This window comes from Lissotriton vulgaris, chromosome 7 (assembly GCF_964263255.1).
Source record: "Lissotriton vulgaris chromosome 7, aLisVul1.2, whole genome shotgun sequence".
Classification (NCBI taxonomy): domain Eukaryota; kingdom Metazoa; phylum Chordata; class Amphibia; order Caudata; family Salamandridae; genus Lissotriton; species Lissotriton vulgaris.
The window spans coordinates 1,572,821,524-1,572,965,702 of record NC_141695.1 but is presented as its reverse complement, the minus strand read 5'-3'; the positions used below and the strand labels follow the sequence as shown (position 1 = coordinate 1,572,965,702).

The 144,179-nt window shown below is 45.1% G+C and overlaps 1 pseudogene; it reads left to right on the top strand.

Moving 5' to 3' along the window:
* Positions 1–53,781: 53,781 nt before the first annotated feature.
* LOC147706021 (uncharacterized) lies at positions 53,782–141,294 on the top strand (annotated as a pseudogene).
* The last annotated feature ends 2,885 nt before the right edge of the window (positions 141,295–144,179 follow it).

Here is a 144,179-nt window from a genome sequence, read left to right as displayed (position 1 = left end):
GCCATGCTATGAGTACCCGTGGTCTACACACACATCCACTCATTCACCCATACAATCACTCATACATGCAGTCACTCATCAATAAGAAATGATCACATCCACTCATACTCCTACACAGACACTCACACACCAGCACTCATCAGAGTTACTCACACACCTAGTCAGTCATGCAAAGAATCAATCACACTTCCATTTACTGACCTATACAGTTATACACACAACACATCACTTATTCAAACAGAAATAAATGCATAATTACTCTCTAATACAATCAATGATACAAGTACACACTTATCCATACAGCCACTCTCACAATCACTGACTCTCACGTATAGTCATTTATATACTCCAACTCTCACATGCATTGCCTTTTACATATGTAGTTACTTGGACATGTACCACTGAGACATCCATTCACTCACCAAAACACCTATACACACACTTACCCACCCACCCATACAGTTGTTTCCACATGCACTCTTGAACCCATACACACAGTGAATCAACCACTCAAATATCTATGGCTCAACACACGACTGTCTTTCTACACCCCTCCCGTCAGCTACGATCCTCCAACCAAGCCCTTGCCACTGTACCTCGCATCAACAAAGCCACCATGGGAGGTAGATCCTTCTCCTACCTGGCAGCTAAAACCTGGAACTCTCTTCCCACTCACCTCCGCCTTACTCAGAACCACCTAGCATTCAGAAAGCAACTTAAAACTTGGATATTCGACAAGTAACTCCCCCCCCCCCCTTCTTCAAGCGCCTTGAGACCCTATGGGTATGTAGCGCGCTATATAAATCTCGACTTGACTTGACTTGACACACCTCCCATCCACCCACACACACACCCAGGCACCCATACAAATACTCAGGCAACCAATTGATAGCCCATATAGACACTCATGTAGCTACTGACCAACCTATGCAGCAGCTTATGCAACAACAGACAGACTGGTACAGACATTCACACAGTTTAGTCACTAACCAATGCATGCAGTAAGACACATGTAATCACTAACTTAAACAGTCAGTCACACACCTAATAAATCATCCATTCAGACACTTATACACCCACTCATTCTTCAATACACATTGGCATATTTATAATACACATTTAAACTTTAAAGAAAAACACAGTCACTGGATGATGTCATCAGTGATGTCATCAGGGATGTCATTTGAGATATCATCTGTGATGTCAGTGACCATGTCATGAATGATGTAAGGTGTGACGTCATCAGCAGTGCATTGCGGGGGCGTGAGTTATAGTTATCTGAACTAACTATAAGGGTTGAATTTCTCTTGTTTTGTACGAGTGAAATGTCTAACTAACTATAACGTTCCTGAAACCTGTGGTTTTTTCAGTGAATTTCTAAGTGTTTTTAAATGCTAATTTCTAACTATAAAGGCCCTGAAAACTATTTTTTTTTCCCAGTGAAAAAAAAAATATATATATATATATATATATAAATATATATATATATATATATATATATATATATATATTTATATCACAGCTCAAGTTTCTTTCGAGTCCAAAGAAAGAAATTACGGCACTCACAGGGAAAGTGTTCAGTATGTTTTTACTCGCTCAGCAGACAAACGCGTTTCGGTATTCCTTCGTCAGTGTCGTAGTGTTGAGTGCCGTAATTTCTTTCTTTGGACTCGAAAGAAACTTGAGCTGTGATTTATCACGTGGGGCGCCGCCACGAGAGGCACCCGCCTGCGAGTGACCCGGATTTTGGTGCAACGGAGCGAAAATACGAATACGGGGCACCGCGCTCACACAAGCAAGCAATACCGAAGACCACGCCAGAAGAAACCCGACACAGCGAGGCTTCGCGACCGGGTAAGATCGTGTGCGTGCAGGAGTGCTGAATGTTTATAGTGAGACGCAAGGCGAAGGGAAAGTGTGTTCAGTAAAATACCAAACCATGGAAGATGAGATGTTTGGTGATAAGGCTCGGCAGGAAGCGGCGAGTGGCATGTTCCAAAAACGCCAGAAAGAGACAGAGGGTGCAAAACCCGATGGGAAAATGAGTCAGAGTGACAAAGACACGCTAACAAATCTGTTTACCAAACTGGAAAGACTGCGTGAAAGAGAGACTAGAAAATGGTGGGAAGCCACCTCCCTACAAAGCTACGTGGATGTCAATAGGGTGCCAAGGGGCCTTAGAATTTACACGGTCCCGGCATATGAAAACCCTGATCCCCGACTGTTGGAATTATGGGCAGAACACACAGCCCTATCCAGTCAGGGGATGTTAAAATTGCTAATACGATTTGCATGGAGTGACAGAGAGAATGCGATTAATGAAATAAAGGCATTGGAGGATGAGATCAATAATGATACGAATACCCAAAGGAAAGAAGAGCTGAGATCGGAAATGAGAAAGCGACTTGAAAAATACGAATTGAAGATTCGCCAAAGGAAACAAGAAAAATTCGAGAGGGATGAGAGAGATTACTCCCAAGGCAGGATTTTAACATTCGCCAAAAAATTTGATGCCCCACGGAGAGAAATGAAGAAAAAAGCTGCCCGCGCGTCCCAACCTAGAGTTGAAACTTCTGAATCAGAAGTTACCGAAAATGAACAATCGGGGGATGAACAGGCAGGTACCTCACAGGAGAAGACTCCTTTTCACATGGAGTACGACCTAGTTCGATCAACTTGGCTGAGGGGAGGAAAAAGCAGACCCCCGGAAGCAACAGAAGAACCCGAAGAGGGGGCTGGAAGGGGCCGAGGCAGAGGCAGAGGCAGAAACCAAGGCAGCTTCACGCCGAGAGTCACGAGAAGCAAAAGGGGAGCGAAATGGTAGAAAGCAAGGACTGCTTAACCATTGTAAATTTGACTGACAGGATTTTATCACCATTGGAGGAAAAAACCCTTCAATTGGGCTTGTCATTCTGCCCCAACGAGAGACTCGAATTTACACAAACAAGAATCGATTTGTTCACCTTTGTGCGAAAAATTAAGTTACACAAATACTTTAAATTAAAACCATCATCTAAAGAAACAAGACAATTAAGAACAAGGGAAACTGATATCCTAACAACAAACGATATCACAACCTGGGAGATCCTGGAAGAATTAAGAACAGAGGAAAGTGGTGAACTAGAGATGACAGATTCAATCACCCAACGAACCAGAAGGATTGGTGTCGAACAAGAAGCACCAACAACCAATTTCAGACCTCCCTCAACATTCGTACCAATCATGCCGTATGATGCCATTGATACCTTCTCGGAGGCGGTCATTAAGGATTTAGTAAAATTTAGAGCACAACAAAGAACAATGAAACGAACAACACCAAATATGACGAAGGAACAAAGAGAGATCCTCAAAACTATTGACAATGACCCAGATATCATCTGTAAGCCATCTGATAAAGGTGGAAACATCGTAGTCATGTCAAGAACACAATATTGCCAGGAAGCACTGAGACAATTGGAAGATCCAACCTCATATGAAAAAACCTCAAGAAAAACATATGAAGAAAGCATTGCTAAATTCCAATCACTTATAAATAAGTGGCATAGCAACGATATGTTGGACACCGACGAGTATTTCTTTTTGAAAAATAACAATCCAACTGTGCCAACCTTTTACCAGTTGCCCAAGATACATAAAGACAGCAGGAACCCTCCTGGTAGACCAATAGTCTCTTCCATAGGAAGTGTGTCTGAGAACATGTCTATTTTCATTGATCATTTTCTTTTTCAGAGTGTCCTTCATCTTAAATCTTATATCAGAGACACTAAAGACTTTGTGAATAAGATTGAAAATGTAAAGTGCAATCCCTCGTGTATTTTAATAACTATGGACATTACTAGTCTGTACACGAGTATTGATCATAACCAGGGATTACTTGCAATGAAATACTATCTCGACAAGAGACCCATGAAGTTCAGCAAACATAGCCAAATGTTGCTGGAATTCATTGAATATTGTCTCTTTAATAACATTTTTTTGTTCCAAGGACAAATGTACAGACAGGTCACCGGGACGGCGATGGGAACCTGCTTCGCCCCCAGCTACGCGAATTTATTCGTGGGCTGGTGGGAGGAGCAGGTGACCCAAAGCCCTGAGTTCCTAAAATGGGCAGAAAATTTGAAAGTCTGGTATAGATATATCGACGACCTTTTCCTAGTATGGGAGGGATCTGTGACTTCAGCAGAAGAGTTTGTAGCTTTTTTAAATTGTAACAACTTGAATTTAAAATTCACTGCAGACATCAATGCAACCACTGTGAACTATTTGGAAAGACACTGACGAAGGAATACCGAAACGCGTTTGTCTGCTGAGCGAGTAAAAACATACTGAACACTTTCCCTGTGAGTGCCGTAATTTCTTTCTTTGGACTCGAAAGAAACTTGAGCTGTGATTTATCACGTGGGGCGCCGCCACGAGAGGCACCCGCCTGCGAGTGACCCGGATTTTGGTGCAACGGAGCGAAAATATATATTTATATATATATATATATATATATATATATATATATATATATATATATATATATATATATATATGTATACATTTGAACACCTTTTCACTCCAATAGGGCTGAAAAACAGGCCAGCACACAGGTCTCCGATTCCAGAATGTTTATTGCAACCCCATCACCCCTAACAAAAAAAAAAAGTATATATATATATATATATATATATATATATATATATATATATATACTGCTTGCTTTAGCATTCTTCAGGACCAATTGGCTGTCCTCTCTCACCAGGACACCCGTAATAGTCAGAAGATAGACTCCAACAGAACCCTGCAAATAGTGGTGTCACCAGCAGGGCTGGAGAGTATTTTTATACATCGCCGAATAGACAGATGGTGAACCCAATCCCAACCACAAATCCGGGCCATCACTATAACCTACAGGCTACCGATTCCTTGTGGCCAGTATATTTACAATTATATACATTTTAGTCAAAGCGACTAGCCAATTGGTCCTGAAGAATGCCCCTGAACTCCTAGATGGGTCACCTAAGGGCAGAAACATGTTGACCTACTGTAGGGGTATATTTGCTGGTAACCCCTAATCCTCTTCTTTTAATCCTGACCCAGAAGACTGCGAAATAAAGGTTATTTGGCCTCCTGGAAACAGTTTTATAACCTTTCCTTTTCTGCACTCATCCCCTCACCACCCTTACCTTTGGTCCCTTCCTTGAAAACACCTCAGCTCCTCTTCAAAGCTTTGAGAGTTGTAACCCACACCTGTGACCTCGCGGCCCAGGTGTGAGGAGGGAAACCTATAATGAAGCATGTCACCTCCCGGTGAGTGAGGGTTCTTGTCCTAAAAACAGGGTTCCCCTCTTTTGACTGTGAGGACATCCTGTCCGACACCGTCACAACACCAAACTTGTGCAAATTTCTTTTGTTTTCTCTCCGTTATGAGACATACAAATAGTAAATGTCATCGTCAGGCCCATGATCAGCGTAAGGGTACAGATCCTTGGTTGAAGGGACAGTTTCAGACTACCCCCCATAACTGGTGGGAGGTAGGGTGGAATTAGCATGCAAATCACCTGGGTCCACTGCCCCCCCCCACTCTGACACACTTCAGAGGTCAAATAAACCTCTGGAGGCCATAGGGAACACCTTGCTAGTTCCAAGGCTGGAAGAGAGGTCTACCCAATAGTCCCACATAGGACCTCCATCTGGCAGCCGGTGGCCTGGGGCCTTGGACCTGGGACCTGGCTCCAGATACTGACAGCTGTAAGGGGCCTCTATTGATTGCTGTCCATATGGACTGAGTTTTCCTTGGGTTGGGAACAGAAGTCTAATCCAAGGGGTGGAATGGGCAATATCACTTTATTGGGCATGGTAGTACTATCCGCCTACGGGATACATCTGTGAGCAGGTTATGGTTAGATGTGGCACAGATGGGGTCCACAAGTGAGAAGAAGGAGTCCCCATGGGATAGTTTTGTCACTTAAGATAGTATAGACAGAGGTATCAAGCCAAGTTCAGAGAAGCGTAGAACTGACAGGTGCCCCTGCATTAGTGGGCCATTGTCCATATAACCTATCACCCTAAGCAGGGAAGTACAATAATGTATTGATTAGTCGATTCTGGCTTTTGGCTGGAGGGGGTTGTGTTGGAAAATGGCCATCTCTGCAGGGTCACTCCAAACTGTTTGCCTTCCTCCTACTACTTTCTGCTTAATGTGTTCTTGTTGGCTTTAGGACTCTGACTACTTTACCAATGCTCACAGTAATAAACTGCATAGGCTCTTTCCCTAAAACATGGTAGCATTGGCTCATACTCAATTGCCATATTTAATTTACTAATACGTCCCTAATGAAGAGCTCTACATGTGCCCAGCACCTGTAAATTAAATGTTATTAATGGGCCTTTTATTAATGGGCCTGCAGCACTGCTTGTCCCACCCACTTAAGTAGCCCTCTAACCATATCTCAGGAGGATGCAGACTGGGGCATCGCTGCATGGATCAGCACCAATGCATCACCTCGGCTGTACCCCATATCCTTGAAGTAACCAGTATCAAGGTACCCTTGATCAGCAGGCTTCACTAGGGCCCTGTGTCCGGGCCGTGCTCTATCGCGGTCGGCCAGAACTTTTAACTTTGCCTTGGTCTGGCGCGACCAGATATCCAAAATAAACATTTATTGCTTCTGAGTGGTATTTTACAGGGTATTATTTAAAAATTCACATCTCAATTTCTACTTATTGGATGTTTGTTGTTTTGAACTTGTTTTATTGAATCATGTCAGCTCTATTTACCCAGTGTGGAATCTTTTTGTGTGGTGTTTTCTTGGGTTTACCGTTTGAAGTATTGCACAAATACTTTACACATTTGCCTCTAAGTTAAGTCTGACTGCTCTGTTTTAGGCTACCAGAGGGTGAACACTTGCTATCAATGTCTCTCCCAAACCTAGGGGCCGATTATGATGGCGGACGGACCTGAGTCCATCCGCCACCATAGAGAAGGAGGGACCGTCCGCAGGGGCAGCGGCGGTCCCTCCATGCAGATTAGGATGTGACCGCCAGGGTGGCGGTCACATCCTCTATTTTTAACATTGCGCGGGTGCAGCTTCTAGCTGCACCCGCCGCAATGTTAAAAATGCATGTATTACATTTACATGCACAAAGAGGCAGGCACCGCGCGGTGCCTGCCGCTTTGTGCATGTAAATGTTGGGGGGTACCATAGGTACCCCCCATGTGCACCCCCCACCCCCGACACCCTGGGGGCCCGCAACGGGCCCCCAAAAGCCAAAGTCCACATGCTTTTCCACGGCAGAAAAGCCGCCGCGGAAAAGCATGTCTCCGTGCAAATCCTAATTTGGCTGACAGTGTCTTGCAGACACGTCACCAAATAGTCCTCCCCTCCCCGCGGATCAGTGGCGGACGGACCTGCAGTCCGCCGCTGGTCCATCCGCAATCCCACCGCCATCCTAATCTGGCGGTGGGTGTTCTATGTGGCTGCAGCGGTGAATCCGCATACTCCGGGACGGCGGTGGCTTCCGCCAGCCCGGAGTATGCGGATTCACCGCAATCATAATGAGGCCCTTAGTGTGGGGTAACTCCTACTCCCACCAATTCTGACTAAAATTACGACACACATCAATTGGGAAATCTCACTTCACTTAATGTGCACACTATCTGCAGCTGACCATCTAACTACCTAGCAGTTCTGTCCATCTGTTTTCCCCATCCCCATCATAAGCCTTGAAAAAGTATTTGACTGAATGCACAGCAGATCATAGAATTGGTAATGACTGAATAATATATTTTTACCTGAATCCATCTGCAGTATTAAATTTCTGGCTCTGTAGCTATATGAATTCACTGTATACAGTTATACTAATTATGGACTCTGGTTTTGATAGGGCAAATATGAACTAAAAAATAAACCCATGCTTCGTGTGTATAGCATTTAGATTACTAATACCATGATTTTGCATTTTACATACTGGTGCGCTCTAGACCGTCCTGCAATATTGTTGAGTATGGTTTTTACTACACTCTCAATGCACTCGTCAGGTAGCAATGGTGCAGTCCGATATAGCACCCACATTTCCAAAGGATCTGTTTTCACTCATTTCTTGTGCTTTTCTACATAGCCTTATACTTGTTTTTGCATGTTCAGTTAACTCAAACCACTGCTACCAATTGTAAAGATACCCTTTGACATACCTGGTTCCTCTTCTAATGTGCTCACGGTTGTGCCCATGTTCCATCGCACCAGAGCATGCAGACGCTCTAATGTGGTTCTGGCTCCTGTGTATACAAAGTGAGCATTGTGCAGCACAATAAAACCTGGCCTATTGGCTTTGCCAGTGTTTGCTATGTACTTGTGTACCATTTTACACTGCATTTGCACATTTTGTACGTATTCCATGTCCTTAATTCTCACAATATTCTATTTTGAAAGGACAAAGTGACAACCAAAAACTCAAGCTCAAACTTTTATCCTTATGAGGTTAAATATTAATTACCATTATGTTGCGTAATAGCAATGCTATAATTTACAGTGTTTTCGAATGGCAAACATGCACAATCAAGCGATGTATAAAAAGTGATGTGCCATTATAATTTGGCTTCCAATATTGGATCCACAGAGCCCTCAGGACTCGGGTAAATGGACAGCATAACGTAGTAGGTGCCAAAGTTTTGAAACAATTACTAACTCGTTTTCTGATAAGCTCTGCGTTCTTTTTCCTATATATATAGGGGCAGATTTATGTTAACTGGCCCATCCCCAGGGATGCGCCAGTTAATGTGCGCCACAGTGCGCCACAGCTACGCCACCCATGGTGCAAAAACGGCACAGATGCGTGACGCATCTGTGCCGGAAATGTGGCGCATTGCTGGAGTTGCGTCGCAAGCGCGACGCAGCTCCAGCAAGGCTCGGGGTGCCCCTTCTACACAATGCTGCGTCAAGACCTACGCCTGCTTCGAGCAGGCGCAGGGTTTTGACGCAGTATTGGCCTGAAAGTGACTGAGTGAAATCTCATAGATTTCACTCAGCCACTTTCAAGAGGCGTTCCTGCGCAGGAACGCCTTCCCTGCGCAGGAACGCCTCCTTATGGCGCAGGGCTTTACAACGTGGCGCATCTCCTAGATGCGTCACGTTGTAAATAGGGCACATTGTTTGCGCCGCCGTTGCGTCAAATAAAGTGACGCAATTGCGGCGCAAAAAGGCGCAAGGCCATCATAAATCTGCCCCATAGAGCCTTATCATTCCTCATCAGCTGAGCTGCATCACCCAATCCGAGTTCACATGTTTTCTAAGTCCATTTGGCCGTAGCTCATCCAGTTCAAGTGTTTTCCTTGTATTTTAAGATATGTATTCTTAATTTCATTATGGAATGGTAAGGACTACATTCCCCAGAGTGCAAAGCAAAAACCTAGGCTGTAAGAGTTACCATGGTGGACTGGGAAATATCGAGCTATCTTACAATGTTGGTTAAAGAGTACAGGGTCCTTTCAACTTTTAGCGTACCTTGATATATTTTAGAGAAAATGATATAGTGAGTCGTTCAAGACGCCGTGGAAGCTCCATGGCTCTCGTAAAAACCAGTAGCTACGTCCATGCTTAGCAACCTGCTCCGAGCTGCCATTTTATGGCCTCGTTGCAGTGAAGTTAATGCAGCACTGACAGTCTTTCTTCTGAGAGTTAATTAAAGGGGTTAAGCAAGAGGTGCCTTGGGAACGGCCAGCTGATCGCGAGGAGGCCGAGGCTCGGCTGTGGGAATTTTCCATCAAAGCTACTGTCACAATATGCGCAGGTTCTAGGAACAGGCGGAGATTTATGTGTTACAGCTCAGGCGGGCGTTGCAGCTTCCGTTTATGCGCAAAAGATGAAAGTAGCCGTAGGGCGTCTAAGCTTTATGATTCCTTTATTCAGTTGCTCGTCTATAGCAAATACAAGCACATCGCACATAGGCCTGGACTATCAATACTATGCATAATTACTTATCGCGCCCCATAAATAATGGTACCTTGGGATAAATATAGGCAATTACAAGGTTTGCTCTGAAAATGGGGCACTGGCCCTTATTATGAGCTTTCCAGAAAACGTGGGGTAAATGTCCGTACCCCAGGATGAGGTTTTTATCACGTGTGGTAAATACTTCGATTTTTTAAAAGCGAAACGGAGCATAACTTGCAGAGTCCGTTTTTCGCATATGGAAATCCCTAGGTTTTGCCTTTTTCCAACCATTGTTCCCTGATAGATTTTGACAGGTTTGATGTGCTGGTATTTATCAGGGAGAAAGGGAGAGGGTGGGTTAATTATCGCACAACTCATCATTCCGATCTCTGCGCAAAAATGCCCTGGTTACTTACCGGTAATCTTCATTACTTCGAGAATAGTCTTCCTCGCGACATGACTAACAAAGTGAGCTTCAGCTCCACACCAGAACCCTCCAAAGCAAAAGTTAGCCTCCCATGCCTCCCATCCCTTCACAACATGGCCGAGCCATATCACCCCTGACCTCTATAAAAGGAGGGCCTGCCCATCCCCCAGCCTGAGAAATACCAAGCAGAAACATGAAGCCGACGGCAACACAGGGAGGGAGGGATGGGAATTCATGTGGCGAGGAAGACTATACTCGGAGTAATGAAGATTACCAGTAAGGAACCAGGGCATTACCTCCTCGTAAGTCTTCCTCGCCACATGACTAATGAAGTGAGCCCATACCAAAGCGAAGCAGCTTCATGGAAACTCACAAGAAACCAACGGACCAGAAGGGGACAAGAAAAGGAGCGTACAAGGAGGCAAGGCCACAGGCAGAAACACACCAATGGCGAGAAGGACAGAAGAGTCGGGCGAAACGCGCCAGAAGCCAAGCCAACACCACCAGGGAGCAACCTCAAGCCAGCAGGCATCAGTACCCCAGAGTCATGGGCAAAGAAGAAGAGGACACAAAATCCCACCTGAAGCAGAGGGCCCTGCAAAGGGAAAGGAAGAACCGGGAAACCCAGTACCCCCAGACAACCAACACCCACAGCTGGGAGGGAGAGGAGAAGCAACGTACGAACATTTACCACCTTGGGACACTTTGAAAGCATTGACAGGATACAAACCCTTGTCCGGTGCAAGCCTGTGCCACCAGAAGCACAAGAAATGGTGGAAAGGGAGCCGTGCACCCAACCTGTGACCAAAAGGAAGGGGAATCGAATGGACATCACCAACTCAACCCAGACCGGACCGAACCTGAGGAGCACAACCAACGGCACAATGGAACCAAGGGCAGGACAAGAGAAAGTATGCCCACGGGAACATGAGAAGACGAGCGCAAGCCAGAACCCAGGACGGCCCAGCAGCACTCGAGAACCACCAGAAGGGACAAACCCCCAAGAGAAGGACAACATAAAGTACTGTATGCCAACAGGGCACTAGAGCACCCAACATACACCCCGTGGAGGACCCTGACCCCAACCGAAAACCAGGGGGCAGAGAAAAAACCAAGGAGTACTGCCAGGAACCAGAATAACCCCAAGACCCCATCCGAACAGGACCCGTCAGAGAAGAACCTGGGAGACTGCCAAGATCGACCAGGGGGCGGTGCAGCAGCAGGCAGGACCCACAGTACCACAACACAGGCCACCCAGGACGCAAGAGAGGCAACAGAGTGCTCCCAACAGACCCCCAAAGGCCAGGAGCTGAAGAGAAGCACGACACGGACAAGTGACTCAGCATCCCCTGCAGAAGCAGGACGAGAAAAGGGGTATCACAGCCGCGGCCCTAGACAGTAGATGGCAAGTCCGCATGGGGCAGAAGCCGTAGCAAAAGCTCACTCGGAGACAACAGAAGTAGCCTAGAGAAAGACGGACAGGTGATAAAACCAGCCAGCCCCCAGCATACACGCAGAAACCAACAGCTATCGGAATCCCCAGGTGGATGCACAATCAGGGACCAACCACGCCATACCCTGCACCCCAAAGGAGAGCAGGCGGGAAAGAACATACGGGACGGAAGGACCACACGAACACACAACCCAAAAGGGCAAATGGGTGAATAACATGAGTTCACCTGGACGCGCAATAATGGCAAAACATAAAGCCCTCCATGAAGTGCGTGAAGTGCGTAGAACCACCCAATGTACCCTTCTCCACCCCAGAACAGAGAAAGAGAGAGACAGAGAGAGAAGAGAGTTTGACCAGTAACTGAGGACATGCCAGCCAACTAACATCCAGCCCCCTAAATCCAACAACCCATGAAAGGGAAGAAAAGAGAGGATGGGACACAGGCTCCATGCCTGAAAGAACAACAGACCATGAGAGCAGGAGATGCCATGATGACCCCAAGGAGATGCAGGACATCGTGCTGGTCCTGGCCCTGGACCGACCGATCCAGGAGGGTCACATCCTCCCCAGTGACAACTAAGACCGAGGGGGTCCAGGCGCGAATGTACAGGGGAAGAGGGACCTGCCCCCCTTCGTGCTCCACCAAAAGTGCTGACGCAGCAGCCTGGATCAATGCCCTGATGGACAGCAAAGACAGGTTCTCACATAGGCAATAACCCAATAAAAAAACCTATATACATTATCCAACACAAAGACGTACTATCAACAAAATCGTAACACAGAAACCAGTGACACACCAGGATTCGAAAACACAGTCCCTGGAGTAATAGTTAGAGACCTCAACCTTCTGGCCACGGCGACTCATCACCAGAGAAAGGAGCCTAAGGACGCCCCAGACCTAGCCTGTGACTGAAAAGAGGCGATATCGCTGCAAAAAAATGCCAGGGGAACATACACAGTAGGGAAGCCACTGGCCACGCTGGAAGGCCAAAAACGCCCCGCTGGAGGCAGGAAACAAATGTGGGAAAGACCCCCCCAAAGGCAAACCTAGAATGGTCCACCGTGCCTGTACCTGAGGGGGAAAATGGAGTGCCACCAACCACCAGTGCTGTACACATCACAAGCACAGGCGGAAAGGATGGGAAGCCAAGCGCAACAAGGAACGGTGCTGGGAACTGCCCTCGTCCCGGACGCCGGCATAAAGGCAAGGCCAGGAAAGATCCCACGAAGGACTGGTGCCATGCAAGGACACCACGAAATACAAGCTGCACGCCCTCATCCTGAGGAACGAGCGAGTAACGCTCCCCTTTGGGATGGGGATTGGCAGAGGCAACGGCCGCAGCGTGCGTCTCCTTTAAAAGTAGTAAAGACTCTCTAGTAAGGGCCGTCTTTACCCTGAGTTTAAAGTGTACGTTTAGTGAAAAAAAGGCTTATGAAAAATCACTCAGCTGCTCCAGGTGAACGAACTCACAACCTCGGTATGGCTCATTGCAAGTACTGCTGTATAAGTACCGCACGCTAACCAATTTGAGAAACTAGATTGCAGCGAGGCCCCAAAAAATCAAATAACCATTAGGCAGAGGTGCACTGGGGACCGGAGAACAGACTGCCGGGTGCCCCCACCCCCAACCCCATCCCACACACAACCCCCAAGCCACCCCAGCAATGGGAGACCCGGGGATGTCAGGAGCCTCACCAACAGAAGGAGTGCCACGGAGGGGTCCCGGGCACGAGCACAACCAAAACACTCGGCCCATAAGGATGAGGGGAGAGAAAAAAAGGCTGCCAGGAAGAGCCCCAGACCTCCTCGTACGTTCCACTGTAAACCACTGGCTCACTAAAGCAGAGCCTAACCGGCCCAGACCTGACACCGGGGGAAGGAAGGAGGATGTTCCCAGAGTCCTAGGGCCCGCTAAAGCAGGGCCACCAACCAGGGGACCCAGTTCCAGCTTAAGCAGAAACTACTTACGTGAAACACTCTTTGGAGAATCTGCAGCGCAGAACCAAAAAAACAGGCTGGGGGTTGGGCCGGCCCTCCTCTTATAGAGATTAGGGGTGATATGGGTCGGCCGTGTTGGGAAGGGATGGGAGGCTAACTTTTGCTTTGGAGGGTTCTGGTGTGGAGCTGAAGCTCACTTGGTTAGTTATGTGGCGAGGAAGACTTATGAGGAGGTAATGTGTTTGCAACGGGATTGTAGTTTAGTAGGGGTGAGCATAACTTGCGTAATTCAGTGTAGAGTAATCATACAGAATTACCTTAAAGTTATGCAAGATTACAGTCAAGTCAAGTCAAGTCATAAAATTTGTATAGCGCACTACATACCCAGAGGGTTTCAAGGCGCTTAGGAAGGGGAGGAGGATTATTTGTCAAATATCCACGTTTTAAGCTGCTTTCTGAACGCTAGGTGGTTCTGGGTGAGGCGCAGGTAGGCGGGGAGTGAGTTCCATGTTTTAGCAGCCAGGTATGAAAAGGATCTGCCTCCCATGGTGGTCTTGTTGATGCGAGGTACAGTGGCGAGGGCTTGGCTGGAAGACCGTAGTTGGCGGGGGGGGGTGTAGAAGGACAGTCGAGAGTTGAGGCAATCTGGTCCGATGTCGTAGAGTGATTTGTGTGCGTGGGTAAGCAGTCGGAAAGTGATCCTCTTATTGACGGGTAGCCAGTGGAGGTCTTTAAGGTGACCAGAGATGTGTTCGTTGCGTGGGATGTCTAATATGAGCCTGGCTGATGCGTTTTGGATTCGTTGGAGTTTTTTCTGGAGTTTTGCGGTAGTACCCGCGTAGAGGGTGTTTCCGTAGTCCAGTCGGCTCGTGACCAGAGCGTGGGTGACTGTTTTCCTTGTTTCGGAGGGGATCCAGCGAAATGTTTTTCTGAGAATGCGAAGAATGTTGAAGCATGAAGAGGATACGGCGCTGACTTGTCTGTTCATCGAAAGTGAGGAATCCAGGATGACGCCCAGGTTCCGTGCGTGGTCTGTCGGGATGGGTGCTTTTCCGAGGGCTTCCGGCCACCAGGAGTCGTCCCATGAAGAGGGGGAAGTACCTAAGATGAGGACTTCTGTTTTGTCTGAGTTCAGTTTCAGACGGCTTTGTTTCATCCATTCGGCAACTTCTTTCATTCCTTCGTGTAGGTTAGTTTTGGCGGTGCTGGGGTCATTGGTGAGAGAGAGGATTAGTTGAGTGTCGTCCGCGTAGGAGATGATGTTGAGGTTGTGTTGGCGTGCGATGGCCGCGAGGGGGCTCATGTATACGTTGAAGAGGGTGGGACTGAGTGAGGATCCTTGAGGTACGCCGCAGATGACTTCAGAGGCCTCGGACTTGAATGGAGGAAGGCGGACTCTCTGGGTTCTTCCGGTGAGGAACGAGGTGATCCATTCAAGTGCTTTTCCTTGGATTCCGATGTTATTGAGGCGTTGTAGGAGGGTGCTGTGGCAGACTGTATCGAATGCTGCAGAGAGGTCGAGGAGGATGAGGGCGACTGTGTCTCCATTGTCCAGTAGAGTTCGAATGTCGTCTGTTGCTGCGATGAGGGCGGTCTCAGTGCTATGTTTTGCTCGGAAGCCAGATTGTGAGGGGTCGAGGGATTTGTTGGCTTCGAGGAAAGCGGCGAGTTGGTTGTTGACGGCTTTCTCGATGACTTTGGCCGGGAATGGAAGAAGCGAGATGGGGCGGTAATTTTTGAGTTCGGTGGGGTCCGCTGTTGGTTTTTTCAGAAGGGCGGTGAGTTCAGCGTGTTTCCAGTCTTCTGGGAAGGTGGCGGAGTTGAAGGAGCAGTTGATGACGTCTCGGAGGTGCGGTGCGATGACGGAGTCTGCTTTGTTGAAGATGTGGTGAGGGCATGGGTCTGTGGGGGATCCTGAGTGGATGGAATTCATCAGGCGGATGGTGTCCTCGGTGGAGATTGGGTTCCAAGCGTTAAGGGTGTTCACGGGGGGAAGATGGTCAGCAGATGGTAGGGTGGGTTGGTTTCCGGGTTGGTTGTCAAAGCTGTTGTGGATGTCTGCAATCTTGTTGTGGAAAAAAGAGGCTAGGGAGTCGCAGAGGGTTTGAGAGGGTGTGATGTCGTTGGAGTTGGCCGAGGGATTGGAAAATTCCTTGACGATGTTGAAAAGTTCCTTGCTGTTGTGGGCGTTGTTGTCAAGTCGATCCTTGAATGCTGTTTTCTTGGCTTTTCGGATCAGTTGGTGGTGAGAGCGGGTGGCGCTTTTGAAGGCGTCCTTGGTGCTGGTGGTTGGGTCTTTTTTCCAGGCCTTTTCAAGGGAGCGGCAGAGTTTCTTGGACTTCTTGAGATCATCGTTGAACCATGAGGCTTTCTTGCTGCCAGGTTTGCTTTGACGTTTTTTCAGTGGAGCTAAGGTGTCGGCGGTGTTGGATAACCATAGCGTGAGGTTGGAGGCGGCATCGTTGGCGTTGGAAGAGAAGGCTGGGGAGTTTCGAAGGAGCGATGCGGAGATTTGGTCCGTGGTGATTTTGTTCCAGTTTCTTTGCAGGGTAGGTTGGGAGTGGTTGATGGGTTTCGGCTTGTTGTAGATGAAGTGGACGCAGCTGTGGTCGGTCCAGAGGAGATCCGTAGTGTGGCTGAAGGAGACATGGTTGCTGGATGTGAAGATGGGGTCGAGTGTGTGACCTGCGATGTGGGTGGGGGAAGTGACTAGTTGTTTAAGTCCGAGGTTGGCGAGGTTGTCCAAGAGGGTGGTGGTGTTGCGGTCGTTGGTCTTTTCAAGGTGAAAGTTGAGGTCTCCCAGAAGGATGTAATCTTTGGAGGGGAGTGCGTGTGGGGTGATGAAGTCCGTGATGTCTTCACTGAATTTTGCGCGGGGTCCTGGTGGTCTGTAGAGGAGAGTGCCTCTGAGTGTTGTTTTGGGATCGATGTGGATCTGGAAGTGAAGGTGTTCGGAGTTTGCGAGATTGACGTCGGAGCTGGTTGAGATGCGGATAGATTTCTTATGGACGATAGCGATTCCTCCTCCTGTGTGGCTGGTACGGTCTTTGTGGGTGATCTTATAGTCTTCAGGAATGGCAATTGTGATGTCTGGTGCGGAGGAAGCATTCATCCATGTTTCCGTAAGGAAGGCGATGTCCGGAGAAATGGTGTCTAGTAGATTCCATAGGTCAATGGCATGCCTGTGGATCGATCTGGTGTTGAGAAGGATGCATTGTAGGTGGTTGGGGTCGGGAATCTGTGGTGTGGTCATAGCAGAGATGTTGTCGGTGCCGCTGAATTTGCAGGAGTAGCAGGAGAAAGATCCATGGGTGTGTCCAGGAGCGGCTTGGACGCAGTTGGGGGCGCGGCCGGGGTTAAGGGCTAGGAGGAGATTACGCATAATTATGTGAGAAGAGCAATTCTGCATTGAACGTATTGCTTAATGCAATAATGCCCCCTTGCGTTCAAAAGAAAAGTGCACTAATAAATAGTGTTAAATGCAGTTGACCACAAAAAGAAAGTACAAGAAGCTGCTGCTGCTTGCTACATGAGCTCTTGGGGTACAACTTTCACCCAAATACCCCACAACATTTAGCGCTATTTTCGCATCGCAGAATGCCCCCTTAGCATCTAAAATGGGCTTAAAAAGGCAATTTGTGATCGGAATAGTGCTAAAGGTGCTGTTGGGGTTGAATTTTCTCCCAATTTACTCCAGCACATAGTGCTATTTTCTTTTTTTTAAATTTTTTTATTTTTTTAAGACCTTTATTGAGATACCAGGAGGGGTACACAGCTTGTGTGCCTACAACCTGAAACAGACAGGCCGGCAGCTCTTTGAAAGAGTATCACATCCAAGCAATAGAATTCTATCAAAGGAGATCTTAGGTAACACAGCATGTCGCCTACAACCCATCAGGGCCGGCCGCGTAGAGGCATATCACAAGTTGGTAGGACTGTCGGTCTCCGCCATTTCAATAATATAGAGAGAATAAACAGTGAGCCTATGAGGTCTCATTTTATAATAACTCTTAAACCTGAACAACAACTCTGGGATCAGTGTAGACTTCCCAACCATCAGTAGTCCCACCATACGTAGTATAAGGTGAAGAGTATCAGTCAGCGCAGAGTGTCTTTGTACTGCATTTCTTGCATGTATTCCATAAAATGTAGGTGAGTGTCTACTGCTGTTGGACGAGGAACTGAGACTGGTGGAGGAGGGAGACTTGAGCATGGTTTGTGCTCTGATTTGTGAAGATGGCAGTTATGAAGTGTCACATATCAGTCAGATGGCTACTGTGAAGTGGTTGATGAGCGGGGAATGATAAGCAGGAAATCGGAGGGACACGTCGACTAGGGTCCGTGCTGGTAAAAGAATGTAACTATCCTACTTTGTGTAAGGTAGTCAGGTAAGGGTAAACCATCGGTGTGAGGGTTCAGCTAGTGTACTGGGTTACGAAAAGAGGAAGTAAGTGTTCGGAGATGGGGTGGGTGGGGCGTATCTTGTTTCACGACCTAGTATCAGGCAAGTCTTGTAGCGCTGCAACGGTTGGTACGTGGTCGGGTACCGCGCGTTGGTTCGAATCTGGATCATCTATAGACTGGTGTCTGAGTAAGTACGCTGCAAACGGGCCCCAAAGATCTTTAGGACGTGACATTTGTGGTAACAGTTCTGCATAATTATGTAATTGGTCCTGCCAGGTGGACATAGAAGTTAACCAGGTCTTAAATTTGGGAGCTCGGCCTCGGCCCCATCTACTGGCAAGCTGTCGTTTCGCTAAGAGGAACCCCAATGCAAACAATTTCCGATTGTTCTTCAGCTCAGGGGGGGAGAGTCCCAGCAAGGCGATTCTCGGACACGGTGTGATTGCAATTTCCACTATGTCCGACATAGCTTCAAACACCTCCACCCAGTAAGAAGCAACTGAACAGCAAGTCCATGCTAAGTGCATGAAGTGGGCACTCGGGCGGTTGCAGCGGAGGCATCTGTCATCATCGCGTAAGCCAAAACGGTGTAGTTTAGCGGGAGTGTGATAGAGGCAGTGCAGAAATTTAAAATGCAGTAGTCTGAGGCGGGCATTGCCTGTCACTGAGTTGGTATGGGAGCAGCTCAATTCCCACTGGTCATCCGTGAGTGGGGCATCCAGGTCCCCATCCCATTCTGCGCGCGCTCGAAGGGCAGGGGGTATTACGGCCGAGTACGCGTACTTATATAACATGGAGACGACGTGTTTCGGGGCTGTAGTTTGGAGTAGTACATGTAAGGGCGCCATAATTTCCGGCTCCTTCGGGAAGTCTGGAGTGGCTGCCTTGACGCCGTGCCGCAGTCGTGCGTAGAGGAACGTGTCCATGGTCGAGGGAACCTGATCCCCAAACAAGTGGGCAAAGGAGCGAAATTTCCCCTCCACATACAGATCGCCCCACGTATGAAGTGCCAATCTGGTAAGCATTTTGCAGCCTAATTCCTCGCAGGAGACACTCAGTCTGGGGTTGTGTGCGATGGGCATAAGCGGGGAGTAAAGAAAGGCAACGTTAGCCCGATTCGCAATCCTGCGCCAGGCTTGCACCGTACAGTCAACGGTGGAGGGATCTCGATCGGTCACACGGGATTCCGTGTAGAGATACCCCGATGGCCTAGCAGGCCTCATATACCCATCCTCCACGGCGAGATGTGCCATGAAGGGCGGAGGTCGGAGCCAGTAGGCCGCAAAGTGAGCTTGTGCGCAGTCGAAGTAGAGGCTGAAGTTAGGGACCTCGAACCCGCCTTGGTGGTAGGGCAGTTTTAGCGTTGATAGTGCCAATCTGACCTGTTTCCCGCCCCAGATCAATCTGGACAGCTGGGAATCTAGGGAGCGGAAAAAATGTGACCCCGGACTGTAGGGAATGTTCGTGAATAGGTACAGTAGTTTAGAGAGTATGACCATTTTGATCAGGGAGATACGTCCCGCCATGGAGAGTGGGAGATGAATCCATCTAGTGATAGTGTCCGTTAACTTGTCCAGGACGGTGCCATAATTGGCCCTAATAAGGGTCTCGCGGTTTCTGGTGATGGCTATGCCAATCTCGTCTCCCTCCCACACCAGAGGGTAATCGAGAGGGAACTGCGTGGTTTTATCCGTAAGGGGGAATAAGGCTGACTTTGACCAGTTGATTTGAACCCCGGCGATAGCTCCGTATTTAGTGACCTCTCGTAGGAGAGGGTTCAGATTGTCTTTCGGCTTATGGACATATAGGGTCATGTCGTCCGCATATAGCGAGACGAGTATCTGCCTGTCAGGGTAATTCAAAGAGCGCTGATTATGGTGCTGTCGGAGTTTGGCGGCGAGGGGTTCAATAGCAATCGCAAAGAGGACCGGGGATAAGGGGCATCCTTGCCGGGTACCCCGTTGTATCTCAAAGTTGTCGGATCTATATCCATTCAGCAGGACCGCCGCGTGAGGCTTGTTATAGAGAAGTTTAATCCAGTCTATAAAACTGTAGGGTGTACCCATGCGTTCCAGCAATGCAAATAGATAATCCCATTCCAGGGAGTCAAAAGCTTTGGTAGCATCAAGGAAAACTACCGCGGCTTCACACCTGGGAGTGATGTCCTGCAAGATTGCCTGCAGAGTGCGTAAATTATGAGAGGTGGCACGATTCGGGACAAAGCCTGCCTGGTCCGGGAGGACCAATCGTTCCATAAGAAGGTTGAGGCGGGTAGCCAAAACCTTAGCCAATATCTTAACGTCCGTATTTAGCAGGGAGAGGGGTCGATACGAATCGCAGCGCTCGGGGGGCTTGCCATGTTTCAATAGGGAGGTGATGAGGGCTTCTCTCATGCTAAATGGCAACGTACCCTCCTCAAAGGCGATGTAGTATACTTGTTGCAGAATAGGAGCTAAAATGTGGATGTAGGTCTTGTAAAAATCTATAGGTAGGCCGTCCGAACCAGGGGCCTTGCCCGATTTCATACTCATTATGGCGTCCTTGATTTCGTCCAGTTCTAGCTCATGGTGGAGGAATTTTTGTTGGGTCGGGCCCAGCCAGGCTATGGCTGTGTCCTCGAGGTAGGAACCCAGATCCAGTTCCTCTCGTCGATGGGAGGAGTAAAGCGTCTTGTAGTGGTTGGTGAGGACATCAAGTTGGCTGGGGAGATCCCTATGTGGGACGTCATCCTCGTCCATCAGGGTGGTAATATAATTGCGGTGCCTCAGTGGTCGTACAGCCGAGGCGAGCGCCCTGCCCGGCCTGTCCCCTTCCCCGTATATACGTGCAAGGTATGGTTTCCCCAGAAATTTGCATTCCCTCTCCGCTTCAACAGTGTATTCATCAATTTTGTGTCTAAGTCGCACCCTGGCCGTGTGATCCTGTCCGCTTACCAATTCCCGTTCTAGTGCCTTCATCTCAAGTTCAAGCTGTCGTAGTGAGCCTCTAAGTGCTTTAAGGACACCACCACCCTTTGATATGCACCACCCCCGGACAGTGACTTTAAATGCCTCCCAGACCGTGGCCATGCTAGAGACGGAGTTAATATTGCGATCAAAGAAGTCTGTGATGTCCTGCTCCAATTCCGCTTTGAAAGCGGTGTCAGTGAGGTGTGCGGGGTTCAGTCGCCAGGATAAGTATGGGGAGATTAAAAGGGGGATACGTAGGGAAAGGAGGACCGGAGAATGGTCAGATAGTGTGCGCGCGAGGTGCAGGGATTTCACAATCCAGGGAGCTATGCCAGGAGTCAGGAAAATGTAGTCCAACCTGGCCCACGTGGAGTGTACTGCTGAGAAGTGTGTACCATGCTTCAGGGAGGGGTGTAGGTGCCGCCAAGTGTCTATTAACTGATGGTCGTCCACTATGTCCTGTAGGGTACGCTGGGTGTGGGTGTAGTGCGTTGGTTGTGGATGCGACCTATCTAGCCCTGGTTGTAGAGCAGTGTTAAAGTCTCCCCCCAACACTACGCTGGTGATGTCTAGCGACTGGATCTTGCCCCACATAGTGAGAAGCGTCTCTGGGTCGTCAATATTGGGGCCATAGTAACAGGCGAAGAGTATGCGATGAGTATGTAGTGTACCCCAGACCATGCAGTACCTCCCGCCCGAATCTACATCCGTGCCTTCTGGAGTGAAGCCCAATCCTTTCTTCACCAGTATAGCTGCGCCTCTGGAATAGTTGGAGTAGGACGCAAACACCCTGTGGGAAGCCCATCTCAAAGCGAAGAGGGGAAGCCCACCGGGGGGAGGTGTGTTTCCTGCAACAGGGCGATAGAGATTCCGTGTCTGTCTAGGTAGCCTAGTACCTGCCTCTTCTTTCTCGGGTCGTTCAGCCCCCTAACATTCCACGACACCAGGTGAAAGTCAAGTGTAGGGAGTCTAGCATTCATGTCTTCCATCTAACCCATGATAAGAGAGCATGGCAAGCATATGTGACAAACGAGATCAAACATTCAGAATTAAGATCACAAACCAGGGCAGTTCGTAAATTCGTCCTATCTACCCCGCCCCATCCTTGGGACAATGTAATATCTGTAGCATCTGTGCATGGGTAAGACATAACCAATCCCAAACAAAAAAAAAACTGTCACGCCGAGACCCAGTGTGGCATGTCATGTACGGAAGTTCAGATATAATGCAGGTGACTGGGTCTTCAGATACCTTGGCGTGACATTCCCGCCCTCCCCCACCCACTACGGCATCCCAAACCAGCCGAGAAAGAGTATCCCACCCCCTCCCACAACATCCCAAGAAAATCAAACCGAAGAGCAATAACCAACCACCTCCCACCCTCAGAAGGGGAGAGGTTTGCAGGGGATCACCCATTGGGGGTTTTAACTAGGGGGCACCAGACCAGCCTCCCACCTCCCTACTTTCACCCGCCTAGAGGTGCGGGACGGAGGTGGGTGATTGAGCACACAGGTATATGTCAGACCAAAATGTATAAGCATTATAACGAACACCTCACCGGCTGTGGTATCAGTTGGGTCCCCTACGGCATATCCCTAGCCGCCCAAGGGGTTGGCAGTCCAAGGTGCAATGCAGGGAGTAGTTCAGAAATTCGGAGGCAGCTATCCATCACATGGGGCCTCCGGCTACAAAGAGTCAAGGAGCAAGTGAAGGCAGGAGCCGCAGATTACACATCCGTGAACAAAGTCAGTCTTGTTGGGACAATGGAGATTGCGACCTGGAGCGTCGCCGTTCCGCATCTTCTCGGGAGTGTTCCTTCCTCTGCTGCTTCAGAAAGTCCTCCACTTGTTGAGGGTTTTGGAAAAAGTGTTGTTTACCATGAAGGGACACTTTTAGTTTGGCAGGGTAAAGCATGGCATAGGGGATTTCCAGAGTTTGAAGTTTCTTTTTGACTCCAGCAAATTTACGTCTGGCTTCTTGGACCGACGGGGTGAAATCGGGGAAGGACAGGGTAGTGTTGCCATATTTTACTGGGCCCTGCTCTCTGGCACATCGCAGCACAGCGTCTCGGTCCCTGTAATTGAGGAATCTTGCTATAATCGGTCTCGGCTGGGCTCCCGGGGGAGGCCGCGCGGCGAGGGATCTGTGTGCACGCTCGACGATGAGATGTGGGGAGAAGGCCTCCTTACCGAACAGTTCGACCACCAGGTTTTCCATAAAACCTCCATCTTCCCAGTGTTTGTGGATTCCGCAAGGCCTACGACGCGAACGTTGTTGCGGCGGGACCGCGCCTCCAAATCCTCATTTTTGTCGGCGATTATTTTGAGGAGTCTGTCCATCTGGGTTGCCTGCTTGGAGCTGGATGCGGCACTGTCCTCCAAGGAAGAGATTCTTTCCTCGGCCTCCAGGATACGCGTGTCGTGGCGCTCTAGTTTGGAGACTACGCTGTCAATGCGCGAGTTAATTGCGTCCACTTTAGAGTCGATGGACGTTAGGCTCTGCTTCATGCCTAATAGGATGGTTTTCCAGTCCTCCTCCTGAGGTTCCGGTGAAGGGGGACTCTTCTCCGCAGCAGCAGTTGATTTGGGCGTTTTCTTGGCCTCGAAGGGGATCTTCGACTGCCTGGTGTCGGTACGACCCATAGCCCCCCTTGGTGGCGGCAGCGTTAGAGGGGAGGCGGCAGCCAGAGTGTAGGGCAGTGTGGACCAGGGGTGAGAGAGCCCTGGGAAGTTGTCCGGATCCAAAAGTCACAGGGCGCAGCAGTGCCAGAGATGTCCGTCCCCAGTAGCGTCAGAACCCGACCATCGACTGTACAAGCACCGCCAGGTCCAGGATCTCCTTTCGCGGTTCGGATACAGGCTCGTGACCACTTGGGCCGGGGAGAGGAGGGGTAGAGACCAGGCAGGCGGGTAGGTAAAAGTCCCAGCAGAGAGTCCGAGCCACCCGTGGGTACGGAACAGTACTATAGGCAGTGATCTGCAGGAGGGGATTTGACAGATCGGGTCCCTGTAGACCAAAATGGTGTTTTGGCGCCAAGCAGAGATGGGGTACCGCTGGTCACCGCGTCTCGGAGTGGGGGGGAACAGGCAGCCCCAGCAGGCGGAGGGGCACGTCCCCGCTCAACAGCGGTTGTTGGTCGTTCCTCGGGCCCCCCCACTAGCAGAGCAGCAGCGGGTGGCGGGTGAGACCAGGCAAGCAGCTATCACAGGTAGGCAGTGTGGGGACAGCGCCTATCAGGGCTCGACCAACGGTCCCTCAGTCCGCCCAACTAGACGCCGTCCTCCCGCGCGTCTCCTCGGCAGGGTGAGCAGCCACTCGCCGGCCTCCGAGCACCGGACTTTCCAGGTGGGCTGCCCCGGCCGAGAAGCAGGCTCCGACCCAGCTCGGCAGTCCCGGAGGTCTTAACTGTTCTTGGGACGCCGCCGGGTAGATCTAGATAGTGGCCGTGTAAACGCAGCAAGCAGCAGGCATCCAAGGCTCGGACGGGGTTATGCTCTACCGCCGAGCTCCTCCATCAGCAGAGACGCGGCAGGGAGCAGGCGAGAACAACAGTGTCAGTGGTCCCGGTCCGGCCGCATGGAGGGCAATGTCACCTCAGCCCAGAGTAACGGCTGTATCTTCCTCCCAGCCAGTAATGTGTCTTGAGCGCGCCGTTTCTCACCCCTTCGGATCCCCACGTACCGGGCAGCGGAGGTCACTTCCAGCAGGGTGGTAGGCGCCGGCGATTACAGAACTACAGCTCTCCACTCCCGCGGCGGGAGGATCAGCTCCGCACAGGCCACGAAGCCGCAGCCTTTCCTGAAGAATTGATCCCGCTGGGCAGCGGGCCGCCAGACAGCCAGGCAGTCCGCCCTCCGGTTTTCAGCATGTATCTCGGCCTTTGGCTGGGCTAGCGCGACATTCCAGGCACCGCTGTGTGCGGGGGAATATCGCGGACGATATGGTGCATCTTCCAGGCGGTATACACAGGTCAGGATGGTCTTTTGGATGATTAGGGTGCTCAATCGGGCGAGAGCCTCACGACAGAGCGGCCATCTTGGTTTGGCGCCACCTAGCGCCCCCCCACATAGTGCTATTTTCTTAGCGCAAAATGCACCCTTGCATCCAAAATGGACGTGAGGATGCATTTTGTAATAAAAGAAATAGCTTTATTTGTGGCAGAAAAAAACAAACAAATGATGAGTATGAGCAGCTGCGTGCGATTCCTAAATATGCGCCTTTGGTAGGATTGTTATTCCCTAATTGCTCTCAACTATGAGAGTAGGCGTAATCACAGTATTATCAGCAATTTCACATAAAAAAGTAATGTAAAATTACCAAAGTTACTCTGATTTAACCAGCATAATGCAAATTGCGCCTGGGCCTAGAATGTATCTTTTAAATTGTATGAGGGCCATTGTCTGCAGATTTGGTATTTACTATGTCAAAGCCCACATATTCAGGTATTTACAGGGACTTTTTTAACTTGGTAAATTCCGGTCAGTTTGACCTTCAAAATGTAGCACATCAAAGATAAATCTGCACAGAATAAACCAAAGAGTCTATAGAATAGTCCATAATGCCAGAGAGTGGGCCCTATTTTGGCACAAGTCTTTTAACGGACTCGCTCGGTTTGTTCTATGCAGAGTTGCAGTACATTACAGACCAACATAAATGATTTGAGGCCACAATGCATAAATATTAATATGTCCAAATATGTATTGCATGATTGCTAGTGGGATCACCAGTTTTCAGCTCAAGTATTTCCCTTGGAGAAAGGGTGTAGTGAAGCACTTTATCAGCTTAAGTGGGGGTGCCGCTGGGGAAAAATACATTGTTTTAAGGCCCTTCGTAAATTTGGTCTTTGGCTCGCAATGTGGCAAGAATATTTACCAAGACAAAGCTAGTGGATGAAGGCCATAGACTGCCAAAGAAGCCAAAAAGTGACAAACAGAGAGGTAAATTATTTAAACAGTAAAGACAAAGGTGAGTGGTAAATGGAGTGAGCGAGTGCGAAAAAAGGAAGGAGAATAGAATGCAATTGAGGAGAGAAAAATAAAAAGGAAGCAGGATGGAAACGCCACAAAAGAAAAACGGAAAGAAGGAAAGAAGTAGAAAGGAAAGGAAAGAACAAAGATAGAAGGAAATAAATAAATAAAAAGAAGCATGGAAAGAAGGACAGCAAGAAGAAAAGATGCAAGGAACAAATAACTAAAATGATAACTGCAAGAAGGGAAAGAAATATGGAGAGAAGAAAAATAGACTGAAATAGTGGAAAGAAGAAAAGGGAGTTGGGGAAGGGTGATGGAAGAAAAAAGGGAAAGAACAAATGGAAGAAAAAGAGAAAGAAAAAAGGATGGAATGAAGGGAAGAGAGAAGGACGAGGATCAAAAGAAAAAGAAAGGAAAAACAAAATAATTAAAGAATTGAAGGAAAAAAGACAGAAAGAAAATGAAATAGGAATATGAAAAGGACAGAAAGTTAGAAAGAATGACATATGGAACAAAAGTAGGACGAACAGACGGAAATAAAGATGGAAAGAGGAAAGAAAGGGGAATGGGATGAAGAAAGGAAATGACAATAGAAAGGCGGAGAGAAAGATTGCTAGAAAGGACACAGTGAAAAAAGAGTAAAATGAAAGAAAGAAGATAGAAAGAGAGAAAGAATGAAAGGAAGAAGTCAATACAAGTAAATTACGTTATTGACCATATTCCTTTAAAATTCTGCTATAAAATGCAGTATTATGAACGATTGTTTGCAAATTTGCCTTTGGTGAACAATTCTCACTGGCATTCAAAGGAAAATTTGTGATCACTCACGTTTCTCTCTTATTTAATGTCATTGGGCTGCAAGTGGGAGGTATTTTATTTTCCTGGCTTCTACCTTGCCTTGGAGTGTACTTACTATAAGTGGATCCCGTTCACAAGGCACTTTGGTCTATGAAAGTGGGCTATTCACCATGGCCTCATTTGCAGTAGAACACCCTTCCGATGGAGGTTCAGCAAAATCTACCCAAAACAAGATCCGCAAATGAAACCCTATTTCTCTTCGTTTACTTGGCTCGTCTGCAAATCTTTGCAACTGGTTACCAACTAACCAAACTCCTATGCACCTTACTTGACTAATGCAAACGAAAAGTGAGACGAAGGCAGCTCTCTGTGGCACAAATGGAACAGTGCTTCAAAATTCAGCATGTGTAAAATTTAAATTTATCTTGGAAATGTTTCAAATTTCAAATTGCACGAAATTAATTAAATTGACAAAAAATGTATTATGCAGCTATGTGCCATTTTCTATTAAGGGGCGACTGATTCGAGTAGAACATGGCTCACTGACAGTAATTTTCGACTACTGGTATCTGAGTAATCTTTTAAACAAGGTATTTTGATTTCACACTGTTGACTCTGGGTAATTATGTCTAATAGTCTGAAATTAAATAAAAATTATGTAATTATGTACGCTCTATCAAAACGAGGCTAATGGGTGCAAACATATTTGCAGGGATCTTTTCCCATCCATCTTCTTTAAGGATTGGACACCATAACATCTGTAAGAATCTTCAAGTCGTAAGAGTGATCAGCGAAGCCCAACTCTTGGGGTATCATAGCAGCCTGCGGATGTCCACATGTTGTCTAATTTAATTATTGACAGGAGAAATATAGGATAAATGTATGGTTATCTAATCGGCCAGGAATCATTATACATTTTTCAGGAACTGGTAATGCTTTTTAAAGTTAGTTTCATTTAGCATGAAAAAACGTCCCCATCTTTCTAGTGAAGGAGCCGAGTTTCCACGTTCTAGATCTGCTCTAGATCACCGAGTCAATAGTACTTTTCTCAGCATGAAAGCATGGGGGGGGAGAGAATTCGTTAGCTGGTCAATCATTTCAATTTCAATCACAGACTGCTAAATGAGGTTAGTTGATTTATTACAAAGCCAAAAATAACTTACTGTACAGGCACCTCAGGATGAGGGGTTAGAAATACATTGGGACTAATACAAAGCCAAATCTACCTATGAAATTAAGGGGGTGCAACATGCACAAGATAATTAGTTCAAGAATCAGGATACAAAAGATTGAGGAACAAAGGTCAAAGTTCCCCTGCATCAAAGGTTCCTGCGAATAAAGCATTAATCTGTCCCTGTACTAGAACTAACTTGACATCCCTCAATAAGCATTTTGCGGGTCAGGATTAGTTAAGGTGTCAGCGTATGAGGTCTTCCTTAGAAGGTCCGCACATCCGTTGGGTCAAGCAGCATGAAGCTACAGAGCTCGTTCTAAGATGCTCTCTCTCTCTCTCAAGGCAAAGAAGAAGTGCCAGGGGCCCTTTCCCTATTTATGATACATCAATAGCACAGGTAGCTTCCCATGATCCTTCACCAGTCACGCCATCTGGTCAAGCCACATCCTCATAGATACTTTTCATTTGAGCAGCGATGTCCCGAGCGGTGGTGAGATGGCCTTGATTCCCAGGCTCTCTCCGGTGAGAAAATACAACAGTTCTCTATTATCAGTATCAACGCTCAATGTATCCCCTCTCTCCTTGGCTAACTCCTAAAACAAAGGCATTATTCTAAGTAACAAGGATGATTCTTCCACCTGCAACAGAAACGTGAGAAGGAACAGAATCCAACATGCACATGAAATTCATTGATTAATTCTAATGCAAAAGCTTCAAGGGAAAGTGCATTTCAGGTCTACAAAATTCAGCTAACATAAGATAAGTGAAACATGAACTTTGCGAAGTTATATAGAAATTGAATCATGTACAGTTAATAATTTCACCTACACATGAAAAGACACAATTAATAAGCACATTCAATAATGACATATTTGTCTATGGCATGGCACGGGTGTTCAGTGGATATATGACGGTACCACGCATACTTTTACAACGCGTACCGTTACAACGCTACTTTTACCACGCAAGTCGTTACAACAACTTGCGTGGAGGGGCGCTGGATAGTACATTTTTTAATTTACTATTCCAACTCCAGTCCCCGTGGACTCTAGGGAAGGAGTTGGATAGTAAATTAAATTATTTACTATCCTGGAGCGCCCTCCAGCGCAAGTCGTTGTAACGACTTGCGTGGTAAAAGTAGCGTGGTAACAGCACCGCGTTGTAAAAAATGCGTGCTAACCGCTGTATACCGTGTTCAGTTAATATTCTCTGCTAGTTACACTAATTTTCCAAATTATTTTCTTCAAATATTGTACATTTTGTCCATACATATCACTTTCATGTTATCATGTTACAAGATTCTAACACTTAAGCTAACACAACAAAAGATTATATTTAGATGCAGTCTACACGTGTGATTATAAGGCAACCTTACAATGAAAAATGGGTTTTTGAGCTACATCAATAGTATATGCACATACGTTTTAGTTAAAAAGGTAACTGAAGTTCACATATACTGAGCAGTGAGAGGACCCTTGTGGATTCACAAGAACACTGGATGTACTCAGGCATTGCAGTGGTAAAATTAGCCTCAGGGTCCATTAGCGGCACTCCTTTTACTGCTCTTTGAGAGAGCTCCTAACCCCCAAACCAGCTAACACATGCCTTTATATTGTGACTTCCATGGGATAACCTTACTTGTTTTACAGAACGGCTCAATAATGTATTTATTAGTTGTTTTCAGAAACACATGATGTAGTCTGCTTGAGGCACATTTCAAATAACACCGGTATCAGTACTGAATTCACCTTCCAGCGCAGTGACAAATTACATGTTTGTTGATTGTGGTGGTCATGTATTTTCATCTATTGACAGGAGCATCAGTGAAAGTAGAGAGTATGTATGTCTGGTTAGGTTTTAGGTCATTAATGCTATCTCCAATAAAAAGATGGTTCAGTTTCAGTCTCTGCTCACAGTCAATACCTTGAGCAGTGGCAGAAGTATTTGCTATTACACTTATAGTAGGGGCAGGCAAGAACCCTGTGACCTTGGTGTGCTGATACTGTCCGGGTGCACTCCTTGCAGCATAGTTTTTCACCCACAGGACAGTGGCATATATATGTCACCATCATGCTAATTACATAATACCCACCTACCTGGTGGCATTAAAAGCAATTGGCACATTTTGAAACTGGCCAAGATCTGTTAGGTCCCGCCAAGACCTTGCTTCAAATGTAAGAACATTAATCGGATATTCTTTTGCTTGTATTTGAAATCTTCATTGGAAACAAGAAAGAAAGTCAAATTAAACAACAAATCTCATATGTGGGGGGCAGGGGGAGGGCATGAAGACTCAAAACACATTAGATTTGCTCTATATCAATATTATGGAAGAACCTTAAATCTATTCGGCCCTTTGTCACTTTCTAGTCCCTTTTGTGGCTGTTAGGATAGTGTAAAGTATTGTAGATGGCACTGAGGTACTTAAATGACTGTAAGGACCCTTGTTGTTTGAAGTAGTCCTTTTGGCCACTTGGAACACTATGAAGGGCTCTCCGGCCTTAAAGGGTCCACAGTCAAAAACAAGCCCGTATTCAAATCTGTTGATGGTCCCTGATATTCCATGACCAGTTGGTGGGGAGAGAGAATTCAGCCCCTATGATGCTTGGGGATTCACAGCTGAAAAGCCATATTGAAAAAGAATGACACACCTGCTCCACTCTTTTGCACTGCATTCACCCTGGGCTGCACTGACTCTTTTTACCACCAGTATTAACTTAGGTAGATCACGTTGAGTAAATCACCTATGTCACAGCTTTACATTTTACTTTACTGGGCATGGCGTAAAACATGTAGATTAAAATCATGTGCTTCACACTTCTTGCCATCTAACTAATATTTGAGTGCCCTATGAGAGCTTTCTATTATTGCACCCAAACACACCACACAATAATGGAAATGCGCCTAAAACAAATGAGACCTGTTGCCCTTGTCACTGCTTGTTAGGTATATCAGAATAATGAGGAGCAATTGTATTGCTATGGAAAATGTTAATTGAAAATAGGAGACTGTGAACTAAACATTACTGAGGTCTATAGAAGGGTCCTCTACCTACTCCTATTAAGAAGGTAAAACATCTGGGTGTCTACATAAACAATGAACTCCGTTTTAGGGATCAAGTGAATGCATTAGTCTCATCTACATCTTATATTCTGGAATCCTGTAAGAAAATTATGCCATTCCTACCCAAAGACAGCCAACAAACAGTTATCACCACTGCTTTAGCCATGTCCAAACTGGACTATTGCAATAGTCTCTATATCAATATCCAGGAAGGACTTATGAACAAACTTCAACTTTTGCAGAATGCAGCTGCCAGATTGCTTACTGGCATACCAAAATACACTTCAATCTCAGCTGCGATTAGAAGGTTTCACTGGCCGTCCGTTAAAAAACGTGTTCAGTTCAAATCTGTATGCATGGTTCATCAAGGAACTGGGCCCAATCACCTAAAACTGCTATTCCACTGGTACATACCCAAAAGAGCACTACGCTCCACATTAGCAAAATTGGTGTTGGTGCCCTTTGTAAAGAGAGCTAACTTGGGCGGCCGAAGCTTTGTTTTTGGTGCAGCCAGGGCATGGAATGGCCTCCCTTTGCATCGTAGATGCAAGAAAAATCTACTTGCCTTTAGGAAGGCTCTCAAAACTTGGCCTTTTCTGGTTAATCTTCATCATTACTCCTGCCCTGTTTGGGCCTCTGTAGGACTTCAGTTAGCACCAGGACACCTCCGGGTAACAGTTGAGCTCTAGAAATATCAATAACATTAACATTACCAGGGGTAGTGATCTTTGAAGAGCTTCAATCCCTTTCTTCATCTCCTTACATCAATATCCTCCATTGCCACTCTGTAAGATACTTACGCTCTTTTTCGCTCCACATATTTATGAAATCACTCATCTGCATATTTCCTCTTTACCACCCTCTTTTCACTCTCTTTCTGTGCGTACTTCCTTGCATCTCCTTAGTTTCACCAAACCCTACAAGTACTTAGCTGTAAGAATGTAATTTCTTTTACTTTTGGCTTGTCAATATTTCAACAGGTACGTACCTACTTCACATGCTTTCACTATACTCACAAATACAATTGGCACATGAGAGCATTGCTCTTTGTGCTCTACAGAGAGAACAAGATGAGGCGGTAGGAGCTTATATTCCCAATAGCATCATGACCCACTGACAGGCGCTCTGAGAATTTCACACTGACTTCAGCCTGAACACATGTGCTCTCAGTTCTGGCCTGTTATAAACACCTACCCAAAACCTGAACTCACCTAGACTCATACAAATGTCCCAGGTCACGGTATTCACAATAGGCACACGGTGCTACCCCACTGACATGAATTACCTTAGTGGTTTTTACAGTCGATGTTGATTTATTGAGAAATAAATCAGTGTTTTTCCTACAGAGGGCATCAATATAAAGGCAAATAGGTACATGTTACAAAGTCAGTTTTCTATTACTATTGAATCTGAGAACCGGAGGGACCTGTCCCACTTAAAGCCCTGCATTACTGCCCATGGTAGCAGGTTTCCCGTAGTGTGGGTCCTTGGCACCCTGGTACCATATGCAGCCTTCTTCAGGATGACCTTTGCACTTCATATATTCCATTATGTGTGGTGTCTACACATAAGCATAACTGCAGTTTATGGGAGTAGGCAATATCTTTATAAATATCAGTTAAGCACTCTATGACTGATGTGTGTTTGAGAATGTGTGTGTTAATGTATAAGTGAGAGTATGTCTGTGTGTTCCTATGTGTCTGTGCATGTGTGTGTTCTTGTGTCCATTTTTGTGTGTTTGTGTGTGACTATGCACGTGGGCATATATTTGTGTGTGTATGTGTTGTGTGTCTTTGTATGCATGTGTTTGTAGGTGTGGATGTGTATGTGTGTGTGTCTTTGTGCATGTATCTGTGCATGCGTGTGATGGAGTGTTTATTAAAATCGTAATCTATGGGTGTAATCATCATACAAAACCAACACAGATCCTATGAACAAGCAGAGTACATGAAGCCGAAAAAGGACTAACAACACTCGTCTGACTGAAGATAAAAAAAGTGGAGAAACCTTCACATTTTAAGACCCAATTTCAGAAAAACTGAGTTGTGGCTTTAATCGCAATGTATGACACAAACAATGAGAACTCTCTTCCTGAACAGGAGGTGGGAAGTGACCCTCCTCAACAGCATGGCAGAAGTAACTATAGGTCCCTGGAATCTCAAGGAGTTTCTGGCAGTGAGAGCAACTGATCAATATGTAACACTTTAACCCTCAGACAGATGCATAGTCCCTCCAGACGGATTACATGATTTGGACAGATAACTTGATGGTGATATACAGCGCACTATTTGTGTGATATCCTGGGAAATTTAACTTTATCGAACAACATACTTTTCACATAGGGTGATTGGCCCCCAGAGTTTGTACGAACATCCCTACAAGGTGAAGATGTAATGCTACCATCTTTTTCAGCGCTTGTCCCTGATTAAGTCAAACAAGCATACACCACAGAATGGGCTCTTGACCTAGCCCTAGCTTTATATCGAAATCATGTTGGCTGGGATAAGGACTCTCCTTATCATGTAATACCCATAAGGCTCAGCTCACAAATGCAACCAAAATAACCAATCAAACGGGATGCTAAGGCACCTTTTAGAGAAATACTCTCTCAATGAGAGTACCAGGGAGAAATTACAACCCTGTGTCTTGCAAATGAATAATCCTCTTTTTGCTATCTCAAAACCGGATCTTTCGTATTATATAGTCTTAGACTATAGACATTTAAATTGCAATACAAAATACACACAGTATGGCACTTATAAGTAATATAGTCCGTAAAAAATACAAAACAGCCTTGGATATTTCCAATGTGCTGTTCTGCCGAAATACAGTGCCGGAAAGCAGAGATTGGACTGCCTTATCGACGTTAGGCTTTTAACATCATTTTTCTCCACTCCCCATGGGATATAAGAACAGTCCAGGACAGTTTGCAGCCCGCATTGTGACAATTCTACATGATATTGACCCAGGCACATTGTCCTATGTAGATGATACCTGCCTGATTGATGATGAGTTAAATACACATTTAGCTAGGGTAAATCACATTATATTGGGATTTACCAAATATAGCTAAACGTTCGATTTTAAGAAATCTAATAAAGCATTTGTAAGTATCCTATTTCTAGGATACAAACTTAACCATAGGGAAAAAGCCTTGCACCAAACTTCTTAGAAAAGTGTGCTCTACTACAACTACCAAGCACCCTTAGGAAAATACAATCCTTTTTAGAATTACTTAATTTAGGCAGAACAGCCATACCTGATTATGCACAATGCATTAAGTCATTAGATGAACTAGTCCTCCCTCATTTTTCCTGGACATCCAGGGTCGTAACACAGGCCCTGCAGCCCTTGCTGTGCGTGAGGGCCCCCAAGCTCCAGGGGGCCCCCTCGGCACAGCCCTTCGGCCGGAGAGCTCCTGATTGCAATGGCGGCTCCGTTATAGGGGGCAAAAGGGCGGCAACCCCCCAATCCATCATGCCCAAGGTGCTGGCTCAGAGTCCACAGCTCTAGCAGCTGCTACTCAGGTTTCAACCGTAACAATATTATTTAAGGATCAGTCACGGCGCAGTGCTGCACCAATTAAATTTATATTCACTGCTGAGTCTGTGTGCCCAATCCCTACTAAGGTGCCAATCAGCTTGGGGTGGGGAGTTTGTGATGCACACAATAGGCTGAGGCCTACGTCAAGTCCTAGTTGCTGCCTGAATAATGTTTTGGCAATGGCCCTGTGATTCTAAACTTCTTGTGATATGTTCACATTGCAGGGTGGGTTGGCTGCCCCAGATTAATACAGGTACTGTGTTTGATTTTTACGTTTGCTTCCCTAACCTCCTCCAGGCACGTGTGCAGGGAGTGCTGCTCTGTGGTTCGGGCTGGACTGTTCCCATGAGGCACAGGGTCAGACTGATTTGCATATGGCCATGTCTGAACTGGGGTGGCTGAGTGAGCTAAAGAATGGTGATGGATTAAACCCAGATCAGTTGACTGGGGGTGGGTGTTTGATTGGCTCAAACGCTCCGTCCATCATCCCCTTTTGAATCGTTTTGTTCGCCCTAAATTGGCAGGGTATGCTCAGACGTGAGTCCCTTGCTCACTTGGCTACTGGATTCAAGATAGCCTGGCTGATGAGGATTATGAATCCGAAACCGGTACCAGGATGCTTGTTTCCGGTCCCGGGAAGACATGGCTTGGCGGTTCGGGCTGGACTGTTCCCATGAGACACAGGGTCAGACTGATTTGCATATGGCCATGTCTGAACTGGGGTGGCTGAGTGAGCTAAAGAATGGTGATGGATTAAACCCAGATCAGTTGACTGGGGGTGAGTGTTTGATTGGCTCAAACGCTCCGTCCATCATCCCCTTTTGTATCGCTTTGTTCGCCCTAAGTTGGCAGGGTATGCTCAGACGTGAGTCCCTTGCTCACTTGGCCACTCGATTCAAGATAGCCTGGCTGATGAGGATTATGAATCCGAAACCGGTCCCAGGATGCTTGTTTCCGGTCCAGGGAAGACATGTCTTGGCGGTTCCGGCTGGACTGTTCCCATGAGGCACAGGGTCAGACTGATTTGCATATGGCCATGTCTGAACTGGGGTGGCTGAGTGAGCTAAAGAATGGTGATGGATTAAACTTAGATCAGTTGACTGGGGGTGAGTGTTTGATTGGCTCAAGCGCTCCGTCCATCATCCCTTTTTGTATCACTTTGTTCGCCCTATGTTGGCAGGGTATGCTCAGACATGAGTCCCTTGCTCACTTGGCCGCTGGATTCAAGGTAGCCTCGCTGATGAGGATTATGATTCCGAAACCGGTCCCAGGATGCTTGTTTCCGGTCCAGGGAAGACATGGCTTGGTGGTTCGGGCTGGACTGTTCCAATGAGGCACAGGGTCAGACTGAATTGCATATGGCCATGTCTAACTGGGGTGGATGAGTGAGCTAAAGAATGGTGATGGATTAAACCCAGATCAGTTGACTGGGGGTGAGTGTTTGATTGGCTCAAACGCTCCGTCCATCATCCCCTTTTGTATCACTTTGTTCGCCCTAAGTTGGCAGTGTATGCTCAGATGTGAGTCCCTTGCTCCCTTGGCCACTGGATTCAAGATAGCCTGGCTGATGAGGGTTATGAATCCGAAACCGGTACCAGGATGCTTGTTTCTGGTCCAGGGAAGACATGGCTTGGCGGTTCGGGCTGGACTGTTCCCATGAGGCACAGGGTCAGACTGATTTGCATATGGCCATGTTCGAACTGGGGTGGCAGAATGAGCTAAAGAATAGTGATGGATTAAACCCAGATCAGTTGACTGGGGGTGGGTGTTTGATTGGCTCAAACGCTCCGTCCATCATCCCCTTTTGTATCACTTTGTTCGCCCTATGTTGGCAGGGTATGCTCAGACGTGAGTCCCTTGCTCACTTGGCCGCTGGATTCAAGGTAGCCTCGCTGATGAGGATTATGATTCCGAAACCGGTCCCAGGATGCTTGTTTCCGGTTCAGGGAAGACATGGCTTGGTGGTTCGGGCTGGACTGTTCCAATGAGGCACAGGGTCAGACTGATTTGCATATGGCCATGTCTAACTGGGGTGGATGAGTGAGCTAAAGAATGGTGATGGATTAAACCCAGATCAGTTGACTGGGGGTGAGTGTTTGATTGGCTCAAACGCTCCATCCATCATCCCCTTTTGTATCACTTTGTTCGCCCTAAGTTGGCAGTGTATGCTCAGATGTGAGTCCCTTGCTCCCTTGGCCACTGGATTCATGATAGCCTGGCTGATGAGATTATGAATCCGAAACCGGTCCCAGGATGCTTGTTTCCGGTCCAGGGAAGACATGGCTTGGTGGTTCGGGCTGGACTGTTACCATGAGGCACAGGGTCAGACTGATTTGCATATGGCCATGTCTGAACTGGGGTGGCTGAGTGAGCTAAAGAATGGTGATGGATTAAACCTAGATCAGTTGACTGGGGGTGAGTGTTTGATTGGCTCAAACGCTCCGTCCATCATCCCCTTTTGTATCGCTCTGTGCACTCTCAACTCTTGCTGACATTTATTTGTTCCACCTCTCTCTAGAACCTAGCACGGCACGCATGCAGTCTCTTTCTGCCGCTCAGACTCAATCGTGTGCCAGCTTGGCCCCAAAGCACCATCTGTCTGGTTCAACTCTGCTCCTTAGAGAGTGGCTTGTGTGAATCTTTCCGTTAATGCAGTCAGTCATGGGGAGCAAAATGATATGCACCCGTAACACATGTATGGTGCCTGTCCTAAATGCTGAGGGACTTGTCAATCTTTTCTTTGTGAATGTTCTTTATGATGAAACTGGCATGTTGTATGTCACCCCAGGAATGCTAATTTAGCTTTTGTGGTATATGCTGGTAATTCAGAGACTGTCAGTGCAAAGAACTAGGGGCCTGAATCACAGAACTATCTTTAGACAAAATCCTAAACTTACTACTTTTGGTATTCACAGAAGGCATTTAGTAGTAGTAAAGTTAGGATTTTATCTTAAGTTTGACGTAAGACAAACTTAAGACAAACTTATGACAGACTTAAGACAGATTTAAGACAGACTTAAGCCAAACTTAAGACAAAATTCTAACTTAAGTCTGTCTTAAGTCTGTCTTAAGTTTGTCTTAAGACAAAAGCCTAACTTTACTACTACTAAAAGTCTTCTGTGAATACCAAAAGTAGTAAGTTTAGGATTTTGTCTTAAGTTAGTTCTGTGAATCGGGCCCGCATTTCTTCTACCTGTGCTTTAGTCAGCATTTGGCATCTGCTCTGCCTTATTCCTAATTCAAATGTGGGCGCGTGTTCAGGAGGTGTTTTCCAGGACAGAAGATTTAGTTTATTGTACACAGTGTTAATAACTCATCGTTTGTCCACATTTTATTATTGCAATTGTTTTCAATTGCAGTGCATTATTACTGATAACTGAAATGCGTGGTGAATGTGCCAAGTTGGCAGTCATTGCAGGGTTGAAAGTTATGGGTGCGGGTGAACTTGCTGACTGGACTGGAGGGGCTCAATCAACAAGCAGCTGCTAGAGGCCTACATGGGGCTTTAGTGCAGTGCTACAGGAATATGCAGCAAGCAGGAGCGCAGCCCGTAAGTCAGTGGGACACCCGATGGAACAAGTTAAATTCATAACATTCATGGCAGTGTTTAACAGCATTACACTTTTAATTGTAAAGTTACTGCAACATTGCACTCTAAGTGGCAAACATTCAGTATTCATCATTAGTGTGCAGCGAAGAAATTTAAATGAAACCTGAGTGTATTATATTGTAATGCTGATAGGGGCAACAAACTCCGTTGTGGGGCTCTACTTCCATTTGCTTCATTAACAGGCACGGCATGTGCCGGGCGTTATACTGGGGCGGTGAAGTCAGGCAGGGGAGGGTCAGGGTGGGGGGTTGTAAAATGCGGGATATGGACCATTAGAGGTAAGTACTGAAAAAAAAAACTAATTTCGTTGCCCACGCTGCATCGCCAAATGTGATGCAGGGTGGGCAACGAAATTCGTTTTATTTATTTTTTCCGGTACTTACCTCTAATGGTCCATATACCGCATTTTACAACCCCCCACCCTGACCCACCCCTGCCTGACGTCACCGCCCCAGTATAACGCCCGGCACGGGCCGCGCCTGTTCATTAATGGAGGAGTGGGCAGCAATCTATGAGGCAAGTTGGTTTGTATTGAAAATAAATGCTAGCCACCAGAATGGCAATGTAAGACCGCAACCTGCTGCCATAGTTTACAGCATGTCAGCCAGTGAGCTCACTGGCCCATCTGCCCAAGAACACTGGCCAGAGATGCTTTCTGCCTCATTCTGGCACTGCAGGGAAAGCTTACTTGTGGCGGCACAGGTGAGTCCACAATAGGGTACTCAATGAAGATGACTGCAATGGGAGCAAGTCTGTGAGTTTGGGGGAGGGGTCAATATTCTTTTTGAACTTCATTGCTCAAAGGGGTCTGATTTCTAATATTTATGTCTTTCCCTGCACTTCATTGCTTGTTTTTACTTGCGAGAAAGTGTCACTTGAGCAAGATCAGCGTTTAGTCTAGTAAGTTTTCACAAAAGAGCATGAACCACCCATATTGGAAAAACTGTGTTTTATGATGATTAACTCTGAGTTACTGCTTTTTACTAGGTTAGTGCCCTTCGATTTCTATTGCTTTGCAGCAGTTGTAAGATCTTATTAGTTTCTCGTACCTCAAATAGGTGCAATTTCTTATATTTATATGTTTCCCATCGTCTTCATTGCTTGATTTTGCTCGCGAGAAAATGTCACTCATAGTTGCTGAATGTCACTGATACTTGAACTGAAATTATGAAAATGTCACACATAAGCAATCTGAAACCTTAGCAGCTATACTCTAGGGGCGGCCTTAGGCATGTGCAAGCTGTGCACCTGCACAGGGCCACCAAACCCCACGGGCCACCACGCCAATATATATCCTTAATATAATAATCCTCTGAGGATGGATACATATTTGCGTGGCGGCCCCTGGCAGGGATTTGGCGGCCTCCGGCTCTGATCCACTTCCAAACACCCTGACCCCCCCTTCACTGGCCTCCACGCCCTGCCCCGCCCGGACCCCCTCTTCCGGGGCCCCCGACCTACGCTCCCTGCCCAGGGCCACCATGAGCCTAGAGCCGCCCCTGCTTACTCTGCACCAAATTGTTATATTACAGCTTTTACATGAAAGAAACGATCTTAACGATCATTTGTTTGCATTTAAAAGCTGTAATATCACCCTTCACCAGAAGAGAGCTCCCCAGGGCTGTATTGTTCATGTGTCAGGCATGGGCTGTTTCCAGCCCGTCCTTTAACAGATGCAATACATGTCCGGGGACATGCTGTGCTAGCCTCAGACAGTACAACATGTCAGAAAATGGTGAATTGAGGCCTGTCCCTCACTCGCCCTTATGACCCACCAGAAGCCACAATAATGGAGAGGGACATCCTTCTGTCCTATCTGAGCTTCTGATTGGGCATAAGGGTGTGAGCCTCATTCTGGCGCACCTTTGACTGAATCTGAGCAGTTGGGAGTCGTGATTCGTGAAGTGCAAGTCAAGGACTGCCTCTGGTAAGTTTCACCTTATGAGCATGTCCATATTGTTTCATTGTGTCTGCGAGCCTGCACCAGTGTATGTGTATTTGAATGTGTGTTTGAGAGAGATTGTAAAAAATTGTATCAGCATACATTTTAAAAATGGCCTTTGTGGCAATGCTACCTGCATCACTTCCCCTCGCCCCTTTACCCATGAGACCAAAGACAGAGCATAATGTTAAACTTTATCCGAACCTAGAGATGGCAAAATCAGAGCATACTACAAATTTTACCCAAAATGCATTTTTATTATTTGCCTAATTTGGTGCAGTTAGCATGCAATCGGTGCTTCTTTCAAACTTGGAAATGATAATTGGAAACAGCAAGTGAAATAATAGACTGTACAGTTTGATTATCTAGTGTAAAAAGAAGAGGGCATTATTTCATTACTCAATTACGAATACAAGGTTTTAGGAAAAGCATGATTTATATCTTGCAAAAAAAGCACAATATTTCTTTAATGGAAGATATGTTTGAAGCTACTGCCAGCAAGGTGGAGCTAGCAATGAGCCCAATAAGTAAGTGTAGGTTTTGCTTGACTTTCTTGATTAAACTCAACGTTTATGATGCCACTGCAAAGTTAATGGGTAGGTGTGTGTGCGCTAATTTGCGATTAGCAGGAGATATTTCCTTATGACGAAAACCCTGTGCAAGTGATTTAAGTTATGGGTTGTCTCTTGGTGGGTCCTTCACAGTTAGAGTTTGCGTCCCACAACCCACCACCTAACCTTACCTTGCCAGGGTTGACTGTTAGTGAACCTCAAATGAATGGCACGACAATTATCCATTCTAGGATTTTATTGGGTGGGTGTGTATTTGCCTAATCGCTCAGGTGTGTGCATCCTTGGACAACTAATTTGGTTTGCCTGTTCTGTTTTCTTCAATGCAGGACATCTCTGTGTTCTGTTAATGCTCGTGGTTTGTGGTTGGCTCAGCCTAATCCTCAAAAATGTAAAGTACACTGACAATAAGTACAAATCAAATTTACTTTAATGAAATGAAAATCTTGTTTAAAGAGGTTTGTTACTTTGTACTCAAAGCGTGACATATCGAAATTATTTATTATGCTAGATAATACCATATGCAGCATACAATTGACAAAAAATAAAAGAGGCCCAGAAAGAAATATTTTCAAACTGTCTGTGATTTCTTTCACCTCCTCCTGCGTGCAAAATGTTGTGCCAATGTAACCTTACCACAGCACTCTCCGGTGCACATCAGAAGTCCTCCCAACTGCATAGTTCCTTTGAAACAAAAAAACATGCATTTTACAGAAAGTGCTGTGATCAAATGAAAAACAAAAATGAAATTTCAGGGCCAAACGGTTTCAACATAAGCCTATTGATTCAAAATCATTTAATCACTGGATTATCTTTTTCCTAGATTCCTTCATAGTTGGGGATAAAGTATTCATTTTGGCTGGTGGGAGCCTATCCAGCTTGACTTCCACACGGAAATGATAGCTTCTTCATGTGATTTATGTTATGTTAAAAAAACTCATATCATGCTGTTTTGCCATCACTATGGCTCCCAGCACTCACTTAGAAGTTTGAGCGAAGGTGAACCATAAGTCTTTCCACTTCTACACATCTTCATCAGTAGGACTGGAGAAGCTGTTGCATTAAACAGCGTAGAATGACCTTCAATTTCTACAATTAACCAATAACTGATCTTGCATTAGCCTCCTAACCTTTCTTGACATGGATGTTGGAGGCTTTGTGGTGCATGTGCTATTAGCGCTACTAGCCAAAGAAGAACTTCTTGCCAATGAATGAACACAGAATCTAACAAGTGTGTTATGTTCTATGATTGTAGTTGGAGCATACCCCATGTCATTTCGAATGTTTGAAGGGAATTTTGTAGATGTGGGGGCAGTCGGAGGAGGACCTGGGAAGTGAAGCATGTCATTGTGAAGTAGTGTGGCTCACTGGTTAGAGGCGGCAGACCCGAGAGCAGAGGACGGCCCGGGACCAGGGTTCGATTCCCAACGCGGCAGGTTTCTGGACCAGGGTCAGCGGACTCGATAATTCTCTCGCCTCGGTGCCCACTCTGATCAGCGATCGCACTCGGCAACTCTGGGCACTAGCTTGCCTCATCTTCACTAACGGCCCCACCAGACCGCTGGGGATGCCTGGTCTCACCCTGGAGATACCCATTAAGGGACCATCTCTCAGGGAAGCCAGGAAGGGTTTCGCAGCGGTCGAAGTGCGGAGATACTCCTCCGGGAGTCGATCCTAGCGCTATATAAACTTGCAATCAATTAATTAAAACTTGCAATTAATTAATTAATTAATTCAGTGGCGTAACAAAGGCCCCTACAGTCCCCACAGTGTGTGCGGTGGGGCCGAGATTCTGGAGGGGGGGCTCCCTCAGCACAGTACCATGACATGAGTGGTACTGAGTCAGTCTGGAGGGGGCCCCCTCCATGCACTTTGCAGGGGGGCACCCTCAAGTTTTGTTACGCCACTGAGGTAAACAGTTTTCTGAATAAACAAAAAAGTGAAAGAAAAACACACATTGTTGAACAATTTACAATTCTTTATTGTGCATATGGAGTGGAGAAGTGTGGCTCAGGGGTTAGAGGCGGCAGACCCGGAAGACCCGGAAGCTGAGATCGGCCCTGGACCAGGGTTCAATTCCCCGCCTCGGCGGGTCTTGGGCTAAAAATTCCACGGTCTCGATAATTCTCGCTCCGGTGCCTTCTCGACTCACGGGTTCACGCTCTGCGACTCTGGGCAATAGCTTGCTTAATCTCCACAACGGCCCCTCGCGGCGGGATGCCTGGCTTTCACCTTGTGGATACCCTGCCGGGGCCTCTCACAGGGGAATACCAGGACGGGTTCCCTAGGCAAGCGCCAGGATGCTCTTTGTGGTGACAGGTCGCGCTATATAAGTATACCCACATTTACACATTTACATTTACATTTACATTTACATATGTGATCAATTATGTTAGAAAACACCTTCAACATTGTGCTTAGTGAGAGTGATCATAAATAAAAACGATTATAGGAACACTGTAAGCCCAAAACATGTTTTTGTTTGGTAACAGAAAATTCCCCAATTCAAAAGAACAGAAAAGTGTAATGCTTATCTAGCATACCATGTCAGCATGCTAATTGGAATACAGCTATGTATAAAATATACATGCATTTGTATTAGTGACTGCTGTTCTATATAGGAACTGTGCACTTATTATGTTGTTCTTGTCAGAAAAAGGTCACATGATGTCACTTACTGTGATGACATAGAGCCCCAAGGATGTGTGATGTCACTTCCACTACCCCTCGAGTTTTGGTAAATCGACGTCCATTAATACAATTCTCACACTTTATACAACCACGAGGGTGCACCATGCTCAACTGTCATCATAAATCAGGCCCCCTTATATATAGTTATATAATTGTGTGCAAATAACTCTCCGATAACTGAATCGATTAATTAGGTGACTGCTTTTGTACCAGGTCAGTACAGCTCTCTCCAGGAACGCTGCCTTCTCGGCCATGGTTGTAAATATATTTAAAAAAAAAATTTAGTCGCTATATAAAACTAAATTGGGGGCGAGCATTTAGACATAAAATAAACTGGCTGTCTGAGGACCATACCCGCTGACCGGAGTCTTTTTTATTATTTCGTGGAAGAAGAAGAATTTCATTTATAGTTCGGCCTATTTTAATTAAGTTGAGTTTTGATTTATAAAGAAATCTCTTTTATAGCTGCTAAAATAATCTAGTTGGCTTGGTACTTGCTCAAATCAGCGTTTCAGCATGCTATATAGCAGATTAGTTTTCTAAATGAAGATTCGTGAAGGAATTTGAGGCAAACGCTAGTAATTATACTTTTACTATCGCTGAAGTACTAAACAGAGGATTAGGAGACAAGAAAAAAAGTGATCATATTACACGCGTTGGCAAAGACAGAAGTCCTGGCTTTCACATGACAATGTTAGCTAAAACAGGTATGCAGAAATATATTTCCTTGTGTTAGTACATGAAAGCCAGTACAAAGATTCTGTTGTTTCTCTTAACTTTTCTAACTTTGCATGTGTGCAATACTGTACTGCACAAAAACAGGAAAACATTCAAATGAATTCTAAGTGCAGTGTTTTATACTGGAAGGGTTCCCTTCCGGTTCAAAACCTACGCTAGACATCCACAGACAACTTTGTACTATGGAATGGGAAGGAAGCAGCAGCACAGTTTCATAGCAGATATAGCAGTGTCCTGCTGGCTGCAGTTCTAGTTAGTGCCACTGTCTGAAGTTTACAGTGATGTAACTGGCATGAGGGAACATGACTGAATTGGAATGAATACCTCTAGGACCCAGAGCAGCAAAGGCGACCACGTTAAACATAGGAACTCAGGGGCATATTATCAAGGGGGTTTATCTCCGCTTTTTTGGCTTTAAAAGCCAAGAAAGCGGAGATAAAATTATCTCCCTATTACCTAGCTGTCGTTAACACCAGTTAGCGACAGCTAGTAGGAGATAGCGACCATCTTGGGCCCCGCTTTGCATGACAGTGATATTTATCACTAATGACATGCAAAGTGGGCGTGCCAAGATGTTAGCGTCTGGAAACAGTTGCTAACATCGCTATCTCCTACTACCAACTTTTGGAGATATTCGTGCTAAGCGCGAATATCTCCAAAAGCTAACACCTGCCCCTGAGCAGTTCTTAGCCATGTATCCAATGGTAGGTGGATAACATGACTAAGAGCATGAGCTCGGTAATGCATGAATATCGCTGACTTTTCAGCGATATTCATGTATTTCGGCCGATTTTTATCGCTTAGGAGATAAACCTTGATAATAGCAAGGCTCCTAATCAATAAAAATCGCCGCAGCTCGGCGATAAAAATATCTCCGCTAAACCAACATAGCGATAATTATCACTAGTTTTTGGTAATATGCCCCTCAGTTCGGAATTCAAACTGGTTATAACTCAAAATACTTGGTAAATTTTCCCTGGCACTTAGCAAATCATTGTCTTGAATATTATCGTTCCGTCAGTGAAATGTGTTTAGCCTAGTCATTTATTTCAAAATGCTGAATGTTAAGTTTTCCTCTATGCCTTATCATTTGTGTAACTTTGTTCCCTTCTACACAAGAGATAAGTTTCAGATGTTTTAGTATGTTAACTCAACTTCACTTTCCTTGAGGCCTTAAATCTTCTTGGAAAACAAGTAGGAGAGTAAGGAGTTGTGTCCGTGAACGTCGGACGGGAAATACTCCTGATTCCCTGGTCAAGGATCAAAAGAACAAAATGGAGGAGTACTACCCGATGAGGGTATGTGAAGGCTCTTGTCTGAACTCAGGAAGAATTGTTCCTTTGTTAGGAAACCCCTCACTCACCACCTAGTGGTGACTTGCTTCATCATCGGGGCCCACCCAAGTGGCCTAGCGTCACTTGGGTGTGCTTCAACACCTGCAACTGCAGTGGAGCTGGTAGTGAAATGTGGGGTGCAAACAAAAAAAGAATGTGAGTGTTAAAATTGTCCTGGTATTCTTTTGTATAGAGTTTTAATAGAAAAGATACTGGACAAAATTAAAAGATAAGGTTGAGATAGTAGTGGGGAAGTTACGGCCCACTTATCTCTATTTTATGTGTTGGTCGACATGTTTCTACCATCAGGGGAAAATCCCCGGTATTCCACAGGACCAAAACAAGGAAGTGGGTGGTATGTGCCCCCTAAAAGACACACCCAGACCTAAATCCTTGGACAGCCAGAAGAAAAATCTGCTTCTGGGACGCACACCTAGAATAGAGGGTGCTTTAAAACAGTGCTGTAGCTCAACTCGAGCTGCATCAAGCAGGAGGGGGGCGCTATGCCGGTAACAACATAGTAGTTGTCAGGGCGAGATCAGGCGGTTCACCTACTTCCCCGTGCTCGCTGCTCGGTCGTCAAATCTTCTCCCACATTTCCCATTAACTGTTTAAATACATAAGTGCAGAATTTTGAGCTTCAACTACCTCTGTCGTGGTCTCAGTATTAGGCGTTTGAGTCTTGTATTTCCAGACATCTAATAAGCAACTTTGAGCAGAAAAAATACAGGGGCATATTACCAAGGGGGGGCGATAGGCAATTATCTGGTGTTAGCGACAGCTTTTAGGCGATAGCGAGCGGTTTGGGGCCCGTTTTGCATGTCAGCGATATTTATCGCTAATGACATGCACAATGGGCGTACCCAACCTGTTAGCGACTGAAAGCAGTCGCTAACGTCACCATCGCCTATTAGCAAGGCAGGCGTGGCGATGGAAATATTCCCACTATCGCCAAAAACTAACGCCTGCTCAGACCAGTTCTTAGCCATGTTATCAAATGGGAGGTGGATAACATGGCTAAGAGCATTTTGCCGCTAATGCGTGAATATCGCTGTATTCTCAGCGATATTCACGCTATCGGCGGAAAAATTATCGCTTTGGAGATAAACGTTGCTAATAGCAAGTTATCTCAGCGATAATTTCCGGCGGTGCTTAGCGATAAAAAAATCGTTGCAAAGCCTAGTTAGCGATAAATATCGCTACTCGTTGGTAATATGCCCCACAATTTGGTAGACCCTGTCCTTGAATCTTGGCTAACCTACCTTTGAATTTAAATATAAGTACAGTTATATAAAGAGCTTTTGAAGCCGTTTTCATTTTATAAGAGAAGAAAGAATAATTGTTGAATTGGCCTAGTAATTCCTCTAGTAGATGAAAATATTTTATGCATGTTTTATATAATACTGAACAGTCACCCATTCTCCTGAGTGTATCTAGAAATCCAGTCTGACACTGGTCCACTGATGTTATTCTGATTGAATCTAGACTTCCTTTCGGTCACTGACAACCACTTAATACTTAATCCCTCATGTTATAATCAATTTACACTCACACAGGTCAGTCATTGATAATAGTCTAAAGTGCTTAGAATAAGCAAGGTATGGTGATGTCTTCTAATTCCTCTTGCCCTGCATGATCAACTGTTCAGCAGTGGTGATCTGACCAGAAAAGAAAGAGGGTGAAAAGTTTCAATTTTCTTGATGGCTTTTCACCAAAGGAATGCAGTATCAAGTCCGGTCATAAGCTTTATTTCGGTCTTATGACCATAAAAGCAGGCACGGCCCGTGCCAGGCGTTATACTGGAGCAGTGACGTCAGGCAGGGGAGGGTCAGGGTGGGGGGTTGTAAAATGCGGGATATGGACCATTAGAGGTAAGTACCGATAAAAATAAATAAAACGAATTTCGTTGCCCACGCTGCATCGCCAAACGTGATGCAGCATGTGAAACAAAATTAGTTTCAATTATTTTTTATCGGTACTTACCTCAAATGGTCCATATCCCGCATTTTACAACCCCCCACCCTGACCCTCCCCTGCCTGACGTCACCGCCCCAGTATAACGCCCGGCACGGGCCGTGCCTGCATAAAAGTAAGAATACAAACATTTCATTTAAAAAAAAATATTAGAGACATGCTGAAAATACAATGAAAATTAGTTCAAATGAGTGCTAAAATGCAAGAGGTACAAGGCAGTGAAGCACAAAAATACAGCAGAGGCCAATAACGCAAGAGTAATAGATAGCAAGGCCCATCGTAAAACAGTTAATTTGTTATTTATATGAAGCTAAAATGGTAAAGACCTTTAAGACATGACTTGCACATTAAAACAGTGAATAGATATTTAAAAAATGTATGTACATAAAAAGAGAATATCCTAGCAATATCCAAAATTATTAATGTTATAGCTTCAGGACAGACCTTCTAATAGACAACCTGGTGCCAAGAAACTTTGCTACAGCGCAGACGACAAAGCTTTTTAAGATGCACAGCACCTCTAGATGACACCGGATACCAAAGCGTTTGCATGTGGGAGCTAACAATTTGGGTCTCGGCCATTTGTACAATAGGCAAGCAAAAAAAAGTCAATGGAAGGTGGGCGCCAGGAAGCTGTAAAAGCATTTGCTGGAAGCAAACCAAATCTAAATTGCATAAACAGCTTCCTGTCTTGAGGAATCATAATAGCATCCAAGTAGTATTCATATGAAGTAAGGTGTATGAACTCCATAAGCTCAGTAGTTAGGCAGCCCCAGAATGAATATGAAAGGGAAGACTGGGCCACCCAATGCCAATATTATTTCTGAAGTAGTTCCTTGGTAGGCAGCCCTGCCAAATCCCTTAATTCCCACAGTCCCTCTAGGCCAATAGCAGTGTGCAAAGATTTCACTTTCTGCAGCCAAGGGATCTTCTTGAATCGATCAAGTGCCTGGACTTCATAAAGGGCAGCCACATATGAAGACAACTCTGAAGGTGATTTTAGATGCAGCCAGAATAACAAAGGGCGTACCTTGGCCTTTTCGATAATGGGAGCTCTTTCTATTGTCAGCCTTAATGGGTGGAGAGGGGTGCTCTACCGGAGCGAAACTAAGGCCCTTAGAAGTTTGTTCTCGGTGGTCAGTAAACCTTCCATCTTCTCAAATTCCCACAGTTCCACTCCATACAATGCTGAACTTAATGCCTTGTAATCATATATATGGAGAGGAGCTGCTACCAGTTTATTGTGAGAGGACCTTTGCTTGTTATTCAAGTCCCCCGTTATCTATCTATGCTGCAGAGTGCGCTTCAGTATCTTGGGCTTCCAGGACATGTTGTCGGAGAGAGTGATCCCTAGATAATCAATGGTGCTCACTCTCTCTAACGAGACTCCGCCCAGTGTTACGTTCCCTTTATATGACTTGTGTGGATTCACCATGAGGACCTTTGTCTTTAAAGTGTTGATCTCCAGGCCAGAGAGTCACAAAACGCCTTGAAATAGTCTAGAAGCAATTGCAGACCTCTCGGAGTCTTAGAAACTAGCAGAATGTCATTCACAAACAGCAAGGTAACTACTTTATCACATCCTAGAGATGGGCTATCTGCGGGGACCTCAGAAAGGTACTGGGCAACCCCATTTATGAATAGCAAAAAAGTGTGGGTGCCTTGCCTTGCCGGGCACCCTTGTTGACTTTAATCTCGTCAGTAAATTGCCCTTGGTTGCCCCAGCAAACCTTTGCATAGTTAGACTCATGAAGGCGAATGACTAGTGATAAAATCATGGGGGGAATACCCATCTCTTTGAGAGTAGTCCAAAGCTTATATCGGGGTAGTTACAAAGTCAAAAGCGGACCTTAGATCAATAAATGCTACATAGAGACTACCTTGCCCGATGGTCCCCGTTTTCCAGATCAATAAAAGATAACAAAATGCCTGGTTAATAGTGCTATTTTTTTGCCTGAATTCAGCTTGGTAAACAGACAAAATATTTTGGTCGGTGATCCAGGCCTATATTTGCAGGAGGAGTACGCGTGCAAAAACCTTCTGTACGAAATCAAAAAGGCTAATAGGCCTATAATTGGAGGGTGCAGATCTATCTCCCTTCTCTTATTTAGGAATTACCTCCGCTCCCTTCCACGAGGATGGAACTGGGACCCCAGCTGCTATCCCGTTGGCTAGGGCTAAGATGTAAGTTGCCCAACTCTCCGGGTCATTGACATAAACATCACCTGGGATGACATCCGGCCGGGGGCTTTAGACCTGATGATAGAGTTCACATTAAAAAAAATTAATATCTTGTGAAGAAGTCGTGGCAGTGGGATGGATTCTGTTTTTGATAGTTACATCACTGTCAGTAGCGCAAGACCCAGAGTAGAGTGACGAGAAATGGCCAAACTATGCTGATGATGATATGTTGTTAGACGGAGGGAGATGTCTACTAGCATCCCCTCTAGTTACAAGGAGCCAAAAGTATTTGGAATCTTTATTAGTGTAGGCCTCCCTGATTTGCTCCCATCTATTTTGGTCCCATTCCCTCTTAGCTCTGGACGGAGCAAGCTTATAAGCCTTCCTCACTTCCTGTGTCTGCATCACATTGTTACATCTAATGAAAAGGGCTAGTTTTTTATGAAGATTCCTGCTCTCTTTATTGAACCGGGCAAACTGCAACCTCAACTTCTTGCCTTTTTGTTGGTGACGTCTAGGTTCTATAAAGCAAGCGGCTAGTTTGTTATATAAATGGTCAAGGCAAGCAGGGACCTCATGCAGCCCTCCCTGATGGGTGGACAATCTGTCTAGGTCTGCAATACTTTCTAAATGGTTAGACTTGATTATTTTAATTATGTCTTCGTCCATAGCAACCATTGACCATTTTAGCCGCCTATCATCATTTGTCGGATTACCTCCGGGGACATAAGTGAAAAATTTGATGAATTCTGAGGAATATCCCAAGAGGAGACGAAGAGTAATTCCAGGGGGTTATGGTTGCTGTCAGTGGTGTGGCCCACAGTCATATCGACCACTCTTGACCACAATCTCAGGTCCGAAAGAAAATAGTCTGGGCAACTTAGGTTGGTGGTGCTATTTAATGTGTTAGCCCCTTTTCTATCAGATAGTGTTCGGCCATTAGCTGCCCTGAGGCCGAACTCAAGGGTGAGTGCGTTGAGCTGAAACTCTACTTGCGACCATTTTTCATCAGGTGGTAAATCAAGGTGAGGAACAAGCCATACCTCGTCTTCCTCTCTACCCTGACATAAATCTTCCATCTCAAGAGGTTAAAAGGTGGCTTAAAGTCATTGTCTACAACCAATAAAGACTGGGGGACCCTATTGTCCAGTTATTTCTCCAACTCTTGGAGGGTGGTTGACCTACTGTCTGCTCTTAGTCATGAGCTCCGGTACTGTACATTCAAGTGCAATTCTTACCCAGCTCAGCAACCCTCTCCCAATGAATGACCTAAATTATTGCGGCATGCAGAGCGATGGAACGTGAGGTAGCCAGGGGTGGTGGTCCAGGTTTCTTGCAAGATACAACATCAAAAGTCTTGATGAAATGAATTCAATGCATAAGGAACATTTTAAGCCTTATCCCTGTCACATTGCATGAAACAAAATTGAGACTGCTAGAATTTCCTGGCAGATTTCTAAGGGTAGAGTGTGCACTAGTGTTTGCCACCCCTTGTTGTTCTCCAGACAGAATTAGTTGTACAAACCGAGTCCCTTCCCCGGGTGTCTCCTCGACAGACAAATGCTCACTCTCAGTTACAAAAACATTGAGTTTGGGGGCTACCACATTGGTGTCAATATGGTGTCTGTCATGGGCCAATGCAATGACTGTGGAATTAAAAGTTGCGATGTGTGACTGAGTGCATTTGGGGATGTCTTGCAAATTGTGTCAAACTGGTCCCAGGATGCTTGTTTCCAGTCCAGGGAAGACATGGCTTGGCAGTTCAGGCGGGACTGTTCCCATGAGGCACAGGGTCAAGACTGATTTGCATATAGCTGTGTCTGAACTGAATTGGGGAAGTGAGCTAAAGAACGATTCATTCATTTATTTATTTAAAGGGTTCTATATAGCGCAGGCTAGACCCAAATGAATCAGAGCTCTTTACAAGGGTTGGGAGTGGAACAAATTGCAATATACCATTTGTACAAAAAGAAAAAGTGCAAGATAATAAGAACAAAATGCAAAGAACAGTAAATAAATGGACTAGAAAATAAGGAGTCCAATTAGTCCATAACTAGAATTGTATAGTTGAGCTAGCGTGAGTGGTCTGGGATGGGGGGAAGTATTGAGGTAGGGGGAACTGAGGAGGGTGATGAGAGAGGAGATAGCATGTAGGAGTAGGCAGTGATTATAAGAGAACTAGTAGGGGGAGGGTGGAAGTATATGTGAGAATGAGAGGAGGGGGTTAGTAAGTCAGGTATAAGGTGGTGAGAACATAGAACCATCATGGGCAGGTTGTGAAACCCTGTTAGGTAGCAGGAATAGGGACCCCAGTATTTGTTGAGAAGGTGTGGCTTGAGATCTTTTTTGAAGCTGAGGTAGGACGGGTTGCAACGTAGATCTTCTGGGAGTGACGTCCCGATAGTAGGTGCATTTCCGGAGAAAGAGCGTAACTGGGTAGATTTCTTGTTTACCAAGGGAGGTACTAGTATGAGAGTATTTGTCCTCCTCATTTCTCTAGAGCAGCCCGCTTTGTGGAGTGTGTCTCAGAGATACAATGTGGTATGACGAGGAAAAGCTTTCTGCGTGATGCAAGCATTCTTGTAGGTGGATCTGCCTTTGATGGGAAGCCATTTGAGATCTTTGAGCATGGGGGAGATGTTAAGGACTGATTTGATTGGGGCTAGGTGGACTTTCGGTGTTCCCGAGAGAAATGGCATTGCCATAGTCCAATCTAGAAAGTACTAGTGATTGAACAACTAATTTAAAGTCATCAACAGGAATGAAGGGTTTAATTTTCTTGAGGTGATGTAGAGAGAAGAGAGCGCCTTTGGCTGTGTTTTTTACGTGGGGAGAAAGGCGGAGGATCTTATCAATGCTTATTCCGATGGATTTCACTGAGTTAGAGGTGGACAAAGAGCAGTTGAGAGCTTTAAGGTCAGAGATCCAGGGTTGAATGGGGAGTCGGTTCTTTTTAGGAGTGAAGAGAATGACTTCTGTTTTTTAGGGTTGAGTTTAAGGTGATTTTGATGGAACCATTGTTGAATATTAGTCAGGGCATCATTGAGGTGCAAAATGACAGCTTGGGATTTGATTTTATAGTAAATCTGGGTATCGTCAGCATAGAGGTGTTAGTTGATTCCTGATTGCTTAAGAATGAGGGTGAGAGGTTCATTAAGAGGTTAAATAGAGAGGGAGAGAGAATAGAACCCTGGGGAACATCCAGGGAGACAGGAATAGGTTTAGAGAGGCAATTGCTGATTTTAATTTGTTGGGTCCTGTGCTGAAAGAAGGAGGTGAACCATTTGAGGACAGGACCATTGAAGCCGAACTGATCTTTGAGGGTGTTGAGTAAGGCAGAGTGGTTAACAGTATCGAAAGCAGCAGAGAGGTCAAGAAGAATGAGAAAGGAAGACTCCCCCTTGTCAAGGGAGTGATGGATGTCATCAACAATGTTGAGCATTGCAGTTTCAGTACTGCAGCCCTTTCTAAAGCCTGACTGTAATTTGTCCAAAAGGCTGAAAGAGTCAATGTGCTTGTTCAGTTGGATCAAGGCGCATTTTTCGAGGGCCTTGGATAGAAGAGGAAGATTAGAGATAGGACTCAGATTGTTAAGGTCGGTGGGGTCAGCAGTAGCATTTTTGAGGGTGGGAGAGGGATTTGGCCAAGCTGGAGGGAAACAGGGACACACCCTGTGGCCAAGGAGGAGTTGATGATGGTAGTCCAATAAGATGTGATGATATGCTTTAAATCTTGAACAAGGTTAGCGGGGAGAGGGTCCAAGGTATGAGAGGAGTGTTTAAGCTTAGTGATGATGTTGAGGAATTACCGCTCTGTAACTGGGCTGAAGTTAAGCCAAGATGCATTATTTATTAGCTGTGGGCTGGTGAGGAAATGAACAGAGTCAGGAGGGGGCGAAGGTGTAAAAGGACTCTTGGATGGGAGGTCATAGAGGGGTGATTGGTGGGAGGGTTATGGCAAAGGATAGATCAATCTTGGCAATATTTTGGGAAAAGAAGTTTGCAATTTCTTCACATCATTCAATAGAGGCCAGAAGCGGGTTGATTTTTGCTAATGTTGACTTGTTCCCTGGGTCTATTTTTAGCTTGGTTGAGTTGTGCTCAACGACGATGGGTTCAACCCAGATCTGTGACTGGGGGTGAGTCGCTGAAAGGTTTCATGCTCCGTCCATAATCTCCTTGTGTTTGCTTTGTTTGCCCTAAATTGGCAGGGTATGCCCAGACGAGGATCCCTTCCTCACTTTAGTACTAGATTCAAGCTAGCCTGGCTGATGAGGGCTGTTAGCCCGAAACCGGTCACAGGATGCTTGTTTCCGGGTGAGGGAAGACATGGCTTGGCAGTTAGGGCTGGACTGTTCCCATGAGGCACAGGGTCAAGTCTGATTTGCATATAGCTGTGTCTGAACTGGGGTGGCGAAGTGAGCTAAAGAACGATGATGGAGTCAACCCAGATCTGTGACTGGGGGTGAGTGTTTGAAAATTTTCAGCGCTCCGTCCATCATCTCCCTGTGTTTGCTTTGCAAATTGAGACAATCATTCATTGCTAAGATGGATTCAGACCTTGGACAGGTGTATGTGTAATGTGTAATGAGCGATGGTGAAGGTGAAGATTGAAATGGTCGATACTTGAACTGAATGCCAGTAGTATTCGGGGTACTCACTCTGGCTTCCAGAGCTATAAGATTGTGGTCCAGATTCCCATCAGCCAAGAGAAGATCTATACAGCTTGGTTGAATGTTAGGGTGGGTAAGCCTATTAGCTTGCAATATATATTTCCCGTATGACTGAACGGCAACCCCTTACATTGCAAATCCAATGAATTGATTTATTGATTATTGAGTCCTCTGCTTCATATTTAGCATGTGGGGGAATTTTGGGCATGCAGTTCAAATAAATGCTTTTTGGGGGCAAGCGAATCTGTTCACACCTGCTTTTGGGATTAGTTGTGGGGTTTGTTATGCCTTCGTTAGTTCTAAAAGGTGGCAAGGGATGGGCAGTGGTTGGTCCAAAACCTGCTATAGGGAGCTTGTGTTTGAGTGTTATGGACCGCATGAGTGTCTAAAGTCCTTGATGTTTGTCTGGCAGTAACGCTTGAAGGATATTGGCACAATTTAGGATGGAGGGCTGCTCCAAAGAGGTGTGGCTTATGGATGTGTGAAGTTGGCTGGGGGTGCCGAATAGGGGACTGAATCAGGGAGAGGTTTTCTTGGTCGCCTTTAGTTAGAAAAGAAGTGACCTGTTCAGTAAGAACCTGGACAGCAGATTTCAACAATTTAACTTCTGTCAATAAGTCCGCTCTAATTCTAGATGCAGCAACGTCAAGGCATGCAAGATGTTCCGAAGGAACCTCGTCACCCAAGCCATCACTATCCCCTTCCCTTAACTCCTTGTCTCCCCCAAATTCCAGAGCAACTACACCCTTCTCCAGCCCCATTTCTCCTAGTTGAGTTAAATATCAATTCATTAATGGGGCAAATTAGTTAGTCGATTAGTTAAAGTGAGATCAATGGCTGGAGGATCTGGCACAGGGATAGCCAATGGTTTTGTGAGCAGTCCTGAATCAATTATAGCAGCAAAGGAATGCAGTATCACATTCTGGGCCAGATGTACAACCGCTTTTTGTGGTCACAAACGGGCAATCGGCCCGTTTGCGACTGCAAAATCGATCTGCCCTATGTACAAACCCTATTTTGCGGTTCAGTAACTTATTACCGATGCACAAAATAGGGTTTGTGACTCGCTATTAGGTAGGGGCATGCCATGAGCATCCCTTCCTAACAGTGAGTCGCACTTCAATGTAAGATTGTCTTGCAGCCGCAAAACACTTGCAGTTTACCACACATTTCAAATGGGTGGTAAGCCATTCGTAAACGGGAAGGGGTCCCCAGGGAACACCTCCCCCTTTGTGACTGGCACTGAAAATATTTTTTAGAACTGGGGGTCTCTAGTTGGCAACGGCTTGCACCTGTCCAAATAGGCACCCTTGCTTCTAGTCAGAGTAAGGGGGCTACACTCCTAAATAACCCCTGCTCAAACCTGTGGTCGCTTGGCACGAGCTGGAAGGTCTGATCTCAGAGGCACCGTGTAAAACATTTGTGAACACATACAGTACAGATGGACACAACACAGGTTTTATAAAAAATAAGTATTCTTTAAATAGACTTAACACAAGACCCAAACATCAAAAATCCACAATACAGTATAAAGAAAATGACTGTAAGATGGTAGAAATAGCTTAGTTCATATTAGATGGTAAATGCGACACGTTTCTTACAAAGTACCTTTGGATGTGTCACGTAAGATAAACCAAAGGTTTGCAGGGAAAACGAAGCACTGGTTCCTTGTTTCTGAGGAGTCAATGCCTCTGTTCCAAAGTGCTTGTGCAAAGTAGGCACTGCGTCTGTTCCTTACCAGAGAGGAGGTGATGCAACGATCTCGTGGTGTGGCCCAGTTGCGATGTGACAAGAGGGCGCCTTGATGTGATGCAATGATCTGGTGCGATGCGAGAAGATGGTGCCCTTGATGCGATGCAACGACATGAAGGTGATGCGTGCATGCCTGACGGCCATGCGGCGACTCTGTAACTTTGGAGCTGTGACAGGCCCTGCAATACGCTTCTCCGGTGATGCGACGGTGACCTTTGCGGTAGCTGCATGCTTCTCCAGTGATGCGACGGAGACACGCTTCTCCGATGAGTTGACAGCTGTGGATGCAACACACTACTCATTGAGTCGCGCTTCCGGTTCCCAACAACACGCAGGCAAAAAGAATTCCTTGCAAGGAAATTCAGGGGTGAGCTGGGGGTGAAATATTGTATCCCTGAGACTTCAGCAGAAGGCAAGCACAGTTCAAGCCCTTGGAGATTCTTCTTCAAGATGATGAAAGTTGCAAATACAAGTTTTTCTCCTTTCCTTGGCAATAAAGAAACCACTGCAGGCCAGCCCCAGATAGCAACACACTGGCACCGGGGAAGTCAAAAACTCCTGCAGATTCTCTGGTTCTTCTCCTTGGCAAAAGGTCTGTCTTGATGTCCAGAAGTAATCTAAAGTTCTGGCGTCTGATTCCCCCTTTTTATACACACAAATCATTTGTGTCTGAAGGTAGAGAGTGTCTGTACCTAGTCCAAACCAGTTCTGGGTGCATTTTGCCAGTGCTCAACTTCTTCCTTTGTCAGTGTGGGCCAGGGTCATCGGACGTACCACCGGAGGTGGAGCCAGCATTGTGAAAGGCAGGCACAGCCCTATTCAGGCCCAGGTGCTACTCCTCCCACCACTCCCAATGCAGATAAGTCTATTCAGCCTAGTGCTGACTCACCCTGCCTCCTGGAGCCCCCTCAGCCCCTGTCACTGACAAACCAGACATGCAATACACAACCTAGCAGAGACAGGCTGGATGGTTTAAGCAAGAAAATACCTACTTTTTAAAAGTGGCATTTTCAAACACAGAATGTTAAAACCAACTTTACTAAAAATGTATTTTATCAATCTGAGTTCAGGCATACTACATTTGTTTTTCTACCATGTTCCCTGGGTCAGTTAGGATTATAAGATGTTATAATCCTACTGCCCATTCTGGCCTATGGGGACAGGTAGACTTGCAATAGGGAAAAACAAAATTGGCTGTAATTCACTAGCATGTCCTACCTTTCACATACAATGCACCCTGCCCTAGGGCCAGCCTTAGGGGTGGCTAACATGTTGAAAAGGGAAGATTTAGGGACTGGTAAGTGGATGCACTTACCAAGTCGACATGGCAGTACTGAACTGCACTCAGGCTTTGCAATGACAGGTCTGAGACACACTTTACAAGCTATTTCTGTGCGTGGCACAATCAGTGCTGCAAGCCCACTAGCAGCATTTGTTCTACAGGCCCTGGGCACACATGGTGCACTGTACTAGGGCCTGACAAGTAAATCAAATTGAATTGAATTGAATTGAAAGGAGATTTATAATGCCCAAAACAATAACCCGCAGGTATCAAGGCGCCTAGCAAAAAGATCAGAGAATGATCAGGAAAAGACATGAAACCCTACACATATGCTTGCTGAAAGAGAAGGGTTTTTAAGGCAGTGCGGAAGTTCTGTAAGGATGGGAGAGATCTCAGATCCAGAGGAAGTTCGTTCCACCACTTAGGGGCAAGAGTGGAGAAGGCTCTGCCGCCCCATTTGGCTCTTCGTACACGGGGGGCTGCCAGAAGCAATTTCCCAGAGGAGCGCAAGTTCCTTCGGGGGACATAGTGGGAGATGATGGATCCTATTCCAGTGTCGCTCTTTTTGGCGATGGCTCTATAGGTCATACATAGGACTTTAAACCGGATACGGTATTCTACCGGCAGCCAGTGCAGCGTTTTCCTGGCTGCAGTGGCCGAGGAGCATCTGGGAATATCCAGGACAAATCTGGCTATGGCGTTTTGGACCACCTGTAAGCGCTGCAGCTGTCCTTTGTTAAGTCCAGCATACAGCGCATTACAGTAGTCCAGACGCGAGCCGATAAGAGCAACAGCTATTTGTTTCCTTGCCTGGAGGGGGAGATATTTCCTGACCCTTCGTAGGGTGTGAATCAGGCCCCAACAGGTGGAAACGGTTCTGCTCACCTGGCTACCTAAGTCAAGGGCAGGGTCTATTAGCACCCCGAGATTTTTAGCAGAAGATGTGGGGGAAGGGCATGTTCCAAGAGAGTCGGGCCACCAATTGGCTGACCAGATGTTTTCTTTCCCCCCAAACACCATCACCTCCGTCTTCTCCCCATTCAGTTTCAGAGAGTTCTGGATCATCCATTTACCAACCGCCTCCATACAAGATCTAAACTTGGAGGCGATTAGTTCATCTGAATGGGGAAGAGAGACGAGGATTTGAGTGTCGTCTGCGTACGAGACTACCTCCATCCCGAAAGATCTTATTAATTTGGCTAGTGGGGTAACATAGATATTAAAAAGGGTCGGGCTGAGTGCTGACCCTTGAGGAACCCCACATAGCACAGGTCGGGATGGAGATAGAAACTCCCCAAGCTTGACTCTTTGTTCCCTCCCCGTGAGGAAGGAGGTCAAGAGATCCAGAGCTGCGTTCTTCACCCCCACCTCCCTCAGCCGCGATGTAAGTACTGAGGGGGAGAGGGTGTCGAAAGCCGCAGTTAGATCTAGCAGGACCAGGAGAGAGGTCTGGCCCTCATCTACTGTCGTGCGGATCTTGTCGAGCACGATGGTGAGGGCTGACTCAGTGCTGAATTCTTTCCTGAATCCATGCTGGGAGGAGTCTAAGCATCCCGAGCTTTCCACAAAGATGGCGAGATGCTTGTTAAGATGTGTCTCAAGCATCTTCGCAGGAGCAGGGAGCAGGGAGATAGGCCGGAAGTTTTTTAGGACCCCCGGATCCAGAGAGGCCTTTTTCAACAGCGGTTTTACTACCGCCTTCTTCCACTCTACAGGGAAAATACCATCTCTGATGGCTAGATTCATTATCTCTAGCAGCGGTGGTAAGAGGGTCTCCCTACACTGCTTGATGACTTTCAGTGGGCAGGTATCCAGAGGGGAACCAGACTTAGTCTTGGCTAACAGTATCTCAAGATCTTGCAAGGCCAGCGGGGGAAAAGCGTCCAGAGTGCAGGGTGGGGAGATTTCTGTAGTGATCGAGCTCATCTCTACCCTGGGTGTAGATGCACTGAGAACAGCTCTTTGTTCCTTAAGGGCTAGGTGGATATCCTGAATTTTAGAATGGAAGAAGGAGGCGATCTTATCACAGAGATCCTGAGAAGGAATGACAGGGTCAGGGGCTTGCAATCTGACCAGGGAGTCAACAGTTTTGAAGAGTTCCTTCGGGGAGGAGAGCGAGGAAGTCGCGGTAACAAAGTATTCTTGTTTAGCCTGCAGAATTTCAGCTTTGTATTTTTTAACAAGAAGTCTATGAGCTTCCTTGTTCTTGAGATCCCAACTAGCATGCCATAGCCTCTCCTTTCTCCTCACTTCTTGCCTAAGAAGCCTAAGGGAGTCGGAAAACCAGGGGGCAGAAGGTCTCTTTCTGGCGCGGCGCCGGGATTGTTCTGGGGCCAGTTTATTCAAGGCCTCAGTAGTGACCTGTTCAAAGTGAGCGACTGCAGTCTGTACGCTATCTAGGCCAGTGATAGCAAGGCTTGCAGCCCAGGGCACGAAGGAATTGCTATTAATATTCCTGAAGTTTCTAGTAGTCTCTATTGTATGGTTCCCTAGTTTACAGGAGTTCACCCTGTGGTGTTTCAGAAGGAAAGGGACCGCCAGATGGTCAGACCAGGAAAGATGGATCGGGTCCTTGGTAGTCAAACGGGGGTCATTGGAGAAGATGCCATCCAAAGTGTGTCCTGCACGATGTGTGGCTCCCGTGACACGTTGCGTAAGCCTGCAAGATTCTAGGGCCTCAATGAGACAGGAGGTATCAGAGAGGTCGTGCCGTTCTAAGTGGTAGTTAAAGTCACCCAAGATGGAGAAGTTGTCTCGGCCAAAATAGGGTTCGAGAGATTGGAGGAGGTGGTGCGTGAAGTGGGTTCTCGAGCCAGGGGGTCGATAAATTAAGATACCGTTAAAGAAGGGGCGTTGCTCTTCCTTTATTGTAAAATAAAGTGCTTGAAAACTGTCAGGAAAATCAGTTATGGGTACTATGTGGCATTGTAGGTGATCCTGTGAAGGATCGCTATCCCCCCTCCCACTCGTCCCTGCCTATCTAGTCTGGCCAGGCAGTAACCTTCAGGGACAGCCTCTATTAGATCAGGGTCGGAAGAGTCCTTAGCCCAGGTTTCGGTCACAAACACTAGAGTAGGCGTTCTGTCCAGTACCATCTCCTTAAACATAACCTTGTTCTTGATAAGGGAGCGGGCATTGACCAAGATGCCCTCTACTCCTACTATATTAGAACTGTAGTGACGGGGTGTTCAGGGGTAGGGTAGATGGGGGCGGGGTTAGGAGGTCTTGTCGAGAGGTAATAGCCACATCGTGGTGGGAGCAGGAAATCATCCGGTTCATAAGAATGTGAGCAGCGTTTTTTACAAGGTTTAAGAGCCAACAAATCACGAAGAGAGTAGCTGCAGGGGGGAGATGACATTTTACCAGAGTCCAGGGACCAGCCGTCCAGCGCGTCCTTAGCGCGGACGGGCGCAGACGGGCTGGACTCTGGCGTGACTCCGGCGGGCATCCGGCGCATCCGCGACCGCGTCCGCTACGCGGAGCAACAGGGGTCTCTTTTATAACGACTAGAGCGCGAGGGCGCGCCTACACCCAAGATGGCCGCTAAACAGCCCTCGCCTCCCCGGGACCAGCTCTCAGTGTCAACACTCAGCTGAGAGCGGCCCAGGAGGTAGAGGAAGGTAGGGAACAAAGATCCTAGTTGAAATCCGCTTCTAAAATCAAGCGCAAATAAAAAGCAAGCGTCACTCGGGACGCGATTTAAAATTAGCGTTACCCTCTGCAATTAAGTCTGTGCCAGAGCAGGTAAAGAAAAGAGGAGTAGAACCTCCGGCTTCCGCCTCAGAGGGTGAAAAGGAATCGTTTGGCAGTCTCTACCTGAGCCCCCTGAGCCCCCTTTATAACGACTAGAGCGCGAGGGCGCGCCTACACCCAAGATGGCCGCTAAACAGCCCTCGCCTCCGCGGGACCAGCTCTCAGCGTCAACACTCAGCTGAGAGCGGCCCAGGAGGTAGAGGAAGGTAGGGAACAAAGATCCTAGTTGAAATCCGCTTCTAAAATCAGGCGCAAATAAAAAGCAAGCGTCACTCGGGACGCGATTTAAAATTAGCGTTACCCTCTGCAATTAAGTCTGTGCCAGAGCAGGTAAAGAAAAGAGGAGTAGAACCTCCGGCTTCCGCCTCAGAGGGTGAAAAGGAATAAGCCAAGCATGGAGTCACTACTCCATTACATCAATTTAACATATGGAGCACTTGCAATGTGGCACTGAATATGTGTGGCACAGTGCCCAAAGAATGTAACCAGCAAAAACATATCAAAAACAGAGGAGACAACAGCAAAAAATGGAAGGGAGACTCATGCCTACGGTACCAGGTCTAACAAGCAGGCAATGGTCTCATGGACCACTGTCAACTCTTAAAAATAAAACAGAAACGTTTCATTTTTCTTTTTTAAATGCATCCTGTTTTCCTTTAAAGAAAAGGAGCTGTATTTAAAAAAAACTGCTTTATTTTAAAAAGCAGTCAGAGACATGGTGGTCTGCTTACCCCAGCAGGCCACCATCCCTGGGAGTGCCAGCCATCCCCAGTGGGCTTGCAAATTGCACCTCCCTCATGAATATTAATGAGGTATGCAATTTGCGAACCAATTAGGAAACACTAACAGTGTCTGAGACAAAGCTGTGTATTCCAATTTGCGACTCATAAATTGCGAGTCGCAAAACGACACAATTTGCAAGTTGCTAATTGGATAGGACGTACATCTGGCCCCCTGTGTTTTGATTTTCCTGAGTGCCTTTTACTGCTTAATGTTGCAGATAATCCTTACTAATATAATGTCCTAAAATGCTCACAATTACATTGGCATGTGATGAAGTTGCCTTCTCTTTTTTCTGTTTATGATGTAGGGCAACTTTTTATGTCTCTGCATTGATGTGTTAGGTGAGGATCTAAAGACAGATGGCTCAGCTTGCTTCCTCCTCTTCTTTTTTGAAACTAGATCTCTTTCTTCGCACTGAATGGTTTAATGCGGCTGCTGCACTTTGTTGTGATAAACACCACTTCCTTCTTGCTTTACTAATCTCCTTCTCAGCTGCTAGTCTACCAGCAAACAAAGCAGGACAACCAAGACTTTTTCCCTGACTTTTCAACTGGCACTGTTTCTTAAACCTGAGCAAAGTTGAATCCCTGATTTGTGCCTGAAGAGGTTTATTAAATATACTAATCCTTGTTTTTTTTCCCTTTTGTCTATGACTATTCTAAATAGAGAGAAGCCAAAATGAGTCTAATGATTCTACTTGGATAAACACTGTTGGACTGTCTAGTGTGCCATTTTCCACTTCAACAGACCCTATAAGCCAGTTCTGGCCTACGTCTGGAACAATGTACTTAAGGAGAAATGTTGGAACACTAATATCACACCAATTGTCACACAACGGGTAGGAGGTTCGGAGAGTTGATACCTTGCCAGTGTTTTTGTGCCATGATGTGGTCTTCATACCACTGCTGTTGTAAAAATACATACACCAGATTGTATAGCTAGTGAGAAATTGCCACTTTGAATTCAGATTTTTATTGAGGATCTAGTGCATTCATAGGGGTGCGTTCTGTTGTATCTGTTTGGAAATCACCAACTTTTCAACCCTTGGGACAATATCTTACACTACTTTCTGCCAAAAGAAGTCAATTAAAAAAAACCTAGGACCTTATTTGAAGTTTAGGGGTAATAGTACAACCATGAAACAATATTATGTTTTACCTATTGCACTACCAACCACATCAGCACCAGATTTCATGTACCTCACATAATAGACAAGCTGCTGCTGGAGACTCATTGAGCTCTGTCAACAGCCGTTCACCAAACATACTGGTAGATCAGCTGCCTGGTGTGAGATGACTGGACTACCATCATTTCCATCAGAGTTAACTCAGTGAATATGTGATGTGGAAATGGTTGATATGTTTAGTGGAATCTAACATGCTGATAAAAATGCTGATAAAAGTCTTGCATGTTATTTAGAAAGGCTTATTCATGAGCACTGACTCTGCTTTGGTTGTACATTGAGGTACTCATATTTGCTAGCAGACATCCAGTAATGACAGGCATTAGTAACTTTTCCATAGGGACTTTCCTCCTCAAAGTGGCTTCTCCCATGGTAGATTAGGAAACCGCTGCTAGATATAGCAGATTGGTGAAGGTTGTAATTAGTAGGCATGAAGGGAAGGAAAGTACAGAAACAGAGCTCTAATTCAGAACATTAGTCTGAAAAGTGTTTATTCAAACCTAAGCAAATAAAGATCATGAAAGGAAGACAGAGGTAAGGGCACTGACCAGCCGTGGCAAATCAAAATGTAACAATCAGCTGAGAAAATGTTGCACTTAAACACAGCTACAGAAAACCTGTTCTTGCACCATGCATTTTATTATTATTAGTTATTAAAGAAATAAGAATTAATCACTACCTACCCACGCACACAAGTCATAGACAGCTACAAATGTTTAAAACTTTATAACGTTAAAAAGGAGAAAGAAAACACATCACTATCTAACTTAGCAACCAAAATAAATAGTGGGAATTTCATGTTAATATTAAACAATAACAATAAAAAGCACACTTTAAGCCTACTTTGTCACAGAATACAATGGAATTATCTTTAGGTGGATGTGAACAAATGGTGCATGGGACATTTGCAGTCCATCAAAATGAAGGGAATCAATTGCTAAAGTGGGTAGACCTATTTCTCATTCATAATGCTGTGGTGGCCAACAAAATATGAATGACCATTTATCACACCACTGGATTAAGTGCTCCTTCTAAAAGACCTTCACTATATGTACATTTTGCATTATTTTTGCATTCCTATTTTCCAAAGCCAATAGTCTAATGAGACTACAAAGCTGTCTCAAATGCCATACCTAAACATAAAAGAAATTGTCATTTAATTTGAGAAACCATCAGTTTGGTGAATCCTTCCTAGATGGCCTTCTTGAATCAGGTACAAGAGTCTGAAGACTGAAGCGGTTCTAGGTGTCCCTCTTGATGCAAATCTAACGGCTTCAAGCCTTCACAAATCGGTAGTATCGGGATCCGTAACTAGGAGTCACTTTTGAGTCAGATCTAGCTCCTTCAAGGATTCACAAAGCTGTAGTACCTTAAGTCTTTAGCAGGTGTCCATTTAGGACCAGATGCACTTGCTTGAATTGTTATCATAAATTTCAGTAGGTGTGTCTTCAACCTAGAAAATAGCATATTAACAAACTTTTCTGAGTGGTGTTTTGTATATGAGCAAATAAATGTCTTTTGATTTTTTCGTAAAGATTGGCTGTCCTAGACTGCAGATGTTCCATTTGAGTTGAACATAAAAATCTGATGTTTTTCAGAAAGCTGCAGTATGTCAAGTGGTTAGTAGGTGATTGTGCAAATTATAAATAACTGCTTCAAGGTTTCACAAAAATGCAGTACCTCAAATCCTCACTAGATACTCTTCAGTCAAATCTAGTTGTTTCAAATCTTTCTAAAATTGTAGTACTCCAAGCCATTACTAAGGGGTCGATTCCGATTTGGGAAACAAATCCGTACGATGATTCGTATTCGTAGCCGTTTCCGTACAAATCATCAATTCCGTCACGTAGTACGATCCGTAGGTAAAAAATACGTCTGAATCATTGCGAACCATACGAAAAACAAGGTTGAATCCGTACGACATAGACCCTCACAGTGAACCGTACGAATCGTAAACATGCATTATGACCCCACAAGTACGATTCGGACCGGGGAATGAGTACGCGATTCATACAGAAAACGTTGCATAGAAGCAATTTGTACAGAGAGCCACACAATCACATACGCACCGCACTCCTAAACTCAAAGGGTGCACGCACGGGGTGTACGCACCGTACACCTATGACCCTGGGGGGTACGAATCGTACCCCTAGGCACCGTACAACCACAATCATGGGGTGTACGCACTGGACATACGCACCGTACCCCTGAATTCCAGGGGTGTATGCACCGTACCCCGATGCACCGTACCCCTGCAATCATAGGGTGTATGTACCGTACCTGGGGGTGCCGTTTCGTACGCATTTCGAGTCGAAATCTGCTTTTCTGGCCGTTTTCAGCTCCTATAGAAAAAGAGTCGTACGGAGTGTTGCTCAGATGAATCCTACTTGCTGGGTCGGAAAATGCTGCTCCAATCCGTACGTACATCGCGTACTGCATGTTCAGAATACGATTTGTACCGGTTATTGAGTCGTACGGTGTTTGGTACGATTTGTACGGAGAACTGCTTCGGGTGCACATCGTACTACATCGTACGTACGGGGACGGTTCGGGAATACGATTCATAAGGGAAATGTTCTCCGTACGGCAATTTGGACAGGATTTTACCGAATCTGAATCGGCCCCTAAGTGTCCATCTAGGTACAGATGAAATTGCTTGAAATGTCATTCATAAATCTTGGGGTGACTTCAACCTATTAATTTGCATACACAATATTTCTACTCTAAAGATGTCTGCCTGTTTTTGAAATGCTAAATAAATATGCCAATGCCTATTTATTACGATTAGGCAAAATTGTAACAAAATAAATGACTTGATTACTATGCAGAATTTGTGATGGCATTGTAAGTATTTTCAGGCTGTCATTGGTCGATTCAAATGCCTTCAGTCATAATTTTTATCATACCTTCATTTGTGTTTTCTTTTTTACTGGAGTTGTATAAGTTTGCTAGTAAATTGTATGTCCTATTAGCTCGGAGGCTGCCAGCACGGAGTGTGAAAGCATTGCAGGAAAATGTACAGCCTTACACGTTTCGGGCCAAAGCCCTTTGTCAAAGGCTCAATCCATTATCACCTCACCTAACGGCCACCAGTGAATATTTAATGGATATTACGCTGTGAGGTGATAATGGATTGAGCCTTTGACAATATACTTTTATATATTTAAGTTTAATCTGGTGTCGGACTGACAAATGCGTATTGGCGCTTCCGCCTTCTTTAGTGTCAGTTTCACATTTCATCTTGTGTGTTTAAATAAAGTTACATTCTCATTTGAGTTGCAAAGATCAGAGACATAGAGAGGGAACCATACAATATCCGTGGATTTCACTTCTATGGCAGACATATTGGATTTACATTGTGATGTATTTCACCAAAATTTACAACAGTCTATTTACACATCCCAAAATTGCCAATAAGCAACCATTATTCTTTTCAATTCAAATCATATTCTTTACACATCAAAATTGTGCACTGCTTATCAGCTTCAACTAATAACAAAAGTATCTACATGTCAATCAGTTTGTGACAATGCATCATGATTAGACCTTATTCTGCCCTTAAATGGACTACATCACATACTATCCACATTCAGCACTTAGCTGCACCAACTTAGTCTGCCCTGAAGGGGCATTGTGTTCCCTTATATTACCCCTCGCAATTCGAGTTGCAAAGATCAGTGACATAAAAAGGAGACCACACAATATCCATGGATTTCACCTGGTATGGCAGACATATTGGATTTACATTATGATATGTTTCATCTAAATTTACACCAATCTATTTACACAGCCCCAAATTGCCGATAAGCAATCATTATTCTTTTCGATTCAAATCATATTCTTTACATATCAAAATCATGCACTGCTTATTAGCTTCAACTAATAACAAAAGTATCTACATGCCAATCAGTTTGTCACAATCCATCGTGATTAAGCCGTATTCTGCCCTAAATGGGCTACATCACCTACTATCCACATTCAGCACTTAGCTGCACCAACTTCATCTGCCCTGAATGGGCATTGTGTATTACTTATATTGCCCCTCGCAATTCTTTCTCTAATATATATGCAGTCTACAATGAACATTAAATCCAGAAATATTTACAGGAAGGTTGTACACACATTTAAAAATATCTAAACTTGGTAGATCCTATTGCCCTATTTAAACCATTGATTAACTTCAGACCACAAATTAATGTCATTCAAAAGAAATCTGGAATGCAGAAGGGGTCTGCAAGCAATGCGCACTGTTCCCTTGGAAAGCAAATTATTTCCCGTTATTCTAAACTCTTGCACTCATTTCCATAGGATATTGCCCCTGATGAAGGGACTAGTTCCCGAAATGCATTTGGGCATCGGTCAAAGAATCAGGAGCTACATGAAGAAATGATTCTCCTCAATTCACTTTTATGTATATATAGGTTTTTTGAGAAAATACAGTGACATGTTATGATATGAAATTGTCAATCCAAATGTATGTACTGATTTTGCATACAATCCAGCAGAAGTTTATGCATGAAATATCATGAATGATACATGTAATCAAGTAATACACATATATGAGTTATAATTTTGCAACAACAATAAATGTTGACAATTGTTAATAAATTGAATTTGTATAAAAACGTGGAAATAATTTGCTTTCCAAGGGAACAGTGCGCCTTACTTGCAGACCCCTTCTGCATACAAAATTTATCAAGGCCACAGTGGCCAATGTCAATCAAAAGGAGATCTCTCGCTCCTCGCCCTTACTTAATGTCTAGTAGGGCTGCACCCTCCCTGCACAGTCCCTATATTCGTTTGGACTGCATTGATCAAAAAGGGGAATCTACTTTACATCGATCTCATTACCATTCCTATGTCCCCCATTCTTGTCCTAGCTATATAATTCCATCGTCACTCCTCCTGTTAATCCTTTCATACTGCCCAAGTGGGCTTTGGGATTGTTTCAAATCTGCCCAAAGTACTGTAAAGTGGCGATCGTGATGTGCAAAATGCTATACAATATGTGCAAAATGTGCAAGACAAACAGATTCTCTTTTTGTTTAAAAAAAGACGATAAAACAAACGTACAAACATTACATAAGTGTTCTCATAATGCCAACAAGTACCTATATTAAAACATGACATATGTAATAAATATTCAGTTGGATATATCTAGCCGGACAGGCTACAAATGTGTCAAAAAAACCTAGAATCAGGTGTGTAAGTCCTCCCTATCGTTAAGACCTCCCGTTTTTTTTTAATTAAGCTCCAGTATGTACCTGGTCTCAAGGAGACGGAGCTTGGACTCACGATCCCCTCTCCTCCTTGACGCTGGAACAGTATCGATCACATAATACTGGAGCTGATTGGGATTGCCTGCATGCTTGGTTTCAAAGTGCCTGGCAACCGGATAGGATTGGTCGTGCCCCACGATTGCCCGTATGTGCTGGAGTATCCTCTTGTGGGCAGGCAGGCGAATACTCCCGACATACCTGAGACCACAAGGGCACTCCAGCACATACACGGCGAAATCTGTTCTACAAGTTAACCTTTTACTGATGGCAATGGGTTCTTGTTGGAAAGGACTGTTGTAGTGTGTCCTATTGCTCCCATATCGACACGCTTTACACTGAGGGCAAGTTTTGAAACCTCTGCTCAAAGCCAACCAGGTATTAGAAAGTTTAGGTTCCAGGGTATTTTTAACCAAAGCCTTTGCCATGGATGGTGATCTACGAAAGGTCAAAAGTGGTTTTGTCTTTACTCTTTGACCAATGATAGGATCACTTTGGACAAGATTCCAGTTTTTATATTGGATTTTCCTGAGTTCCCCATGCTTGCGATTGTACGTGAGTACAATGCGCGAGGGTATTTCAGGAACTCTGTCATCCTCCAGGACATTGCAGTCTTGTGTCCTGTCCCTAGGTATCATGGCCTCCTGTCTCGTAATGGACCGTGTACGTTGAATAGCTTTGGTTAAACTGGCATTGGAATATCCTCTGGCTAGGAATCGTAATCTACTAGATTCCTGCACCACTTCACACTCTGTATCAGTACTACAGATTCTTCTGATCCGGAGCATCTCCCCGTAAGGGATGCTCCGAATCAGATGACCCGGATGATGGCTTGTCGCGTGCAACATAGTGTTGCCCGCGGTGGGTTTCCTGTGCAACCTGGTTAAGAGAGCATCATTGGCAACAAATACCTCCACATCCAGAAAACAAAGAGCTACTGAGCTAATGTTGGAAGTGAATTTTAAATTGATGTTATTTCTGTTTAAAACCTCAACAAAGTCCTTAGCACTCTCTGGGCTACCCCTCCAAATGAGGAACAAATCATTGATATACCGCGGGTACAGTAAAACATTGTTAAAAGCAATTTCATGGTGTTGGCCAAAGAGGACCTGCTCCTCCCACATCCCCACATGCAAGCGCGCGTAGCTTGGGGAAAAGCAGGCCCCCATTGCCACACACCTGACCTGCTGGTAGATGATCCCATTGAAGAAGAAAAAATTCTGGTCCAAGCACATCTGTGCCATATTCAGTAGCATTTTGTTATGTGCCACTGAATTGGTGGGGCGCCTGTTGAGGTAAAATTCCATTGCTCTCAGTCCGTCACAATGTCTTATGGAGGTGTAAAGAGGCGAAGCATCAAGTGTCATCAATAACATATTGGGGCCCCATGTGAACCCCTCCACCATGCGCAGGAAGTCGAAAGAGTCCTTCACATAAGAGTTCAAAGACTTTACAAAATCTTGAAGGAAGAAATCAATATATTTGGATATATTCTCCGTCGAACCGTCAATAGCTGATATAATGGGCCGACCCCGTGGATTGTCAGCCCCTTTATGAATTTTCGGTATTAGGTAAAATGGCGGTCGCCAGTAGGTAGTTATAGTTAGGACCTAGTTTCCATAGGAAATCCGCAACATTCTATTGGGAATAACTTTGGCGCGGAATGATGAATCTTTGCAAATTTTTCAAAGAAGATGGCCCGCTCCGCTCTGCTACTTCCTTGAAAGTTTTGGAGGGATTTGTCAAGTGGGGGCTGAGAAACAAGGGGGGTCCCAAAACGTGTTTTCCCCATGGTTTTTTCCATTGGACGATTAGACACGGTTACAGCCCGAACGGCTAAACGGGATTACACCAAACTTGGAAAAATGGTAGGGACTGGTACGCAGTACGGTCTTTTGTTTAAATGGTGTAAATTCTTCCAGTAGTTTTTGAGAAAATTGTATTTGAAAAAACATATATATCTATAGCCGCGCACCGTGCGCGTACTGGTGCGCGCACCGGTGCGTGCACCTTTCCGTGCGCAAGCTGAATTTTGATTTGCTGTTGGATGTCTGTCAACATTCAAATCGGTAGTGTTGGCCGCCATCTTGTTTTCGATGCAGAAGGGAGCCTAAAAAAAAGTGGGAAAGATGAAAAGGGGCCAGGGTGAAGTCTCCCTGACCCCCTAGGCCTTCTCAGGGGGTCCCTAAAGGACCCCAAAGGGCCCAAATGTTTAAATCTTTTTTTTTTAAAATCGCGTGGTGCGCGCATGGTGCGCGCACCCGCCATTTTGTGTAGTTTTAAACCAGAGTGAGAAATAAAAGTGGAGAACGTGAAAAGGGGGCAGAGTAGAGTCTCCCTGACCCCCTAGGCCTACTGAGGGGGTCCCGGAAGGACCCTGAAGGACCAAAAAACCTTTTTTTTTTTTTTTTATTGCAAGGTGCGCGCACCGTGTGCGCACCGTGCATGCACGTCAGAAAGAAAAATGTAAAAAAATACAGTTAAATAATAAGAGTGTTTAGATGTTGGTTGTCTCTAAAAAGAGCCGTTGTGTTCATTGGTGTTTTATGTACCTACAGGTAAGTACCGATGCATAGTCTAAAGTTTAAAAGGAAGACTTTATTCCCCTCATCTGTAAAATGTACACCATCTCTCCTATAGATGCCTTGCATGTTGTAACGCAAGTTGTTGTGGTATATAGAACCCATACCATAGTCTCTGAGGAAAGCAGAATCAGACTTATTCACATGTGTCCTTGCTTTCTCAATCTGTGGACAAAATTGGTTGTACCAGTTCCATTTTTGCCTTTGGCATATATTAGAATATACCAAGGCAGTTTTTGGAAAAAGTGACATCAATTGCCCAAAGGTGTTCTTTGAAAGCATTTCCAGACTCACCACAGTGCACAATTATGAGGTATGGGTGTGGTAGATGCATAAAGGATTTTACCAATGGCATCAATTGGTAACATCTCAATCCTATCTGTCCAATCCACATAATGAGTATTTTATCAGAATGAGGGAAGAGGAATGGCTGTCCTATCTGTTCCCCAGAACTAGGTAGATTTCATCAAAATGGATAGGACACTTGTGACCACTTATTCCGAGAGATATATTGAAAAACCCTCATAAACGTTGTGTATCTCGAGAAGCGGTATATCTTGTTCTCCGCCCCACACAAACGTTATGGCAACAGTCATTGGGTTTTTTCAATCAGTATCTTGCCAGCCTCACCCGAGGCAATCTCTGGTTTTATCGTGGCAGTATCCAGAGAAAGTTTGAGTCACCCCACTGAAGCTGAAAAATGAGTAAAATAGTTTCTAGGCGATTACGTGCTTTATTCAAATCGCTGGACCACTAATTAAAAGTGTGATGGGTATGCTCTGGGGATAATTAGGAATCCTTAGCATAGGTCATTAGGACAGAAAAAACGTCAACATGTTTCTGCTCTCTTGGCCCGTGGGTCTAAGAGCATTCGTCAGGACATATAACAAAAACACACACAGTAAAAGGTTACTATCACTATTTGTGACGTAGGTGGGTCAATACAACATAATAGTCTTACCCATGAAGGTTCTTAATAGTCACCTAAAGGATTAGAAAGGAAATGGGGTAACTGGTGGCATTTTAACAAATTCATGCTAAAATCGTGGTCAAAAAAACATGCATTGTGTTTATCAAAAGGTTACACGCTCTTTTTAGAGACATTATATGCAAATTGTGAGGAAACAAACAACAATAGTGACATCATGGCGAGTTAAAAAAGGGGGTTGCGATATTTAGAGACTAGTTTGTCAGTAGTATGCAATGTAGTTGACTTATATAGTTAATAAATCATACCTCTATATTAGGTGTACACTGATTGAACCTGGATGGAAAAAACGGAGGTAATATGTAATACTACTCTCACGGAATTTTTTGTGCTCAGTTACCTCTTGAGAGGTCTTACCTTAAGGTAATTTTTACCAGGTCCCGTCAGGAGGTACGGACTTTCGTCCCAGGCTACAAAGACATCAGAGAGAGATTTTGTAAAGTCGATGTCTGCCGATGACTATTAGGTGGCGAGCGGTAAGGGAAACACTCACCCGCATTGGAAGCGTGTTCCGCGTCTTGTGCTGGCTCTGCCTCCTGGACGCTTGTTCCGCATAATGTCCACATTTGGTAAATCAAGGTTGTGAAAGCATCTATTTGCTGCATATCTTTCACTCCAGGAAACATAGCTACGTCCTACTATCCAGACTTTCAGCATCTTGAAGGCAGATGTGGTTGTATTCAGATGGGTTGTGAAAATGAAATGGCAGTTTGAAAGTAGGAGTTTAGAAAAGAAAGTGGTTGAGATTCAGTGCAATTGAAAAAGAAGAAATGATTGGTGGGTTCTGATAATTTAAGATTGAAAACTAGGGTGCATCCTACTGTTTCGTTTAAAGTAATAATACTATTGGTTTAGAAAAAGTCATTGAAAGGAACATTGCACAGGATAAGCTGGAATATTGAGAGGTCAAACACACCTGCTGCTTTGGTTTGCAACATTGAGAGATGAACTTTTAACCTTTTCAGTTCAGATAGGTGTTCTATGGAGATTTGCAATGGTAACAGGCAGAGAGAGCAGTGGGGGAGGCTTTGAAAAGTATGTGAGTTTGAAAGTGTTGAAATGTACAACCAATTAAAATGTTAGTTTGGTTTTGAATTTGAGTGGGAAGAAATGTGATTGGGTATGTACAGAGATATTTGTGTTTAATGAGAGGAAATCAAGGCCATTTGTGGTTGCAGTGTCTGAGGTACATTTCAGAGATTCTGCTGAAGAAAAACTTGTGTATTTTGGCACTGTTCTCAATCTTCAAAAGCATTTTTAAAGGTGAGTTATTCATCTGTGCGGGAATATATGTTCTGTTAATATTAAAAATTAGTTGCAATTTGGAAGTTACTCGCTCTCCTGCTCTTTCACTGTCTCTCACTGTCTTCCTTTCTGTCCAACAGTGTTTTTTTTCCTTCTCCTGTTTCTCTATAAATCCTTCTTTTTTACGTACACCTTTTGGCTTTTTCTTAATATGTTTTCTTTTCTCTCACTCTCCTTTCCTTACCCGTTTTTTTCTTCACTGTCATTATCCCTTTCCTGTACTCCTGTTTTTGTAATTCTCTTTGACCATCTGATTTAATTTCTTTTGTTTATTTTTTTGCTCTCATTGTCTCGCTCTTTTTGTCTTCCTCACCTTTGCTCTCTTTATAGAACACTATTAGGAAGATCCTCCCCCCCCTCCTTTCACTGTAGTAAGTATTTGATTTCTGTTATGTGTCTAAGGTCACAGTGTGAGTCTCATGTTTGGGTGTAATGCTGGCAAAAACGTAATGCTGCAAATTGGAAATGTATTTTGAAAATTACTCAGGTTTCTACACTGTATTGTAGCGCTGAAATAGATAGGATGGGTTCTGTCTCTTAATTGTTTTAGTGTGGTAAATGTATTTTGGTAAAAACTTTGGTTTTAAACTTTTTGTCCAGGATCACACTGAGTGTCTGTGTAAATTAAAGAATTATATTTGTACCTTTTATTATAATCTCTCCTGTCTCTTCTTACAGTCTACCTCCCTCTGGTTATACTGTTTTCTTTCATGAAAATATTGTGTCTTATATTTGGATGTAATGCTGGCAAAAAGTAATGCTGCAAATTGGAAATGTATTTTGAAAATGACACAGGTTTCTGCATTGTATTGTAGTGGTGAAATAGATAGGCTGTGTTTTGTCTCCTAAACTTTTTCGTGTGATAAATGTGTTTTGGTAAAAACTTTGGTTTTAAACTTTTTGTCCAGGGTCACACTGAGTGTCTGTGTAAATTAAAGAATTATATTTGTACCTTTTATTATAATCTCTCCTGTCTCTTCTCACAGTATACCTGCCTCTGGTTATACTGTTTTCTTTAGTGAAAATATTGTGTCTTATATTTAGATGTAATGCTCGCAAAAAGTAATGCTGCAAATTGGAAATGTATTTTGAAAATGACACAGGTTTCTGCATTGTATTGTACTGCTGAAATAGATAGGCTGTGTTTTGTCTCCTAAACTTTTTGGTGTGGTAAATGTGTTTTGGTAAAAACTTTGGTTTTAAACCTTTTCTCCAGGATCACACTGAGTGTCTGTGTAAATTAAAGAACTATATTCGTACCTTTCATTATAATCTTTCCTGTTTCTTCTCACAGTCTACCTCTCTCTGCATATAGTGTCCTTTATTTTCTGGAATGTCCACTCTTTCCTTATATTTTCTCTGTGTCTGCTTGCACTATCTGAGTCTCTGCCTGCAGCCCTACACAACCTATCCTCTGTGTGTACCATGTCTGTATCTGCTTGCACTATCTGTCCCTTTGCCTACAGCCCTCCATCTTCTATGCTCAGTGTGTACCATGTCTGTGTCTGCTTACACTATCTGAGTCTTTGCTTGAACCACAGAGAATAGATGGTATAGGTTTTCAGGCAGAGGGATAGATAGTGGGAGCAGACACAGAGATGGCACAGATAGAGATTAGATGGTGCAGGCAGAGACACAGATAGTGGGAGCAGACACAGAGATGGTACACACAGAAGAGAGATGGTGCAGGCAGAGACACAGATAGTGGAAGCAGATACAGAGATGGTTCACACAAAGGATAGATGGTGCAGGCAGAGAGAGAGATAGTGAAAGTAGACATAGAGATGGTACACACAGACAATAGATGGTGCAGGCACAGACACAGATAGTTGAAGCAGACACAGAGATGGTACACAGAGAGGATAGATGGTGCAGGTAGAGAGACAGATAGTGGAAGCAGACACAGTGATGGTATACACAGAGGATAGATGATGCAGGTAGAGATACAGATAGTAGGAGCAGACACAGAGATGGTACACATGGAAGAGAGATGGTGCAGGGAGAGACACAGATAGTGGAAGCAGACACAGAGATGGTAGCAGGGCTGCAGGTAGAGGAACATATGTTGTTGTCACAAAAAAGATGTTGTAGAGAGAGGGTGAGATGGTTCATGCAGAGACACAGATAGTGCAAGCACACATAGACGTGGTACACACACAGGATAGATGGTACAGGGCTGCAGGCATAGACTGTATGATTTGCTACTTTGCTAAGACACTGTTGCTGTACTTTCAACTTTATTATGAAGTGAATCATTGTTTACATCATGTAGTTGTTGTAATTGCTATAATTGCTATATAGTATGTTAGTAGTGGTCTATAACATGTTTTTTTTACGTCACAATAGATTGAATGGAAAGACTAAAGAAAATCAAGATGCCTAGTAAAGAGGTGAAGAGAAGAAACTATAAAAGGGGTTACTTTTCCAACACCACACAAATACAAGATGCATCCAGACAACATTGTACAGAGAAAAAGAAGAATGCTCCTGGTAAGACAACCTAGGATTTTCTAAGGAAATTAACTGTAAGGACCAAAAATGGAAATAATGTTGCAAAGATGAATAAATCTTCAAAAACAACTAAAAGAAATGTATTAGAGAGAAAAGAAGGTAGAAAAGTGTGTGACAATGAGAACATCTTTAGTAATAGATGAAGGAGTCAATTTGTTGAAATAAGGAAGAAAAATGATTTATAACAGAATTATCTCAAATATATTGAAAAGTGGAAAGATTTATAAAAGGAAAACTGCTTTTTATAAGCAAAAATAATTAATCGAAGGTGTAGTGGATGAAGCGTTAGAATTAAAAAAGAAATTATATATTTTAGTAATCAATAGACTTCGTACACTAGACAAGGCAATTAATGTTTTGAAAGGGAAAAGTAAGTGGAAAAGACTAATTAATAGAACTAATTTTTGTAATGTTTTTTCTGGAGAATGGAAGCATAGTTCAAGTTCTGAGCCATTTTTTAACGAAGAGAGTTACTTTCAGATTAATGATTTGTTGCATGCAGTTGACACCAGTGGTCGAGCATATGAGGTGAAGGACGGTTGTCCGATTCAAAAAGAGAAAATTGTACCAAGAAATGCAGAAGAGGTGTTAGCTGATGAAGTTTTAGGGAGACGTGCTAAGGCTCCAGTGTACACTTGGAATTGTAGTAGTATTTGTAGTGTACCGCGGGATTCAATTGATTTTTTCAGCAATTTCTTATGTAAGTATAGTAAGAAAAGTATTAAACAGAAGTTTAAGATGTTGCAAGAATTAGACTCCTGCCTACTCTGAGAAAAAACAGGTTTGCAAGGTCATTCCCTGGCTTGTCTTTCTAAAAAAGTATGCCAGAGTGTTTTTCACCATTTTAGGATGTTAGCAGTGCATCATACTGAAGTGAGGAAATTAGTGAGAAGGTTGTATTATGCAAAAAGTCCAGCACTTAAGCTGAAACAGTTAAACAGTGCTCTTTTATATGGATCTGTATTAGATGTAAAGAACATTTGTGAAGAAATTGAGGTTAGTTATTTTTCTGAAAAAGAGGGCAGTGCAGAAACTGATACAGTAACAGAAGGAAATGTGGATGAAAATGTTCAAAATATTGGTACAGAGAATTTTGACCAAGAAATTACAAGGCTTAAGGTCACTTCAGGAGAAAGGCACAATTTTTCTTGTATTTGTTGTAGAAGAATTCATTATAAAAATCAGACCAGGTTAGTTGATCTATATTTAAAAAGTGAAAAGGTGAATAATAATGAGTGGAAGGAATTTGCAATTTACTTGTTAGTAGAGAATTGTTTTGATTTGGGTTCTGATCAACGTATTTGTAAATATTGTTATAAAAAATTAAATGAAAACAAAATGCCAGCTAGAGCTGTACATAATAATCTTGAGTTGGTAAATATTCCTTGTGAACTGATGGATTTAAATACTTATGAGTCTATTCTGATTCAATGTGTGCATCCATTTCAGGCTATTGTTCGTATGGAGCCTAAGACAGGGAAATAGCCTCCTTCAGATTTATTGAGAGGTTTAAAGGGAAGAGTTGTATATTTACCTCTAAATATAAAGAAAAACATTGAAACAATTGGGGTAGAAAATGTGGAAGAGGAACCTCTAGTTATTCTAGATAATGACGTTCCTACAAAGAGTAAGAAAATCTGGCAAGAATTAGTGGATGTTAGGAAAGTCAAAAAGGCAATGTTGTATTTGGTCAAAAACAATGAATACTACAAAAATGTATATGTAGAAGAAGAGGAAACAACTGTAGAGGAGGAGAGTGATATGTCAGCTGGACAAATTGAAAAAGTGGATGGGTCCAGAAGTGAAGAAATCTACGAACATTACAGTGTTCATCCACTGCATTCCAAAGAAGTAATGGGGAATGCTATTGAGTTATTCCAAATGAAAGAAGCAAAAGTAAGTCCTATTAGTATAGGGGAAGAAAGCTTTGAAGCTCGTTGTTTTCGTCAGTTATTTCCAACAGGTCGAGGTGGACGATATGATGACCGACCTGTGCAGATACCAGCATCTGAATACCGGACATCAAGATTATATGCAGAAGATCCAAGGTTTCGTCAATGTATTCCATATTTGTTTCACCTTCTGTTTGAGAGTGACTTGTCTGGACTTTCTTATGCAGTGAACCACATACCAAAAAGTGGAGTACATCTGCAGAATGTTTCGGCAAGGGACTTTATGAATAAAGTCCAACAGAATGACACTGTTTTGGAATCTCAGCCAACTAATCTGATGGCATGTCAGCGTGGTACTAACGAGTATTGGTACCGTAGTCATGGGGAATTGAAATGTATGTTAAGAAACTTAGGAACTCCTACATGGTTCCTTACTCTAAGCTGTGCTGAGTATGCTTGGGAAGATTTACTTCAATTTCTTCGAGAGGCAAATGCAAACATAGAAAATATAGAATTCAAGACACCTGGAGAATTGTGCTCTTTGGATCCAGTTAATGTATGCAGGTATTTCAATCATAGATTTAAAGCTATGATGTCTTTTATAACAAACAAAAAAAATCCTCCTTTGGGAGAGGTTCTGGATTTCTTTTGGAGAAAGGAGTATCAAGCAAGAGGTGCTCCTCATATACATATGCTGCTATGGATCAAAGATGCCCCCAAATTCGGAACAGATTCAGATGAGACAGTGATGAGTTTAATTGAACAATATGCTACATGTGCTGTACCACAAAGTACAGAAGAAAAGAATTTAAGACAACAAGTGTTACGATTTCAAACCCATCGCTGTGGAAAATACTGTCGTCGAAAATTCAAGTCTAAGGATAAGTTCTACACAAAATGTCGTTTTGCATTTCCACGTCCAGTAACATCGAAAGGAAGAGTGAACAATTTTATGTCATCTTTACGACATACTGTGACAAGAAAATCACCGAAAAATACCTACAACTTAAGGAGAAATGAAGAGTCAAAATACATAAATGACTATAACCCAGTCATATTGTCAATGTGGAATGCTAACATGGATATTCAGTATATTGCAGACAACTCTATTGCTGTGGCTCGATATGTTACATCTTACATTACAAAATCTGAGAAGACAGAACTAAAGGATATGTGGGAGGAAATTTCTCATGAAAAGAGCCAAAGTAAAAAATTGTACAGCTACAGTTTGAAGATGTTGTCTCATCTAGAAATTGGAGCATATGAATGTTCAGATCGCTTATCATCTGCAAGTCTATATGCCAAATCTAGAACAATTATTTGGGTGAGTTTAGGACTTGCAAGAACACGAAATCTGTACAAGAAATTGAGTATTTAGCAGAGAAAGAACCAAACAGTACAGATATTTTGAAAACAAATATGTTGGATACATACTCTCCAAATAGAAGTAATCATCTTGATGACGTTTGTCTCTATGAAGTACTGCAAAGCTATATATTTAAGAGGAATATTTCATAAGATATTAATAAAGGAGTATATGCTGTAATTGGATCTGAAGGATTTCTGGTGAAACAAAGAAAAGGACATTTGATTAATCATCGAAAACTGAGTTGCGAAACACCTGACATAAGGGAATTTTACTACTTAGCTCTTTGCAACTCTTCAAACCATGGCGTACAGAAGAGGAACTACTTGGAGATTTTCTCAGTTATGAAGATTCATTCAACGCAACCAAAAATACTATAGAATGTCCTGTTTTCACTAATTATCTAGAAATGTTGAACAAGGAAATACAGCAAGAAGCTACAATTACAGCAGAGATTGGTAGAGACAGTTCTCAAGACAGTCAAAGTTGTGCTTCATTGAGTCAGGATCCACTAGGAGGACCGAATATCCAAAATGAAGCAGCCACTGCCATGGATGAGGTGGAAAGAGCAATGCAACAAGCTCAGGAGAATGTAATAAACTTAGAAGAATTGGAAAAACAACTGAATGTTTAACAGAAACATATATATGATGAAGTGACTGAGCAGATTGAGCATGGTTTACTTCATGAGCAAAAAGAGTGCTCATGTACATCATTTCAACCTGTCCGACTGTATGTGAGTGGACAAGCAGGAACTGGAAAAAGTTTTCTAATTAAAGGAATTGCATCTTATCTTCAAAAAAGAACAGAGTCATCACTCTCTTGTGTTGTTACCGCTCCAACTGGGTTAGCTATAAATCAAAAACAGTACCAATATTGCCACACTACTTCAACTTGGACCAAGGATGATCACTCGAATCACTGACTGAAACAGTAACTCTCGGGAAATGTTTTATCCGGAATAAATCCAATGAGTTTTATTACTTTTACATCACGAGCATCATATCAATGAGGCAATTTTATCTTTTTTAGATGAACACTTATTTAACTCCAATTAAGCATGTCAAATAACGAAAATTACACAAACAAAAAAACAATAATTTTTAGCAACAAACTCTCAACTTGCATTCAACATTCATACAGAACAACACATAGATATATATACACATATAGCCATTATACAAAAATATTTACAACGTCAATTTCTAGAAAAACATATATGGAAAAAACATAGCATTGGAAATAAGCAAATAAAGAATTTTGGTATGCTTGAGAGTCAATCGAGAATTCCTAATGCTGGATAGAGGAGGTCTACGCGTTTCGATGACCCCTTGTTGTGGGGAAATCTCGTCAGGACCATGCGCCTGTGAATGGAGAACAAAATCGGGTCAACCATGGGGACCGAACTCTGCCTCTCAACGCTACAGTGGGGGTATGGGAAACTAATCCTACCTTTCAGTTGATGGGTTCTCTTTTGTAGGTGAAACTGTAACAAAAACAGAGCCTCTTTTAGCCTCTACTTGAAAAAAAGCATTAGCACTTTCCTGATTGTCACATTCATACGTGAATACTCACATAGTTTTACGCATGCTGCGTTTTTTTGCAAATCTTGTTGTCACAAATTCGGATGGAAGTGGAGATCTACAAGGATAGAAGGACTAGTCAGGATACGTGGGAATTGAGCTGGTGGCGGTGGCCGCTATGGTTGGAACGGGGGCTACTTACATTTATCGTAGCGTGGAAACGAGTGGGGTGCTGATTCCCGGGTAGCACGGTGAAACGCCTCTTTCTAATTTTGAGTTCCTGAAAGGAAGGGAAGACTAATGTCAGGTCTTCAGTGGGAAACCTTTGAATAGTGGTTGTATTCTGCCACGGTGTTTCGATATACCTGTTAGGTTCTTGTATGCTGAGTGTATCGGGGGGTCCACGCTCTTCGGTCTCTGTCAATGAATGCAGCTGCCGGCACCATCCAGTCGGTGTTCCTGATCTTGTGCGTCCTAGTTTTACTCACTTCCTGGTTCTGAGGATTGTGGGGATTGTAGTTTAGAAGTCCGTCGTCATGGAGACGGTGTGTGTTTTCATTGCATTTGACCTTGTGTCGCCGGGCTCACGGTCTGCGCGGGAAACCGCAACCCGAATGGAAATATGTTCATGTATCCTAATAGATCTTGAAGTGTTTACAAACGGTAAATCTCAGAGAGTTCATTGAGACCATTTGTCGCTGTATTAAACTTGACTATAAGCATGGCTTCGTTGCGGGATAATTTCGCCTCAATGTCACCACCTCTGTTTTTGTTACAGTTTCACCTACAAAAGAGAACCCAGCAACTGAAAGGTAGGATTAGTTTCCCATACCCCCACTGTAGCGTTGAGAGGCAGAGTTCGGTCCCCATGGTTGACCCAATTTTGTTCTCCATTCACAGGTGCATGGTCCTGACGAGATTTCCCCACAACAAGGGGTCATCGAAACGCGTAGACCTCCTCTATCCAGCATTAGGAATTCTCGATTGACTCTCAAGCATACCAAAATTCTTTATTTGCTGATTTCCAATGCTATGTTTTTTCCATATATGTTTTTCTAGAAATTGACGTTGTAAATATTTTTGTATAATGGCTATATGTGTATATATATCTATGTGTTGTTCTGTATGAATGTTGAATGCAAGTTGAGAGTTTGTTGCTAAAAATTATTGTTTTTTTGTTTGTGTAATTTTCGTTATTTGACATGCTTATGTGGAGTTAAATAAGTGTTCATCTAAAAAAGATAAAATTGCTCATTGATATGATGCTCGTGATGTAAAAGTAATAAAACTCATTGGATTTATTCCGGATAAAACATTTCCCGAGAGTTACTGTTTCAGTCAGTGATTCGAGTGATCATCCTTGGTCCAAGTTGAAGTAGTGTGGCAATATTGGTACTGTTTTTGGTTTATAGTTAATTGATGGTGAGGCTTGTCCTTATTGCCAGTGAGCCCAGACCCTGTCTTGGTTTTGGTACTTTACCAACTGGGTTAGCAGCGCATAACATTAAAGGGATTACTTTACATCATTTGCTGATGCTGCCAGTAGAGCATGAAAATACATTAGAATACCACAAGCTATCTGGAGAAGCTTGTTGTGAAGTTTCCAGAGTTCTAAAAAAATAAAACTTCTTATTATTGATGAGGTAAGCATGGTATCAAATTTAATGCTTGCCTTTGTGCATTTAAGAATGCAACAAATTCTTAAAACAGAGTATGATGTGTTATTTGGAGGCAAACATGTCATCGTTTTTGGAGATCTACTACAGCTAACACCTGTGAAAGGACAACCAGTATTTAAAACTGTTACACATGAAGATACCAGAAAGTGCCTGGGAAGCATTGGAAATGTTAATATAGGGTTATATTTCAAATACACAAAACCGACTCAAAATATGCAACAGGCAAAGGATGCTGATTATAAAAGTATTCTTGAAGATATAAGGATTGGAAAAGTAAGTCAACATGGCAAAGAAGCTCTACAGTCACAATTACTTTCTCATTTGTTTCCAAAGGAAAATGTTGGTGCAGAGAATATATATAGAAAAATTGCAGAAAAACAATCAGTAATATGCTTGAATTCAACTCTGCAAGAATGTGGAATCTTCAATGTAAAAATGTTGAAGTTAGAAAATCAAGAAATTATAAAATTGGAAGCTATTGATAAAATAGAGCATGAAGGATCTACTATTATTTTGTCAGAAAAGTTAAAGTCAAAATTAGATTCTTTAGACAAGTCAATATCTAAAACAGCTGGTTTAGAAAAGAATATTTATGTATGTTTAAATTGTCGGACCATTTTACGACGTAATTTAGATGTGGAAAGAGGTTTAGTAAATGGAGCAATGGGTCATGTTGTTGAGTTTGTGAATTACCCAAATAGAGATCAGATTGAAATTATGAAAATCAAATTTGATGAAATTGAAGAAGTTCAACGATTGTGTCATTGTTCTACTCGATTTTTGCTTGTAAAAGATTTATATGTGCGCTGAAAACAGTTTCCTGTTTGTTTGGCATATGCAGTGGCTATTCACAAATCTCAAGGTTTAAGTGTAGATAGTGCTTTGGTGAATATTGGAAGTACTGTGTTCAATGAAGGTATGGCATGTGTTGCTTTATCTCGAGTTAGAACTTTATCTGGATTATATTTGATTGATTTTGATGAAACAAAGATTAGTGCAGATCTAAATTGTGTGAAAGAGTATAATAGGTTAAGAAGAGAATATGCTCCAAATTTACCTCAATATCCTTTATTTGAAAAGGTTGCGGTAGGTCGAAAAAGAAGATTTGAGAAAAAACTGATGTGAGGTTGTAGACAAAAGAAAAAAAAGTAGTTGAACCTGTAATTGCAAAGAAAAAGAGAAAGGATAGTATTAAAGAGGTTGTTGGTTTTCAGTTTGAAAACAGTTCTGGTGTCAACTGCTATGCTAATGTAGTGGTTAATGTTGTTTTTTTCTTCAAACTTTACGGCAACAGATTGTTGATAATCGGGATCAAAGATTTTGTTGTTTGTTGAATTCTGTCGAGTAAATCAATTTTCGCAGAATATTCAGCAAGATTGCCAGGAATTTCTTATGTATACGCTTGTTTTATTGCAAGATGAAGGTTTAGATTTTGAAAATATATTCGGAGTATCTAATAAATGGCAACATGATTGTGGTAATTGTTCATTTTCAAGCAGTACTCAAATAGACACAGAAAGATTTAGATATTTGACATTACCAGACTGCAAATCAGTGACTTTTAATAATCTGGTTGGAGAAGCAAATCAAAACATGGTCTGTACCCAATGCAACTCAGAAATGTTATCAACATTATTTATTCAAAGATATGGACAGTATGTAATTTTAATGCTCCAACGATGCAGACTTGATGGAACAAAATTGACAACTTTAATTAAAAAGTTTGTGGCTTCTCAAATATCAATTTCAGGAAGAACTTTTGTAACTGTAGCTATTATTTTCCATGATGGTTCTTCTATAACATATGGACATTATACAGTTTACTTAAAATGTGCAAAAGGCTGGACTCTTTGTAATGACACTCAATTGACTTTTAAACAACGTTTGCCTTATGACTTACAGAATTCTTACCTATTGTTTTTGGCACCCAAATTTTAGGGAAAATAATTGGTCTAGGAAGATTAGTGCTGTAAAAAAGGTTTATAGATGGTACACACAGAAGAGAGATGGTGTAGGCAGGGACACAGATAGTGGAAGCAGACACAGAGATGGTACACACAGAGGATAGATGTGCAGGCAGAGGGAGAGATAGTGGAAGCAGACATAGAGATGGTACACACAGAGAATAGATTTGTGGTTTCTCAAATATTAATTTCAGGAAGAACTTTTGTAACTGTAGCTATTATTTTCCATGATGGTTCTTCTACAACATCTGGACATTATACAGCTTACTGAAAATGTGCTAAAGGCTGGACTCATTGTAATGACACTCAATTGACTTTCTCACACAGATAGTAGGAGCAGACACAGAAATGGTACACACAGAATATAGATGGTGCAGGCAGAGACACAGATAGTGGAAGCAGATACAGAGATTAGTGCTGTAAACAAAGGATAATCTACTGCTGAGAATTACTTTGTAAGTCAGGGCTATTTCTTTTAAAGGTTACTTCTGTTCCCTCATTCTACTTACTCCCCTTCATTCACGTTTACTGTGCTTGTCTCTCCATCAGTACTCTTCCTTCACCCACACTCATCTTGTCCAACTCCCTCTTTCCTCTGTCCATTCATCACTTCTCTTTCCTATTTTTCTCTATCACAACCCTTGTCTTGTTGAATCAATCAGTTTCTTGTCACTGCCCCCTTACTCTCTTTCCTTCAAATGATCAGTGAGTGACCTTCACTCACTCCACTTCTTTCCCTTCCTCACTCCCTTTCGCTCACTGCCCTTTTCTCCATTTGTGTCTAAGTCTGTTCCTCTGTGTCAGTCAGTATAACTGATTTACTACTTCACAGTCACTCACTCTCCCTCTGTTTCTCTCTTTTACTGTCTCCCTCTTTGCCCTCTAGTCTTCCTTTTGTTTTCTCTCTCTTTCCATACATTCTTCTCTCTCACTTACTTCTTTTTCCTTTCTCTTAATATGCTTCTTTTTCCATCACTCCCCTCCCTCACTGTTATATCCCTTCCCTCACTATCCTTGTTCTTCATTCAATCTGAGTCTTGTTCCTCCACTTCATGTTCTCTTCTCTCTGCATCACTCTCATTCCATTTGTCCTGCACCTATTCCATTACTCTTCCTCACACTCTTTCACTTAGTCCATCCGTCAATTCCCTTCCCTTAACCTTGTTTCCTCAATCCCTTTTGGTAACTCTCATTCCTTTCGTTTCTCACTCCTTTTAGAACATTACTTAGTTCCTTTCTTCCTCTGTGTTTGTCCCTCACCCTTCCTTTCTTTCCATTTCTGTTTTTTTGGCTTGTAATTTGTTTTGTATTATGAATAATATATTGTAACTTTTTTTTCTTGTCTTCCACAGATACTATATATATTTAAAAGAATCTTATTAAGTTGTCATTATTTATAAGGAAAGTATGACAAACAGAAAATAGTTTTTCTTCACTCTCCTACTTGTGTTTCTGTATTTCCTATTCAGTAATCTCTCTGTTACTCTTCTTTCTCTAGTCATCTTACTCTCCTTTTCTTATTCTAATTATTGCCCTTCATTCACTTTTATAGTCTTTCTGTGACTGTCAGTACTCTCTCTTTTCTGTTACTCACCTTGTGCAACTCCCTGTTCACCCTGTCTGTCTCTCATTTCTGTTTCCTATTTTCTTCTATCACTACCCTTGTGTTCCTGTATTGCTTAGTGTCTTCTCACTCACCCCTTAGTCTCTATCAATAACATCATCCCTCATTCACCTTCACTTACTCCCCTTCGATCACTCCCTCGCTCCCTTTTTCTCACTCCCCTTCCTTTAAACCCTCCCTCAATCCCCTTTCCTCCATGTGTCTCTAAGTCTCTTCCTGTGTCTCAGTCACTATAACTGCCTCACTCCCTCACAGTGTCTCATTCTATCTCTCTTTCTCTCTCTCCTTGTGTATCTTTCTCTTCACAAATGTACCTCCGGTCAATTACACAATTGTTAATGATAGCCTTACGTCCTCTTTAGCTTTTTTCCTGATGTTTTGCTTTTGCCCTCCCTCAGTTCCCTCCCCACTCTCATCTTGAGCCTTCCTCTTCCGCATAACCTTGTATAAATCTCGGTGCAACAAGTGCTAAATTATATGTGCTGCAACAAGAAAACCCAGAATTCAGTCTTTACCCAGTACTTGAGATATCACAAAGGTATAAATAGCAACAAAATAACCACCGTACAATGGTTGTTCTAGAGTCCTTAGCTGACAAAAATATTGTTCACAACAGTACCTTTTTAAAAAGCTCCAACGAAAGTCTGGGCACGTCCACCAGAACCAAGAGGGGGGGCCCAGCCCAACCTCTTCCTGGCTAAGACAGACACAGATTGGCCCGCCCTTGGACCAGCCTTCGCCCGGGCGAGTCCTGCGCTGCGGGAGCCCTGATGTAAATGTAAGTGCCTCCTAGCGCACAAAGATGGCGGCAAACTCTGGTGCTCTCCCTCTCTTTCTCTCTCTCTCTTTTTCTCTCTCTATTCCTCATTCTTCCTCTCTTTACCTTTCTGTTTCCTTCACTCCTACTATATCCCTTAGTTCCATTTCCTGACTCTTAATCTCTTTCCTTCTCTCTTGTATTGTGAAATATATATTGTATATATTATAATTCATTTTTTTCATGTCTTTCACAGATATTATATTTATAAAAAATATTTTAACTTTTCATTTCTTAGAAGGTAAGTATGACAAATAAAAAAATATTTTATCATCACTGTCTAACTTTTCATTACTTATAAGGGAAGTATGAGAAACAAAAAATACTTTCTCATCAGTCTCTTATTGTGACAGAATAACTGTCTCACTCTTTGTCAGTCCCTTGCTCTCCCTCTCTCTCTCTCTCCCTCTCTCTCCCTTACACTCAATCTCCTTCCCTCTCTCTTTCTACCACTCCTCCCCTCTCCCTCACTCACTTTCACTCTGTGTTAATTTTAATTCAAGATCCCCTTCCCTCACCCTCTTATCCATTTCTTAACTCTCACTGCCATTCACTCACCGTCACTCCCCTTACCCCACTCCACTTCCTCCTGTCTGTTTATCACACCCCTTCCTTTTTGCGCTCACTTTCGCTTACTCCCTTTTGCTTTCTGTTTCAAACAGGTGCAGGATTTTGACGTAGTATAAGTCCAAAAGTGACTAAATGAAATATTATAAATTTCACGTATTCACTTTTAGGAGGTGTTCCTGCACCAGAACATTCTTCATGGATGCAGGAAAGCCTCCTTTTGGTGCATGGTTTTACAGTATGATGCACCTTCCAAGAACATCAGATTTTAAAAACCATACTTAATGGCGCATCTTTTGTACCACCGCTGCATTACAAATGTGATGCAACGGTTGTGTAAAAGACACACAAGGGGATTATAAAACTGCCCTTAATACATATAAATTCATTCACGCACTTTCACTTATAGTGCAAATTGAAGCATAGAGTTGTAACATATTTATATACATATGTTACAATTCAGTGCTTTGGAAGTACTAGAGTATACTATAGGTAAACACCCTATAGATTTATGCTGTACCACATCCTTATAGTTTTGCACTTTGATACTCATTCATTCATTTATGAACTAGACATTAACTATGACAAACTTTTACATACAAACATAGAAATATAGTTATTTTTTTGACCAGTAGAGGTAGTTCCAAAAATAACTGTTTTTTTTGGGGGGGGGGGTTGATTTGCTGCAAAAACAGTGAAAAAATGAACTTTTAAAACAAAAAAATTCATCAACAGGAACAAACAGCTACAAAAAAAAGAAAAAATAATGGGAGCAGTTGTGCCTCCTAGTCGTCTAAAGAATAACTTCTATGGACTGTTGCCCATAAGCAATTAATTGGTTGCAATGAATGCAACGAATCATTAGATTCCTAAATTCAGGCTGGATGTTTGGAATCATGGTAGATGGAAGTGGTGGTGGTGCTGATGAAGTGCTTGGAGCAGAGCCCTGCTCCTTCTCCGACCTTCGGACTACAGCTCTCGCCTAATTGTTGGGGTGGATGTTCTTCACATGGCGTTCCATGCTGTAAGTGCCAAACGAATATTTCTTGTTCGGATTACCCCTAGATATTACTGCTTCACATATCTTACATGTGACAAGTGGAGCGTTCACTTTTTTTAAACCTTCAGGGAAGGTAAAAAACTTCCATACAATGGATTCCTTTTTTTTGGTATGCCGTGGCTGTTCTTCTACAAAGTCTTCAGATGAAGATGAAGAATGATCAGATTCCTGTGGAAGTTCAGCCATTTGGAGTTGTGTCTCTGAAGCCCAGAAGCTAAAGAAAAAAGATGCTCCTTCTCTGAAAGTCAAAGAAGAATGATTATTATGGGAGGGGTCTTTCAATAATTGGAGTAGGTAGTATTATAAACCAATAGAATGTCTTGTTTTAAAGTCACATGGTTTGACGTAATCTTACGGTGCGCTTACGTAGCGCTTACGATGCATTTACGGAGCATTTATGTAGTGCGTACCATCTCGAGATTCGTAATTGCTTTAAAAAGTAATATACTGTTGTTAAAAGTTTTAAAAACCCATTTTGTTCATTATACCAGATATTGTCTACCTTTAAAAATTACTTTCAATACGTAGAAATTATGTTTTTGAAATTAAACAAACTTTTGGGGGTGAGAGCACGTAGGTTTTATGGTGTGCTTACGGTGCGCGAACCTTGTGATCATAACAAAAAAATAAAAGAAAAGTTTTTAAAAAATAATAATTTTTTAAATTGTTTTTGTACTTAGTTTTATATTTATTTTACTATACAATGTGAAATATAAATATGGGAAAAATAATATGTAAATATTTATTATATCAAAGAAAAATTAGTATAAAAAAAAGAAATGTAATAATTAGTACATTTAAAAATTATATTTTACAAAACCTTTGAAATTCACTTAAAAAACCATAGGTTTTAAATATGTTATAGTGAGGTATTAGCATTTAAAAAACCGTACAAATTCACTAAAATAAACATAGGTTTCACACACGTTATAGTTAGGAATTAGCGTTTAAAAAACCTTGCAAATTCACTGAAAAAAACATAGGTTTCACACACGTTATAGTTAGGAATTAGCATTTAAAAAACCTTGCAAATTCACAGAAAAAACCATAGGTTTCACACACGTTATAGTTAGCTGGACATTTCACTCATACAAAACCATTGACATTCCCCCGTTATAGTTAGTTCAGCTAACTATAACTCGTGCGACCGCAATGCACTGCTGATGACGTCACATATTACATCAATCACTTACTTCCCACCTTATTCCCCTATAAACCCACAACCCACTCCAGAACTAAAAAACGCAGACTTTTATTTAAAAAAAAATGAATAACTACAAAAAAATTAACACATATATTAAAAGACAAAAGCAATACTTATGCAAAAAAATAGATCACATACATTTAAAATACAAACTAAAATACATAACACTAATTAAAACATTGATATTTTTTTAAACAACTATATTTTTGCAAACAAAAATAATGACTTCGCTATTTTTCAAAACGATATTTCTTATCTGAACTCGATGTTCTTGACCACGATATTCTTTCCATCGATATTTCTGTGTCATGATATTTCCAACTCGATATTTGTGTAAGTCGACATTTCCAACTCGATATTCTGTCTCTGCACTGGTTTTATCATAGCAGATTATGGACTTATTCAGAGTTTGTTATTGAATTAGGGGGTGCACTCCTGTTTTTGACACTTTTAATACTCTATACTGAGGTGCTAGAGTATAGCATGGGCTGTCAACACATGCTGGGTCAAATGATCATTTAATAACAAGTACTAAGACTTGGATATTCTGCTCACTATTCACTTGGTGACTCCCACCATCAATGTATTCAATTTTAAATTCAAATTGATTTGTATTTATTCAATTCATTTCAAAGAAGTTTGTTTTCAACAAATCATAACATAATCAATTATTTGTTCAATTCACATTACTTGTGACATTTTTCATGAATGCATTGCATGTACATTATATATCAATACATGAAAACAACAATGTTTTACAAATTCATACAGCATTCAATCTTATGCCCAATGCATTTCAGGACATCATAGTCCCTTCCTCAGGGGAAAATCTGTGAATACAAAATAATGCAAATATTATAAGATCTAAAATGTGGATGTCCATTTGAGCCCAATGGCCCAATGGATCTCTGTTAACCGTTACAAGAAATTTTTAAAAAAAGGTCACATGCTGGCCTGTAGCCATGATTAATTGTACCCATGGTGTGCCTCATGGTGATTTTAAAGTGTTTAATACACCCAGTGTTTTTGTGTTTGTATGTTTCCAATGTTCGTACCTGTACCCTCAAGAGTCTACCACAAACATTGGCAATTCCTGATGCTGTACTGCAATCAACCAATACAACAAAGTCAGATAGGTGACTAACTCTCTTATAACTATTCCATCTCACAGATGTACAATCGTTACTGCATCTTACCTCCTCTAAAATGTCTCTCTGCTCAAGTCAAAGAGGGAATCTAAAACAAAATAAAGAATTCAAACCTTAGATGAGGATCAAACCCCTAACGCGATCAACATGCTTGCGCTCCAAACAACACCAATACGATACCAAAAGAACTGTTCCGCCACACATCAAAAAACCTCAGTTTTACTAATAGCACTGATGGCGCAATACCCTTACCGTAGTGCACAGTCACTCCCGCGTTCGACAAGATTCTGAACAATAGTTGCATCCTGGATGCTGGATGTCCTCCTGTATTACACTGGACAAAACGGAAAGAGAAAGCAAACTTATTGGAGTAAGTGTTGCCACTTGCGGATGCAGATGGCTGCCATATTGGAGTGTGGAAATAATTTCTGTGAGAAAAGGTAATAGCGCACATAATTAACTACCACTGAAGAAAATCCGGACCAAAGAAAAAACCTTATCTGTAATAGATAACTGGCGTGTTCATCAAGTTTCCATCCAATGTTATAATATATGTAATGTCCAAAACCACTACTTTAAACACTATCTACCTATGTTATTATGACCCAGACTAGTCAATTCTCTAGTCCTACATCGAATTAAAGTCCTCCAATCCAGTTCTAATACTAGGCTATATTCCAAATGCGCTTTAGAAAAGAATGTGGTGTTATTCACCCGCAATTTATTGTGTTGTGTATAGACGTGCAACGACTGATGCGACCTAAATAAAACACGACATATCCAAATGGTCATTGAGACCTTTCAGCATCATGGTTTCCAGGGTTTTTTGGTATTATCCACACCAGGATGTGCTATCACTTTCTCAATGATCTGAAATCTTAATTGCAATAAAGAGGGATTCGCTTCTGCCCACTGGACTGCTAATGCTAAAGTGGCATTTCTCATCCTTATCCTGCTTTTATGCTCTGTTAACCTTGTTTTGATTTTGCGGTCTGTCTTGCCGACATATACTTTACGACAAGGACATTTAATACAGTATATACAGTATATTACAATGCTAGTATTGCAATCACTCGTAAGTCTCAATTGTATTTTTTGGCCAGAGATTGGGTGTGTTAACCTGTTGCCTGTAATTGCATTATTGGGTAGTAGGGACAAATAAGTATTTACGTTCTTTGCATGCTGCTCTAGTCATACAGTCTTGTAGTATATCTTCTGGGTATCCTCCTTGTTGGTATCTTTGTTTATAGTCCTCCATTTTCCTCAAGTATACATTAGATATTCTTTTGATCCAAATAAACTGTGAGTATGGTAAATTTCCGATGAGACTCCTGGGATGAAAACTAGAGTATGATAAGGTATTATTTTGGTCTGGCAATTTAGTATGTATTTGAGTATCTACTCCTGTGCCTTAATTTTTCTTGATTACTGTTACGTCCAAGTAGTTGATTTGATTTTCGTGTATCATGTGGGTAAACTGAATTCTAGGATCAAAAGTATTCATTGTTTTCACCATTTCTTCCAGTGATTTCCGAGTGTCTGTCCAAACTACAAAAATATTGTCTATGAATCTGCAGTAAAGGTTGAATTTAGGTCACAATGCAGGATTGCTCATTATGTTTTGATGTTTAAATAGAGCCGTGAAAATATTTGCTTACGCAGGGGCCCCTGAAAAACCCATGGAGGTTCCTGTTAACTGTGCATAATATTTGTCATTCCACCTAAAGTAACTGTGGTGTAAACAAAATGTAAGTAACTGAAGCAATAGTATCTTCTCAATATTGATGTCTTTAAGCTGAAGTAAAGCGCACTTAACCGCTTCCAATCCTGCTGCGTGGGGTGTTGATGTGTAAAGTGCTGTGACATCAATGGTACACAGCAGCCACATCGCCTGTATCTCAGGTTGCACGTTTTGAAGTTTAAACAAGAAACAAGTTGTTTCTCTGATGTAGGATTTCCAACCTTGTACACATTTCTGAAGAAAATAATCCAACTACCTGCCCAGAGGGTCAAAGAGTGACCCACATCCAGACACAATGGGTCTCAAGGGGAGTTAGCTGAATCCTTATGAATTTTGAGTATCATATACAGTCTTGGTCTGCGAGGATTTTGCGTAGTAAGATATGCCCTAGTGGGTTCATCTATCCAGGCCAAGTCTATTGTATTTTGTAGAATTGTATCTAAAATACCCAAAAGTTGTGTTGTGGGATCCGAATCCAATGGCAAATATGTATTGTTATCCATGACATGTTGGTTAACTTTTTGTTTGTGGAAAATAGTGTCCATCAGCACTTTAGCTCCTCCCTTATTGGCTGGCTGCACAGTGATGTTCTGATTGTTTGCTATTGAGTTAATAGTTATTCTGTCCTGTTTTGTAAGGTTCTGTTTTTTCAAACGTTTTAAATTCAACATCTTAATGTCCTTGTTAATCATTATTTCAAATGTGTTTAACATTTTATGTGAAGTAGGCGCTTGAAATGTATTCTTTGGTTTGAATTTCACTCTCTCTGGTGACTGTTCCGATGTTCCAGTGTTAGCCACATTGGTAAAGAAATGACGTTGACATAAAGTTCGCATGAACCTAAACAAGGATGCTTCAATTTCCAATGAGTTGGTAGTGCTGGTGGGCACGAATGATAACCCCTTATTTAACACTTTGATTTGTTGTGAAATCAGCTGTGTTGATGAGATGTTGATTATTAAACTATGTTCTTCTCGCTGCAAAGTGATTTGTCTGCCTTTTCTTTGTCCTTTCCTGGCCGGGCAAATGTTCCTGTTGTTCCCTTTTGTTGTAGCGGTGGTAACCCTTGGTCTGGGGCCTGCAAAAAAAAGACACACTGGTTGATGTATGAACAGTTTTACCAGATGCAGTAGATGGTCCTGTTGTGCTTAGTCCCGATGTTCCTGGTTGCACTGGTTTCCTATTTCAGAAAGTGTCTTTGTCTGTTACTAAACTTTCCTCGGATTAAATTGTTGTAGTCTTCCTTTGGTCAAATCTTCTACGGGCATAAATCTCTGCCCACGTGCACACTTCGTTAAGTTTATAATCTATGGTTTCTTGCTTGTATTTCCTTAGTTTTCCTTCCTGTAGTTCCTTACTATATTTCTCCAGTCACCCACTTGCCAGGCCACAACCTTCCCTTTTCTCACATGTAAGTCACCTCTAAGGAAGTCCCAAATTAGCCCCATGGGCAGTGTGCAGTGTATGTGAAAGGTAGGATATGTAGTAGTGTGTGTTACATGTCCTGATAGTGAAATAATGTGCATGTAATTTTTCACTATTGAAAGGCAGTCTTTACCATAGGTGATCTTTGGAGCTGCCTTGTAACATTTTACAAGTTCAGCTTTGGGAAAAAGATAGAGAATTTGAGTTCTGGCTCCCTGTGCTCAGAATAGCACATATTTTAGTGAAGGTGGTATTTAAATTGTCTGTTTGAAAATGCATTTTCTATTTTACCATCCAGTGTGCCTCTGCCTGTTTGTGTATTCACCGTCTACTTTTGGAATGAAAGGAGCTGGGGATGTGCATTCTCTCTAGACAGTCACACGGGGGTTGATGTGTGTCCTGCCTTTCAAGGGAGACTCATAGACTGAATGGACCTTTCTGCATTTAGAGTGGTGGGAGGAATTTTCACTAGCACCTGAATAGACTGTGTCTGCTCTGCACAATGCTGTTCTCGCCTCCTGTAGTGAAGCTGGACTAGAAAGGACAGAACTGGTTTCTACTAAACAAGAGGGACTTGCTGCCTAAAACTTCAAAGGGAAAAGTAGCATACAAATAGGGGCCTTGACCTCAGAATGTTAGAACTCTATTGGACTAAGGAACCTCGTGCCAAGAAGATGAGCCAGAGAAACTGTCAGGAGTATCTACCACTGTGTTGTGTGCTTTGCTGTGTTGGCCTGCAGTGGCTGCTTCTGTCTTGGGCAGTGAAAGGACTGGACTGGACTTTCTGCAACTTATTTTCTGGAGATTCTCCAAGGGCCTAATGTAGAGCTTGCCCCCTGTTCAAGAAGTCTCAGGGGCAGCAAAGACTTCAACAGCGTCTGCCAACAGCACTGGAAACTGTGTGTTTTGTGCTGCAAGAGAAGAAAAAGCAACCCAATGCCATTGATGATACTTCTGTGGGCTCTGCCCCACTTTGCACCGCAAACCTGGTCTGCCCAACGACGATGCCTGAAGCCGCTACTGAGTTACTGCAGAGTTACTGCCGAAAGCACCGCACTCCACACCATCTCGTTTCACATATTCCCCCTGTTATCCCTGACGATGCCACTCCATGCTGACCTCGATGCTGCTGCCTGCACCATAGCCTGGTGGAACTGCTCATAAGTTACACAATGCACCACCCCGTGCCAAACAGCAGCCTTGACCCACTGGCCCCATCCTCTCCATATCATATACCGACAACAGCACTTCAGCAACAGCGATGACGCTGCTTGTACTGTGACCTGCCAGTACTGCAACAAGCACCGCCTCATTTCATGCCACAGCCCTGATCTCACCGACGTCACTGGACACTTCAACCTCATGTAATTTGATTTTGCTCACATTTCTGTGTGGGAAAGATGTGGGATCACCAGGCTGACACAAATTTCCAAACACCCTCCGTTCCTCCAGGCCTCACAATAAAAAATGGTACCTCACTTGTGTGGGCAGCCATAGTGGTCGCAACAGGAAATGGCTCAAATCGCACTGTGGAGACATCAAAATTACCTATCATAAAATGGCCTGGTTTTGCAGGGTGGGTCATCTGGGTATTTGGGGCCAGGCTCGGCAGCCATTGAGGGAAACCTACCACATCCACATGTTTCTGAAAACTAGATACCCTGGGGAGTCCAGGGCGGAAGGGGTTGCGTAGATCCCCCAATATTTCCTACCCAGGGTCTCCTACAAACCTTGAAATTTGCTGAAGGAATCACATTTTCTCACATTTCTGTGTGGGAAAGTTGTGGGATCACCGATCTGACACAACTTTCCTACCTACCAGCATTCCCCCAGGTCTTTGATAAAAATGGTACCACACTCTTGTAGGTGGGTCAAGTACCCACAACAGGCAAGAGCTGAAAACCTATTGTGAACAGTTGGTTCATTCGGGTGAACTACATTTCTTTAATTATCTCATATTTGCACACAATATTAATCATTCATTATTAACTTAAAGAATCAGAGCAAAATTATTAACAAAAAAAAGGAGACATGAAAATCCAAACCATCTGCGATTTTACAAGATATTTTATATGCTCATTTATAAATTCATTAATTTGTAAACGTACACAGAGCGAAAGGCTGTATATACTGTACAATGGTGGGCAAGTTGTGAAATTCGTGACAATTCGTGCTCAGTGTAATTAGTGCAAGTGCAATATGCAATATATACAATGATAGTTTCCAATAATGGTGAGGAAAAGGAAGGGAGAAAGGGAAGGATGTGACCAATGTTTATATAGTAACTAAGGTTCCTTTGAAGCTAAGAGGGCGAATTTTGAGACTAGCACATAAAGGACATATTGGTATGAGCGCTACCAAGAGACATATCAGAGCAGAGTACTGGTGACTAGGATTTGGCCATGATGTTGAACATAGCATTAGATAATGTGTGTCTTGCGCATGGAGTGATACATCACAGAAGTTGGTGATGAATTCTCCAGTGGTTTTCGATGTCTCATGGTGTGGAAGAAGATTGCTACTGGACCGTGTTATGTACTGGGAAAATATCCCAACTATGCCATTGTGGTAGTGGATTACTTATGTTGTTGGTCTGAAGTGAAATTCACTGATCACATCACTACAGAAGTGCTAATTGAGTTTTTGAGTGAGTTGTCTGAAAGAAAGGTTGTACCAGAGATTTTGTACATGACAATAGGGTTTACTTTGTGTTTGAAGTTATGAAATACTTTTTGGAAAGGTATGGAATTGAACATTTTCAGTCTTCTGTGTATTGTCTGCAAAGTATTAGTTGGGTTGAGAGGTGGAACAGGACAATCAAAGAAAGGATACAGCTCGCTGTCAGTAGTGGCACAGACAGGAGAAAAGCAGTGAGGAGGTTAATTCGGTCATATCACACTACACCTCATTGAGTGGCTGATAAATCTCCCTTTGACTTGATGAAAGGTTACAAACCCAGGGCCTCATTTATGAAAAGTGACGCATCGCTGCGTGAAAACAGCGATGCGTCACTTTTCATTGCGCCCTCCTTGCGACACCAATGATGCGTCATATTTACAGTATGACGCATCATGCCGGAAGGAGTTACAGATACGTCAGTATTTCTGACGTATCTGTAGGTGAAAAAGTGACGCATTGCTGGAGTGTGTCACAAAAGTGAAGCAACTCCAGCAATGTGTCCTTTCACATGAGGCAAGCCCCATGTGAAAGGGCTTGCGTCAGTCGTATGCCTGCTGTGAGGCAGGCGTAAGATTTTGACGCATTTGAGTCCTAGAAGTGGTGCAGTAAAATCTCATAGATTTCACTGCGTCACTTCCATGGCCCTTTCTTGCCTCAATACGCCCCCCCTTGCATACATTATACCTGGTGCAGGTATAATGTGGCGCAGGGGTTTACAAAGTAACGCATCTACCTAGATGCGTCACTGTGTAAATATGCAAAAACAACAGGTGATGGACCGAATGTGGATCAATGTCACACACTCACCCCAGTCCAAAGATCTGGGCCCAAATCCATCGTTCTTTTGCACTCCACACCACCCTGGGTTAGACAATGGCGATATGCAAATCAGCTCTGACCCTGTGCCCCATGGGAACAGTCCAGTCCGAACTACAAAAGCCATGTCCTTCCCAGAACGGAATCAAGCATCCGAGGACCGGACCGGTTTCGAGGTAACACCTCTCATCAGCCCGGCTAGCTTGACTCCAGTGGTGTGGAGTGCCTGGGACCCACGTCTGGGCATCCCCAGCGCACTTAGGGCGGAACATGCAAAAACAACAGGTGATGGACCGAATGTGAATCAATGTCACACACTCACCCCAGTCCAAAGATCTGGGCCCAAATCCATCGTTCTTTTGCACTCCACACCACCCTGGGTTAGACAATGGCGATATGCAAATCAGCTCTGACCCTGTGCCCCATGGGAACAGTCCAGTCCGAACTACAAAAGCCATGTCCTTCCCAGAACGGAATCAAGCATCCGAGGACCGGACCGGTTTCGAGGTAACACCTCTCATCAGCCCGGCTAGCTTGACTCCAGTGGTGTGGAGTGCCTGGGACCCACGTCTGGGCATCCCCAGCGCACTTAGGGCGGAACATGCAAAAACAACAGGTGATGGACCGAATGTGGATCAATGTCACACACTCACCCCAGTCCAAAGATCTGGGCCCAAATCCATCGTTCTTTTGCACTCCACACCACCCTGGGTTAGACAATGGCGATATGCAAATCAGCTCTGACCCTGTGCCCCATGGGAACAGTCCAGTCCGAACTACAAAAGCCATGTCCTTCCCAGAACGGAAACAAGCATCCGAGGACCGGACCGGTTTCGAGGTAACACCTCTCATCAGCCCGGCTAGCTTGACTCCAGTGGTGTGGAGTGCCTGGGACCCACGTCTGGGCATCCCCAGCGCACTTAGGGCGGAACATGCAAAAACAACAGGTGATGGACCGAATGTGGATCAATGTCACACACTCACCCCAGTCCAAAGATCTGGGCCCAAATCCATCGTTCTTTTGCACTCCACACCACCCTGGGTTAGACAATGGCGATATGCAAATCAGCTCTGACCCTGTGCCCCATGGGAACAGTCCAGTCCGAACTACAAAAGCCATGTCCTTCCCAGAACGGAATCAAGCATCCGAGGACCGGACCGGTTTCGAGGTAACACCTCTCATCAGCCCGGCTAGCTTGACTCCAGTGGTGTGGAGTGCCTGGGACCCACGTCTGGGCATCCCCAGCGCGCTTAGGGCGGAACATGCAAAAACAACAGGTGATGGACCGAATGTGGATCAATGTCACACACTCACCCCAGTCCAAAGATCTGGGCCCAAATCCATCGTTCTTTTGCACTCCACACCACCCTGGGTTAGACAATGGCGATATGCAAATCAGCTCTGACCCTGTGCCCCATGGGAACAGTCCAGTCCGAACTACAAAAGCCATGTCCTTCCCAGAACGGAATCAAGCATCCGAGGACCGGACCGGTTTCGAGGTAACACCTCTCATCAGCCCGGCTAGCTTGACTCCAGTGGTGTGGAGTGCCTGGGACCCACGTCTGGGCATCCCCAGCACACTTAGGGCGGAACATGCAAAAACAACAGGTGATGGACCGAATGTGGATCAATGTCACACACTCACCCCAGTCCAAAGATCTGGGCCCAAATCCATCATTCTTTTGCACTCCACACCACCCTGGGTTAGACAATGGCGATATGCAAATCAGCTCTGACCCTGTGCCCCATGGGAACAGTCCAGTCCGAACTACAAAAGCCATGTCCTTCCCAGAACGGAATCAAGCATCCGAGGACCGGACCGGTTTCGAGGTAACACCTCTCATCAGCCCGGCTAGCTTGACTCCAGTGGTGTGGAGTGCCTGGGACCCACGTCTGGGCATCCCCAGCGCACTTAGGGCGGAACATGCAAAAACAACAGGTGATGGACCGAATGTGGATCAATGTCACACACTCACCCCAGTCCAAAGATCTGGGCCCAAATCCATCGTTCTTTTGCACTCCACACCACCCTGGGTTAGACAATGGCGATATGCAAATCAGCTCTGACCCTGTGCCCCATGGGAACAGTCCAGTCCGAACTACAAAAGCAATGTCCTTCCCAGAACGGAATCAAGCATCCGAGGACCGGACCGGTTTCGAGGTAACACCTCTCATCAGCCCGGCTAGCTTGACTCCAGTGGTGTGGAGTGCCTGGGACCCACGTCTGGGCATCCCCAGCGCACTTAGGGCGGAACATGCAAAAACAACAGGTGATGGACCGAATGTGGATCAATGTCACACACTCACCCCAGTCCAAAGATCTGGGCCCAAATCCATCGTTCTTTTGCACTCCACACCACCCTGGGTTAGACAATGGCGATATGCAAATCAGCTCTGACCCTGTGTTTGCAATTGCCGCCATAAGTGCGCTGGGGATGCTCAGACGTGGGTCCCAGGCACTCCACACCACTGGAGTCAAGCTAGCCGGGCTGATGAGAGGTGTTACCTCGAACCCGGTCCGGTCCTCGGATGCTTGATTCCGTTCTGGGAAGGACATGGCTTTTGTAGTTCGGACTGGACTGTTCCCATGGGGCACAGGGTCAGAGCTGATTTGCATATCGCCATTGTCTAACCCAGGGTGGTGTGGAGTGCAAAAAAACGATGGATTTGGGCCCAGATCTTTTGACTGGGTTGAATGTGTGACATTGATCCACATTCGGTCCATCACCTGTTTTGTTTGCAATTGCCGCCATAAGTGCGCTGGGGATGCTCAGACGTGGGTCCCAGGCACTCCACACCACTGGAGTCAAGCTAGCCGGGCTGATGAGAGGTGTTACCTCGAAACCGGTCCGGTCCTCGGATGCTTGATTCCCGTTCTGGGAAGGACATGGCTTTTGTAGTTCGGACTGGACTGTTCCCATGGGGCACAGGGTCAGAGCTGATTTGCATATCGCCATTGTCTAACCCAGGGTGGTGTGGAGTGCAAAAAAACGATGGATTTGGGCCCAGATCTTTTGACTGGGTTGAATGTGTGACATTGATCCACATTCGGTCCATCACCTGTTTTGTTTGCAATTGCCGCCATAAGTGCGCTGGGGATGCTCAGACGTGGGTCCAGGCACTCCACACCACTGGAGTCAAGCTAGCCGGGCTGATGAGAGGTGTTACCTCGAAACCGGTCCGGTCCTCGGATGCTTGATTCCGTTCTGGGAAGGACATGGCTTTTGTAGTTCGGACTGGACTGTTCCCATGGGGCACAGGGTCAGAGCTGATTTGCATATCGCCATTGTCTAACCCAGGGTGGTGTGGAGTGCAAAAAAACGATGGATTTGGGCCCAGATCTTTTGACTGGGTTGAATGTGTGACATTGATCCACATTCGGTCCATCACCTGTTTTGTTTGCAATTGCCGCCATAAGTGCGCTGGGGATGCTCAGACGTGGGTCCCAGGCACTCCACACCACTGGAGTCAAGCTAGCCGGGCTGATGAGAGGTGTTACCTCGAAACCGGTCCGGTCCTCGGATGCTTGATTCCGTTCTGGGAAGGACATGGCTTTTGTAGTTCGGACTGGACTGTTCCCATGGGGCACAGGGTCAGAGCTGATTTGCATATCGCCATTGTCTAACCCAGGGTGGTGTGGAGTGCAAAAAAACGATGGATTTGGGCCCAGATCTTTTGACTGGGTTGAATGTGTGACATTGATCCACATTCGGTCCATCACCTGTTTTGTTTGCAATTGCCGCCATAAGTGCGCTGAGGATGCTCAGACGTGGGTCCCAGGCACTCCACACCACTGGAGTCAAGCTAGCCGGGCTGATGAGAGGTGTTACCTCGAAACCGGTCCGGTCCTCGGATGCTTGATTCCGTTCTGGGAAGGACATGGCTTTTGTAGTTCGGACTGGACTGTTCCCATGGGGCACAGGGTCAGAGCTGATTTGCATATCGCCATTGTCTAACCCAGGGTGGTGTGGAGTGCAAAAAAACGATGGATTTGGGCCCAGATCTTTTGACTGGGTTGAATGTGTGACATTGATCCACATTCGGTCCATCACCTGTTTTGTTTGCAATTGCCGCCATAAGTGCGCTGGGGATGCTCCGACGTGGGTCCCAGGCACTCCACACCACTGGAGTCAAGCTAGCCGGGCTGATGAGAGGTGTTACCTCGAAACCGGTCCGGTCCTCGGATGCTTGATTCCGTTCTGGGAAGGACATGGCTTTTGTAGTTCGGACTGGACTGTTCCCATGGGGCACAGGGTCAGAGCTGATTTGCATATCGCCATTGTCTAACCCAGGGTGGTGTGGAGTGCAAAAAAACGATGGATTTGGGCCCAGATCTTTTGACTGGGTTGAATGTGTGACATTGATCCACATTCGGTCCATCACCTGTTTTGTTTGCAATTGCCGCCATAAGTGCGCTGGGGATGCTCAGACGTGGGTCCCAGGCACTCCACACCACTGGAGTCAAGCTAGCCGGGCTGATGAGAGGTGTTACCTCGAAACCGGTCCGGTCCTCGGATGCTTGATTCCGTTCTGGAAAGGACATGGCTTTTGTAGTTCGGACTGGACTGTTCCCATGGGGCACAGGGTCAGAGCTGATTTGCATATCGCCATTGTCTAACCCAGGGAGGTGTGGAGTGCAAAAAAACGATGGATTTGGGCCCAGATCTTTTGACTGGGTTGAATGTGTGACATTGATCCACATTCGGTCCATCACCTGTTTTGTTTGCAATTGCCGCCATAAGTGCGCTGGGGATGCTCAGACGTGGGTCCCAGGCACTCCACACCACTGGAGTCAAGCTAGCCGGGCTGATGAGAGGTGTTACCTCGAAACCGGTCCGGTCCTCGGATGCTTGATTCCGTTCTGGGAAGGACATGGCTTTTGTAGTTCGGACTGGACTGTTCCCATGGGGCACAGGGTCAGAGCTGATTTGCATATCGCCATTGTCTAACCCAGGGTGGTGTGGAGTGCAAAAAAACGATGGATTTGGGCCCAGATCTTTTGACTGGGTTGAATGTGTGACATTGATCCACATTCGGTCCATCACCTGTTTTGTTTGCAATTGCCGCCATAAGTGCGCTGGGGATGCTCAGACGTGGGTCCCAGGCACTCCACACCACTGGAGTCAAGCTAGCCGGGCTGATGAGAGGTGTTACCTCGAAACCGGTCCGGTCCTCGGATGCTTGATTCCGTTCTGGGAAGGACATGGCTTTTGTAGTTCGGACTGGACTGTTCCCATGGGGCACAGGGTCAGAGCTGATTTGCATATCGCCATTGTCTAACCCAGGGTGGTGTGGAGTGCAAAAAAACGATGGATTTGGGCCCAGATCTTTTGACTGGGTTGAATGTGTGACATTGATCCACATTCGGTCCATCACCTGTTTTGTTTGCAATTGCCGCCATAAGTGCGCTGGGGATGCTCAGACGTGGGTCCCAGGCACTCCACACCACTGGAGTCAAGCTAGCCGGGCTGATGAGAGGTGTTACCTCGAAACCGGTCCGGTCCTCGGATGCTTGATTCCGTTCTGGGAAGGACATGGCTTTTGTAGTTCGGACTGGACTGTTCCCATGGGGCACAGGGTCAGAGCTGATTTGCATATCGCCATTGTCTAACCCAGGGTGGTGTGGAGTGCAAAAAAACGATGGATTTGGGCCCAGATCTTTTGACTGGGTTGAATGTGTGACATTGATCCACATTCGGTCCATCACCTGTTTTGTTTGCAATTGCCGCCATAAGTGCGCTGGGGATGCTCAGACGTGGGTCCCAGGCACTCCACACCACTGGAGTCAAGCTAGCCGGGCTGATGAGAGGTGTTACCTCGAAACCGGTCCGGTCCTCGGATGCTTGATTCCGTTCTGGGAAGGACATGGCTTTTGTAGTTCGGACTGGACTGTTCCCATGGGGCACAGGGTCAGAGCTGATTTGCATATCGCCATTGTCTAACCCAGGGTGGTGTGGAGTGCAAAAAAACGATGGATTTGGGCCCAGATCTTTTGACTGGGTTGAATGTGTGACATTGATCCACATTCGGTCCATCACCTGTTTTGTTTGCAATTGCCGCCATAAGTGCGCTGGGGATGCTCAGACGTGGGTCCCAGGCACTCCACACCACTGGAGTCAAGCTAGCCGGGCTGATGAGAGGTGTTACCTCGAAACCGGTCCGGTCCTCGGATGCTTGATTCCGTTCTGGGAAGGACATGGCTTTTGTAGTTTGGACTGGACTGTTCCCATGGGGCACAGGGTCAGAGCTGATTTGCATATCGCCATTGTCTAACCCAGGGTGGTGTGGAGTGCAAAAAAACGATGGATTTGGGCCCAGATCTTTTGACTGGGTTGAATGTGTGACATTGATCCACATTCGGTCCATCACCTGTTTTGTTTGCAATTGCCGCCATAAGTGCGCTGGGGATGCTCAGACGTGGGTCCCAGGCACTCCACACCACTGGAGTCAAGCTAGCCGGGCTGATGAGAGGTGTTACCTCGAAACCGGTCCGGTCCTCGGATGCTTGATTCCGTTCTGGGAAGGACATGGCTTTTGTAGTTCGGACTGGACTGTTCCCATGGGGCACAGGGTCAGAGCTGATTTGCATATCGCCATTGTCTAACCCAGGGTGGTGTGGAGTGCAAAAAAACGATGGATTTGGGCCCAGATCTTTTGACTGGGTTGAATGTGTGACATTGATCCACATTCGGTCCATCACCTGTTTTGTTTGCAATTGCCGCCATAAGTGCGCTGGGGATGCTCAGACGTGGGTCCCAGGCACTCCACACCACTGGAGTCAAGCTAGCCGGGCTGATGAGAGGTGTTACCTCGAAACCGGTCCGGTCCTCGGATGCTTGATTCGGTTCTGGGAAGGACATGGCTTTTGTAGTTCGGACTGGACTGTTCCCATGGGGCACAGGGTCAGAGCTGATTTGCATATCGCCATTGTCTAACCCAGGGTGGTGTGGAGTGCAAAAAAACGATGGATTTGGGCCCAGATCTTTTGACTGGGTTGAATGTGTGACATTGATCCACATTCGGTCCATCACCTGTTTTGTTTGCAATTGCCGCCATAAGTGCGCTGGGGATGCTCAGACGTGGGTCCCAGGCACTCCACACCACTGGAGTCAAGCTAGCCGGGCTGATGAGAGGTGTTACCTCGAAACCGGTCCGGTCCTCGGATGCTTGATTCGGTTCTGGGAAGGACATGGCTTTTGTAGTTCGGACTGGACTGTTCCCATGGGGCACAGGGTCAGAGCTGATTTGCATATCGCCATTGTCTAACCCAGGGTGGTGTGGAGTGCAAAAAAACGATGGATTTGGGCCCAGAACTTTTGACTGGGTTGAATGTGTGACATTGATCCACATTCGGTCCATCACCTGTTTTGTTTGCAATTGCCGCCATAAGTGCGCTGGGGATGCTCAGACGTGGGTCCCAGGCACTCCACACCACTGGAGTCAAGCTAGCCGGGCTGATGAGAGGTGTTACCTCGAAACCGGTCCGGTCCTCGGATGCTTGATTCCGTTCTGGGAAGGACATGGCTTTTGTAGTTCGGACTGGACTGTTCCCATGGGGCACAGGGTCAGAGCTGATTTGCATATCGCCATTGTCTAACCCAGGGTGGTGTGGAGTGCAAAAAAACGATGGATTTGGGCCCAGATCTTTTGACTGGGTTGAATGTGTGACATTGATCCACATTCGGTCCATCACCTGTTTTGTTTGCAATTGCCGCCATAAGTGCGCTGGGGATGCTCAGACGTGGGTCCCAGGCACTCCACACCACTGGAGTCAAGCTAGCTGGGCTGATGAGAGGTGTTACCTCGAAACCGGTCCGGTCCTCGGATGCTTGATTCCGTTCTGGGAAGGACATGGCTTTTGTAGTTCGGACTGGACTGTTCCCATGGGGCACAGGGTCAGAGCTGATTTGCATATCGCCATTGTCTAACCCAGGGTGGTGTGGAGTGCAAAAAAACGATGGATTTGGGCCCAGATCTTTTGACTGGGTTGAATGTGTGACATTGATCCACATTCGGTCCATCACCTGTTTTGTTTGCAATTGCCGCCATAAGTGCGCTGGGGATGCTCAGACGTGGGTCCCAGGCACTCCACACCACTGGAGTCAAGCTAGCCGGGCTGATGAGAGGTGTTACCTCGAAACCGGTCCGGTCCTCGGATGCTTGATTCCGTTCTGGGAAGGACATGGCTTTTGTAGTTCGGACTGGACTGTTCCCATGGGGCACAGGGTCAGAGCTGATTTGCATATCGCCATTGTCTAACCCAGGGTGGTGTGGAGTGCAAAAAAACGATGGATTTGGGCCCAGATCTTTTGACTGGGTTGAATGTGTGACATTGATCCACATTCGGTCCATCACCTGTTTTGTTTGCAATTGCCGCCATAAGTGCGCTGGGGATGCTCAGACGTGGGTCCCAGGCACTCCACACCACTGGAGTCAAGCTAGCCGGGCTGATGAGAGGTGTTACCTCGAAACCGGTCCGGTCCTCGGATGCTTGATTCCGTTCTGGGAAGGACATGGCTTTTGTAGTTCGGACTGGACTGTTCCCATGGGGCACAGGGTCAGAGCTGATTTGCATATCGCCATTGTCTAACCCAGGGTGGTGTGGAGTGCAAAAAAATGATGGATTTGGGCCCAGATCTTTTGACTGGGTTGAATGTGTGACATTGATCCACATTCGGTCCATCACCTGTTTTGTTTGCAATTGCCGCCATAAGTGCGCTGGGGATGCTCAGACGTGGGTCCCAGGCACTCCACACCACTGGAGTCAAGCTAGCCGGGCTGATGAGAGGTGTTACCTCGAAACCGGTCCGGTCCTCGGATGCTTGATTCCGTTCTGGGAAGGACATGGCTTTTGTAGTTCGGACTGGACTGTTCCCATGGGGCACAGGGTCAGAGCTGATTTGCATATCGCCATTGTCTAACCCAGGATGGTGTGGAGTGCAAAAAAACGATGGATTTGGGCCCAGATCTTTTGACTGGGTTGAATGTGTGACATTGATCCACATTCGGTCCATCACCTGTTTTGTTTGCAATTGCCGCCATAAGTGCGCTGGGGATGCTCAGACGTGGGTCCCAGGCACTCCACACCACTGGAGTCAAGCTAGCCGGGCTGATGAGAGGTGTTACCTCGAAACCGGTCCGGTCCTCGGATGCTTGATTCGGTTCTGGGAAGGACATGGCTTTTGTAGTTCGGACTGGACTGTTCCCATGGGGCACAGGGTCAGAGCTGATTTGCATATCGCCATTGTCTAACCCAGGGTGGTGTGGAGTGCAAAAAAACGATGGATTTGGGCCCAGATCTTTTGACTGGGTTGAATGTGTGACATTGATCCACATTCGGTCCATCACCTGTTTTGTTTGCAATTGCCGCCATAAGTGCGCTGGGGATGCTCAGACGTGGGTCCCAGGCACTCCACACCACTGGAGTCAAGCTAGCCGGGCTGATGAGAGGTGTTACCTCGAAACCGGTCCGGTCTTCGGATGCTTGATTCGGTTCTGGGAAGGACATGGCTTTTGTAGTTCGGACTGGACTGTTCCCATGGGGCACAGGGTCAGAGCTGATTTGCATATCGCCATTGTCTAACCCAGGGTGGTGTGGAGTGCAAAAAAACGATGGATTTGGGCCCAGAACTTTTGACTGGGTTGAATGTGTGACATTGATCCACATTCGGTCCATCACCTGTTTTGTTTGCAATTGCCGCCATAAGTGCGCTGGGGATGCTCAGACGTGGGTCCCAGGCACTCCACACCACTGGAGTCAAGCTAGCCGGGCTGATGAGAGGTGTTACCTCGAAACCGGTCCGGTCCTCGGATGCTTGATTCCGTTCTGGGAAGGACATGGCTTTTGTAGTTCGGACTGGACTGTTCCCATGGGGCACAGGGTTAGAGCTGATTTGCATATCGCCATTGTCTAACCCAGGGTGGTGTGGAGTGCAAAAAAACGATGGATTTGGGCCCAGATCTTTTGACTGGGTTGAATGTGTGACATTGATCCACATTCGGTCCATCACCTGTTTTGTTTGCAATTGCCGCCATAAGTGCGCTGGGGATGCTCAGACGTGGGTCCCAGGCACTCCACACCACTGGAGTCAAGCTAGCCGGGCTGATGAGAGGTGTTACCTCGAAACCGGTCCGGTCCTCGGATGCTTGATTCCGTTCTGGGAAGGACATGGCTTTTGTAGTTCGGACTGGACTGTTCCCATGGGGCACAGGGTCAGAGCTGATTTGCATATCGCCATTGTCTAACCCAGGGTGGTGTGGAGTGCAAAAAAACGATGGATTTGGGCCCAGATCTTTTGACTGGGTTGAATGTGTGACATTGATCCACATTCGGTCCATCACCTGTTTTGTTTGCAATTGCCGCCATAAGTGCGCTGGGGATGCTCAGACGTGGGTCCCAGGCACTCCACACCACTGGAGTCAAGCTAGCCGGGCTGATGAGAGGTGTTACCTCGAAACCGGTCCGGTCCTCGGATGCTTGATTCCGTTCTGGGAAGGACATGGCTTTTGTAGTTCGGACTGGACTGTTCCCATGGGGCACAGGGTCAGAGCTGATTTGCATATCGCCATTGTCTAACCCAGGGTGGTGTGGAGTGCAAAAAAACGATGGATTTGGGCCCAGATCTTTTGACTGGGTTGAATGTGTGACATTGATCCACATTCGGTCCATCACCTGTTTTGTTTGCAATTGCCGCCATAAGTGCGCTGGGGATGCTCAGACGTGGGTCCCAGGCACTCCACACCACTGGAGTCAAGCTAGCCGGGCTGATGAGAGGTGTTACCTCGAAACCGGTCCGGTCCTCGGATGCTTGATTCCGTTCTGGGAAGGACATGGCTTTTGTAGTTCGGACTGGACTGTTCCCATGGGGCACAGGGTCAGAGCTGATTTGCATATCGCCATTGTCTAACCCAGGGTGGTGTGGAGTGCAAAAAAACGATGGATTTGGGCCCAGATCTTTTGACTGGGTTGAATGTGTGACATTGATCCACATTCGGTCCATCACCTGTTTTGTTTGCAATTGCCGCCATAAGTGCGCTGGGGATGCTCAGACGTGGGTCCCAGGCACTCCACACCACTGGAGTCAAGCTAGCCGGGCTGATGAGAGGTGTTACCTCGAAACCGGTCCGGTCCTCGGGTGCTTGATTCCGTTCTGGGAAGGACATGGCTTTTGTAGTTCGGACTGGACTGTTCCCATGGGGCACAGGGTCAGAGCTCATTTGCATATCGCCATTGTCTAACCCAGGGTGGTGTGGAGTGCAAAAAAACGATGGATTTGGGCCCAGATCTTTTGACTGGGTTGAATGTGTGACATTGATCCACATTCGGTCCATCACCTGTTTTGTTTGCAATTGCCGCCATAAGTGCGCTGGGGATGCTCAGACGTGGGTCCCAGGCACTCCACACCACTGGAGTCAAGCTAGCCGGGCTGATGAGAGGTGTTACCTCGAAACCGGTCCGGTCCTCGGATGCTTGATTCCGTTCTGGGAAGGACATGGCTTTTGTAGTTCGGACTGGACTGTTCCCATGGGGCACAGGGTCAGAGCTGATTTGCATATCGCCATTGTCTAACCCAGGGTGGTGTGGAGTGCAAAAAAACGATGGATTTGGGCCCAGATCTTTTGACTGGGTTGAATGTGTGACATTGATCCACATTCGGTCCATCACCTGTTTTGTTTGCAATTGCCGCCATAAGTGCGCTGGGGATGCTCAGACGTGGGTCCCAGGCACTCCACACCACTGGAGTCTAGCTAGCAGGGCTGATGAGAGGTGTTACCTCGAAACCGGTCCGGTCCTCGGATGCTTGATTCCGTTCTGGGAAGGACATGGCTTTTGTAGTTCGGACTGGACTGTTCCCATGGGGCACAGGGTCAGAGCTGATTTGCATATCGCCATTGTCTAACCCAGGGTGGTGTGGAGTGCAAAAAAACGATGGATTTGGGCCCAGATCTTTTGACTGGGTTGAATGTGTGACATTGATCCACATTCGGTCCATCACCTGTTTTGTTTGCAATTGCCGCCATAAGTGCGCTGGGGATGCTCAGACGTGGGTCCCAGGCACTCCACACCACTGGAGTCAAGCTAGCCGGGCTGATGAGAGGTGTTACCTCGAAACCGGTCCGGTCCTCGGATGCTTGATTCCGTTCTGGGAAGGACATGGCTTTTGTAGTTCGGACTGGACTGTTCCCATGGGGCACAGGGTCAGAGCTGATTTGCATATCGCCATTGTCTAACCCAGGGTGGTGTGGAGTGCAAAAAAACGATGGATTTGGGCCCAGATCTTTTGACTGGGTTGAATGTGTGACATTGATCCACATTCGGTCCATCACCTGTTTTGTTTGCAATTGCCGCCATAAGTGCGCTGGGGATGCTCAGACGTGGGTCCCAGGCACTCCACACCACTGGAGTCAAGCTAGCCGGGCTGATGAGAGGTGTTACCTCGAAACCGGTCCGGTCCTCGGATGCTTGATTCCGTTCTGGGAAGGACATGGCTTTTGTAGTTCGGACTGGACTGTTCCCATGGGGCACAGGGTCAGAGCTGATTTGCATATCGCCATTGTCTAACCCAGGGTGGTGTGGAGTGCAAAAAAACGATGGATTTGGGCCCAGATCTTTTGACTGGGTTGAATGTGTGACATTGATCCACATTCGGTCCATCACCTGTTTTGTTTGCAATTGCCGCCATAAGTGCGCTGGGGATGCTCAGACGTGGGTCCCAGGCACTCCACACCACTGGAGTCAAGCTAGCCGGGCTGATGAGAGGTGTTACCTCGAAACCGGTCCGGTCCTCGGATGCTTGATTCCGTTCTGGGAAGGACATGGCTTTTGTAGTTCGGACTGGACTGTTCCCATGGGGCACAGGGTCAGAGCTGATTTGCATATCGCCATTGTCTAACCCAGGGTGGTGTGGAGTGCAAAAAAACGATGGATTTGGGCCCAGATCTTTTGACTGGGTTGAATGTGTGACATTGATCCACATTCGGTCCATCACCTGTTTTGTTTGCAATTGCCGCCATAAGTGCGCTGGGGATGCTCAGACGTGGGTCCCAGGCACTCCACACCACTGGAGTCAAGCTAGCCGGGATGATGAGAGGTGTTACCTCGAAACCGGTCCGGTCCTCGGATGCTTGATTCCGTTCTGGGAAGGACATGGCTTTTGTAGTTCGGACTGGACTGTTCCCATGGGGCACAGGGTCAGAGCTGATTTGCATATCGCCATTGTCTAACCCAGGGTGGTGTGGAGTGCAAAAAAACGATGGATTTGGGCCCAGATCTTTTGACTGGGTTGAATGTGTGACATTGATCCACATTCGGTCCATCACCTGTTTTGTTTGCAATTGCCGCCATAAGTGCGCTGGGGATGCTCAGACGTGGGTCCCAGGCACTCCACACCACTGGAGTCAAGCTAGCCGGGCTGATGAGAGGTGTTACCTCGAAACCGGTCCGGTCCTCGGATGCTTGATTCCGTTCTGGGAAGGACATGGCTTTTGTAGTTCGGACTGGACTGTTCCCATGGTGCACAGGGTCAGAGCTGATTTGCATATCGCCATTGTCTAACCCAGGGTGGTGTGGAGTGCAAAAAAACGATGGATTTGGGCCCAGACCTTTTGACTGGGTTGAATGTGTGACATTGATCCACATTCGGTCCATCACCTGTTTTGTTTGCAACTGTGTAAATATGGCGCAACAAGGCGCATTTTTTACGCCACTGGTGCGTCACAAAAAGTGACGCACCGGCTGCATAAAAGTGACGCACAGCCTCATAAATGAGGCCCCCGGAGTTTTACTATCAAATGGAGTTGAGAGTAAGATCAATGTTTCAGATCGTTGTGGTGATGGTATGGATTACAAGGCTGGAGATTGGGTACATGTCTTTGAAGGGACAGAATGTAAATGTGAATCAAAATTTTCGAGGACATTTGCTGTGAGAAAAGTCATAAAAAAGGCTTTGTTGCTCAGAGACGGCAATTTGGAAAGTAAATATTTATGGAAGAGTTCCTGATTGCCTAAAAGAAGGCATTGGTTTGAAATGAAAGATGTTGCAGAGGGATTATGCATGTGTAGATGGGAAACATAAAATGCTGAGAAACAGCGTTTACAATGCTGGTAAATACCAGGCAGGTAGCTTACAATGCGGACGTTATATCGTCCATGTTGTTACCCTGCATCGCATTACATCGCAAGTCGTTTCTACGACTTGCACTAAATGGCGCGCAACCCCAAGGAAAGTGTTGGATTTTAAATCCAACACATTCGCTGCTGTTGCGCTAACTGGAGTAGGAATAGTAATTTATACAATTCCTAAATCCAGCGTGCCATCTGGTGCAAGTCATAGAAATGATTTGCGATGTAAAGCCAATGGTTGCTAACAACGCGGACTATGTAACGTCCGCGTTGTAACCTACCGCGGGGTAATGGATGGCGTAGTAACGTCATACATTCATAGGGGGCTCAGATTTATTTTAATGTTTCAGAAAGTTTTATTTGATGCATCTTTCAAGGTTTTCATTATCTTATTTCGTTATATTTAGTTATTTTGCTTTATTGTTTTCCACGTATGTTTAGATGAGAGGATATTTGTTTTATGGAAGGGAAATGCGTTACGACCTGTGATGTAATAAAGTTCCAGTGGGAGCCAGAGGTGGCAGTTGCCGGAAAAATTCCCTCAGGGGTTGGTTGACCTTTGTTTACATGAATAAACCACTTACTTGTCTTTCTTCAACCTGCCGCTGCTTTCCTGCATCTCTTCGAGCGGCCTGGTGCTAATTCCTCTAATGCATTCCGGAAGTGTATCAAAAAAATATTGGAGCATTCAAGAACGAAGATAACGTTATTTGAACACACTGGTGATGTCAGTCCACACAATTTGTCTCTCCTCGGAGAGTACCTCTAATATGTCTTCTGTGGATACTCAGAGAATTAGTAAGTGAAGAATTAACAGAATAAATATCCTTTAAGCGACTACAAGTATTACTCAATTATTAAATGTATCTGTGTTTTGCTGCTACCACTTTTTCTCAATCCACACTGATGCGCCTGACTGTCAGAGAACAAGTAATTCAGCCTCAGGGGCGTGATAGGAACCTCTGGGTCAGCCACATTCTATTTTTGCTGTAATTAATGATGAGGCTGAGAGTTTTCCACGTGCTTTCCATTTCTTCGATGCATGCTTCATTTTCATGCTGTGAACATATCTTATCTGCATTTTTTGAAACATCAGAAGTAGGTCCGATCCTCACAACACACCTTTGAGTTTCATTCTCCCTTTATAAGTAAACAAAATCTTCTATAATATAACTTACAATAGACCGTATGCAAAAAAGAAACTTTGTAAAACATGCTAATATATTAGAACCTTAGAAGAGCCATATGCTATTGATCCATGCTGCAAGTAAACAGTTTATACACTATTCCTATTTTTCATCTATTGAACCATTGGAAATCCAAGCCCTTCTACTACTGCTAAGTCAGATCCTATGAGCGAAATAAATACAATTTTAAAAGCAGCAACATTAAAACATATCTTAACTGTGCAGATATTGTTGAAGCTTATGCGATGCACACAGCTAGTTTTAAATTATGTCATGCTCATTGTCAGTTCCTCTCACTTTTTGCCGTAGTTACGAATAGAGCTTGTACACTATATACTTTACCTTTTTTTTTAATACACATTGAAGCTAATTTAGATAAACATATTTGCTAAGGATCACACAAGATACTTCTGTCACGTGCCTTGCAAGGGGTTCAAACCCATACCTTTGAGTTCTAAGAGAAGACTATTGGACACTCGATTATGTCTCCTATACCGTTCTCTTCTATAGAACAAGCAAAAACAAGCATTTGCAATGCAATAGTTCTCGCATTTACGCAAGTTTAGGCTTTTGGGATTGTAAATGACAATGCGTTTTATTTATGTTTCAAAAACCAAAACATAAATCAAAGCCATTGTCATTTACAATGCCAATCGCTGAAACTCGTGTAAATGCGAGACCTGTTGCATTGCAAATGCTTGTTAGCCTGTGCTGCATTGAACTGATGCTGACCGCGCTGCAAATTAATTAGATAAAGCAGCGCGACCGCTAAAGTGAAAGTAGACTGCACTGGAATAAGAAAAGACTATTAAAGAAAATAGTACTGACCCACTAAATAACGGAGACCGTGTAACGAGCTAAGTAAAAGGTCCAGTTGTTATGGGCGTTAACAAATGCAGACAAGGAAGCACCAAGGCGGGACTAACAAGCCTATGTACGAATCAGAAGCCAGCATTTTTGAAGGACAATGACACAAGCCGATGACAAATATGGGCAGAGAGTGGGCAGGGCTTCCAGTGCATACCCTAATGCAGCATGCCTCGCAGAGTGAGCAGCGCATGCATGCTGCCGCTAGCATCGAACTAAAAAGATGTTCGCCTGAGCCATGGTGTGTGTCAACCTAATTTCAAAGGAACAGGGCAACCAAGTACTCAAAATGATGAAATTAACCAACAAGGACTGAATGTCTACTTGGTCTACTTGGTAGATGTTTGTGTCTGTGCTCAATAACATGAACATTGCACATATCTTATTATAGCTCACTGGAGACAGGCAATCAATATCACTGGACATTTTCTGACTCATAGTCCCAGATTTACAAAAGGTTTGTTTGGCATTCGTGTGACGCAGAGCAACGCAAAGCATCACCAAGCATTTCCAAGTGGTTCACACAGCAGCAAAAGATCAACCTTCACAACCAAAAGCAATTTGCACCGAAAGTTGACCCTCTGCAGCTAATTACCTTAGCGCCATCTCCCTCTTACTGAATGCAAGGGAGAGTGTCTGGGGTGAGCCAAAGCAAAATTGTCAGGGGCTTATTTATGAGCCCTTTGCGCCGCAGGTGCATCACTTTTTGTTACACACGTCTGCGTACAATATGCGCCAAACTGCGACATATTTACAAAGTGACGCTTCTGAGCAGAGGCTCACTTTGTAAACTCCTGTGCAGTATTAAACCTGCGTCAGATATAATGTATGCAGGATCAGCGTTATCCCACGAAAAAGGGTCAAATAAGTGGCGCAGTGAAATCTATCAGATTTCACTACGCCACTTATAGGAAACCACTGTGTCAAATCCTTACGCGTGCCTCACAGCACGTGTAAGACTGATGCAGGCCCTTTCACATGGGGCTTCCCCATGTGAAAGGACACATTGCTGGAGTTGCATCTGTTTACAGACACACTCCAGCAATGTGTCAATTATGCACCTACAGATACGTGATGAATACTGACATATCTGTAAATCCTTGCAAGATGGAGCACCGTACAGTAAATACAGCGCATCCATGATGTCGCAAGGAGGGCACATTGAAAAGTATTGCATCACTGTTTTCACGCACAGAGGCAACACTTTTCATAAATGAGTCCCTCAGTTTTTGGCACAATCCAATGTCTACTAAATTAACGTCATCTTGGTTTGCCCCAGATTCTAAAGCCAAGTAAAAGCAGGTAGTCAAGAGGTAGACTTGAGGCTGATACACCTACCTGTAACATGTACACTTTACCCTGAAGCACACATCCTTTTTGTCTGATCCCTGTGATGTTGTACGCACCCAAGAGTTTTGTTTTAATAGTGTACCTCCACTACCAATCGTACCCTAGATGCTGCTGGCTCATGTTTGTGCAATATCATTGTTAGACCTGGCCCTTTTGTCAGGTTTATCCCCAAACTTTTTGCCTTTTGCCTCATTGTTTTCTGATCCTGTTTTCGTTGGCTATAGGATTCTGGGAACTTTACCACTGCTGATCAGTGCAAAAGTGTGTATGCTCTCTGTTTAAATTGTGACAATGATTGGTTATCCATGACTGGCATATTTGATTTACTTTTCAGTCCTTAGTAAAGTGCACTGTTTGTGTGTCTGGGCCTGTAAATCAAGTGCTACTAGTGGGCTTGCAGCACTAGTTGGCCATCCACATGAGTAGCTCTGCAAATGTATCTCAGACCTACCTCTGTAGTTGTAGACTGCCATGTTGTCCTGTGCAAGCGCACCCACTTGACAGGCCCAAACCTTTCCTTTCCTTACATGTAAGACACCCTTAAAATAGGCCCAAGGTACTGCAGTGTATGTGAAAGGCAGGACATGTACTATTGTGTGTGACATGTCCTGATAGTGAAATACAGTGTATTTCGTTTTTCACTGTTAAAAGGCTATCTGTCACATAGGCTTATAAATGGAGTTGCACTGTATCATAAAGCATAGCGCCATGAAGAACAGTACCATTTAGAGTAAGCACTTCCATAGTATGTCACCTGCAGGCAACTTTTACTGAATTTGCTGCCGCACCATTTCCTGCTCTTCATGCTATACATCCCTACAAATATTTTCAAAGTGCTCCCTTCCATATAGTACAGTATAGCCGGGCCCTAGTGGTAATTAGCTAATTGAATTTCGACCATACGGAGCAAGTAAATATTTTCACTGTCTTCTTTTCTGCGTGTTCGGGATTCCCGACGATGAAACATGCTATACCTAGGAAAATGGCACATTTAAGATTTAACAGATGCTTTCTAAACAGAAAAAAGTCGATGGCTTAAAGAGGGCTTAATTAAGCAAAGCAAAGTGAAACAGCGTGAAACTGAAGAAAACACAATTAGTTGTCTTGAATTCTTATTTTCAAAATATACGTGGATTGCAGATTTCCCCATTTTCATTTCAAACCATTTAGTCAATGTTTGCAACAAAACAATCTAATTCATCATCCGTTTGCCAGAGACATGGAAGTGCATGATGTACCCACCTACCTGCTGCCAAATGACCTGGAAAATAATGTAAACAAGAGTAAGCTCAAGGAACTCTAATATGTATGCAAATGTAATGAGGGAGTAACTGGGACGTCAAAAAGAAATGAGGTGATCTTGATAAAGCACCCTGAGCATTAATCTATGCTATTTATAATTTGCTAATATTTTGAGCCAGAAAGCGGTGGGGTTTGTGTGTCTAAGGAGAAAGTATTTAAATAGTAATTCCAGATGAGATAAATGATTAATTCATCTAATTTGCATTACCGTGTACATTATTCATGAGCCGTACTGAGACCATGTTGTTGAAAGTAAAGTTAGTTTGTAATGTGTTCCCTTTCCGTACTGGTCTACTTAGCTTCTCAGTGATCTGTTGTTCCTGGCTTTTGATTCATAAACCTTCAGTAAAAGACCAAATAGAGCTAGAATATGGCAGCACAAAATTAGTCTATTATTCTCCTACCTCTGACTGGGAGTTATTTACATGAAACCAAATTTGAGATGTTCAGTGGTATACAGAATTTGATCGATATCAAGCCCTCAATACACTGATTTTCAACTGTTGTTAAATGAAATAATCATTTCAGGGTTTTAATTAAATCTGGTACCTATTGATCACATTTTTCCAGACCTACTAGCGAAATTCTAAAAAAAACACTGCTGGGTTTCAGTGCAATGACATGGTGGTAGGGCCATCTTATGTCCCCTCTTATATTTAGCAACTGCATCATTCCTTCTTTAAATGCTGGTTTTTATGTACAATGAAAGAGGTAAAGCACATTGTTTGAATTCCATTAAGAACAAGTAAATTGGCACTCTAAACATCTATGGGGTATATTCACAAGAACGTGTGATAACTACCACAAGAGTAGCGTAACGAAACTTTCAGCATTGCAGCCCATCACGGGAAAATAACCCAGTGACAACGTGGAATTCAAAACACGGCGGTAGCATGCAATAGCTTGCAGACACCGCGGACAATGTCCGCGAAACAACCACCTCAACGGAGATAAAAACACTAACCGCAACGCGACAAAACCTGCGATGGTCAAAAGCGCAATAAGAAAATAGTGACAACCAGCGCAAGGGTAACAGTACTCATGCGTAATGCGGGAAAATAGTACAAGAACAGCACATGGAAAATGACGCTGAACAAAAATCATCAACAGCGGAGTACATCGAATGCACCCAGGCCAACTGCAGAGGACAACATGTACACCACAACATCCAAGCACCGTGGAAGAACAGAACCGACAGGCACACGGCACGAAATAGACCAGTGGCAGACAGAGCAGAGCCACAGGAGTGACACACCCACCGTGCAGCATACGCACACAATCAGGAGTGCACCCCGGCAGTGACAACATCCAGGGTCAAACAGCACCCCTTCCACATTTGAACACAGGACACAACTGGTTCAGCAAATGTGCACAACCTGCCAAATCACATCTGGAACGCAGGGATACGTAACATCAAAATGTACAAGTACAAGCTGAGACCTGCAAAAATGTTTTATTCACACATGCAGTGCATTTGGACATTTTCTACTGTCGCATGATTGCCATGGATGGTAACAATGTGACATGCTCATGAGAAGTAAGTGTCAATTATGGTATTCCTACGGGCCATTCCTGCCGCTGCTGCAGTGGGATGTGGGCCACCTGCCCCTTCACCACCATCATCGGCTGGTACCTCTGGAACTAGGATCCATGGGGCCCTGGTGCGAACAGAGATGTTGTGCAACATGTAACGATCAGCTTGCACACGATGTCTGGGCTGTACAGGAGCTTCCCACCTGTGCTATCCAGGCACCTGAAATGTGACTTCAACATGCCAAATGTGCGTTTAACGATGCCCCTGGTATGTATGTGGGATGCATTGTACTGCCTCTGGGCGGGTGTGTTCGGATCTCGAAGGGGTGTCATCATCCAAGGGCAGGTGCATATACTTGATCACCTGTGACAGTGCAGGGAGAAAATAGCCAATACTTGGTTTGGCAGAATGTGATGGCAGGACCACCAATTCAGTGATGCCTGTGCTTTCTGTGTGTGGGGTGAGTGTTCGCCAGCCCGCAGGGAGTAGCTGATGCAGGCAAATACACCACCGGTCTGTATAGGGTGCAGGGGTAAGCCAGGATCACCATGGAGTGTTGTGGTCGTGTCTGGTAGGTGTTCGTGTAGTTTGACATGTTGAATGTGGTTTGGCCACTTGTGCATTCCCACAGTTGTGCATTGCGCTTTGGAGGCATTGTGATGTGCGGTGTGTTGACTTACCAACGAGCAGTCCCGTCCCATATGTGCAATCCTGGAAGCGCTGGTTGATGATGGACTGTCGGAAGATGAAGGAATCATGCACACTGCCTGGGTAGCTGGGGACGACATTGGTGAAGAGTCCTTGGTGGTCCACTATTGCCTGCACATTGATAGAATGCGTGTGTTTTCTGTTGCGGTAGTGGTGTGCAGTATCTGCAGGGGGCACAAGTGGGACATGTGTGTAGTTGATTGCCCCCAACACAGTCGGGAATCCGGCTATGGCGTAGAAGCCTTGCTTTGTCTCCAGCTGTTCTTGTGCAGTGTTGGGGAAGTGAAGGTACTGGGGTATTAAGCTGAGGATGGCATCCAGGACAGGTGTGATGAATTTTGATAGGGGTGGCTGTGAGAACCCTCCGACTCTGGCAGTTGTTGGTTGGAAGGTACCAGAGGCCAACAGGTGCAGGACAGTCAGCAGCTTTGTCTGCGGAGGGATTTTGGTTCTCCGCTGTGTTGGGACCATCATCCTGTGGGCAATGTGGGTCAGGGTGCGGTGAATGATTGTCCTTTTGAGCCTGAAGTGGGCAATGACTTCTTCGGGTGTTAGGTCTGTGAGAGTGGTGTGTTTCCGGTAGGTCCGCTGTCTTACTCTGCGCTGCCTCTGTGGTGGTCCGGGGAGGGGGGGCGGCACCGGGTCCAGGGGGTGGTGGTGGTGGCAGTCCTGGGGTGGTGGAGGTGAGTGTTGTGGCCATTGGGGCTCCGAGCTGCATGATGAGTAGCTCCATGCCCTTGTTCATTCTTTAGCTGGTGCTATGTGCTGGACTCCATTGCATACTGCAGCTAGTCGTCCTGCTTGAGGAAGGTGTTAAATATCTGTGGCTAAAGCGGCTTATCGCGTGTTTTCGGTTCACTTCGCAGATCTGTCAGTTCGTTGTGAAAGTGGTGTTGCTGTTTTTTCATGTGTTTCTGCACCAGAACGCATACTCTGCATCTCATTAGCGTTAGTTGGTGGTGTCCGCCGTGGTGTTAGGTTTTGGGGCTGTTATCGCTGGAATTCTGACGATGTCTGCTATTTGCACCAGCTTGTGAATGGGGTGTTAGTTCTATCTCAACTTTTGATGCGTTAAGGTGGTGATAAATTGGAGGTAACTCCTTGTGAATATGCCCTCATATGTTTTCTATGATACACAACACTGTGGGCTTGTCTGTTTTACGTGCTCTTGATTTTTATAGAAAAGGAAGTTCAGACACTATAAGGGGAACATTTACTAAATGTTCATACAAATTAGGAAAGCAAGCAAAGTTCCTGCATTGCGTGAAAGGTAGAATGCAGATATGGCTTCATATTAACAAAGATAGGGAGCATTACTGTTCTCTCCACAGGGCATTTAGTGTGGCATAACACCTTTTCTTTTTTTGTTTGGTTTTAGAGCACGAACATTTTTTTTGAAGGTTTGTTTTTTGTGGATGTGAGTGCGCTCAGTAATGTTATTCTAAAAGGCAGATCCCTAGGGACATACGTACAAGAATTAGCGATAACTATCGCTAATGCTAGTTACGGGCAGTCTTTTTTATCGCTGTGTACCGTGTATACCGCAATGTATGTACAAGACGTCGCCACATGGCGATAGCTTCAGGGAGCAGCGGTGAAAACTGACGCTAACATTAGCGTGATTGTGATAGGAATTCCGGCGTTAGTGGGCAAAAACCAATGAAAGTTCGATTAGCAGCAAAAAAGTGCACGTTAGTCAGCCCAACAGGAGATCTTTTTTCCTCTAATCAGTCAACCTCCAAAAGAAAATAGGGGGAAAAAACAATGAAATGCAGAATGGAGCAGCTAGGGCCAAGTGCAGCACACATCAACAACCTCCTCAAGCCACCCAACATCCAGGATGACCAGAATGAGAGCCTGGATGCCTCGCTGGACGTGCGCCTGGAGCCTGGATGCCTCGCTGGACGTGCGTCTGGAGAATGGATGTTTCACTGGGCCTGCGCCTGGATGCATTGCCGGACGTGCGTCTGGAGCCTGGAGTGGGATGCGGAGGAGCTGTGGAGTCGATGAGCTGTGGCAGTAGACATTGAGGCATGGCGATCACCCATACCCGGTGGTAAAGTCTGGCCGGTCAAATGGAGACACGTTGCTGACCTATGTGAGAAGACCGCCTTGCGACCCTTGGAGCTGTGAATGGTAGAGGCAGTCCTGAGCACCAACATAAGGACGTCTACATTGCATACTATGGCCCACCACTACACTGGGGTGCACAGAGATGATTACCAATGGTGCACAGCACCTCTCTGCATCCAGTCCTGCTGAGTTTGCACTGGCCAGGAGCCGTGGAGGGTGAGGCCCCTGAGCTGCGCCAAACTTGTGTTGCGGAAGTGCTGCAAGTTCACTCCTCAGGGGACACTACTACATCAACTGCATCAGGAGGTTCACCAGCAGACTTGGCGGCACCTGCTGTACCCAGGCTTGTGAAATCCCACCTGGCTGGGGCTCCTGCTGGGTGAGTCACAGATTTGGAGAGAGTTTAGCAGATTGCACCACGTTGCCAATGTCCTAGTGAGGAGAAGGTGAGACACGTAGTGGAGGAGGCCCGGGGGTCAAGTCGCCCAGGCCTGGCAACAGTAGATGACGCACCCCCCGTGTCGGCTCATTCGCTATGGTGAAAGAGCGTCGCCCCACGGCTTCCAAGCAGTGCAAGAAGAGGAACAATCATCATATGATGAGAACTTCCTGAGGTTATGGTGCCATGTTTCCATTGCGGGCGGGAGGGTGAGAAGGGCTGCTCCACACACTTGCTCACTTTGCATCTGGATTCAAGCAAGCCGGGCTGAAGACGGATGGAATGCCATAAACCGGTCCTTTGAAGCTTGTTTCCGGCCCAGGGAAGACAAGGCTTGGCAGTTCGGGCTGGACTGTTCCCATGAAGCACAGGGTCAGACTGATTTGCATATAGCCATGTCTGAACTGGGGTGGCAGAGTGGGCTAAATAACGGTGGTGGATTAAACCCAGATCTTTTGATTGGGTGTGAGTGTTTGATTGATTCAGATGCTCCGTCCATCACCACCCCCTTTTGTAGCGCTTTTGGCCGCCATAAGTGTGGCAGGGTATGCTCAGACGTGAGTCCCTTGCTCACTTTGCCACTTGATTCAAGCAAGCCGGGCTGAAGACGGCTGGAATGCCAGAAACCGGTCCTCGGAAGCTTGTTTCCGGTCCAGGGAAGACATGGCTTGGCAGTTCGGGCTGGACTGTTCCCATGAGGCACAGGGTCAGACTGATTTGCATATAGCCATGTCTGAACTGGTGAGGCAGAGTGGGCTAAAGAATGGTGGTGGATTAAACCCAGATCTTTTGACTGGGTGTGAGTGTTTGATTGATTCAGATGCTCCGTCCATCACCACCCCTTTTGTACCACTCACAGAGCAGTGCAGGGGGAGAGTGACATGCCCACTCAAGTGCGCAGTGCATGTTTGGTTGGTCCACTCATGCCACACAAAGTAGTCATGCACACTGTCCTGTTGGGAATGCATGTTGCATTACAGCCTGCATGGAGAACATGCCCACACCTCCAGCCCCTGGTTGAATGCCTCTTCCCAGCAACACTGACCAATCCCAAGGCTGCATTGCAGCGTTGTGATTAGCTTAGGGGAGGGAGCCTGGCTACCTACTTCCTTTTCCTGGAAGCAGACTCAGGAGAGCAGGAGCAATGAAGACACGGGACCCGGCCTCGAGGTAAGATTTCTCTCATTTAAATATTTACAACACCCGCTCACAAACACACCCACGTCCACGCCCCATCCAGTGTTCTTTTGGCGTTTCCCACCTCCCAGCTGTCCAGTCCCCCCGCAGCACTTCTCAATGGCGGCTGCTGTGCAGCCATGTGCAGCAGGCGTACCACTGTTGTGCCAAAGGTATATATGGAGTTACGACGCATACCATTATATCGCATTCCATTACAATGCGTACTAATACCAGGCATATTGCAACAGTAGAGAAGGTGTTGGATTGCGGAAATGTAAACATTACTATTCCCACTTCAGTGAGTGCAACTCTAAAACTGACCCTTGTACCCTAAATCAAACCCTGAACCCTAAAATTAATCTTTGAGCCCATAAAACACACCCTAAATATAATATTTAACCCAACTGCACAACCCAATTTTCATATTTAACCAAATGCACACCCCAATTTTCATGATTGACCCCAAAACACACCCCACATTTCAAATTTTACACCATAATACACCCCACATTTTCATCTCTGACACGCAAAACCCATACCCACACTAAAAATAAAAAATAAACCATTACTGACCTCACAATACTTTGTAATGGAATATGATGTAATGGCACCTGCATTGTTTTATTTGCATTCTAAAGGCATTACAATGAAATGCGTGTGTTGTAATGGAGGTCTCCCATGCCAAAGGCAAGCCCGCCTGCTTCTGTCTGCCCCTGGACTGCGCTCAGCACCAAGGACCCTTCCTCACGCCACCAGCACCCGCCTCGCCATCAACCCTGGTCGCCACATCGCCTGCAAGGACCAACATCTGCTCCGGACCAGGCATCACCATCGCCATCACTGACAGCGACTAAATCGTCCGCAAGGACCACCGAACATCCAGGAGGAGGCAATGCCATCACCTGCAGAGGCACACTCCGACTGACAACACACTCTAGTGACCCAACGTTGACCATGGAACACCTCAACTTCCAGATCCGGACCAACCCCAAACCCATCCACTGCGGCACCCTCATCTGCAGGTTCCCCAGGCCATGGACACCCATTCTCCAATACCATTGTAGACCTCATTGCAAACCAGGCTTACATCATGGAGAGCTGTCCAGTAAATACAGTGCATCCATGGTGACGCAAGAAGGGGGTAGTGAAAGTGTTGCAACGCTGTCTTGTCCCAGCGATGCAACACTTTTCATGAGTGAGGCCCAGGAATGCGCACTATCTTATTGATGGTGAGCAGTCCTGCCTTATAGTTTTGTCGCAGGGCAGTGCAGCAACATTGCTTACAGCGCAGCCCAGCAACAAGACCTGCTGAAATGATGCCCCAAGGGTTATCTCCATTTTTAAGACCAGCTATTGTCTTGTCTTAAAAAACTGCCTCTAACTGTAGTTAGAGGCAGTTTTTTTGGGTCCTCCAAACTTAAGGAATCCCCTTGTAAATATCACTATGTGGGGTTAGCAGCCGTTTTAGCACAGGAACGCCTCTCTCGCTTATCATTATCGCAAACAGAAGTGGCAATCTTTATAATGGACGTTTACGCCGGAAAACTGCTGCTAACAGAGGTTAGCGGCAGCTTGTACATAAGGCGATAAAAATCTTGTCGCAAAACCATTGGAGAAGTGCCGCTAGTGAGGTATTAACTCCTTGTACATACGCCTGATAGTTTCTTGTGCTTTAAAATATATATATATATATATATATTACAACTTCTTCACATAGACTTTGTTCTCATTGTCTTTGATCAATTGCTGCAAACGTACACTCTGACATAAAATTCCGTTAGCCAAAGATCATCTAGCTTTGTAATTTCCAGATAAACACATACAACTGGCTTTCTTGATCAAGCCTTCATTACCTAATTGGTTTTCATTGTGCTTTCTGTTTTTTGGATAACCAGTACCTATTGAAGGTCTAAGCATTGACTTCGGTCAAGTTACCAAAGGACAGCCATCTATAGCTACTTGCAAACAATGACAGATAGACACAAACAGACGCATGCAAACGCACTCACACACTGGAAGCATCGTAATGTGATGCAATAACTAGATGGAGGGGAAAAGCAGCCTTACGGAATCATATTGACATCCATACAGCAGATCTATTTAGCCATATTGTCAAAACCCACCACATCGAGACACAGGCAGCCCGAGCATCATGTAGTACCAGTAAGTAACAGAAGAAAGGAGAGCCTGCCAGCTGGAATCGCACACATGCACTGTTTTGGCAATCCCCTACAGACACCCAAGCATGCATCAACTCCCTTATAATCACTGACCGCCAGTGAGCAGGCAGTCTGCCTTGCACAGACACATGGGCATCTGAGGAGTCACCTGACTTGAATAGGAAAGCACATGTATCGAGAGAAACATTATCCTTGCCAACATGCAGTTATTTTTAATTAATATGTGGGCGTCCATTTTGAATATGAATAGCTTATTTCATACAGAATGTTTTCCAGATGTACTTGTTATCGTGGATTCATATGCATCGTTTTAGTAAGTGAGAATGTGTTTCAGAGGCACACAAAAATGTTTCTATTAAAAGTTCAAGCTGTAGCAAAGACCAGGTGGTTGGCATGAATGTCTGTGTCTGAACTCACAATATGTTATAAATGTTATAATTTATATCATGATGCTAATGCTCAACTCACAAGGTCCCCTGTCATGAAATACATAAAAGTAGCTTCACACATTTACATGCATAAGCTTATGGATGGGAAAGTGTATACTTATACAAAGGCATGTGATTTACAAGGAATCCGAGCATGAAGGTAGATAGGCGTAGGTATTTGATGATCTACCTACTAAATGCATGGGTACATTCTTGGTAGATAGGCCTTTGTTATGGATTTATGAAACTGTATTTGTGCATGCGTGAATGTATGTAAACAAATTTCCACGTGTGGAAAGCGTACACATGCAAATTCATCTAAATTGTATGTGATGCACCAGCATGATTACACACATGAAACGTGTACGAACAGAATTTCAGTTTGGTGTAATGCATTGACCACCATATTACAGCCCAAATGCCTTAAGATGAAGCACAGTTTTCTTGTGGACTCGCGTTGTGGTTCGCTATTCAGTCAGCTTCTACACAACCTTAGTGCTGCCAAATTATTTGATTGATATGGGCAATGCTAAAGCAGTGGATTAAGGGGCCATCTGGAAAGTCAAGAAAAAATATGGGGGCATATTATCAAGGGCCATATTGCCGCTTTAGCAGGACTTTTTCCAGCGGAAGCGTCAATATTTTTATCGCCCTATTAGCAAGCTGTCGCTAACTGCAGTTAGCGACAGCTTTTAGGCGATAGCTACAGGTTTGGGGCCCGCTTTGCATGTCAGCGATATTTATCGCAAATGACATGCAAAGTGGGCGTACCCAAACTGTTAGCAACTGAAAACAGTTGCTAACACAGCTATCGCCTATTAGCAAGGCAGACGAAGCAATTAAAAAAAATCACGCTAAGCACGATTATCGCTAGAAACCAACGCCTGCTCAGACCACTTCTTAACCTGTATATCCAATGGGAGGTGGATATTCAGGTTAAGTCCCCATTAGCGATGATGCCTGATTATTGCTGAATTTCCAATTATATTCACACATTGAGCCGCTATCGCTGGATATTTTTTCGCTTTGGAGAAAAACGTTGCTAATAGCACGTTATCTCTGCGATAATATCCGGCGATAATATCAGGCGCTAAGCACAAAGCTAAGCACATTTAGCGATAATTATCGCTATTTGTTGCTAATGTCCCATGATGTGGAAAAATGTGTACCATGAACCAGGTTGCTACTACCTTCCCTGCATATTGCCCTGGAGCACATCTTCAACTCATCTTCATCAAGAATTAGTTCTTCACCATCATCTACCCCCAAATACATGTTGGCTTATTTATTCAAGAAGTCATGCTTCTGTGTCATGGTAGGGGTAAGAAACTGGTATGTCGTTTGAGAGAGGTAAAAGTGCCCTCAGGCAGGGTTGGACTGGGAAAGAAAATAGGCCCGGGTTCCAAAATAAGTGTCCTCAAATAATGAATTAGATATCTAAAAAAGTGGCCATAGTTTGTAAATTAGGGCAGTTTTGAACATGTAGAGACATGCTGTTTAATCATTTTACAAGGTACAGAAAACTGCATTGATCTGAGTTTGCTGCAGACAAAGATTGTTTTAATATCAGGGAAATCAACAGTACAAATCTGCCCAGCAGACTAAAAAACATGCCTAAAGCCTGTCAAAAAAACGCGCCGGCAGACTATAAAACAGGGCCATAAACATCCAAAAACTGTCCCACACACTGGTCTTTCAGATCAGCCCTTCAAGCACTGCCTGAATGTCCTATAGACCATCCAAGCCTGCCCTCATACAGCAACAACAATCCCTGTCAAGGTGAACCACAAAAGGTCACTAAATTAACCTATGCTTGATCCTCTGGTAGCTTGGCACAAAAGCAGTCTGACCTAACTTAGAGCTATTGTGTAAAGTAGTTATGTAGCACACAAACAGTTACTGAGTGAAAACACCGCACAAGAAAAATAAACTAATCTAGATAAATAGAGTAATTTTTAATAAATAAAATCATAACAGAACGACAAAAATCCAAACAGTAGAATGGAAGATATTGAATTTGATGTTTTTACAAAAATATTGCCAAGAAGCACAAAGCGTCAACTGTGTGTATCTGGTCGCGTTAGACGTGGACTAGGCCACAATTTCAGGCTAAATGCGATTGAGACAGACCCAGCACCGAACCGAGTTTGGCCGACTGGGAGTTGTTTCTTATGGCCTTGATTTGAGTTCTACTCAGCATTGCTTTGTGAGGCTTTGTGTTGCTCTTCATCAGTTCCTATGAAGCTTCCATTTGTGCGGTTAGGCTTTGGGGACCTTCATGTCACTCAGCATCGGTTTTGGTGAAGCTCTCAGCTGGGCATCTAGCCTTTGTTGGATTTTGCGTTGTTCAGCGTCAATCAATCAATCAATCAGAGTACTTGTTGAGTGCGCTACTTACCCGTGAGGGTCTCAAGGAGCTGAGGGGAGGGGGTCTGCTACTGCTCGAAGAGCCAGGTCTTGAGGAGTCTTCTGAAGGCGAGTAGGTCTTGGGTCTGCCGTAGGTGGGTAGGGAGGCTGTTTCAGGTCTTAGCGGCGAGGTAGGAGAAGGATTTGCTGGTGGAGGTTGTTCATTGGATGCGGGCAACAGCGGCGAGGGTGAGGCTGGCTGAGCGGAGCTGGCGGGTGGGGGTGTAGAAGCTGACTCTGCTGTTCAGGTAGGCTGGTCCGGCGTTGTGGAGTGCTTTGTGTGCGTGGGTGAGGAGCTTGAAGGTGATCCTCTTGACGATGGGGAGCCAGTGTAGGTTTCTCAAGTGGGGGGTGATGTGGCTGCGGCGGGGGACGTTGACGATCAGTCGGGCGGAGGCATTTTGGATGCGTTGTAGTCGTCGTAGGTGTTTGGCTGGGATTCCTGCATAGAGTGCGTTGCCGTAGTCCAGTCTGCTGCTGATGAGGGCCTGTGTCAACGTTCTTCTTGTTTCGGTCGGAATCCACTTGTAGATCCTGCGGAGCATGCGGAGGGTGTTGTAGCAGAAGGAGGAGACGGCGTTGACCTGTTTAGACATGGAGAGGGAGGAGTCGAGGATGAATCCTAGGTTGCGTGCATGGTTGGTGGGTGTCGGTGCTGTTCCCAGTGTGGTCGGCCACCAGGAGTCGTTCCTGGCTGAGGGGGTGGGTCCGAGGATGAGTACCTCCATCTTGTCCGAGTTCAGCTTCAGACGGCTGTTCCTCATTTGGTCGGCGACAGCCTTCATTCCCTGGTGGAGGTTGGTTTTGGCGGTGTGCGGGTCCTTGGTGAGGGAGAGGATGAGCTGGGTGTCGTCAGCATAGGAGATGATATTGAGGTCATGTTGGCGGGCCACATGTGTGAGGGGGGCCATGTAGACATTGAATAGCGTCGGGCTGAGGGATGAGCCCTGGGTGACGCCGCAGATGATGTCAGTGGCCTCGGATCGGAAGGGCGGGAGGCGGACGCTCTGGGTTCTGTCGGAGAGGAAGGATGTGGTCCAGTCAAGGGCCTTCTTTTGGATTCCGGCTTCTAGGAGGCATGTCTTTAGAGTGCGATGACAGACCGTGTCGAAGGCGGCTGACAGGTCCAGGAAGATGAGGGCTGATGTTTTGCTGTTGTCTAGTTGGCGGCGATGAGGGCTGTCTCGGTGCTGTGATTTCGTCTGAACCCGGACTGGGACGGGTCCAAGATGTTGTTGTCTTCCAGGTGGCGGGGCAGTTGCTTGTTGATGATTTTCTCGATGAACTTCGCCGGGAACGGGAGCAGGGAGATGGGCCGGAAGTTCTTGAGGTCCTTGGGGTCCGCCTTCGGCTTCTTGAGGAGGGCGTTGATTTCGGCGTGTTTCCAGCTTTCCGGGAATTTCGCTGTTTCGAAGGAGATGTTGATGACCTTCCGTAGTTGGGGTGCGATGGCAACGTCTGCTTTATTGAATACGTGGTGTGGGCACGGGTCTGACGGAGATCCTGAGTGGAAGGAGTTCATGACCTTGCGTTTCTCGTCATCATTGACGTTGGACCAGGAGGTCAGGCGGTTGGCGCTGGTGGTGTTCACTGGGGACGTGGGGTCTGGCGTAGTCGGGCAGTCATGGTGTTGAAGCTGTCATGGATGTCAGCGATCTTGCGGTGGAAGAAGATGGCCAGTGAGTTGCACAGTTCTTTTGAGGGTGGTATGTCATTGGCATTGGCGCTGGGGTTGGAGAGTTCCTTTACGATGCTGAAAAGCTCTTTGCTGTCGTGTGCGATGTTATCCAGGCGGTCTTTGAAGGAGGATCTCTTGGCTAATCTGATGAGGTGGTGATGTCTGCGGGTGGCGTCCTTGTGGGCTGCGTGGTTGTCCGGAGTGCGTTCGTGGAGCCATATCTTTTCCAGTTTCCGGCATGCCCGTTTGGAGGTCTGCAGCTTGTCGGTGAACCAGGTGGCTCTCTTGCTGGCATGGTTGTTGGAGGGTTTCTTGAGTGGGGTCGTCGATCCACTGTTGAGGTTGCGGGCTGCAGTGTCTGGGTTGGTGGGGTCAGTGGGTGGGTTTTGGGTGAGGTTGGTGATCAGCTGGTCTTCAGTGACTTTGCTCCAGAAGCGGTGAGGTAGCTGTTGGGTGCGGTGGTGCATGGTTGGTTTATTGAAGGTGAAATGGATGCAGCGGTTGTCGGTCCAGTGGAGTTCGGTGGTGTGGTCGTAGTGACGTGGGTTCCTGTGGAGAAGACGGGGTCCAGCGTGTGTCCAGCGGCGTGGGTGGGTGCGGTGACCAGTTGTCTGAGGCCGAGGTTGGCGAGGTTGTGGATCAGGGTGGCGGAGTTGGCGTCGTTGTTGTTCTCGAGGTGGCAATTCAGGTCCCCGAGGAGGATGCAGTCCATGGAGGCGAGTGCGTGGGTGCTGGCGAGGTCGGCGATGGAGTCGCTAAATTGAACTCAGAGTCCGGGGGTCTGTAGATGAGTTTTCCTCTGAGGGTGGTGTTGGGGTCGGTATGGATCCGGAAGTGCAGGTGTTCGTCGGTGTTGAGGGTGTCGTCTGCGTGGGTGGCGACCTTGAGGGTGGACTTGTGGATGATGGCTATAACTCCTCCGATTCCGTTGGCACGATACCTGTGGGTGATCTTGTAGCGTCTGGGATGCTATGGCGATGTCGGGCTCCGAGGAGTCGTTCCACCAGGTCTCAGTCAGGAAGGCCACGTCTGGGGCAGAGGTGTTGAGCAGATCCCAGAGCTCGACAGCGTGTTTGCGTGCGGAACGGGTGTTGAGGAGTATGCAGCGGAGGTGGTTGGGTCCAGTCCTTGGAGATTTGGTGGCTTTGTCTAAGGTGAAGCTGCAGGTGTGGCAGGAGAAAGGTCCGTGAGTCCGTTTCGGGGCGGCTTGGAAGCAGGTGTGGTTTCGGCCGACGTTGAGTGCGTAGAGGGTGCTGGCATCGTAGCGGAGTCTGGTGTTGTGGCGTTTGCGGGGTCCAGGGGTTCTGGCGCTGGGCAAGGTCCAGGCGTCTACGGGCGTAGACGGGCTTGCCTTTGGTGCACGGCCTCCAATAAGAGGGGGATAGGGAGGGAGGAGCAGCTTGGAGGCGAGAGCGGGGTGGCCAATGGGGAGCAGGGGGGCGGCGCCACAGGGACGCAGCGGTGGGAAGGAGCAGGAAAACAGGCGGGTGGCAGGGAGCAGGTTCAAGGCAGCTGGCGGCTGTGTGGTGGCGTGGGGAGCGACCTGCCTGCGAGCAGGGTCAGAAGTTGCTCCTACGCCACTGCGCGGCCTCCTTAAGAGGGGGCGAGGGAGGGAGGAGCAGCTGGGAGGTGGGAGCGGGGTGGCTAATGGGGAGCAGGAGGTGGGCCGCAGGGACGCAGCGGCGGGAAGGTGCGTGAAACGGCAGGAAAACAGGCGAGTGGAAGGGAGCAGGTACGAGGCAGCTGGCGTCCGTGTGGTGGCATGGGGAGCGACCTGCCTGTGAGCCCGATAAATCTCTCACCTTGGGCACAAAGCTTTGAGGAGCTTCATATCACTGCATTAGAAGTGGTACAGGTTTCATATCGGATCTGCACGTTGGGGTCCCTGCGTGGCTTTGCATCACTTTTCTCTGGTGTGCTGTGCTGGGTCTTCGACTCTTCAAGCCAGATCTGAGGGAACCTTCAGTTGGGCAGGAAGGTATGCTCTCTGATGCCAGCCAATGGCCCAGAACTTGGTGGGTGCCTCTTGCAGATAAAAGCTTACTCTGGCAGAGGTGAGAAGCAGGGCTTAGGAAGATCCAAGCAGATCCAGTTGGTGCTGATCATCTGGGCACTTGGAGGGCAGGCCTCTGGAAGCGTGTTGTGTCCATGCAGCTCAAACGGGCCAGTCAACTGACCCTTGGAGCTACTCTGGGTGAACGGGGATCAAGGCAAGCAGGTTCAATCATTCTTCTTCAGGCAGCAGGGTATTCCTTCTGCCAGAAGTAAAGTCCTTCTTCTGAATCTTCCAAAGATCCAGGAGAGTTCTGATGAGTAGTTCTGAAGGTCTTCTTTTTATACCTAGTGTCAGCCTTTGTGTGTGGGAATTTACTGACCTACACCCAAAACTGGTTCTAGTCAGTTCTTCCCCTTCCTCTTGTCCCAGCTCCAAACTGTCCAGGGTGTCAAAAGGCAGGGCAGGCCTGGAATCAAGTTCCTTTGAGTGGGCTGTAAGTAAAGCCCTTTGGAGTGAAGGTGGGTCTGGGTACATCCTCTCCACTGCCATCCTGTCAGGATGGCCCATCCTTTCCTCCACACATAAGCCCCCTTTGTCTCACTGTCTGCAGAAAATACAAAAACCCCAACAGCAGAGGCATTCACATTTATTTGGCCCAGGACACTGGAAGAAACACAGTTGGTTGTGACAAGAAAAAGAGGATTTTCCAAAATGTGCTTTTCGGAAGTTTAACTTAAATCCAACTTCACAATTAAAGATGGTTTTAAATGACAATTCATTTGAGTGTAAACAGCATATTTCTATCTGCTCCTTATATGAAGTTAATACTAATTATATGCAATAATCAGCTCAGACCTCAATATGCACCCCCATTCTGCTGAGGCTGGCTCATCTTGAGGGCAGAATGGCATGGTTGGAGGGGCACGTACCACAGCTTCCTACCTACCATGTGCAGTGGTGCCCTCTTCTTCAGCCCCTTTTATTATTTGTTATGGTGCGAGGAACATGTTGTGGGTGGAAAGGATGGGCATGATGGGATTAGGACTGTTTAGATTTCCTTTTTCATTGGATATTTTGATTGTGGAATTGGTTGGGGATGGAGATATTTCATTGGGTATGGGGTGATGGTTGTGGGTGGAAGGGGTGGGTACTTTTGTTAAAATGTGTAACAAATAAATATTTTACTTTATTTATGCCTCAAATCGTTTTGGACTCTGCCTTTTAGCACAGTCTGTTTTTTAAATATGCTTAAAAAATGTATATTTATTTATACAATACCCTTACTACCCTCTGTAACTACAGTAAGCACTGGGGGGAATCGCCATTGCTTATATTGTTTGCAACAATGTACTATAGAACTATTCTATTACCTGAATAGATGAAGTGAGGGCTGCTACCTCACTCAGTGTTCTTATTGCACTGATTCCCAGTGTGCCATTGTGCTGTTAGTAGTAGTCATGGTGCTGTTAGTAGTAGTAGCAGGCTAAGGCGCAAACAGGGAGGAATCCCAAGTGAGGTCGCACTTCCACCTGGGTGAAATCCAAATGTAGGATTAATCAAAGCATTATCCATCACAGGCAACTACATTGAAAGGAGACATAGTAGGTGGGTTAATATTATATTATAATAGCTTTAGGAACAATGAGACCAAACTACTACCATGACACAATAAAGTAGACCAGATATGATCGCAAAAACTAGCAGTAGCCCTTTTTCTGAGCTAAACTTACAAAATGTTCGAGTTAGGATGAGTGGAGTAAGAGTCAGGAGTGGACAAGTTTAAGTGTTTATGCAACACAACAAAAGGCCTGAATGATCATGTTGACTAATGAGGTTCTTCTTCTATGTCTAAAATATGGAGTACTTTTGTTGTTCAGTGAGTAAACTGGGGCCGTGGGGGCTATTGCCCAGGTATTAGAAGATCCAGCAGTGAGTTGGTGTCACTTTCACCACATCCACCCCACCCAGTGGGTAATCTATTAATGGTGTTAATCAGGTCACCCCACAATAAATCACACAGCCTTGGGGAAGAAGGTTAGGGGTTTGATGGATAGATGGTAAAGGGGATTTGGGGAAAGGTGTGACAAAGACAAACACTATACAAGGACAATATTCACCTGGGTGATGAGCAGCACATCATCAATCTGTTGTGGAAGGAACCAAATGAATGAGTATGACACAGTGCAGTAAAATGAATTGGAAACAGTCCTTCTGCCCCAGAGACCCAAGTTATCAGATATCTAAATGTTCTGTCTTCTGGCTTTTAAAAAGTGGACCCACCCAGTTCTAAAAATATAATTGTTAAAAAAATATACTGTGTTGCTAAATTAGGTGGTGCATCTACATTCTCCTCTGGAATGTCCATCACTCTTGGGTGCCTGTTTGGAGTGATCCAGTAGGTACGCAGGAATGTTGAGCTCAGTTTTCACCTTTTGTTCATGCAGGAGACAAGAAGGCCTGCGGAATGTAAAACAGAACTGTATTTTAGAGTCAAGGAGAAGGACAGAAGTAAGGTAGGCCTTATGAGGTATGTACCAGGCAGACTCAGAAGCAGAGCAAGGATTCAGAGTTTCACTTTTGCCACCAGTGCAACATATACACTCAGCAGCATTTCACAAATCAACACACCTTTATCCAGTCCTTACAGATGAATAGTAGGCCTCAGAGCCATGGTTTCACTTTTAAGTTGATAACTTATTTCTTCTAGATGTTGATGGGGTAGTCCCACCCCGACTTCTTCCATGCTCCACCTGACACCGAGTAACTCGGTCCCAGTCACAACCTGAGAAAGATAGACATGCAGTGCACTGCTGTAGAAGAACAAGTTGGGAAACAGAACTGCAGTATTTTGGATAGGTATTTGTTTGTTAACTAAAGTGACTGGTCTGGTGAAAGGCCCCATCATCTTCAGGAAAAATGATCACATATCATTCAGACCCCAAACAATGCAAATCATCTCAATCAAGTTTCCAAATTACAGCTGAACACCCTCCCTCACTGTCTGCACCACATGAGTCATCAATCATCACTAACAATCACGCAATAATATATCACTCATTGGTGCAATGGTTAACTTTTCTAATCCAAGCACGATGGCAAGTACACATTTGTATCTCATCTTTGACACAAGCAACAGATTGGAATTTGGCAGTGTTGTAAATCAAATGATCTTTTGGGGCAGCCCTTCCAGGTGATGAGAAAAAGAAGGACCATAGGAGTGAACCTTACAGGATAATTTTCGCTAAGCAAGTTTGTAAAGGCCAATCACATCCAAGAAAAAAAGATAACCCAGCATTCAGGCCCCAAATATTGCAAATCATCTATTAGTAACTGTCATATTTGATCAACTCTCATAGTTGGGTCCTACCATAGCCTCACCTCGCCTATAAAATCACCTTATTTTCTATTCCGAACGCCCCTCCAAATGGAAAAGCATCTTCCTGAGCCATCGCACAATCACTAAGTCCGGCAATATCCCATATGGTTTCAAACTACCTACCTCCCCATCCCCAGCTTTTAGCGGAGATATTGACATCTCCATTTTCAAAACCGGCAACATTCTCATTCAAGCATCTGAACACCACCTTAACACCTTCGACCACCACTACAGTTCCCTGACAGACCTTCTATCCAAACTTGCCCCAACCCCTCTACCTCCTAACCATCTTATACCCACATGAGATCCCCCCTCCCCATAGCCCACACCCCAAGACACCCTAAATGAGCACCCCACCACCCAAATCTCTACCTTATCTAACAAACGAGATTGACAAACCCACCTCACTGCTGAGGACCTCTCCACATCTCCCGGATCCCTCCACCCTGAACGTCCACCCTCCCACCTCCCGGCGCCTACAACACCCACTACCAACTACACTCTCCCCACGCACGTGGAGGTAAGTAAGTCCCGGCCCCTTCACCCACTGCTTCCCACCGCTCCCCCACCTATATCTCCACCACCAAATTATACTCCTCCCCCTCATCATCATCTTACCTCCCCCCTCCCCTCTCTCCAACATATATCCTCCCATGTCTCACAATCTACCTGTATGAGTGACCCCTTCACCTCAGCGTCCAACCTTCCTAGCTCCCCTCTGACTCCCCCACGCTGCATCTCCCCCTCCACCCATCAGGCTCTCGTCTCCGGCGAATATTGAACCCCCATGCTCCCCCCGCTTCACCGCCCAAGCTAACAGTCAACCTTATCCCTCTGACACTTTCCAACATTGAACTGAATCTCTCAACCGTTCAGACTGAACTTATGAAACTCAGAGAAGATTTCAGGGCCTTTAACAACAAGACCCTCCTCAATCAGAATGGCTCCATCTGCCTTTGCCTCACTTACCCCTCCCAACCTAACCTCTGGGAAACTATTCCCCTTTGCAACAGATCTTTTAGGCCGCATCATGCTAGGAACGGTCTTTCCTCCTCTGCCACTAGGGATTTATGCAACTCTTACCTTCCCAAACCCCTGACCTCCGATCATACCCCCTTTTTCCTGCATCCCAGTGATTGTGGGAATGAGAAGAACTCCCTCCTCTCTCTCCCACCTCACCCAGACCCCCAACCCAACTTACTACCATACACTCATGCCCCACCACCAAAGCCAACTCTAAGCCCCTCTCCTGCATGCTCGTTAACTGCTGCTCGGCTGTCCGACACGCAACAGAAATATCGGAAACCCTCCTCAGTGAATCCATCGACATCGCCTTCCTTAAAGAAATCTGTCTTAATGACCACTCAACAGCCATCCTTGACCTACTCACCCCACCTGGCTACTCCATCATTATGAAAGATAGACCAGACTGAATTGGAGGTAGCCTAGCTATGATTTACAAAAATTAACTGCAACTCTCCTGTGTTAAAAACTCCAACCACTTAACCTTTGAATATCTTGGCGCCAAACCAACTATACAGGGTTCCCCCCAATTCGCCTACATAACATATACCACCCTCTGGGTGAGCCACTTCCCTTCGCTGTGGAACTATCCGACCTTCTTTCTAAATCCTCTCTCTCCAACTCGAAGAACCTCTTCCTTGAAGACTTTAACATCCACTGGAACAATGCTGCTGACCCCACAGTCACCCATCTCATCAATCTTCTAGAGATCAATGGCCTTGTTCAACTTTGTCACTCACACCAAAGGTGCCATTCTCGATGCCATCATATCCAATTATGACCTGGCTTCCATCTCCAGCATCCTCCCCATTGACTGGTCTGACCATCACCTCATCCTGTTCAAGATTGAATCCGCTCCCCTCCCTATTAAAAATCAACTGCCCTTGAAATGGACCAGAAACCTCAATCAAATCCCTCCTGGCGAACTTGAGTCTAAGCTACAAGCTCAACTTCTTCTCACCCCTCTCTCCCAAGACGCAAATGAACTCACTGAATTTTTCAACAAGACAGCCAGTGAGTTCATAGACCTCCTAGCTAACCCTGGGCGTGGTTCACTTAGTAGCGCTACACGTAGCTACGCGAAGTGTACTTCGCACTACGCAAGCTATGCGACCTGCGTAGTGCACTGTGCAAAATGCTGCTCGCACTGATTGCATAGTGCCGGATGCTTGTCCGCACTGTGCAATCAGTGCAAACCACATCTTGCACAGTGCAAGTGGTCATTTTCTGCCGCTCAAGTAGATTTCTACTCGAGTGGCAGCTTTTTCAACGCAGACTGGTAGTCTCTCATTGCGAGTGGTCGCGAGCATACGCGACCACTCACAATGAGAAACCTGACCTCCCCGCGTTGAGAATCTCGCCAGGAGGTTTATTTTCCAAACTCGCAATCGGCAACTTGATGTTGCTGATCGCAAACGAGGAAAAAGTCTTGCCGGGATGTCATTTTGCTCGCTCTCGGTCACAAACTTGATGTTGAGGACCGTGAGCAAGCAAAAAATGTTCACTACGCGTGTTTGCACTGTGCTACGTGCATATCGCGTAGTGCAAAGTAGTGCAACCGTTGCAAACTACGTGAGCGCAGGGTTACTCCTAACCCCCTCCTAAACTAAAAAAGCAAAGAACCATTCCATCTAAAACTTGGTTTAACTCTGACCTCAACGTTGAAAGGCGATCACTTTGACTGAAAGATCTTGAAGACAACACCCCTCCTCCACCCACCCTGCCTGTCTCTGGGCCGGTAGATCATCCTATAAAAAACACATCTTTAAGGAAAAGGCCTCCTTTTTTACCATTGTTTGCAACCAAACATTCACAGCCCCCCTCAAACTTACTGCCTCAACAAATAGATGTGAGGAAATTGCCAACTTCTTCTTGGATAAAATCGCCAAATTCTATCACTCTTTCCATCTAACTGAGATCCCACCCAACTCCCCTTTCATCACTGACACTACACTAAACAATCATCCCGTCCTGACTTCGTCTCTTTGCCCTTCCACTCCCCCTCTCGCTACTACTCCTCCTGAATCAAGCCTTTCCCCGCAACTAAAAACAATGCATCCTGGACTAACTTCCACCCCGTGACTGAGCTCGAAGTCATTAATATCATCACTAAACGTAAGCCGTCCTCACACACCGAAACCCTATTCCCTCTAGTCTTATCCATAATCTCAACCACATTATTGCCCCTCACTGGACCAAGATCATCAACAGTTCCTTCTCCACAGGTTGTGTCCCAGACTCACTTCAACTCGGTCAAATCACGCCTATCCCTAAAAATCCCACCTCAGACCCTAATGACTTGAACAACCTCCGCACTATCTCTAAACTTCCACTTCTTTCTAAAGCCCTGGAAAAAATGTTCTCTGCTTCAATTAGAAAAACACAATAACAACTTCAACCTTCTAGACCGCTTGCAATTCGGTTTCAGAAAAGGCGGCAGCACTGAAAGCGCCATGCTACATATAATTGATGACTTTCACTCTTCCCTTGACAACGGTGAATCCTACCAACTCATTCTCCTTGACCTGTCGGCTGCCTTTGATACAGTCAACCACAACTCCCCACTCAACTCACTCAAGTCCTGCTTTGGCCTTAACGGTCAGGTACTTAATTGGTTCAACTCATTTCTCCAACACAAACCACAACAAGTCAAAATGAACGACTGTCTATCTAACCCCTCTCCGGTTTCCCTAGGTGTCCCCCAAGGCTCTATTCTCTCTCTCTTTAACCACTTTATGGAACCTCTTACCCTCATCCTGAAACAAGCTGGAATCAACTGCTATGCTGATGACACACAACTTTACTATAAGATTAGGTCCCACTGTGATGTACTTCATCTTAACCATACCTTAAACAAGATCCAACACTGGTTCCACTCCAACCATCTCAAACTTAACCCCGAGAAAACTAAAATCATCCCCTTCTCCCCTAAAAACAATGGACTCCCCATCCAAACCTGGATCCCTGACCTTAATGCACTCAACTGCTCGCTCTCTTTGTCCAACTCAGTGAAATCACTTGGTATTAGCGTTTACAAAAATCTAACCCTCAACAACCATAAAAAATTCTGCTTAAGGAGCTCTCTTCACTCTGCGTCACCTGAAGAAAACCAAACCCTTCATCCCACCTGAAGAATTCAAATGGGTCGTCTAATCCTTGGTACTCTCAAATATCGACTATGTGAATGCTATCCTCACAGGAACCCCCAAAGTCTTCCTAGCCCCACTGAGATTTGTGCCCCACCTAGCAGCCAGGCTTATCACTGACTATAAACGTTTTGACCACATCTCCCCAGCCCTGAATGCTCTCAACTGGCTTCCTTTTGAAGGTAGATCCTCCTACAAGACAACATGCATAACACATAAAGCCCTACACTAGAATGCCCGCTGTATCTCACAAACAAACTTAAAAAAGTGGGCGGCTCCAGAACAATGAGGAGCACTAACACTTTCCTCCTCATCCCCCCTTATTCAAAAAGAAAACTACTCAATCTCGCTCCTTCTCTGGAAATCCGCCGATCGCTTGGAATGCCCTCCAAAATTAATTGCTGTTGCAACCCCTCCTACATTGCCTTAAAAAAAGACCTACATCTGCACCTTCTCTTCAAATACTGGGGTCCTTAATCAGACCTCTGACCTCCTCCGTCCTTATCCTCCTCTACTTCACTCCCTCCTCTCTCCTTTCCCCTCCCCTCCCCTCCCCTCTTCTCTCCCTCACCTCATACTCTGCCCCTTATCCCCCCCTACTCCCACCTCCCTACCCTCCTTCCTCTTAAAACCCCACCTGGCTGACCATACCCCTCTCCACCAACCTGGTTTCCCCCGCCTACCCTTTTTCTAATTTCTACCTCACCCGCAGCTCAGCCTTGAATCTTTTCCCCTCCTCTGATACTATATATGTAAATGTATCTGCTTTTGCTGTGTCTCTATTTATTATAATTCAATGGAGCGTTTGATTTTATATATTGTTTACACTGTAATCTTGAACAACTCCTGCAATCTTATTTTCGCACATGTAAAGCACTCTGATACCTCCCGGTCTAGCAAGCGCTATATAACACCTTTCAAATAAATAAATAAAAATAAGTTCCCGAATTACACTTGAACACTCTCCCCTATTGTCTGACACCACATGAATCCAGCATCACTCACAATCCTTCACCCACTGTTGCAATAGTTGTAGTTATCCCTTCCAATCCAGGTAGGAAGTAGGTACACAATTGTGTCTTTGACGGAGGCAACAAATTGGAATTTGATGTTGGCACTCTTCTAAATCAGCAATCTCCTGTGGCAGCCCTGCTAAGTGATGCAAAAAAGGATAGGCATGTGAGGGAGGCGGGCATTGTCTCCAATGTCATGAAGGAATAGTAGAAGCTTCTTCACGGCACACTGGTCCAATTGCAATCCTGAAATATATGTGACTAAAAAATGGTGAGGCAACATAAATCTGACTCAAACATAATGTTCCATTAGCTACTTTTTTTTGCAAAGAAAGAAGTTCAGCAGGAAATAATAACAAAGCTCTATAGTAGCACTGGCAGACTCAGTCCGGGAAGTAGAGTTCATAGTCAAACTCAGGTGGTTCACCTAGAAGTTGGTCAGCTAACATACTTGATTCTGACCGATCATCCTCCTCCTTCTTTGCAGTTTCAGGAAAATATATTTGTGTGGTTGAAATGTTGGTTCATTTTGATGATAATCAATCTCTCAAAGTTTTGTGGTGAGATACTGGTCCTCTGGATATTAGCGCATCTTCCCATATCAATACATCAGTGGGTTTTGATCCACATAGACTTCTTTTGGATCATCCAGATGCTCCTGGATTATCCTCTGGATGGTCATTGGTGCTGCCACTTGCTCGACCTTTTTTGCCATTGCCTCTACACTGGACTTAAGCCCTTCTGATTGATACCGATGCAATGCAAAGGTTGAGTCGGTTCCTTCTTTTGCTGTTGTTGCTGGTGTTCTGATTGATAGTGTTGTTGGCTGCAGTGAGATAAGACTGCCCTCTCTGGAAATCGAAGGCAGCACCATAGAACTGCGGTGTGGAACTCTAAGTTCTAGCCGTTATTCTTTCAGGTCTCCGGCTTCCTCAACAATCTACTCCTTGTAATTTGAAACATCCACTTCAGAAAAAGGAATGAAAGTGGGCACCATTTTTTGTACCATGGATCAAGTAGTGTGGCACAAATGTATGGTTTGGACAATTTGATATTGTCTTGCTGCCTTGCATTGGAAGCCAATTAAAATAGTAAGCTCTCAACCAAGGCATGCGCTTCTATGTTTTCATTCACACCTGCAGGAGCAAACCTTTCAAACACCTTCTTGAGCTTGTCCTGTAGCAGATGCCTGGCCCATCATACTATCCTCCTTGCTAACTTCACATGTGAAAACCTCATAAGGGAGTAGCATCTGTGTCAGGTATTTGACTAGGCGCCATTACTCCGTATCTGTGGCCAAAGCTTTCCCAACTGCATCCCCTCCTCTTTGAATGACATAGTCATTAATATGTTTGTACTGCTCAAACAGCTGTTGCAACATGTATTAGGTCTAGTTGCAGTGTGTTGGAACCTCCTGTATCAGGGCTTTGCCTGGAACACTATTAGAACACTGAATAATCTGCAACCGCTCCCGGACTTTAAAAGAATGGCTAAAATGAGTGCAGATTCTTCTGAAGGTGGTCTGTATGTTGCTGACTATGACCTCTTTTTTTAGAAAGTCTTGCACCACCAAGTTGATGAAATTGGCCAAGCTCAGAAACCTGAAATAGCCACCATCTGCCATGGCCTTAAATATGTTACTGCCATTGTCCCATGCAACAAATCCAATTCTGAGACCTATGGGTCACAACCATTCAGACACCTTGCTGTTGAAATGTGTCCAAAATGTTTACAGCTATATGTCATTTCTTCATGGTGAGCATGGCCACTGTTGCATGCCGCAGAATGCTCTTGAAACCTTCTTTGGGTCCAAGACCTGGAGATATAATTTGCTTGACCCCCTCAAAAATAGAGCCACTGTTCAGGGATGCACATGTAATCAGTCACCTAACAACTGGTCCACATGTATGTCGTCAGGTGGATAGTGTGGACAGCACCATGCTGCACAGCTTGTCCAATGAATTGGAGCACATCTGGATGCTGCACTGGAACAGCAAGTTTGGCAAAATAGGTCCCACTTAGAACCTTTAATTTTGGGTAGATGGCTGCCACAAATTTAAAAGACTCCCATTCTTTCTACAAAAGAGAAAGGGAGGAGGTCCAATGCTAACATTTTTGCCAGCTTCCCATTGTACAAATATGCTATTGGCTGGTTGATGTCCTAGGATCTCTCTGTCCTAAACATGCCCGTAATAGTAGCCTGTATTTTATTCTTCTTTTCTGGGGCTACTGACAGGTGACTTTCGGGAAGTAGGTGGTGGTAGACTCAGTGTGCGTCGTGATGGGGCAGTCACCATGACGTGGGGCAGTCAATGTATGCTGTGTTGTCTCCATCTGACTCCGAGGTCTTGTGCCATTGTGAAGTCAGTGCAGCAGGAGATTCTGCTGGGGCATTGCTGAGGACAGGGCTGCTTTGTGTGAAGATGTCACTCTCTTTTTCCTCATCATCATCTCTCACCATGATAGGACTTATAGCTGATGTTCCCCAGCTTTAACCACCACAGCCCTCTTCAGCAATTTTTTTAAGGTGCTTTTCCCACCAGATTGCCTGGTGTTTTTTTATATGGGTCATTTGGCCTCCAGTACCTTAATTTGTACCAGGTTTACCTCGACGAATATGGGTTTTGCAAAAGCTGCATACTGCAATGTGCTTCCCCTCTTTGCTAACCGTAAAAAAGCCCCAAACTGGGGAGGAGTTCTTTTTTACTGGGCCACTTGCAAAGCCTGAAGAACTGGATGTAGGGGGGTATGTCGTCAATCGCCTCTCTGCAGTGCATACCTTTACAGATGTAGTGGTTAGTGCAGGTCTCAGTTGTGGGTTTCCAAACATGGGAGCTACTGTAAGTAAGTAATATTTTATTTGTTTTAGGTTAATAAAAACCATTACAAAAAATGCATTAAAAACAGTCTCCTCAAGAGAAATTTAAAAAAAATCTTAAAAACAGGAATTCATGGTTAAAAAAAAAAGGAAAAAAAAAAGGAAAAATTGCAAAGATAAAAAACAATAAAAGTGTGGTACGGGTTTTTTGTTCGAGGCAGCTTTGTCCTATCCCGAGGTGTCCTCTCGACCAAGTGCCTGGGTTTTTTGTTTCCGTTCTGCTAATTTCAGGAATTTCACCAGCTTCCCGTTTAAGGGGAGGAAACCAGGATCAAAACAGGCAAGGACGGCTTGTCTCCGTGAGCAGACTCCTAGTTCGTTGAAGGCGGTTTTCAACAGGGCTACTCTTTCCTCGTTCAGCCTCGAGCAAGTACATAGTAGATGTTCTAAGTCTTCAGTCCCTATTCCGCAGAGCCGGCATTTAGTTCCGTAGTTCTGTCTCAGCCATGGTGGTAGGTGAGGAATGGCAGGTAGGACCCCTAGCCTGTGTTTGAAAAAGGCTTCGGTTGTTTTCCAGCCATACCCCAGACCAAAATATGCTTGAAGCCCCGGTGATTTGTATGTACACAGGGTCATCCAGGCATCTTTATGCCTCTGAGAAAGCGAGGCTTTGTCCTCCACATGCGAGTGTCTCTTTAAACTCTTGTTCACTATGCGCTTGAATTGTGCATGTGATAGATGAGTCTCTCATAGGTCTTTCATTCCAGTGATGGTCAGGGACTTCTCTAAGTATTTTTTCACCGGCATTCTGGATGAGCTGTTCATATCTTGCCAGAGCTATCGGTTCAAGGTGTTTTCTGAAGAGTTCTTTAATTTATGCCAGCACTTGATGTATGAGCCTCTTTGTGCGAGTGTTTGGCACGTCAGCCAAAATTCCAACCGAATCTGGGCATGCGAAGTATAGGATGGCAGGTTGAATAAAAGTCTGTAGGCCTTTGAGATAGTTGTATCAAGAAGTTTTGCGTCCGTTCCTCTTGGGCCTCACTGCCATACGTGATTGATGACTCTATTTTGATTTTAGCTACTCGAAGTAGTGGCAGTGGAGTCTCGCCACTCAAGTTGGACTTTAACTGTTTCAGTGTCATGGCTATTAACATGCCTTTCCTCTTGATGGCCTCTAGTTGGTTTAAATAGCGGCCGCCTTTGTCGACTTGGATCCCAAGATATTTGTATTCAGAGCAGTTTGAAATTGCTTCTGTGCCAAGCGACCAAGTGTGCGACTTTTTGTTCCCAGTTATGGACAGAACTTTTGTCTTGCTGATGTTCACTTCTAATAGGTTTTCAACGGCATAACCATGAAGCGTGTTAATTAGGTTCTGAAGACCAACTTTCGCGTGGCTGACCAAAACCACGACGTCTGCGTAGGAAATGCTGGGCAGCCCTTTGCCTCCTAACCGGGGAGCATGGGAATTACAAGCCTCTAGGGCGGGTGGCAGGTCAGCTATAATAAGATTGAAGAGAGTTGGAGCTAACACGCACCCCTGCTTTAGGCCCTTTGTGGTAGGAATAGGCCTAGAGAGGGGCAAGCCGTTCCGAAGCATTACCTGGACCCACGTGTTCATGTGTAATTCGATCAGGAGGCTTAGTAGAGGCGAGGGAATCCCCCAGGAGGCCAGTTTTCGCCAGAGGATTTCTCGGTTGACCTTGTCGAAGGCCGCCTTAAAGTCCACAAAGCAGAGGTGGAGAGCCTGCTTGGTCACCCTAGCCTTGTCAATGAGCAACGAGATGGCCACCAGGTTAGTTGTTGTCCCCATGTCTTTGCAGAACCCCGTTTAACTAGATGGTATTAAGCCTTGATTTGCAGCCCATTCTCGCAGCTGGATCAATAGAAGACCAGCAAAATATTTAGCCTCAATATCAAGGAGTGCAATCAGGTGGTAGTTTTTTGGAAGGAGTCTATCCCCCGCCTTATAGATCGTTGAGATGATTGAGCCCTTCCATGAGACGGGAAGGCGCCCAGAGTTATTGATGGATGAATAGAGGGGGATCAACTTGTCAGCCCAGTATTCTGGTTCAAGTTTGAAAAGGG